The sequence below is a fragment of the Dama dama genome, chromosome 18 (assembly GCF_033118175.1).
Source record: "Dama dama isolate Ldn47 chromosome 18, ASM3311817v1, whole genome shotgun sequence".
Taxonomy (NCBI): Eukaryota; Metazoa; Chordata; class Mammalia; order Artiodactyla; family Cervidae; genus Dama; species Dama dama.
Genome location: NC_083698.1, coordinates 11,148,427 through 11,270,627, shown reverse-complemented (window position 1 = coordinate 11,270,627; position 122,201 = coordinate 11,148,427). Strand labels below are relative to the sequence as shown.

Sequence of the window (122,201 nt, the reverse complement as noted above, 5' to 3'; positions counted from 1 at the left end):
GGATGTCGTATTGGTGGTTTAGTCACTAATCATGTCTGACTCTTACAACTCTATATGGACTATAGCCTGCTAGGCTCCTCTGTCCACGGGATTTTTCAGGCAAGAATGCTGGTTGCCATTTCCACATCCAGGGGATTTTCCCTACCCAGGGATCGAACCTGCATCTCCTATGTCCCCTTCATTGGCAGGTCGATTCTTTACCACTAGTACCACCTGGGAAGCCCTGAACACTCACGAATCAGCTATAGTTGGTGTTACAGTTATCCCTCCAATGGCTAGCAAAAGGGTAGGGTACATAAGGTTGAGTGTTTGCCAGAATCCAATGGACAGAAAAAGGCAGGGATGGTATTTTATTCACATTTCACAAAATTAAAATGTTACTTATGTTTTTGAAATCTTACTATGTTATTAATAAGTCTCACATTTTAAAAGATCGTACATGGGCAACAAGGGTTTCTGTGGTTAGATCATCTCACTTTACGTTCCATTAATAGGCTGCAGTTCACCGTAGGTAATTTATCACATAGTTTTCATATTGATGTTTATATTTGTTAATATCATGGCAGCCATGGTGGCGTGCTGCTTGGATCTTCTTTCAGGAAAGAATTTGCCATTCAGCTGGAAGGAGAGTGGTTAGCTGAGAGCTTCCAGTTGTTAGCACCTTCAGAATCTGCCTTTGGCCTTTGAGGAAAGGCAGAGCCTTCCTGGGCAGCTGTCCTCCAGCCGTGACTGAGCATGATCTGAGTCCCAGGGCCTGGTGTGTGTGTGTGTGTGTGTGCTCGTGCGCTCAGTCATGTCTGACTCTTTGCGACCCCATGGACTGTTGCCTGCCAGGCTCCTCTGTCCATGGGATTCTCAAGGTAAGAATACTGGAGTGGGAAATCTTTATTTTGGAGCTTTCTATTGGGTTGGCTGTGACTTTGTCAGATGTGTGTTGTAGTCAGATGACCTCCTTCCCAATCCTGCTTCCTCTCCACCCACTTTCCTTTCAGAGATGTCAGATTCCCATCATTGGGTTGAAGATTTTCCCTGAGGTTGAAGAGTTTCCTTGCCCAGTTCTGCTTCCATCTCCTCTTTCACAGCTTAGGTCCCAATAAACATTTGAACTTGCAATTCCATTTCAGCATCTACTTTTCAGAGGCTCCTGCTGATCATTATAATACTGCTTTACATTCCCAATCACAAATGTGGATCAATGGTTCAAAAATGGCTCACTGAAGGAAAAAAGTGATAAAAAAAATAAGCACCTTATGCCAATACGTACACATACTATAATTCAAAACAATGCCATGAACATAAGAAATGATTGAAATTACATTGAAAATACAGACTATAAGTCTCTCTGTACTAGAATACATGATTTTTGGTGAGGATTTTACATAAAAGAAGCCCAAACAGAAAAGTACCAGCCTTAAAAGTGGATTTTATTGGGTCAGAAATCTGTTCCCTAGTACCTCAATAACTAGTTTGTTGTCTGTTTTGACTAATGTCTGTTTTTGCATCCTTTGCAAACAATACAAAATTCCTTTTTAATAAGCCAATTGGAAATGAAATGGATTGAATTTATAGATAAATTCAACACAGAAGTACTGAATTAGCTTGGTTCTCCCCAAAACAGGCCATTCATTTTGGGAGGTAATCCCAGGAAGCTAGAGTATAGAAGCAGAAAGGGTGAGGAGGTTAGAAGGACAATGAAGGGTATGTCATTGAATCTGCCTGTTCTGGAAAGCATAACTCAGTCCTACTGGGATCCTCTAGTGAACTGTGTAGCATGAACCTCGGAATTTTCCCACCACATGACAGAAGGTTTAGACTTCTCATTCACTGATTCGCCATCTCGTAGTTGAGTTGCTCTGGGGGGCATTAACTCCCCTGCACTGCTGGGCTCTGGCTGGGTGAGATGCTGGTGTTCTGGAGAAAAACCCAGGTCAGAGCAGCTCAGAGAAGCTATGGACACTGGAGGTGAGAAACTCAGAAAGAAAGCTGAATGAGCTATTAGCAAAATGTCTTGATCAAGGGTTACTGACAGTCAGGGTTTAAAGGCAATTATCATCACTAGTACTCACTAGCTGACATTCCAGTCCACAGTCTTGAACGACTTGCCAGTTAACGTGTGGTATACAGGAGGGTCATATGTAAGGAAGAATTGCCTGGTCAGTTTTTGCTCCATCTTTGGGGTCTCATGCCTCAATTTTCAGGTAGGATTGATTTTCTTGCAGGGAGAAGATTACGTTGTGAATTGTGTTGATGTGACAAACATATCCCTGAAATCAGTGTCTTAACCTTGTGAAAGTTTACCGTTTAGTCACATCAGAGCCCCCCCTCCATGTCAGCCTCCCTCCATTGCATAGGCTGAATGATTTGGAACACATGTAATCCAGGACTTCTATAGAATAGGAAATTAAAGCTGAAAGGTCTTGTGGATGGTGTTTGTAAGAGATGGTCTTCGAAACGGCTCCTATCCCTCTTATCTGTACTCTACTGACTGGTGATATCTTATTACCCAGACATACTCGCCATGGACGCTGGGAAATAAGTCTTCCTGTTTACTCAGGAAGAAAAGACAATGCAGTAAAGACATGCCTTGTCCCACAGATGTGGACTGGACACAGCATGTGATCAGTGCTCATGGATTAACAGCTACAGGTGAAAATAAAGGACATCTGCAGGTAAGTAGTTCTGTCATCCCTGTGACCTCATTTGTCAAATAGCATTTTTAATTAAGTGGGATTAAAAACAAGGAAGAAACTGCCTAGGTATAAAAATCAAGCTAAAAAAAAACACATTTTGGAGAAATACTGCATTGAATTATTGTAGAAAACTATATGATTTTAAGTTCACAGTCCTTATCTGCTATTTCCAAATCCAAAGATATCAATTTTTAAAATAGCTTCATAGAAAATCCATTTAATGATAGAACTTGACCTGAACAAAAATAGGAAAGCTTATCCTTCTCAATCCTACTTGGTATGAGTCTTTGCTATAGGAAGTTTAACATTTATTATAGGGTATTGCCCTTACCCTATTGACAACGTTACATAATATAAAGAACATACCTTATATTAATTTCACTTAAAGAATCTTAAAATAATATTAAAGTATACCTGTTCTCAAGAGTTTTCAGTAATGTATTGTGGACCTACATCAGTAATTTTATAAATAATATATTTAATGACTTTTGTACGACAAGCTTATTTTTATTGCCTAAATTTGGGGGTCCATGTATGTGTCTAAAGCAAATTAAGTACTAAAACAATAAGGCAAGATTAAGGTAAATTTGTCTAACAGAATAATATATTTTCCTGTTCCTTTTTTTCCCCTCAAACCATCAAAAAATTTCTTATTGGATTTAGTATCAGGTCATTTCATTCATTCATTCAGTGAATATTTATTTAGGACTTGTTATGTTCTGGGCATTGACTTATGCTTGGTAAATAAAATGGACATAACATGTTACGAAAGACAATAAACAAAGTCTAGTACACTGTCTGGCGCTAGTTGGTGTTAAATAAATATTTGTTGAGGGAATTAATCTAATGTTAATAAGTAAAGGCTGTGAAGGTTAAAGGAGTGTTGCAATAGGGAATGAAAAAGGGAGATGCTTAGATTAAATGATGAAAATAGGTCTATCTTAAGAGAAAACATTTAAGATAAAATTGGGAAGATGATCACATGCAAGTCATGCTTAGCATTTGTATCAGATGAAATAGCATAAAAATGAACCCAGAACACCTTCTTATGCCGGAAAATTTTTAGATGTCCAAAAAATAATGGAGGTTTACCAAAGAGAATTCAGGAGCCAGCTAGAAGGGGCTCACACTGGCTGAATATAGGACCATTTGGGTAACAAAATTAGTATAGTAATATAAACTATAGATCAGAGTCCCTGAATCTATGCTGATAAAAAATGAGTGAATGCATGCATGAATGAATGAATAAATTCCTCATTACAGTAAAATATCAACTAATGTAGAAGATAATGATGGCATTAGCAAATCATCATTTTGGAACCACCACAGAGGTAACTGCTTAACACAAGAACCATAGATAATTAAGCAGAAACTAAGATCTGGATGTTAGATATTCTAGAGTATCATTGCTTCTAAGCCCTCCCAATGAACACAGTTAGAAGATATGTAGATATGTATATGTACACACACACATCTTCTATCTCTACAGTAAATTAGGGTGTTTACATAGTCCCAAAATATCTCCCTATAATGTAATGATTAAGTACTATATTAGTTTCCTAAAGCTGCTCTAATATAGTATCAAAATCTGGGTGGCTTAAGACAACAGAATTTTCTGTCTCACAGTTCTGGATGCTAGCAGCTGAAATCTACATGCCAGCAGGGCCATGCTCCTTCCACAACCTTAGGGGAGAATCCTTTCCTGCCTCTTCCTAGTTTCTGGTGGTTTGCTGGCCATCTTGGCATTCCTTCCTTGCGACTGCATCCCTTCAATCTCTCTTGTCACATGGCATTCTCTCCCTGTGAGTCTGTGTCTCTTCTATTCTTATAAGGACACCAGATCGGATTAAGGGCTGACTCTGTTTCAGTGTGACTTCTTAACTATTACATCTGCAACAACCTTATTTCCAAATAAATTCAATCCTGAGGTGCTAGGAGTTAGGACTTCACTGTAACTTTTTATTTCCCCACATTTAATGTATTAATTGTCAAAATGCTTTCAAGAAGGTAATACCAAACTATGTTTGTTGTTTAGATGCTAAGTCGTGTCCAACTGTCTGCAACTCCATGAGTTGTAGCTCACCAGGTTCCTCTGTCCTTGGGATTTCCCAGGCAAGAATACTGGACTGGGTTGCCATTTCCTTCTCCAGGATGTCTTTCTGACACAGGGATCAAACCTGTGTTTCCTGCTTTGGCAGGCAGATTCTTTGCCGCTGAGCCACCAGGTAAAGACAGCCCAATACCAAGCTATAGTCCAATAAGAAGAAAAAGGATGATAATATCAATCTACACCCTAATCCATGCAAAGGCTGGTTGGCAAAGATGATAATAATGATAATATTCATTGCTACTATTGGTTCTAATTAATACATATATATTTTTACACATAAGATTGTGTATTGCAGCAAAATTTTGAAAGTATTTTTAATACCACAGATGAGAGATTGGATAAATAAATTGTGGTACTTTCCTACAACCATTTAAAATGAATGTAGATTGACAAAGCAATCTTCTTAAAAATTCTTTTTAATTTTGTATTGGCGTATAGCAGATTATCAACATTGTGATATTTTCAGGGGGACAGCAAAGGGACTCAGCCATACATATGCATGTAACCATTCTCCCCCAAACAGCCCTCCCATCCAGGCTGCCACTTAACATTGAGCAGAGTTCCTGTGCTATACAGTAGGTCCTGTTGGTTACCCATTTTAAATATGGTAGTATGTACATGTTGATTCCAAATTATCTAACAATTCCTTCCACCCATCCTTCCCCCCGGCAACCTGTAAATTTGTTTGCTAATTAATATTTGTCCGATTGCCATTGAAGACAAACATTTTTTACGTAGTGTTCTGGCCATCTTGTTTTTCCTTCTTACTGTATAACAAAAACCACACATAGCATTAAATTTGCAATCTTCACTGTTTCTAACTGTACAGTTCAATCATGTTAACTGTATTCACGTCGTAGTGCAACAGATTTCTGGAACTTTGTCATCTTCCAAAATTGAAACTGTATAATCATTAAGCACTAATTTCTCCTCCCCCTGTCTCAATCTTTGGCAACTACCTTCCTACTTTCTATTTCTATGATTTTTGACTATTTCATGTGAATGGAATCATATAGTATCTGTCCTTTTATTACTGACTTATTTCAGGTAACCTAATGTCCTTAAAGTTCCTTCTTGGTGTAGCATATGACAGTATTTCCTTCTTTTTCTTTAAGGTAGCCCAATATTTCATTGTATATCTATATCACAATTTCTTTGTCCATTCATCTGTTGATAGACATTTGATTTGCTTCTACCCCTTGGCTATTGAAAATAATAGAGCAGTGAATAAGTGAATATGGATGTGTAAATATCTCTTCAATATCCTGCTTTGATCAATATATCTTAACTTTACTGTAAAAAAAAGTCTGGAAGACACTATTTTAACCAAGCTATTAAAGTTACCATCACCAGTAATTAATGGGACAAGTTGATACCACATGCTTCCTGAAAGAATGCAACAAAAGACCACCATTTCTGTGATATTCTTGCCAAAAATACCTATCCTGGATCTAGACAAGAAGAAGCATCTGATAACACCAAACTGAGAGATGTTCTATGAAATAACTGGCCTTATTGTTCAAAAGTTATCAAGCTCATTTATACATATATATAGATATATAGATATCTGAGGAACTCAAGATTAAAAGAGACTAAAGAGACATTACAACCAAATGCAATGTGTATCTTGAGCTGGAATTCTCAGCTCTTTTAGAAAATAAATTTTATAGCTAGAGAGATAGATATGTAGATAGAAATAAAAATTCAAGTGTGATAAAATATTAATGTTTCATAAATTTGAGTATGTGGTAAAGTTATACTGTATTTAAAATGCTTTGCAAATCTGAAATTATCTCAAAATAAAAATTCTTAAAGATAGCACTAACTAAAATGTTAAGAACGGATAAAAGAGCAAGGGGTTAAATGTAGAGGAGCAACTTTTGAGAATGCAGATGAGGAAGAAAAAACAGAACTATCTGTCTTTGAGAAATATTTTGTATATAGAACTGATGGGATTTGTTGATGATTTGAAAATGTGAGGAAAGGAGGAACGAAAAAATTTCCGGAGCTTTGTCCTAGTTCTTGGGTATATTTTTTATTTACTGAGTTTGAAAAGGTTGAGCAAAGAATATATGTCAAGGATAAAACCAAGAGTTTAGTTTTGAATGTTGTTTTTCCTAATTACAAAGGACAGATAGCTCTTACCGGTGCAAAGAGCAAGGTTAGACATGCTGTCTCAGGAATTTTCTATGCCATTTGCCAAATTTTTGTGTATATAAGTTGGTGGTAAGCCTCTGAACAGATTCTGTTGGCTACCACAGATAGTAAAACGTTAACTGGGCATGTATACTAATGTGTGGTAATGTCTATTTCAGTGCAAAGTGTCCAAAGGTTCTGTTATGGATATAGATAATGAAGTCCAGGAGTCCTGGTTTGGGTGAATGTATAACAGGGGGCTATCTTAGACAAACCTGAAGAAGAACAAACACATTTCAAAAGTAAATAGTCATGGCTTAATTTGTCTATGGGGATTCCTCATCTGTGAACATTATTGAAAAATTGAAGTGAATAATTAACATGGCTTCCTCTTTGTGTTCAGGGATCTAAATACTGAGATCATGAACCACAGGCCAAGCTAGAAAGTCAGGGTCATCTCAATGAATTCTTTATTGACTGTACATGGAATTTCTAGTGAGACATACTAGTGTCATTGGTGCTACAGCTATCAGATAATCATGGATTAGATGTACATATGAGGTGTTTCTTAAAAGAGCTTGGATCGACCATAATGACAAATTCTGCATCAGGGTGACTCACAAGCCTATTTTGTGAGAAATGACAAGTGCCTAAATTTTTTTTAAATGGGATGGAAGCTGTAGGCTTCAACTAGATTATGCTAAGTATCTTATTTCTTGATGTGTCATTTTATCTACTGCTACAGTTCTGCTGTGTAACAAATTACCCTCAAAATGATAAGCATTTTGGGGCCCACTTTGAGCCAACCATTTAGGCTGGGTTTTATTAGAAGTTTGTTCTAGTCTCAGTTAAATTTCCTCATGTGTTGTGGTGCGGACTGACTGCTGATGTAGGATGGCCTCAACTGGTATGGTGCGAAAGCTTGGTTTCCTCCAAGTTTACTTCATTTAATTGGGCATTTTCACTCATGGGCATTTTCTCATAGCATGGCAGAAACACAAAAAGGTTAGCGGGAAATCTACTTCTTTCAAGCCACACTTTGTGACACAGTTTCTAATATGTCATTTGTCAAAGCAAGTAAACTGACTGAGCCCTAAATCAGAGTAGGAGAAGAATATGATTACCCCTATAAGATTACAGGCATACTAAATATGGTGCAGTTATTAACTGGGGCCATTAACATAATCAATCTACCATAGTCTGCACACCGGCCCTGGTTGTTTATGTTCCTTTCACATCCAAACTCTATTAAACCCCTTTCCAGTCTCCAAATTCTCATCCTAATACAGCAACGGATTTAAAGTACAAGATTTTATGATCTACATCAGGTGTAGATGCTTCTCCTTGGGTGTGCCCCCTCCTGATGTGAAGATATACTAAACTGAGTAATCGGTTTCATTTCCATAGTTTCTCATAGAATGATGAGATAGAGACTTGATAAATACAATTGGTACTTCTTTTTAGAAGAGGGAAGCACTGGAGATGTATAATAATCAATGGTTGGTTTTCAATCACTATATAGCAATTATCATACACTTAACAGCTTAGAAGAACACAATTATCTCACAGTTTCCAAGAGTCAAGAGTCTGGGTATGGATTAGGTGAGCCCTCTGCCCAGGGTCTCACCAGGCTGAACTCGGGATACTGGCCGGGCTGTGATCTCATTTGAGACTCAGGGTGCTCTTCCAAGCTCCTGGGTTACTGGAAGAATTCAGTTCCTTGTGGTTGTAGTACTGAAATCCCTGCTCTCTTGTGGTTTTAGGTTGGGGACCACTCTCACTTTCTCAGTTTCACTCTCAATTCCTTGTCCCTTGCATAGTTATTCACAATGTGGTATTTCCTTTTTCAAGGTCAGCAGGAGAACCTCTCTCATTTTGAATCTCTCTCTTTAGGAATGGCTCAGACATTATTTTAAGGGTCCACTTGATTAGGTCAGACTTGAGGACAGTCACTTTTTCAATGAACTCAGAGTCAACTGGTTAGTCACCAAAACACACCCTTTTCTTAGTCCCCTCTATACTCAATGAGAGGGGGTTATACAGGGTATAATTATACCAAGTATGAATAATGGAAGTTATCTTAAAATTCTATCTATTACAGTCCTTCCACTAGTTCCCAAAGATTCATGTCCTTTCCAAACATTTGCTCCTTTCCTAGGGGCAATATTCCCAGGAATATCATTCTATTATAGAACCTGTTTAAAAAAAAAAAAAGGAAAGAAAAAAATCTCATCATCTAAGTTTGAATTTCATGATATTATCCGCTCCAAGTCCAAAACTTCATTATCAAACATTACTTTAAAAAGGTGCAAATAAGGCTCCTGGATATCATCTATTAAGTGAAGTTCTTGAAGTCTGATTTCTCTTAACCCTATGAATCCAAAGAAACAAGTTATTTCCCCCCAACACACCTTGGCTACAATGGTGTAGCCTACAAAAGTGTAGGATAACAGTTACCAACATTCTGGCTCAAAAGGGTGAGAAAATAGTAGATTAAAAGGAAACATTGGTCCATTAACAGTCTTGAAATCCAGCTGGGCAAATGTTTTTTCTTAAATTAGGTTTCAAGGCTTGGGAAAAATCGTATGTGACTCTTGCTTCCATCTGAAGACACTCATTTGAGTCACTCATTCTAATTTCATGAAAGGTAGCATGTATTATTGGGAGAAGACAATGGCAGCCCTCTCCAGTGCTCTTGCCTGGAAAATCCCATGGATGGAGGAGCCTTGTGGGCTGCAGTCCATGGGGTCGCTAGGAGTCAGACATGACTAAGTGACTTCACTTTCACTTTTAACTTTCATGCATTGGAGAAGGAAATGGCAACTTACTCCAGTGTTCTTGCCTGGAGAATCCCAGGGATGGGGGAGCCTGGTGGGCTGCCATCTATGGGGTCACACAGAATCGGACACAATTGAAGCGACTTAGCAGCAGCAGCAGAATGTATTATTAGCCTGCCTCTTGCCAGTAGAATTTAGGAGTGTGTGGGAGGTATTAAACAATTTCCTTTAAATTTTATCTATACCTTTTCTCAAGAACTTAATGGACTTTCCATGGATCTCATGGAGATCAGCTTCAGTAGACAAAAGCCAGATCCCTAGACTTTTTTGAGATAATTCCTTCTCTATCTTTCATAAAGATATCCTCTCTATCTCATTTCCTGCTGAGATGGCCGAGGGACAAAGCTTTTATGTTTGTTTGAGGCCCTGTGGTTTGATTGGAAAGATCTGGGAGGCCCACCCTTAGTCTCTTGCAGTGGTCATTTATGTGACTGAATACATTTAAATTTTTTTAAATGTTTTCTTTGTTAGGAAAGCAAAGGGTGGTGTGCAGTATAGGAGAGCATAAGACTTGGAAGTAGACACACGAGTTTAACTCTGTTTTTACTCCCCTCACGAGCTGTGTGAGGTTCTATGAAATAGGCTGTGGGTCTCTGTTCCCTTAACCGTGAAAAGGGCAGGATGAGCACCCTCTGGGGTGGGGAGAGGGTGATTGTCATGTAGTGGTAAAGAGTATAGACACTGATTCCCTGAGTTCAAATCCCAGCTCAGCCACCTATTAGCCATGGGAGCTCAGTTTCCTTTTTTTTAATTTTCTTTGCCATCTTTAAAAATAATTTTTTTTTTAAATTTGGCTGAGCTGGGTCTTGTTGCTGTGCATAAGCGTCCTCTAATTGTGGTGAGTGGGGGCTGCTCTCTAGATGAGGTGGCTTCTATTGTGGAGCATGGGCTCTAGGTGTGTGGTTATGGTGTACAGGCTTAGTTGCCCCGTGGCAGGTGGAACCTTCCTGGACCAGGAACTGAACCTACGTCCCCTTCGTGGGCAGGTGGATTCTTAACCACTGGACCTCCAGGGTAGTCCTGTGACCTCAGTTTTCTTACTTGAACGGACAAGCGGATATGCCAGTAATATTGACTTTAGAGGACCAGTTGTGTGAATCAGAGACGTTTGACCATTTGGCTCATCCACCTTTTTCCCTATGCCACACTTTTGGTAGCCATTTCTGTATCTAGGCTTTTTTTGTCACCTAGAGAGGCTAGGATTTCAAAAGTTAACTTTTAGTATATATTGTATATAATAGTTCTTCCCTCAGTTTCTCCTTGCTGTCACATTTAACTGGAGGCAAACCAGGAGTATCTTCAACAATTTTTCTTGAAAATCTCCTTATCTATATATGCAAATTTATAGCTTGTGAGTTCCATTTTCCACATTAGTGCAGGACACAATTTTTCTAAGCTTTCTGACAGTACACAACAAGAATATATCTTCCTATAATTTCAAATAATCAATTCCTTACCATTTTTTTGAGCTCTCTGTAATCCAGATTTACAGTATCTGTAAATAGCAGTATCTGTAAATCCAGATTTCTTCTAAAAATCCGTTCCAGGAAACTGAGTCTTTTCCTATCATATTCCTCATAATTTTTTCTGCCTAGAAAAAACTTTAGAGTTCTATACCCAGTTTTTCAAAAGTGAGGATGTAATTAACATATTTCCAGATACACAATAGCTGAGGGAGGCCTTTTTTTCTTAACCGTTAAATATGCTTCCCTGGTGGCTCAGTGGTAAAGAACACTCCTGCCAATACAGGAGACATGGAGTTCCGTCCCTGGGTCAGGAAGATCCCCTGGAGAAGGAAATGGCCACCCACTCCAGTATTCTTGCCTGGGAAATCCCATGGACAGAGGAGCCTGGTGTGCTACAGTCCATTTGGTCACAAAGAGTCAGACACAACTTAGCAAGTGAACATGCACGCACATGAGATTGCTAAAAGGAGTCCTTCAGGGTGTAATGAAAGGACATTCAACAGTAACTTGAAGCATTATAAAGAAATAAAGATCTCCAATAAAGGGAAATACATGGGAAAATTTAAAAGCCAGTGTTACTGTAATTCTGGTTTGTAACATAACTACACTTTTTATTTTTTACATAATCTAAAGACAAATGCATAAAAATAATTATATAAATCTGTTATGTGACATGATAGATAAAAACATAGTTTGTCTTGTCAATAACATAAAGGGGGTACTGCTGTATAGTAGCAGAATTTTTGTATGCTATTGAAGGCGGTATCAATTCAAATTTAAATGTTAAGTGTGAGTCCTCTGGGGGGTGTGTGTGGTATGAGTGTGTGTGTGTGTGTGTTTGTGTGTGTTAGGAGTTTAGTCCTATCTGACTCTTTGCAACCCCATGGACTGTAGCCTGCCATACTTCTCTGTCCATGGAATTTTCCAGGCAAGTATACCGGAGGGGGTTGCCATGCCCTTCTCCAGTGGATCTACCTAATCCAGGGATCAAATCCAGGTCTCCCGCATTGTAGACAGATTCTTTACTGTCTGAGCCACTAGGAAAGTCATGAGTCCTGTGGTAACCACAAGGAAATATTTATAGAATGTACACAAAGGAAATGAAAAGGAGATTAAAGAATTCCACTGCAAAAAATCAACTAGGCACTGAAGAAGGCAGTGATGGAAGAATGAGGAGATAGAAGGTACATGATATGATTAAACCAGTCCATCCTAAAGGAAATCAATCCTGAATATTCAGTGAAAAGACTGATGCTAAAGCTGAACCTCCAGTACTTTGGCCACCTGATGAGCTGACTCATTAGAAAAGACCCTGATGCTGGGAAGGATTGAAGGCAGGAGGTAAAGCGGCCAACAGAGGATGAGGTGGTTGGATGGTATCACCAACTCAATGCACATGAGTTTGAGCAAGCTCTGGGAGATGGTGAAGGACAGGGAAGCTTGGTGTGCTGCAGTCCATGGAGTTTCAAAGAGTGGGACACGACTGAGCGACTGAACAGCAACAAATATTTAAAACAGTGAACAAAATGTCAGGAGGAAGTCCTTTTATAAGCAATTGCTGTAAAAGTTAAGTGGACTAAACTCTTCAGTCAAAAGTCAGAGGTTGGCAGAATGAAAAAAATTATTCAACTCTATACTGTATACAAAAGACTCACTTCAGATCTAATGACACATATAGGTTGAAAGTTGTCAATTGATTTTCAGTGCGGGTGCCAAGAATATTAAATGGGGAAAAGGACAGTCTTTGCAATAAATTGGATGTTTATTGGATGTTCACATGGAAAAGAGTGAAGTTGAACTCTTACTTTATACTACATACAAAAATTAATTCCAAATGGATCAAAGACCTGTAACAAGAAGTGTACTTTCATTAGATTTAGCACTATATTATTTTATAACATATTATGACATAATATAACATATAAAGAGCCTCTATAATTAGAACTACATAGGGCTGTTGCATAAGTAGCTAGTGATACAGAGTAAAAAGTACATAAATTGTTACATACACATGAATGAATTTAATATACACTATAGATAACATCTAAAGTCAATGATGGAAAAAATGGACTATTCAACAAATAGTACTGGCAAGTAGATAGTCATTTGAAAAAAAATTAAGTTGGAGCCCCTTTTCATGTCATAAGTAATAGGAAAAAATTACAAGGGATTTCCTTTATTAGTTTGGAGTGGATAGATCTTCTTTATTCGAAAGCCAAAAGTCACAAAAGAAAAGAATGACAAAATTTTATATGTATATAAAACATCTACAAAGCTAAAACACCATAAGCAAAGCAAAAGACAGACTGAGAAATTATCTGTATTTTATATCATAGGATCATGTGAAGAATTCCTTGAAGTTGATAAGAAAAAGACCTACAATACATAAATGAGCAAACAGTATAATCAAAGTAGTCGCAGCAATTGACTTAGTAATCGCTTTTAAATATATGACTAGATAGGACTTCCCTCGTGGCTCAGACTGTAAAGAATCCGTCTGCAAAGCAGGAGACCCAGGTTTAATCCCTGAGTTGAGAATATCCTCTGGATAAGGGAATGGCTACCCACTCCAGTATTCTTGCCTAGAGAACTCCATGGACAGAGGAGTCTGGAGGGCAATAGTCCTGGGGTTGCAAAGAGTTGGACATAACTAAGTGACTAACATTTTCACTTTTTTTTTCACACTGTATCTGGGGTGTAGGCTGTGGGAGACAAGCATTGATGCACTGTTGGTTGTAAGTGTAAATTGTGAAGGTCCCTAAGGAAAGCAATCTTGCTATAAATATCAAAATTGAAAATGCATATGCCCTGTGACCCAGTCATCCCACATCTGGGAACTTAACTCTTACACATAGATTCCTATTGGTAGAATCAGTTCAGTTCAGTCACTCAGTCGTGTCCGACTCTTTGAAACTCCATGGTCTGCACCACGCCAAGCTTCCCTGTCCATCACCATCTCCCGGAGCTTGCTCAAACTCATGTCCATTTAGTTGGTGATGCCATCCAACCATCTCATCCTCTGTCATCCCCTTCTCCTCCTGCCTTCAGTCTTTCCCAGCATCGGGGTCTTTTCCATGAGTAGAATATGACATATAAATTAGTCTAGTCACTATAAGTTTCATTTATAATAGTAATTTGTTGGAACTAATTAATAAGAGAATGGTGGGAGTCAATTAAGGAATGGTAGATTGCTGTTGCCATATAACCCTACTGAGGGTTTACAAATAGTGGGAAAACTATGCATGAATAGGGAGAGATCTGCAAGGAATATTGCTAAGTGGGAAAAAAAAAGTACAGAAACCTGGATAGTATATTTTATGTTAAAGAAATGGAAATATGTATTTCCTTGTGCTATATAAAGGGACTTTGAAAGAACACATGAAAAACTAGTGAAAGTGGCTACATGTAATGGAGGAGTAGCAGTCATGAGAATTAGATGAGGAAGAGTGGAGTTAAAAATATTGGGCTGGGCAAAAAGTTTGTTCAGGTATTTTGCACCATCTCACCAAAAACCCTGAGCGAACTTTTCGACCAACCCTAGAAAAACTTTTCTTTTAATATTTTTTTGATTTTTGAGCCATCTAAATATATTCTCTATTCAAAAATAAATAAGTGGAAATAAATAATGCAGGAAGTTGACCTTGAGGGAAGATGCAAGGGACATGGCTGGCGCCAGTATACATTCCTATTTTGGTTATCGCCACATATCTCCCCTGGTATTTTAAAGACGAGCAGAATGCTGAGAGAGAGGCTTACCAATCCTCTGGTGTCTTCTTTCTGATATCCTCTTATAACTCCATTGGTATTTTCAAAGCAGCGCCTTGCCAAAGATGAAGTGTACACATGTTTCATGTGGGAAGTGATGGGCAATTTTAATTTTTGTTCCAATAATATGCCTGTTCCTTTTACATGTCTCCACTCAGATAAAATTAGAACTCTGAGAAAAGAATTAAAGATAACCTCTGGTCTGGTAAAAAGGGGATATCAAAGGTTTAAATCTGTAGAAAAGAAAAAAATTTGGACGACTGTAATATGTTAGAGGAAAATAAATCACAGCAATAGAAAGTAATGAAATAATCTAAAACAGGATGGAAGTAGTAAGACTAAAAAATTACAGTTAGCAGTATAAATAGGAAAGTGTAAAACCCCTCTGGCAATATCTGGCCTACAGCTATTCTGTTTGGTTGATTCAGAGTGCAAATTTAAACACTACTGGGCAGGGGACCAGGGTTAAGGAAACATTTTCTCTGTGTCTTGAAAACCAAAAGAACCATCATTCTGGTGGACCAGGAGGAGTGGCTTGTGGGAGTAAGGACCACGCCAAGATGTTCCTCAGGAACAAACTTGGAATTTACTCTTAATCACAAAAAGTGGGCCATTGAGGACCCGAGTTTCTGCTCCATATAGCACAGACTCAATAGTTTTATTCTGTAAAATGTTTAAGGACGGTGTAACCAAAAGCCCACTGTGCCACATTGGGGAAAAAAAAGAAAAAGGAAAAACTCAATAAAGCTCCCATAGAATGACCAGCTTTGAGCACTGTTGTTTCCCTATGTGCCCTCCAAGTTAAACTGTTTATGTAATGTAGCCAAAGTAACGGAATGAAGTGATTTGGAATCACAAACTACACACCAGTCATAAGTGGGAGAAAATCTTGCTTTAAAAAGTAAAACTGTAAGAGTTTTTCATATAAGAATATTAAAAGCAGGTCTACTTATTTTAAAAATATTTTAAAATTTGCCTTTTAAGTTATTCATGGCATTTCTTTTGACCAAGAGAAATACTCTCCTTTTTTAAAAAATAAATTAGTATCCCAATCGTGATGGGATACTTCGGTGCTGGGAAAGATTGAAGGCAGAAGGAGAAGAGGGTTACAGAGAATGAGATGGTTGGATGGCATCACCACTTCAATGGACATGCACTTGGGCAAACTCCGGGAGATGGTGAGGGACAGGGAAGCCTGGTGTGCTGTGGTCCGTGGGGTCTCAAAGAGTTGGACACGACTTGGTGACTGAACAACAACAATTTCAATCCTGGGCTTCCAAGGTGTCTCAGGAGTAAAGAATCTGCTTGCCAATGCAGGAGACTCAGGTTTGATCCCTGGGTTGGGGAGATCCCCTGGAGAAAGAAATAGCAATTCACTCCATTATTTTGCCTGGGGAAATGCCATGGGCAGAGGAGCCTGGTGGGCTACAGTCCATGGGGTGGAAAAAGAGTCAGACATAACTTAGTGACTAAACAACGTCAACGATCCTAATCCTTTGCATTTCACTTTCTTCTTTTGGGTATATGTTTAAGCTATTCTTTCTGTATTAGAGATTACATTAAAACTAAGTTGTATTTTTTCCCTCTTTCCCTTGCTTATATAAAATTCTATGTTCACTATATTAAGAATTATCCTGTATAAGACTCTGTTTCCAAATTTTTCTTCCACTCTTTTGCATGTGGCACATGAATTTAATTGTAATCTTCTGGGTTTCTTCATTACTGTTGACTTCAAATACTTCCCTCATTATTTGCTGTGGTGGCCCTGGAGGTGTGCTGTTTGAGTCTCCCCTCAAAACATATATGGGAAGAACCAGTACACAAGAAGAGGAGTTGCCGCTTTGGAAGGGGCAAAAGAACCTGATCAACAATAGGAGGTGGGGCTGCTTTTCCACAATGGCAGATGGAAAGGACGTGTGTGAAGCCAGGGTGGTCCACTCAGGTTCCACTCGTTACTCCCTTGTCCTCCTGGAACTGCCAACGAACAAGTGCATCGAGCCCCACCTAATAAGAGTATGATTGCCCAGAACTCAGACCCTGCCAGAAGGGGAGTTTGGACCACAACTCCAGGTGGGCCATCGAGAACGGCATGGCTAAGGGCAAAAGAGATTTAGAATTGATGGTGGAGAGGGGAGATGTGAGCATAAGCTGTGGCCCAAAGGCTGACTGCAGACACAAGGACTGTAATGTGTCCTGTTCACTTCTGCTTTGAAAATTTGTCATCAGAAAAAGTGGCCCATCGAAATTATGTAGGACAAATGTGTGGGTGTGGAGGATTTGTGTCCACCACCGATGGTGAACTGTGGTAGTCGTGGAGGTTCCCTGCACATCTCCCTTCAAGAGAACCCGATGTGAAGAAAGTCGTGGTGGATGGTCTGCAAACACAGCGCCTATGTACCTGCCTCATTGTTCAGGCTGAGGTCTTCATTTCCTTGGGCTGCCCCAAGCAAGGAGTGAGCCTGATGGGGGTCCATTGGCCAAGCTATTCTCTCCTCAAGCAGAATTCCTCTGAATGGGGGATCTTTGACCCAGGGCTCCTCAAAACAGCCCAGTTGAGACTTCCTTAGTGTTTCATACATGCCAACACTCCTCTTACTCAAATTTCTATCCCTTCCCCTTTCCTTTCACAAATATCACAAATATATCATTATTTGAGGGAAAGAGAGTAATAAAAATGGTATAAATTAGATTACTGAGAGAAAGGCAAGCTTTTAGTCCCATATGGATAAAGGAAATGAAGTAGGCATTTTATTAAGAAAAAAGTTGAAAAATGAAAATAAATAATTGTGACTTAAAGGCAAAAAACACCTTCTCTTGAAGAATTCTTTAGCTATGTATGAATTTGTGTGCTAAGTATTTTCAGTTGTGTCCGACTCTTTGTGACTATGAACTGTAGCCTGCCAGGCTCCTCTGTCCATGGGATTTCCCAGGCAAGAATGCTAGAGTGAGTTGCCATTTCCTTCTTCAGGGCATCTTCCCAACCCAGGGATAGAACCTATGTCTCTTATGTCTCCTGCATTGGTCGGTGGGTTCTTTACTATTAGCGCCACATAGGAAGTCCATGTACGAGTTTCCCAGAATTTAAATATGATCTTCTCAGAGAGCCCTTTATTGACCTTTGTGTGGAAGAGACCTCTGTAATATTGCCTCCTTTTAAAAAATATGGAAAAGGGAATGAGGAGGGAAGCAGTGTACGCTCCTATCTTGAGGGTCTACTCAATACCTCCTCCAAGTGCCAAGTTATTCTTATTCTTCTCTTCTCTGTCAAGGGTCACTTCTTACTGGGATATAGATTGGGAATTCATGAGTTAGAGTTCCTCAAATAACAATACTGCTATTTTTCTCAAGGTCCCTGTTTGTAAGTGGGGGTTGGGCATGGGGCAGATCCTACTCTCCTTTCAGTCAACAATATATCAGGTAGTTGTTGCATTTTTAGTTGCTCAGTCATATCTGACTCTTTGTGAACCCATGGACTGTAGCCCATCCGTCTTTGGGATTCTCCAGGCAAGAGTCCTGAAGTGGGTTGGCATTTCCTCTTCCAGGGGATCCTCCCAACCCAGGGATCGAACCCGGGTCCCCTGCATTGCAGGCAGATACTTTACTGCCTGCGCTACCAAGCTGTTATGGTGTCTCCAGCTTTTCTAAAGGGCCAGGGAAATCAAAGCTATGAGAAACAGAAGAATTTTCCTGACTGCTCCAGCATCCTCTGGGATACAGGAAAAAGGGGGCAGTTGAGACTGCAGTGGGGAAAGTGTGTTTTAAAATGAAGCCACTTGGCTGGGGCCAAATGTGGTCAAAGCAGCAGCATAACGATGTTGCAGTGAGAAGCAAGTGTCCACAGAAGAGGTCACTGCCCTTTCTGGAGGGCAAATGTGTACCAACATCTTGATGCAGTGGGCTGGCATCTGGGCCTCAGAGCAGTAACCTTCAAAGGGAAACAAAACTGGGAATTAGAAAAGGAGTCAGCATAGATACTACTAGAAATTTTGGTAAAGAAAGAAAAAAAAAAAGGAATCAGCATGGACCGAGAAGGAAGAAACAGTGTAGACGGAAAAGAAGAGCTCTCAGCCTTGTCTGTATGAAGAGTTAAACGGAGGACTGTGCATGTTTGCGGGATGTTTTATGAGCTACTCTGGGGATGCCTCTTTTGCGATGCTGGCTGGCGTGGTCTGAAGACACTTTATGACCACCACATTGCCTTGTTCCCAAAAAGGCTGTAAGATGGCTTACAGCACTAGGCAAAATGGAGCCAGATAATATCAAGGGAATGGCTACCCACTGCAGTATTCTTGCCTGGAGAATCCCAGGGACAGAGGAGTCTGATAGGCTACAGTCCATGGGGTCGCAAAGAGTTGGACCCGATTGAGTGACTAACACTTTCTCTTTCAACATCACTTGAAATAGGTGAGAGGGGGATAAAGGGGCCAAGAATGAGGCTGGCATAAGTAAGGAAGAGCAAAGTGCCCTGTATCCTGGGATGGAGCACAAACTTAACTCTAGTTTTTATCGGCAAGTTTGAAAACCCAACTCACAGTGTCCATAAGATAGTGGCAAGTGCAGTAACTCTTCAGGAGAAGCACAAATATCCAGTGCAAAGGGCAGAATGAAACAACTCCTGAGAGTCCATATAAAGAGGCCATTGTGCAATGTAATCAACAACATTCTTACAGGGACACAATGATAAACTTCATGTAACCATTTTGCAGAATGTCCTGCAGTGCTGACCAAGGACGATGCAGACCAAAGACGAATCCTGAGGGTACAAAAAGAATTTTCTGGGTGCCTGCCTGACTTTAATTCTGAGATACATTTTAAAGGGTCTGAGGAAATAGTAAAAACCAAACCCTTAATGTTCCTTTATACATTTGGCCCAAGGTAAACCCATAGCTGATAGATATTAAGTAGCTGGAAGTTCAAAACTAGATATCTTCCATGTGGAGTTCTACTATTTCAGAGATCTAGGGGGCAAGTAGTAACACAATGGAACACTGAGTAAGTGTAGGAGTAACACCTTTTGGGTAAATTTAGCAGTCTCAATAATCAGGAGTTTCTGAGGGAGTACTCTAGTGTTTGGCCAAGATTCTCTTTAGGAAAAAAAAAAAGTGGAATATGTACTCTCAGACAGATGGGCCATTTAGGTTCCAAATTTCTGCTCAGTATAACCTAGTCTTAATTAATATTAGTCTGGAAAATGTGTAAGAAAGGCAAACTAAACATTGTGGCCATTAAAATTAATCCTCCCCTCCCCTAACTCCTGAAAAACATCCGCAGAAAGCCTGGCTTTGAATCCTGTGATTTCTTGTTGTTCTTCCAAGTTAAATGATTTTCGTAATGTACATCAAGGTATCTGAATGAAGTGGCTTCTGTATAGAATTAATCAGGAGTCAACTGAAATTCAGAAAATACCTTGGTTTTTTAAAACTTTAAGAGCTCTATATATACAGAGGACATTACATTTTTGTCCAATACTCATGTTCTAAAATTTTCTGGCCTGTAATTTTCCTATATAATATCTTCTGGCATATTGGTTTGGCATTTCTATGTAATGGAATATAACAATTCTGGTTTTATCTTTTGCCTAGATCTTAGTGGATCTTTTCTCATTTTGAGATATTTACTTCCAATAGGGAATAACCTCTGTCTTCTATTACAAGTTAATCACTCAAAGGATATTGCCTATAAGTTTAAAATACACATAATGGCCCATCTCTGGGAACCCTGCCTACCAGGGAATGAGAATTTAGCTAAAGTACCTTTGATTGGCTCACAGGAAACATCCTGACCAGGCCCACCTGTGAACAGTTAAAGGAAGGGGCAATTAACGCATCCTCTCTGGGATTTGGGTGGAACCAGAACTTTAACCCCATCCCCTTCGGTATAAAAGAAGCCTGAGTTCTCACCAGGAAGATTGTTTCTTGGGATACTAGCCCATCATGTTCTTAGTCTGCTGGTTTTCCAAATAGAGTCGCTATGACGTGCCCAAAAACGCTTGATTTACTTGCCTGGCTTTGGTGAGACGTATGAACTTGGATTTGGTTAACAAATTGACAAGGCCAGTCAGGAGCCTTGCTGCTGGTGGGCAGCCAGTCTCGGCTGGGGAATTTTCAGGTAAAGGCCTTAACCGGGGCTGCTTGCCCTGAGGGTCTTCCCTTCAAGATTTCCAAAATGGAACAGGCGGGCCCCAGGGCGTGGCAGTGGGAGCCGGGAATCGGGAATGGGTATCTAGGAACTGATGGACTCAGTACAGTAGGGTTAGTCGCTCCAGTATGTGAAAATGCGGGGAGTTCTTTCTCTTCCATTTTGGGTTTTCTCCTCTGGAATAAACCAAACATGTTTTCTATTTGAGTGGGATGTGTGTGTGCTGCGTCACCTCAGTTATGTCCAACTCTTTGCAACCCTATGGATTGTATGTAGCCCACCAGGCTCATCTGTCCATGGAATCCTCCAGGCAGGAACACTGGAGTGGGCTGCCATGCCCTCCTCCAGGGGATCTGCCTGACCCAGGTTTCAAACCTGCATCTCTTTCTTCTCCTGCATTGGCAGGCGTGTTCCTTACCACGAGCGCCACCTGGGAAGCATCCTGTTGGAAAGAGAAAACAGTTCTTGGACTTTTCCCTGGTTTGTGAACAGGTATTTTGTTTCTTTACATGCTAGCGTGTGTATGCTGTTTATTTTGTTTGTCGTATTTCTGTCTTTTAAAAACGGGGAATGTTTCCACTATTCCTCGAGCAAGTTCTCTGAAGCACATTTTGGGTAAGTGATTACAGCTATGAACTCACGACTGAGAGGAAGGTTTTTGTTGTTAACAATGTGTGCCAACAATACCTGGTAGGGTCTCAGCAAGAGGTTGAGGTATTGTTACCTTGGGATCCTGTGCACCTTGTATTGTTGCCGTTGCTGGTCAAGTATGTCATTTGCGTCTTCTTGTGTCACTGGCGTGGATCCAGCAGCTCTCCGAGGAGTCATGTTACCCTGGGGCTAATGTTTCCTGTGTTATGTAAAACCCTGAGACCAAATTTGCGGGTTTACTTAGGGTTTTCTCTTTGGTCTCCAGGTTTTTCATTTTGTCTTGATACCATTTTTTATTTACAGACTAATGTCAAATGGAGGAAAGCAACAGCAGCAACAACAAAAAGCCTATCTGTTCTTGTCTGAAAGCAGGATATTCTCAGGGAGAAGATAAAGTTTCCACTTGGTTCCTAAAATCACCCAAAACCCCATCCCAGATTCAGCCTGGTTAGCTAACGTCAAGGGGAAAAGACATTCTTTGGTTGGAGATGATCAATTGTTGTTTATGGTTTTATAGTGGCCTTTGAATGGCTCTATAGCTATTCTTCGAAGAAAGGGAAAAAGAAAGATGAAATCCTCTATGTGCAGCATTTGTCTTATTACATCAGGGTGGAGAAAAGACAGACAGTCGTCACCTTTATGGTAAAAGAAGAAGTGAAGTGAAGTCACTCAGTCATGTCTGACTCTTTGCGACCCCATGGACTGTAGCCTACAAGGCTCCTCTGTCCATGGAATTTTCCAGGCAAGAGTACTGGAGTGGGTTGCCATTTCCTTCTCCAGGGGATCATCCTGACTCAGGGATCGAACCTGAGTTTCCCACATTGCAGGCAGACGCTTTACCATCTGAGCCACCAGGGAAGCCCCAAGGGAAAATCTGTCACACAAGAAGGAAAGAAAGGGGATGCGGGTGCGGATATGTTGCTCCAAGCTCCGGCTGAGCTGACCGTCCCAGCTCCTCCAGCTGTTATGCCAACATACTCACCCCTTCCAGTGCCTCTTGTTCTTTGTTTTGTCATTTAGTTTCTCAGTTGTATCTGACTCTTTGCGACACCATTAACTGTAGCTCCCCATTAACTGCCTGGCTCCTCCATCAAAGGGTTTTCCCAGGCAAGAATACTGGAATGGGTTTCCCGACCTAGGTGTTGAACTTGCATCATCTCCTACATTGGCAGGCAGACTCCTTACCACTGAGCCACCAAGGAAGCCCTGCCTCCTGATCCTGCCCAGTCCCAGTTCCCTACACTGGGGATTAGGAAGTGGTCAGACTGGCTCCATCTCCTCGTAGAGTCGATTAGAAAATCCTGTGTTAGTTCCTGGGGCAGAGAGACCTAGTCTGGCATCGCCTTTAAATGCACAAGGCACTCAGTTTGAGCCAGGAGCCATTTTGGAGCAGGGCAATTTCCCTTGTGCCGATATTCTGTAGGCGGTCTTAATACAAATGACAGGGACCTGGGTTTCTATGAATCCATGGTCCTTTCTCCTTCTCAGACTTGTTTAATTGGAAAGATGGCAGCCCTCCTTAGAGGGAGGATATGCTTGCAGGAGCCGAAAGGACAATGGTCATTGATAAGGCCAGGGAAGAAGTGTATCAGCTCCACTAATAGACCCAAATGGCCCACTGGAAGCGCACTTGCCAGTACCCACAAATGAGCCAAATCAGAACCCCAGTGAGTGAGGACCCCCTTATTAGAGCCCTGTCATAAGTTCATCTTGGCAGGGCTTTGAAAAGAGGTACCAGAGCAAAAGGGTTTGAACAAAATTCAGGAAATTCAGCAAAAAACAAAGATGCCTCATTTCTTTTTTTAAAGCCAGCATAAAGCACTTTTATTGCAATAATAAAACTTGAGACTCATGTGTGTGTGTGTTGGGGGGGGAGAATGTGTGTGTGCGCACATGCACTCATGCATACTCAGTCATGTCTGACTCTCTGCAATCACATGGACTATAGCCTGCCAGCCTCCTTTGTCCATGGGATTCTCCAGGCGAGAATATTGGAGTGGATTGCCATCTTCCCGACTCAGGGATTGAACCCGCGTATCCTGAGGTGGCAGGTGGATTCTTTACCAAGGTGCCACCTGGGAAGCCTCTGGAGACAGGGGGAATAGGCAGCAATTGCTCTCACCAAATCAGTACATGGGATAGCAAGATGGTGGGGGAGAAGGAGGAGCCAGGAAACTCTGAGATCAGTAGGGCTTGCCGAGCAGAAAAACCAAGAGATGCTGAAGGTGTGATGACCAACATCATTTTCTTAAGACAGCAGGATTTGTCATGATGGCTGGGCTTTCATAGGTGTTAAGTATCTACAACAACACCCTCAATTTAACTTTCAATTAAAGTTTTTAAAATTTAAGAAGTGGTGCCTGGATGGTTATAAGATTTATAAGAGTCACGAATATCCATTAAAAAAAAAAAAAAGGTCATGAAGAAGGCTTCAGAGGTCCCTTCTGGCTTGGGGACAGATACAGGGGAAGGTGGGGGTGGGACAGTAGAGGCAAAGACTCTCCCCCTTCCATTTAATTTTGGGTTGGGCTTCTAATTCAACCCAAAGACATCTCTAAACTTGGAGAATAATTTGGCCCTCAAAAGCACCTCAAATCTACTGTGACTTTGCAGTGCAAGAGCAACAAGAATGTTTAGTATGTAATAAAACTTTCATCCAGAAAAATAAGATATAGATTCTTTGCATCACCTCCCGCCAGCCCCATACATAAACATATACCAATTCCTGTTCTGAAGTTAACCCATAACTTGTGCTGTTAATACTTGACTAAAACCTAACTGCAACCTGGATCCAAAAGACTGAAACTCAACCTTCACCTCAAAATGAAAACAAACTAAAACAAGTAACGAGATTTATGGCCCATAGTTCAGGTCAACACCCGTGTGAGGAGAAAGGGGATGAGCAAAGCCGGTGACAGAACACAGTCGGCCAGGGAAGATGTTTATGCAAAGAGAAGTGGAACATCAAGAAAAGCTACCTGCAGACTTGCTGTGCATAGCTGGAGGAACCAGATCCTTCTATGGCATAGCCAAGAATGGGGAGCCCAGGAAGAAGACCATTCCAGTCATTCCAGCTTTAGAAGCTCCCACACAGACCAGATTGCCATTTGGGGGATGATGCCTGGATGCTGGGCATAATCTGGGGAGACAACTTGGCTCTGTGACCCAAACACATCTGAGCAACACTTTCATTCCAGCCTCAGATCACTTCCTGCTCACTCAGCACCCAGCACAAACTTAAAGGGCTTATTTCTCTCTTGGGAGGAGTCAGATTTCTTTCTATCCTCAGGTGCCTCATGTAGTGCACCACGCAGGTCTGGCTGCTCCTGGGGAAGGAGGGCCGGGCTCCAGGAAGACGGTCTCCACCTGCACTCCTGTGGTGTCCGGGCGCAGGTACACTGGGTGGGTTGGTGTTGCAAACGGCCGTGTGGCCCAGGAACGGACGTGCAGGCAGTTCCGCTGCTTTTTGGGGGAAAGAGTCTCAGATGTCAGGAGAAAGTTGCAAACATTAAATGGTGCATTTGGAGTGAACCTTTCTCCATTGGTAGATGTTGCTTTTAAAATGTTCAACAACAGGGAACAATGACTGCAAAAAGAAGATGCAAAGCTAAATGCCATTTTTTCCTTTCATTACTTTCTAAAAGCGAAGTGTAGTTTGATTTACAATGTTGTATTGGTTTCAGGTGTATAGCAGTGATTCAGTTATACACACACACAGTCACAGACACACATGTATTCTTTTTAAGATTCTTTTCCCTTATAGGTAATTACAAAATAATAAGTATAGTTCCCTGTGCTATACAGTAGATCCTTGTTGGTTATCTATTTTATATAAAGTGGTGTGTATATATGTTAATCCTAACCTCCTAATTTATCCCTCCCCCTCCCCTTTTGCTATGGTAACCGTGTTTATTTTCTGTGTGTGGGTCTATTTCTGTTTTGTATATAAGTTCATTTGTATTTTTTTCTTTCCAGATTCCATATATAGGCTATAATATTTGTCTTTCTCTGTTATAGGTCATTTAGTGTGATAATCTCTAGACCCATCCTTGTTGCTGCAAATGGCATTATTTCATTGTTTTTTCATGGCTGAGTAATATTCCACTGGGCTTCCCTGGTGGCTCAAAGTTTAAAAATCTGCCTGCAAATGCAGGACATGTGGGTTCAGTCCTGGGGTTGGGAAGATGCCCTGGAGAAGGAAATAGCAACCCACTCCAGTATTCTTGCCTGGGAAATCCCATGGGCAGAGGAAACTGGCTGGTTACAGTCCATAGCATTGCAAAGAATCAAACATGATGGAAAGACAGCAACCTACAAGAGACCATCCAGGAGGTCCCTCAGAATTGCATGAAATGTGCTTAAAAATAACTGAAGACTGCTGTCAGACCTCCCCAGATGAGGACTCAACACAAAGGAACCTGCCCCACTGGGGATTGGCAAGTAGACTTAAATGCCTTCAGCTGCAGGAAATTTCATAGACTTGTTAGTGTTTTGGGTACTTTTTCAGGCTGGTGGAGGTATATCCCATGCAGATAGAAAAAGGTTCTGAAGTGGTTAAAGTCCTGCTTAGGGAAATTATTCCCCGATTTGGATTGCCTCATGCCCTTCAAAATGACAGTGGGACTGCTTTTGTCTCCAGTATAATTAAACAGGTGTCTAAAGCATTGCAAATTAATTGGAAACTATGTTCATCTCAGAGACCACAATCAATAGGAAAAAACCAAGAAAATGAATCATCTGTTAAAAAGGAGCATTGCTAAAATGTCAGGAGACTAATTTAACTTGGGATAAGGCCTTAACAGTGACCCTGCTATGGATCCGAGTGGCTCCTAGAAGTGGGCTTAAATTAAGCCCCTTTTGAATATGGTATGGTCAGCCATTCCAGGTGTCTGCCTGGGTGGGAGAACCTCTAAATGCTCTAAAGACCTAGAAATTGCCAATTATGTTAAAACCTTGGACCCTATAACAACCTCTGCTCATGAGTTTGCTTCCACCAGAACTAGCCTTTCCAACTGAAGTTGCTTTACATCCTTTCTGACCTGGAGACTGAGTCCTTCATCACACCCGGGAAGAATAAGGGCCTGGACATCAGTTGACGGCAAGGTGAACAGGGCCACACACGCTATTGTTTACCATGCATTCATCTGTCAAGTTGGCTGGGGTAAGCCATGGATTCATCACACTGGGATAAAAAACAGTACCACTATCGTCTAAAAATGACTCTATTTCTGAGAGGCCTGGAGAGCAGTGGGTTTGTGAACTCTTAGAAGATTTACCTTGCTCTCTAAAAAATAAGCCAAGTGTTCATTATAATGTCACTGTAGCTAGAGAAGGGCCAGCATATTTAATTTTGTCCAAATAAATGGCATAGGAATGTATATGTGTTGGGAATAGGAACCAAAACCCCAAGTTTGATTAAATTAGACAATAAAGTGCTAAGGGCTTTAACCAGGTTCAGATAGTTGTAGATGAAAAAGGAAATAGGATAGTACTGCTGATCAAAAGATTCTAAGGAATATTTTCTGTTCAAGGTTGATCAATTCCATTCTGTAATCACCTCTTTGTCATCCCTCTTCAGCTGGAATTAGATCTTTGTCCCTTTTCCCACAGGATTCTGAAATGGATCATTGATAGTAGAAAACTGTAATAGGGAAGAAACTCTGTATTCTATTACAAATTAACCACTAAAGGGATATTGCCTATGAGCCTAAATTATACATAATGGCACATCTCTGGGAACCCTGCTTCCCAGGAAGTCAGCGCTGAGTTAAAATAGCTTTGTCTAGCTCACAGGAAACATGCTGACCAGGCCCACCTGTGAACAGGCTTAGGCAGTGAGAAATTAACACATCCTTTCTAGGATTTTACCTCCCCCACCATGTTTTAATATAAAAGAAGCCTGAATTCTTTTTTTTTTTTTTTAACATTTCTCAGAACTTTAATGGGTTACAGAATGGAGCGGAGGGTTGTTCGTGGGGGAATGGACTATGCAGGTTTCAGTGAGGCGTGCAGACCCTGGGAACTCACCCTCAGTCACAGTGTGAATACCTTCTCTTCCTGATGATCTCAGTATTCCTTTTTGCCTCTCTCTGAACTTAAAAAAAAGGAACAATAACACTTTTATATTGGGGTATACTTGACTGACAATGTCGTGATAGTTTTAGGTGAACAGCAAGGGACTCAGCCATGTATACACATGGATCCACTCTCCCCCAAACCCCCCTCCCATCCAGGCTGCCCCATGACATTGAGCCGAGTTTCCTGTGCTATAGAGCAGGTGCTTGTTGGTTATCCATTTTAAACACAGCAGTGTGTACCTGTCCACCCCAATTCCCTAACTATCCCTTCCCCCTATCAAAGAAGCCTGAGTTCTAAATCAGAGAAGATGGTTTTTTGTGACACTGGTTCACTGAATAGTAGTTTATCAACTTCTCACTCTGCTGGCTTTCCAAATAAAGTCACTGTCCCTTACCCTAGCAACTCATCTCTCAATTAATTGACCTGTTGGGTGGTGAGCAGTATGAGCTTGGACTTCTTAATGTACATTTTCTACTTCTTCTTTTGTATGTCTTTAAATCCTTAATCACCTTAAATATCTTTTGATATATGGAGTTGTTATTCAGTCATTCAATCATGTCCAACACTTTGCAACCCCATGTATTGCATCACGCCAGGCCTCCCTGTCCATCACTAACTCCCAGAGTTTGCTCAAACTCATGTCCATCGAGTTGGTGATGGCATCCAACCATTTCATCCCCTGTAATCCTCTTCTCCTCCTGCCCTCAATCTTTCTCAGCATCAGGGTCTTTTCCAACAAACTGGCTCTTTGCATCAGGTGGTCAAAGTACTAGAGCTTTAGCATCAGTCCTTCCAATGAATATTCAGGGTTGATTTCCTTTAGGATTGACTGGTTGGATCTCCTTGCAGTCCAAGGGACTCTCAAGAGTCTTCTCCAGCACCACATTTCGAAAGCATCAGTTCTGTCTACGGCCATACCACCCTGAACGTGCCCGATCTCGTCGAAAGCATCAGTTCTATGGTGCTCAGCCTTCCTTATGGTCCAACTGTCACGTCTGTACATGACTACTGGAAAAACCATAGCTTTGACTATATGAACCTTTGTTGGCAAAGTGAAGTCTCTGCTTTTTAATAGGCCATCTAGGAACAAGCATCTTTTAATTTCATGGCTACAGTCATCATCCATAGCGATTCTGGAGCCCAAGAAAACAAAGTCTATCACTGTTTCCATTTTTCTCCCATCTATGTGCCATGAAGCAATGGGATTGTATCCCATGATCTTAGTTTTTTTGAATGAGTTTTAAGCCAGCTTTTCCACTCTCCTTTCACCTTCATCAAGAGGCTCTTTAGTGCCTCTTTGCTTTCTGACATTGAGGTGGTATCATCTGCATATTTGAGGTTACGAATATTTCTCCTAGCAATCTTGATTCCAGTTTGTGCTTCATCCAGCCCAGCATTTCTCACCCAGCCCAATACTTTGCATACAAGTTAAATAAACAGAGTGACAATATACAGTCTTGAGTAAGAAAGGGAATTTATTGCCCCCACTCAGACTCAGGTTCAATCCCCGGGTTTGGTAAGATCCCCTGGAGTAGGAAATGGCAACTCACTCCAGTATTCTTGCCTGGAGAATCCCATGGATAGAGGAGCCTGGTGGGCTACAGTCCATAGGGTTGCAAAGAGTCAGACACGACTGAGTGATTACCCATGCATGTACACACTCCCATAATTAAGCAGTTGTCTCAGGACTATTTAAAGACTATGTCTATCTTTCCTTAGCAATGTGAAATCAAATATTACCTTATTCTAACATTTTCTGAATTAAGATATTTGTTTTATATTCTATTAATTTATATATTCCACATTGATAGCTAGAGCTTAATATGTCTATACATCCAATTGTTTCAATACAATTCCTACTCCTTCCATTGTATGTGTGTGTTCCTTCCATTATTCTATTTAAATTCTTTTTTGGATAGCCATGCCCATACATTACTTTTCTACAGTTTCCCTTTAAACTTTCATAATCTCTAAGTGCTCCAGCTCTATTTCCCTTGTGTGTGAATGTGTTTTGAAAGTGCTGGACCTTTTGGCCTTCAAGTAAATGTTTTTCCATTAATTTTTGTTAGTGATAGCGTCCTGAGATGAGGGTGGGATGGAAGGAGGTGAGGTGGGTTCTTCATTCTAGTTTACTCTCTCTACATCAGAGATGGCTGTCACTATTTTTCTCCTGAATCACTTAGGAAAAAACTCATCTTGCTACTCCAAACCTATCTAGTCTAGTCTCACAGAGTACAGTATAATCCTTTTAATTAGGGCTTCCCTGGTGGCTCAGATGGTAAAGAGTCTGCCTGCAATGCTGGAGACCCAGGTTCAATCTCTGAGTCAGGAAGATCACCTGGAGAAGGGAATGACAAACCATCTTGAAGATCGTGAAGACTTTGTACAAAGCCTGGCAAAGACATTTGAAATTTCTCCAACATTGATTCTCAGCCTAGCCACATTCTACAATATGTGTACAACATATAAGAAATACTAATCTTCATCTACCCTACAAGATTTTAATTTCATTGACCTTATTGGCTAGAATCTGATTTAATATGCAACATTGAAAGAGAAAGGAAGAAGAAAATGATCTAGATAAAGATAAAAGCAAAACCAGATATTTCCAAATTCCAGAGGAGTAAGTGAAGAGGAACTAAAAAGCCTCTTGATGAAAGTGAAATCAGAGGAGAGTGAAAAAGTTGGCTTAAAGCTTAACATTCAGAAAACTAAGATCATGGCATCTGGTCCCATCACCTCATGGGAAATAGATGGGGAGACAGTGGAAACAGTGTCAGACTTTATTTTTTGGGGCTCCAAAATCACTGCAGATGGTGACTGCAGCCATGATATTAAAAGACGCTTACTCCTTGGAAGGGAAGTTATGACCAATCTAGACAGCATATTAAAAAGCAGAGACATTACTTTGCCAACAGAGGTCTGTCTGGTTAAGGCTATTGTTTTTCCAGTGGTCATGTATGGGTGTGAGAGTTGGACTGTGAAGAAAACTGAGCACCGAAAAATTGATGCTTTTGAACTGTGGTGTTGGAGAAGACTCTCGAGAGTCCCTTGGACTGCAAGGAGATCCAACCAGTCCATCCTAAATGAGATAAGTCCTGGGTGTTCATTGGAAGGACTGATGCTGAAGCTGAAACTCCAGTACTTTGGCCACCTCATGCGAAGAGTTGACTCATTGGAAAAGATCCTGATGCTGGGAGGGATTGGGGGCAGGAGGAGAAGGGGATGACAGAGGATGAGATGGTTGGATGGCATCACTGACTCAATGGACATGAGTTTGAGTAAACTCCGGGATTTGGTGATGGACAGGGAGGCCTGGCGTGCTGCGATTCATGGGGTCACAAAGGGTCGGACATGACTGAGTGACTGAACTGAACTGACTGAACTGAGAGGAGAAATAATAAGAGCCTGAACAGAGGCAGAGGCAACAAGAGAAGAGAAATATGAAGACTGAAAAGGATTTAGGAAATGGACAGCATGGAATGTATGAGAAAGATACGAGTCTAGGATGATTCCAAGATTTTCCACTGGGGAGAAAGAAGGATGGTGCTACCTTCCACTGAAGGAGGAAACACAGGAGAAAGTGTTGGCTGCTGTTTTCTGAGGGGAGGGAAGGAGAACGTAGATGATGGTCTCAGTTTTATTTACTTTGTCTGGAGAATCCCACAGACAGAGGAGCCTGGCAGGCCAGTTCATGGGGTCACAGAGTCAGACATGACTGAGCGACTCACACTGATCCTATGATTTATGAGACAAAACAAAACATACTGACCTAGTTATAAAAAAACTGTGGTCAAAAATCAAATACTTTGATTAGAGGGTAAAGAAAGCTAAGAATTAAAAAAAAAAAAAAAAAAAAAAGACCCACAACTACCAGATAACCTTTTTAACATAAGATGGTGTAAGCTTTTAATATAACATATGTTTATAATATTGGAGATATTTTAAATTTGAAAATAAAAAATGCAGAAGTTTTTCTTTGTTGGTTTACCCCAAATTTGGAAAAAGAATCTTGGTACCACTTTTTCTTAAGATGTAAAAATGTCAGATTTTTTTCCATTATGATATTTAGTAATATTTTATCTTTGAATCCTTTAAAGACAAAGCATCTCATCTTATCCTGTTTCATAGCTCCCAAAATTCTTCATAATGGATAAGATACCTGTATAACTTTTATATTTTAAAGCAACTATTCCTGGTGTTACCTAGAATTCAGGCATTCCAATTTTGTCATATTTAGGTTTTGGTACCATATTGAATGGCAGTCATATAACTTTGCACTTTTCCCTCATAGTTCACTTGTACTGTCACTATTAATATGAAAAGGAAAATGAATAGTGCTTTTACATCTTATGAAATTTAAAACAAGAAAAAAATTTCTAGAATTTAGTCTTCAATCCTATAATTTTGGGAATGTAGGTGCCAACTGTTCCTTCTGTAGAAATTTTCTTACACTAAAAGTAAGAAAACGAACCATAATAAATGCTGCCAAGTACATTTCTCTGAATCTCAGCTATCCTGAGAATGAGCAAATCAAGTCATATATTCAATCAGTTTTGAATGTCTTTGAAGAGAAATATTCAAACTGGTAAGATGAGTTGAATAGCCAATCAAAACAGGCCATCTTTAGTTCAGTCTTTGAAATCAGGCTAACGGTCATTTTCTCTTGAATTATGTAAAAAGTTTAATCTCTTTCAAGAGTTCTAAAGAACTCTAAGTACAATGCCATCTAACCTCTTTTTATATAGCAGGCTCCCATATGGTACATCCAATTTATCAAAGAAAACACTGACTTGTCCATATGATAAGCCACCAACACTCCCATTTTATGATGTCAATGACTGTATTCATCCTATATCAAACTTTAGGATCACCTCAATCAATCAGTATATCATTTTCTTATAATGAACAAGACATTGGTATATTTCTGAGTTGGTTACATTAGAATTCTCAATGTAAGCACAAGTATAATTAGGTGGACATATCTGAGGGAGTTAATTTTTCCTCATTAGCCTTCTATTTTCAAAGCTTATTTTTTTGGCATGTAATTTCTGCTACATTCAATGGATATGATTTTAAAACTTACCATCTGTTACATGTTCTGATGCAATTTTTTCACTTAATATACATTATAGCATTTATTATTTAATAAGTTTTCATTAACGTCCTGTTGAAATTTCAGGCTTTCATTTAATTCATTAAAATGAGTTTTATTTATACTGGCACCCACATATACATTTTTATGTACTGGCAATAGTTTTTAGTAGAGTTGATTTCATAATGGTTTTTGAAGTAGTATTTTTAAGTAGTTTTATGACACAGTCACATTTTGTCTGAACACAGAAGAATATTTTTTACTTCCACAAAAAGCACAATCTCTTTTTAAAATACATAGCCTTCCTAGTTTATCTTTTCATTTTCCACTTTTGGTAGAGATAGGATTCCAAATAATTCCCTCTACAATAACAAATATAATAGCAAGTACAATGACAAATTGCAATGGACATTTTCCCCAGCATAAAGCAAGAAAATGAAAAATAGAATGCACAGCAAGTAAGAGCCTATTCTACCTAGTATGGCTAGCACTCAGGTGTGCAAGCGGCTTCCATCCAGGCCGCAAAAACCCTTAGGCTCACTGGTTCAGTACTGTCAGACTCTTTGCAGCCTCATGGACCGTAGCCCACGAGGTTCCTCTGCACATGGAATTTTCCAGGCAAGAATACTGGAGTGCGTTGCCATCTCCTACTCCAGGGGATCTTCCTGATCCAGGGATTGAACCTAGGTCTCTTGCATCTCCTGCTTTGGCAGGCAGATTCTTTACCCCTAGTGCCACCTGGGAAACTGCACAAAGACCCTAATTTGCTGCAGAGTCACAGGTTATGTGCCATGTGACTATTTGCACTCACTCTTTATCTGACCACGTAAGTGGGTTAAATTTTTTATAACATTATTCAGATCAATATCCTAAAACTCAAATAAAGCATATTTTTAGCCTCTTGTCCAAATCACCAAGAAGGCAGATGGGAAAATAATTTTCCTTTAGTACTTGATACTATTTCTGTAGCTTTTATTAATTAGTTCATTTGGCAAATAATTATGAGGTATTGTTCTAGGAGCTGTGGATACCATAGGGAGTAAAACAAAAACTTTGTCCTGGAAAGATTATGTTCTAAGGAGGGGCAAGATGGAAGCTGAAAAGCATAGGTATGTAAAAAGAGTAAGTATGGCAGACCTACAAAGAAAAAAGAAGCTGACTAGTACCATAGTCCAAGAAAGAGTAGTGGGAAAAGACAAAATGGTGACATCCTGGCATCAGATTGGAGGAGATGGCAGTAAATCGATTGTGTCAACCATAGGTTAAGGAGGGTGGAAACTAAGAACTGATCAATAGATTTAGCAATATGGAGGCTCTTGTTGATCTTGACAAGAGGCAATTCAGGTCTGTAGGAGAGGATGAATGAAGCAGTAGCTTTGGGAATGCTAGAGATAGAGGAATTTTGTTTTTAAGATGGCAGAAGTAAAACCAGAACTCCTTAACTGCTTGCTGGTCAAACATTACTATACTTACTTTGTGTAGAGCATGTGACTATATCCATCTTGACACCGGAGTTGCAATCTTACTGAAGAGTGGAAAACAATGACAATATAATGGAACCAGGCAATTAATGCTAGAATAGTTGAAAAGAATATAAACTGTTGGTTTCACAGAGGATGTGGAGTTTAAATTCTATGTTAAAAAAGTTGGATTTAGGTGGATGAAAAGAGCGGGAACTAAGGAAGAGTACATTTGGGGAACAGTAAGACTGGTCTGGCTGGAACTTGTATTAAGAGATAAACATGGAGAACTTTGACCATCAGCTAAGTTCTGGTTTATTATTTTGGCAGTGGAGATTTAAAAAATTAAATAATCCATCTGTGGTAGCTGTAGAATTAAGAAAAAATTGTTATAACTTTTATGATCCTTTTTAGCGATTTTCATTATTAAAAAATTCCCTCAAGGGACTTCCTTGGTGGTCCAGTGGTTAGGAATCCATGAGCCAATTCAAGGGACTTGGGCTCAACATCTGGTCTGGGAAGATTTCACATGCCATGGAGGAACTAAGCCTGTGTGCCCCAACTACCAAGTCTGGGAGGCACAGTAAGAGAAGACACCACAGTAAGTCCACACTCACCACAGCTCGATAAAAGCCCTAGTGAATCACTGAACACCCAGCAAAGCCAAAAAGAAATAAAATTAAAAAACAGTTCTCCCAAATATCTGCTATGGAATAGGACTACTAGGTATTAGTGCGTGCATGCTAAGTCGCTTCAGTCGGGTCCAACTCTTTGAGACCCTATGGACTGCAGCCCACTGGGCTCCTCTGTCCATGGGATTCTCCAGGCAAGAATACTGGAGTGGGTTGCCATACCCTCCTCCAGAGGATCTCCCTGACCCAGGGATCGAACCTGCACCCCCTGCATTGGTAGGCCCACTAGTGCCACCTGGGAAGCCCAGGTATTAGTGAAGTAAATGATAGTATAATCAGCTGAATTTTAAAATATTATAATTACTTTGAAGAATGAGGATTTTGCCTGCACATGACAATCACTTCCAGGCAAGCATTTCCTTTTAAAATGTTGATCTACTCCATGTTTATACTTTAGAATGGTATTTTTTAAAGTGTTTTGTAAATAATTTTGTATAAAAAATAAATTTTGTATAAAAAGTGAGATTTTTACTTTTTAAATTTGGATCCATTTTGTCTTTCTTCTTGAATTGCTGTTGCTAAAACTTCCAAAATATGTTGAATTAAAAGTGGCAGGGAATGGACATCCTTGTCTTGTTCCTGGTCTTAGGTGGAATGCTTTCAGCTTTTCACCACTGAGAATGATGCTAGCTGTGGGTTTGTTGTATATGGTCTTATATGAAGTTCCCTTTATGCCCACTTTCTGGAGAGTTTTTATCATAAATGAGTATTGAGTTTTGTCAAAGTTTTTTCTGCATCTATTGAGATGATCATATGGTTTTTATTCTTCAACTTGTTAATATGGTGTATCACACTGATTGATTTGCAGATATTGAAGAATCCTTGCATTCCTGGGATAAATCCTACTTAATCATGGTGTATGTTCCTTTTAATTAAGTGTTGGTGGATTTGGTTTGCTAGGATCTCATTGAGGATTTTTGCCTGTATGTTGATCAGTGATACTGGCCTGTAATTTTCTTTCTTTGGTGGTATCTTTGTTTAGTTTTGGTATCAGTTTTGGTGGTATTTTTGTTTAGTTTTGGTATTAATGCTTTTCTAAATGTTTCATACAATTCACCTATGAAGCCATCTGGTCCTTTTGTTTGGAAGTATTTTTGATCACAGAAATTTAAATCTTATTTCTTAACCTATTAGCTAATTTATACTCATAATATATTCAATTCTACTTTTAGAAAATAGTCTCTTACGTATACTACCTTATCAGTCTAACTTTTAAGCAAGTTTTATAATTCTAATGTGTAGCATGTAAGACACTAGAAGGGATTTCACTAAAATATCAGAATGGATTTAAAGGTGCTTTTCAAGCATGAGTATTTAGAATTCTTGGTGTCAAAATCAATTCTGCAGGTAACTACCCAAGTTGTTTTAATCAAGAGAAGCTGTTGAATCCCATTTTGTAGGTCAAAATGACAGTATATTAATGATTTAATACTGCTCAACAAAAAAATTCCAATTTGGCTCTCAAGCTTACTAGATTGTCTCTCCCATTTTTATCCAACTGAAGTGGAGGAGGCATTCTCCTAGAAGTTGCATGTTCCTTGACAAACTGTCTTTTATTAAGTCTGTTTTATGAAGGTTCTACCCTAGGTCCTATGGTCTATTTAATAGGCTTAACAGTTTACACATGTATTGAATATTTTTTACAATCTAGTTTAAAAATACAATAATCAAACATATATATGCTTATTGTTAATTTTATAATGCTTAAAAGCTTCCTAACATTTGAAATAATATTCACCCATTATAATTACAAATTTTGCTGTGCAAAAGCATTCAAGTTTAATCAGGTCCCACTTGTTTACTTTTGTTTTTATTTCCATTACTCTAGGAGGTGGGTCATAGAGGATCTTGCTTTAAGTTGAGTGTTCTGCTTATGTTTTCCTCTAAGAGTTTTATAGTTTCTGGTCTTACATTTAGGTCTTTAGTCCATTTTGAGTTTATCCTTGTGTCTGGTGTTAGGAAGTGTTCACATTTCTTTTACATGTAGCTGTCCAGTTTTCTCAGCACCATTTATTGAAGAGGCTGTCTTTGCCCCATTGTATGTTCTTGCCTCCTTTTCAAAAATAAGGTACCTGTAGGTGCATGGGTTTATTTCTAGACTTTCTATCTTGTTCCATTGTTCTATATTTCTGTTTTTGTGCCAGTACCATACTGTCTTGATGACTATAGCTTTGTAGTATAATTTGAAGCCAGGAAGGTTGATTTCTCCAGTTCCATTCGTCTTTCTGAAGACTGCTTTGTCTATTTGAGGTCTTTTGTGTTTCCATGTGAATTGTAAAATTTTTTGTTCTAGTTCTGTGAAAAATGTCATTGGTAATTTGATAGGGATCACATTGAATCTGTAGACTGCATTTGGTAGTATAGTCATTTTCACAATATTGGTTGTTCCTACCCAGGAACATGGGATATCTCTCCATTTGTATATGTCATCTTTGATTTCTTTCATTAGTGTCTTTTAAGTTTCTGTGTACAGTTCTTTTGTCTCCTTAGGTAAGTTTACTCCTAGATATTTCTTTTTGTTGCAATGGTGAATGGGATTGATTCCTTAATTTCTCTTTCTGATTTTTCATTGTTAATATATAGAAATGAAAGTGATTTCTGTGTATTGATTTAGTATCCTGCAACTTTGCTAAATTCACTGATTAGCTCTAGTAATTTTCTGATACTGTCTTTCTACGTACAGTATCATGTCATCTGCAAACAGTGAGAGCTTTACTTCTTTTCCAATCTGGATTCATTTCTTTTTCTTCTCTGATTGCTGTAACTAGGACTTCCAGAACTAGGTTGAATAATAGTGGGGAAGGTGGACACCCTTGTCTTGTTCCTGATCTTAGGGGAAATGCTTTCAGTTTTTCACCATTGAGAATAAAGTTTGCTGTAGGCTTATCACATATGGTCTTTACTATGTAGGTTCCTTCTATGCCCATTTTCTGAAGAGCTTTAATCATAAATGGGTGCTGAATTTTGTCAGAGGCTTTTTCTGCATCTATTGAGATGATCACATGGCTTTTATCTTTCAGTTTGTTAATGTGGTGTATCACAAGGCCCTGAAGTTTTAACACTGTTTTGGCTGTTCATACAAATGGGAAGGCTTGACAAAGGCAACAGTGGAGGACTGGCGTAGCCTGAGTAAGGCAAGTGCCTTCTGAGGCCAGAGGACAGATTTTTCAATGTGATGCAATTTATAGAAACTCGGCTTCAGAGAACCTGTGATTTCATCTAAATTTTAGCATAGCTAAATATTCTGTTAAACATCTTTCTCTGAAGAATGGTATGATTGAGTAATGCAGATAATCATTATGTGAGTCAATGCAGAAAAAAGTATTAAAACACAGCATACATAGGTGCTAACATTGTGGCAACTTAGAGCACAACAACCTCTTATCTGTAAAGACTCATTAGGAAAATCAAATACAAATAGAATATTTTAATTACAAATGTATATTTTAATTATTTTAATTTTTATTTGTCACTATTTTATTTTATATGTACATTAAATGAAAACATGTGATGAAGAAATAGGGCTCACCAGCTAAGTTTTAGGCTTGAGTTCAAACAGGGAAGAAACCTTGTAATCAACTGGGTATCACTATTAGAAGACATAAATGCTCCTAAAAGACATAAAAGACAAATACTGGTCATCTTTTTTTTCAGTTGTTTCATCAGGAAGAATCTTTCTCAGGTGATAAAACTTACAAGTTAAATTAAAATGCACTCTACTCATTGGCAAGCCACACTAGCAAGAATAATGTGATCACAGTACTTGGAAGTTTTTGATTTATAACTATACTATTCTCTACTTATAAGCCTGCAGTCTAGGAAGCAGAGCAATGAATCATTACAATTGTCTATCTGGGAAATGTCAAAAGACTAAGTAAGGGCAGAAGAAGAGAGAAAAAGAAAGAACACACATCTGTTTGAGAGACACTCCTCAATTAATGGAAATATATCACTAGCACATAAATCCAGTGCTAAAGATATACTTCAATTTTTTAAATCTTCAAGTAACATTACTAATAAAACAATGTTTTAACTCATGAGCAGAAAGTGCAGATTATCCTCTGAAGCACTGATAACTAAATTATTCTTTAACTATCACTGTGACTTACCCATATATGCTAAGAGGTTTAAAAAAGTAAATTTAAACTGAGGAAATGAATTAGACATTTGAACCAATCATTAATGGATCCAGCTTTTAAAAAAACCACATAGTTTAATTGATACTTTACAATACAAAAATAAGCATCCACAGAATGTTTATTTACTGTTTAAATTATTCCATATTTTCATATACCATGAACAAAAAATATTTTACCCCATACACAGTAACAGCAAACAAGTGCAATTTTTAAAACATTAAAATCTGTAATCAAATCTGTACAACAGATAAATAAATTTATACCTCTAACAGTTAAGCCTGTAACAAAACCAAAAAACAAACATTGCCCAAGGTGACCAGTTTACTTAAAATTCTACTTACGGTTATACGTCTCAAACATATCTTGAATCTTTACTACACTGCACACATTTAGATTGATAAATATTTTTTTAAAAATAGGAGGGAGTAATAGGAAATACCAAAATGGTTATAAAGAGCTTCCAAACATTGGAAATAATATACAAAAACTAATTAGATGGGGGAAAGCATATGTGATGAACCCACAGGGTAACACTGGTATTACACTGGTGTAGCTTAAGGAAAGGAAATAGGTGAATGTTTGGACTGGAAAGAAAATTTGGCCTTTTTATAAAAAGCTACAATAGCATCAATGACAAAAGCCTGTCATGGAGCCTAGAACAACTCTGGGACAAAGTGTACAAAGGTTTCAGGCTTATCTACCTGAAAACCAAAGTTAGGAAGAAAAGTCAGGTCAGGAAACATAATATCAGAACATGAACAATAAAAGACATACTGCTTGTCATCCACATCATTGCACATATAAGAAAACAACACTGCAATCTTTCTTGAGTAAGAAAGTTTTCGATGAAGTAGGAAGTTCCATGATGAAAATAGGTGCATACAATTTTTATTACCCTAAATTTAGTAAATATCAAAACACTCAGTGGTGTTACTAAGCTAATTTAATTATCTGTATTTTTACTGGAAAGGTAATTATTTCCCTGCCTTCATATGTTAACTTAAAATCACTTATAAATGGAAATGTAGATCCAGTAGAAAACACTTTTCACATGCAGTCCTATACGATGCACTCTGCTTCAATTTTTTCAGTATTTCACACTGTATATGTACATTTCCAAAATATACAACCACACATGTTCAACAGATGTCACTGAGCTATCTTCTTGCCACACAAATTTTTATTTACATTTACAATACATCTCCAGATAGACGCTGTTCTCCTCTAGGTAGATTCAAAGTTAATCTGAAGAGTTTTAAGTTTTTAGAATCCTAATGTCTTGATTTATCTTGAATGGATGATAAGATGAGGAGTCCACAAAAAAATGCAGCTATACATGCCAATCTTTTCAACAGAGATGAGTTATCTTTAGGAATAATAATCTGTGCAAGATCATTAGTGATCTGAGAAATTTCATGTGCCACACAAACAAATATGAAAGTGCTGACAATAATGTTGAGCATAGGGTTTCCAGGAATGAGGACCAAGATACCCCTTGTGTCTGCTGCCAGCCATATGTGATATTGGCAAATAAACAGCTGCAAGGAAAAATATTTCAAGTTAGGTATTTTCAGAAAGTCCATAAATATACTATAGATTTTCCCAATTCAAACATATGATAGCATAATTGTTTCACTACTGGCCTTGAAAAGTCCATTGTCAAAATGCCTATACCACAAAGTAAACTACAGATTCAATGTAATACCTATCGAGTTACCAATGCCATTGTTTTGCAGATCTAGAACCAAAAAAAAATCTTAAAAATTGTATGGAAACACAAAAGACCCCAAACAGACACACTAATCTTAAGATAAATGGAACTGGGTAATCAGGCTCCCTGATTTCAGACTAGACTACAAAGAGACAATAATCAAAACAGTATGACACTGGTACAAACACAGAACTACGTATCTGTGGAGCAGGACAGAAAGCCCAGAGGGGAACCCACGCCTACCGCCACCTAACCTACGACAGAGGAGGCAAGAGTGTACAATGGAGAGAAGACAGCCTCTTCAGTAAGGGGTGCTAGGAAATCTGGACAGCTCCATGTAAAAGGATGAAATTAGAACAAAAAAATAAACTCAAAATGGATTAAAGGCCTAAATGTAAGACCAGACACTATAAAATTCTTGTAGGAAAACACAGCAAAAACACTTTGACATAAACCACAGCAAGATCTTTTTCAACCCACCTCCTGTAATAATGAAAATAGAAACAAAAACAAACAAATATGACCTAATTAAACTTAAAAGCTGTTGCACAGCAAAGGAAACCATAAACAAAATGAAAAGACGACCTACAGAATTGGAGAAAATATTCGCAAATGAAGCAACTGACAAGGGGTTAATCTCCAAAATACACAAACAGCTCATGCAGCTCAGTATCAAAAAGCAACCCAATGAAAACATAGGCAGAAGATCTAGACAGACATTTCTCCAGAGAAGATATACAGCTGGCTAAAAAACACATGAAAAGATGTTCAAAATCACTAATTATTAGAAAAATGCAAATCAAAACTACCATAAGGTATCACCTCACAACAGTCAGAATGGCCATCATCAAAAATCTATAAACAATAAATGCTGGAGAGAGTATGGAGAAAGGTGAGCTCCCCTGTACAGTTGGTGGAAATGTAGCCTGGGCACAGCCACTATGCAGGAAGTACGGAGGTTTCCTAAAAAACTAAAAACAGAGCTGCCATATGATCCAGCAATCCCACTCCTGAGCATATATCCAGAGAAAACCATAATTTGAAAAGATACATGCACACCAATACTCAGCACTATTTACGATAGCCAGGACATGGAAGCAACTTAAATGTCCAACAGAGGAATGGATAAAGAAGATGTGGTGCATATTTACAATGGAACATTACTCAGCCAAAATAAAGAATGAAATAACACCACTTGCAGCAACATGGGTGGACACAGATGGATTGATACTGAGTGAAGTAAAGGTCAAAGAACTTCATTATATATAGTGAACTTATATATAAAACGGAAACAGAGTTACAGATGTAGAAAACAAACGCATGGCTACCAGGCGGTAAAGAGGATGTAGGGGTAAACTGGAAGACTGGGACTGATACATACGCACTACTACATATAAAACAGATAACAAATAACTGCTACAGAGTAGAGCTCTACTCAGTACTCCACAGTGATCTATATGGGAAAAGAATCTACTCTAAAAGAGTGGATATGCGTACAACTGACTCATTTTGCTGTGTACCTGAAACTAACACAACATGGTAAATCAACTGCATTCCAATACAATTTTTTAAAAAATCACACAAACAACTCAGTCAAAAAATGGCAGAAGCTCTAATAGATATTTCTCTAAAGAAGACATACAGAGGGCCAAAAAGTACATGAAGAGATGTTCAACATCACTAACTACCAGAAAAATGCAAATCAAAACCACTATGAGGTAGACCTGGGGAAAAGACTGGAGCTGAATGCATGGAGACAGCCTGAAGGAGCTGGGGTGTGGTGTGGCTGCAGCAGCGGGTGTTTGCAGGAGCGTGGGCCTGCTGTAGAAACGAAGGGCCACTGTTAAGCGGCGTGTGAAGGGTGGGCCGCCACAGCAGCCTCTTGCTCCACAGGCTGGCCCATGCCTGGCCTCCTCCGCCTCCCGGAGAGTGCGCCCCCGGCTGCCGCTGCTTCAGGAGACTCCTGTGTCAACCACCATCTCGGCAGGCCCCAGGAGCCCATGCCAGCGGGTTGCCCACATGCAGAAGAGGGGCTGCAACCACAGCTGAGCCCCAGGGGCCATGCAACGTGGGAGCAGGACTGAATCCTCTCCCCAAGGCTGTGTGAGCCCTGGATTTACACCTCCACTGGCAGCTCTGTAAATTCAGCACCTGTGGGGCATACAAATGGACAACAGATGCTTCTGCTGCTGGGAGGGCTCTGACCTCAGCAGCTGTGGGCTCTGCGGGTACACGTGCGTGAGGGCTGGGCTAGGCCCGGGTATGAGATGCCTCCACAGCTCCCACACTGGATTCAGAGGCGTGAGTACTGTGGTCCTGGGGAGACAACACCTCAGGGCCACGGCTGGCATTCCCACTTCTGAGGCGGAGCTGAGGGCAGTGCTGACAACAATGCCCCTGTGAGCCCTGACACGTGCAAGGGGACACAGCAGCTCCTGCAAGGAAGCTCAGAGGCTGCTCTCCCAGAGGGAGAGCTCCAGCCCCACCTATCTCACACTGTAGCTCAGAAATGCAGCTCAGCAAAGCATCTGGGGGCCTCTACGCCAGCAGCTGGGGGGCAGACCCTGCCCCGACAGGGCAGTGACAGCTACAGAGCAAGGAGGACGCCCAGTTCCATACCCAGTGCAGGCTCTGGTCACAAGTCACACCTCCTATCAAAGAGGACAACGGCCAGTGTACACTGGGCAAAGAGGTGGCAGGCATCCGTGCTAAAACAAGCGCTCGCACCAAAAAACACTAAATCCACGCAGGCTACATAGGGATGCACCTACAGACAGACAGACCTCCAAGACCACAGATGATTGTTCCTCCTAAACTCAGACAGCAAGAGAAATATGCAAAATGAAGAAACAGAGGAACTGCTCCCAATTAAAATTATGAAAAGAATTCCCCTGAAAGAACAAGCAATAAAACAGACCTCTTCAGTCTAACAGATACTGAGTTTAAAAAGGAGACAGTGAAAATACTGAAGGAATGAAGAGAGGCTATGGACAGAAGTGCAAATTATTGTTAAAAAGGGACTTGAAGCTATGAGGAGGAGCCAAGAAAAATTAGAAAATTCATTTGCACAGACAAAAGGTGAATAAACTGCAATGAAGAGTAGAATGGATAATGCAGAAGAAGGAATAAGTGATCTAGAAGATAGAATAATGGAAATTACTCAATTAGAACAGTGGAGAGAAAGCCAAATGAAAAAAAAAAAAAATGAAAGCAATGTAACAGACTTATAGGATAAGATAAAGCATGCCAATCCACAAGTAGGGATCCGAGAAGAAGAGACAGAAAAGGGGATTGAAAATGTATTTGAAGAAATTATGGCTAAAAATTGCCCAAACCAAAAAAAAAAAAAAATTGCCCAAACCTAAAGAAGGAAGCAGAGGTATCTCAGGTACAGGAAGTAGACAGGGTCCCAAACAAGATGAACCCCAACAGACCTATGCCAAGACATAATTAAAATGGCAAAAGTTAGAGAGAAGATTCTAAAGGCTTGTAAGAGAAAAGCAAAGAGTTAATTACAAGGGAACCCCTATAAGGTTATCAGGCAATTTCTCTACAGAAATGCTTCAGGTTAGAACGGAGTGGCAAGGTATATTAAAAGTCTTATAAGGCAAAATCCTGTAATGTAGGATACTTTACCCAGCAAGATTATAATTTAGAATAAAAGGAGAGAGAAAGAATTTCTCAGATAAGCAAAAACTAAAAGAATACAACAACACTAAACCCATCCTAAAGGAAATATTGAAAGGACTTCTCTAAATAGAAAAGAGGAATCTATAGGGAAGAAAAATACCACAATTGAAAAATACATCTCTTAAATAAACCAGTATAAAGATTTTAAAAAATTTAAACATTTTGTGAATGCGAGGATGACCACAATGGACAGCAACAGGTTGAACATGAAGATGTAAAGGAGGACATCATAAAATGTGGGGGAGGAGAGTAAGAAAACATAGACTTTTTTTTAGCAAGTGTCTGAGCCTGTATGACTACCAGTCTAAACCAAGTAGATACAGGAAGAAGTTAATGTACTTGAAAACAGAGCAATGGCAAATCAAAACACAACAGATTCACAAAAACCAAGAAGAGAACATAAGAATAATACAAAAGGAAACCATCAAACCACAAAAGGAAAAACAAAAAGAGACAAACAAGAAATATAAAACCAACAAGAAGACAAGGTTTAAAATGGCAATAAATAACATATATATCAATAATTCTTGCCTGGAGAATCCCATGGATGGAGGAGCCTGGTAGGCTACAGTCCACGGGGTCGCAAAGAGTCGGACACGACTGACTGACTTCACTATCACTATCACTATCAATAATTACTTTAAATGTTAGTGGACTAAATGCTCCAACCAAAAGACACGGAGTGGCAGACTGGATTATAAAAACAAAGGCCTACAATATGCTGCCTTCAAAAGACTCAAAGATGAAAAGGGAGGGGATGTAAAAAGATATTTCATGCAAACAGAAACGACTAGAGTCACAATACTCACATGAGACAAGATAGACTTTAAAACAAAGGATATAAAGAAGGATACTGTATAATGATAAAAGGACCACTGCAAGGAGATGCTAACAAACATAAAGGCAGAAACTGACAGGAATACAATAATTAGAAGCCTTTAACACCCCAGGCACATCAATGGACAAATCTTTGAGAGAGAAAATCAATAAGGCAACAGAATGCTAAATGATACAATAGAATAGTCAGACTTAAATGATACCTTCAGGACATTACAGTAAAAAAAACAAAAAAAAAAAAAGCAGAATACACATTCTTTTCAAGTGGCCATATGATCTAGTAATTCCACTCCTTGGAATATAGCTAGAGAAAATGATAATTGAAAAATATCTAGTCTTCTCTGCAGTACTATTTACAATTGCCAAGACACAGAAGCAACCTAAATGTCCATTGGCAGGTGAAAGGATAAAGAAGATGTGTGTTTGTGTGTGTGTGTGTGTGTGTGTGTTTATGGAACATCAGTCATAAAAAAGAATGAAATAGTGCCATTTGCAGCAACACAGACAGACCTAGAAATTATCATAATAAGTGAAGTAAGCCAGACAAAGATAAGTATCATATGATATCACTTATCTGGAGAATCTTACAAACAAAACAAAACAAATGAACTTAATTCCAAGACAGAAGGAGACTCACAAATATAGAAAAAAAACTTAGGGCTAGTTACCAATGGGAAAATGGGGAGGTGATAAATTAGCAGGCTGGGATTAACACACTATTATATGTAAAATAGACAGCCAACAAGAATCTAATAAATAGCACAAGGAACTACACTCAACATCTTGTAATAACCTATAAGGGAAGAGAATCTGAAAAAGAATGTGTAATTGAATCACACAGAAGTCTTTCCCATTTTAAAGACAACTTAATACATATTATAACTCTAAAATGTTTTATGATTTTATGATTAAATGAATTCTACTATTTTAAAGTGTTCTATTTCAATAATAAAACTCAGAATACATTGAATGTATTTCATACGTACTTTAAACTGATTTTGAGGATAAAGTCATATTACTTACTGCACACAAAATAATGAGTTTAAAAATGTCCCCAAAACTTTCAATAAGAGTGAATTTTATTATGATAAGTGTCAATAAACTAAATTCCAGCAATATAATATTTAATTACAAATGAACAACAAATCAAAATCCTCTCAGCTTGATTTCATTTATGTCTATTTACAAATTTCATTTGTATCTATTTCATTTTTTCTCTTCTTATTTCCACATCTTGGTTATACTTGAAAGTTTAAGACAAAATAAATATGTGAAAGTCATCTCTATCTAGCCATGTAAATAAGACTTTAAAAACATTCTACAATACTGCTGTTTAAGTTCAAAGTTTCTTGCCTATAATTTCATAAACATAGCTTTGGTTTTAAAAAAAAGTCAGTTACACACCTATATATACATTTATATACACAGCTCCATAAAACACTGGGTAGTGTGAGACAGATCAAAATATTAATGTACCAACCTCCAATGAAATTTTTCCAAACCAAGCAAAAAATGAACTGTAAACTGAACGAGCATACCCAGGGATATTCCTTATTAGGATGAAGGCTAAAATCTAAAGAAAAAACACACAGGCAAATATAAATAATCTGCTTATTAAAAGAATTTTGCTTTCAAGTGATAACTTTATTCTTTATGTTACTGAACTTAATACATAGACTGTTTTTTTTCCCTCAATAGATGAAGTATTTGCAAGTTATTTTTCTTTATTTTTTCCATTTATTTTTATTAGTTGGAGGCTAATTACTTCACATGCAAGTTATTTTTGATCTAGAGTCTACTCAAACTGGATTTCTGAGCATGTGGTCTATATAGTGCAAACAAGGGCAGGTTTTACATGGCTGGACAGTTTTATTGTATATGTATTAGAAGAAATATAAACTCATCTTGAGGACCTTTGTGTAGAAAGAAATGCTATCAAAATTAATAAAATTCCACGATATGATTTTGCTTCTTCTATAAAGTATTCACTCTGTTGGGAGCTGCCCACCCCCATCTTTTTGCTCTCTTCAAGGCTCCTTCTACTGACAGCAATGTAAAGGTGGGAAAAAGTAACTAAGGAAAGATGAATGTGTGGCATATAGTGACTGGGAGTTAAAGTGATGCAGCTCAGCAGGGTTTATGTTAGCGTTGTTCTACGTGCAGTCACTCTCTCCCTGAGCTCCTCTTACATTGGTGTAATGTTAGTGGGACAGCCCCCTTCCTTTCACGTTGTTACAGAAATGACATCAGATACGAAACACAAAGTGTTACTTGTAAGCATGACTTCTGTAGAAGTCCTAAAAATGCTATATTAATTTAGTACAATTTTTAACATGTCATTATCAATTGTGTTTGGAGAGTCGGTCATATGCTTAGTTCTACTGACTATATAGAGGTTTAAGAGGGATGAAATAGTTTCTTCATTGAAGAGAACTAAAAACCTAAAAGAAGATCCTCCAGAAATCCTCCCTGTTCCTGTCTGTTAAACCATACAGTTTTTAGGCTTTGGCTTAGACATAACTTTCTCCAAGAACCCTGCTCTGGTATCAAGACAGATTAGGAAGAAATCCCAAATGCTCTAAAGTGCCCTGTACTTAACCATCACCACACTAATCACAACGCCCCATCTGTAACCACAGGTATCTCTGTAAAATGCAAATCTGATTTGGGCTGCCCCGAGCAGCCTCTACCCACCTCCCAGTCACTACCATATAATTCTTTTATTTATTTATTTTTTCATTTATTTTTATTAGTTGGAGGCTAATTACTTTACAATATTGTAGTGGTTTTTGCCATACATTGACAAGAATCAGCCATGGATTTACATGTGTTCCCCATCCCAATCCCCCCTCCTGCCTCCCTTTAGACTCTGGCTGAGTTCCAGCCCCAGTGGCTTTCTTCAAGTTTTCAAGTTCCCTGAATGGGAATATACTCTTTTCTACCCACAGGGCCTAAGTTCTCACTGCCTGCCTTCATTCCTCCAATCTTAGCTTAATTTTTCCATCCCCCTTTGGCTGTACCTTATGGCATTCAGAACTTCCCTGACCAGGGATCAAACTTGCACCCCCTGCAGTGGAATCACAGAGTTTTATCTGCTGGACCACCAGGGAAGCTCCTCTCAGCTTAACTTTATCAGGGAAACCGTCTCTGAACCCTAACCACCTTCACTCCACCTCCAACTAGGTCATATACCCTTACTGTATTCCCTTGTAGCATCATGAACTTCCGTTTATGACTACTTGGTGATTATATGATTACCATCTGCAACCGAAGAGTACAGGCTCTGTGAGGGTAGGGAGCGCATCTGCTTTAGTCATCACTATATCCCTCAGCATAACATCTAGCACACAGAAGTATCAAAGACTTGTTAAATGAATTTTAAAAACTGTTAAGTGCATAAATGTTCATCCATATTTCTACTGGACTGTAAGTTCTGAGGGCAGGAACTACATGCACTTCTGACCTGTAGCATGGTTCTTAACACGTGGAAGGCCATTAATAAGTAAGGCCAAAGACAAGTAAATGAAGAAATCTGAATAAACAAATGATGAAAGAGCAAACAGGAAAAATGAATTAACATTTTCTAAGTGCTTATCAAGTGATAAACACCGATCATTTCTATACATTTAATAAAAACATTTAATAACCACCCCCTTTAAAAGAGATTTTAGTATCTCTAATACAGTAGAGGAAGGTAGGGCTTAGAAAGATATTAATAGATTTCAATCTAAAAGCTGTCTCTAAAGACTCCTTGTTCTAATCAGAAATTAAGAAACATTTCTCTAAATAAAGATACTTACCTGTACCACAGAAACGGACGGGTGGAGCTCATTGCACTCTGATTTGTTTTTACAACTGCTAGCCCAGATGGAGTAAGTCTAAAACAAAAAAACGTATGGATCACTTCACAAAAACAGTTACACCTTAAAAAGGCAGCACTCAATCTTAAGAAGTTTCTTTATTATAACATACTTCATATTTTATTTAAAGATTTCTTTTTTTTTTTGGATGTGGATCATTTTAAAAGCCTTTATTGAATTTATTACAGCATCGCTTTTGTTTCATGTTTTGACTTTTTGGCCAGGAGCCATGTAGGAGCTTAGCTGCCTGACCAAGGATCAAAACCGCACCTCCTGCATTGGAAGGCAGAGTGCTAACCACTGGACTGCCAGGGAAGTCCGACACTGCTTCATTATGCTATTAAAAAAAGTTCAATAAAAACTGTGCACAGGTTTGCCCCTCACTCATTTTGGTAAGCTCAAATATAACAAAGTAGAGAGAGAGGAGCCTAAGTCTGTGTTTTTCCAGAAATAGTGATCATAATGCAGTGATGGCTCTTTCTGTTAAATATATTTTTTTCCCAAACTTATTACAACTTTTAAAATTCCTATTTCACTGAGATCTCAAGTTATTCTTCATATTTAACACATATGTTTATATTCTCTTTAGAATTTATGCTCAATTTAAAATGAGAAAAAGATATTTCAAAAGTAAAAGATTTTATTTATTAAAAACAAATGATAAAATTCCTATCTCTTAAAGTTAATTTTCTGCACCACTTGGGATTTTGGAAATTTAGAAGATTACATGTGAAACTTACCAAGAAAGAAACTACTGAAATAAATAATAGAAAATTTGAAATTTTGCTTGAAAAAAGAGGTTCACCCTTTCCTTCAGAAAGTATTTGGCGCTTCTGTAAAGCCAGATAAACGAAAGCAAACAACATTCCATGAAAGACTACCTGAAAAATAAGGGGGGAAACCTGTTTTAAATAGCTGCTTTTCAATAAATTGAAAATATACTTGGTAAAGGAGCACAATATGTATAGAAGTATACAGGTTAAAAGCTCAAAGGTCCAAAGTTTCTATGAAGAACCTAAACATCAAGAAATGAGGCCAAGTCAATGATCATTGGAAACAAGCTGTAATAGACAAGCTAACATCTCATGCAATGACAAGATAAGCTGGTTTACTTCAAGTAGTCCCAGAAGCAAGTAAGGAAATAAATACATTTTATATATCTAGATAAAACCATAATTTGAAAAGATGCATGCACCCCAGTGTTCACTGAAGCACTATTTACAACAGCGGACATGGAAGCCCCTAAACATCCATCAGTGGGTGAATGGACAAAGAAGATGTGGTACGTGTATACAGTGGAACACTACTCAGCCATAAAAAAGAATGAAAAATGCCACTTGCAGTCATAGTAATTCTGGCCTGGGAAATCCCATGGACAGAGAAGCCTGGTGGGCCACAGTCCACAGGGTCTCAAAAGAGGTGGACATGACTTAGAGACTAAACAACAACAAGTTCTAGGTACATGTTGCCAAACGGCTATGATACTCCTGACTTTAAACCTTTCCCAACATTTAAGAATTTCCATTTAAAAACTGACACATTATAAATCAAGTATACTTCAGTTAAAAAACAATAATTTTTTAAAGACCAGATGAATTAAAACAATAACAATAAATGTTAAGATAACCTGTGTAAAAATAAAGAAAATATCTTGCTCACTGCAAAAATATAAAAGAAAAGAAAACCAAGGGGTGGGCTGGATTGCTTTGATTTACCAAATCAACATGTTTCCTTACTCCAAAACTAAATAAAAACAGATTACATTTTTCCAAATAAATTTAAAAAGTATAATTTGAAATGGCAAAAGAGCACAAGGTAAATACATACATAACGGTCTAACCTCCATCTGAACCACCATTCATATACATTGCCTTTCAGTTCAAAACACTTGGACAATGGCCAAAGAGAAAAGATCTTCTCAAATGCACCCTGAGAGAGGAATTCAGAAAATAAATTAAGATGGTATAAGTCAATACTGGCTTTTGCAATTCTATTATAAACTGTAATTTTCTAAAGTTAAGATTATATTAAGGTCATTCATAATTTTAAAATTCTATTTCATATCACAATGTCATTTCATTTGAGAAGAAATTTATTTTACTAATGGGTAGTAAAGATAACAAAACATTTTTGTTAACTTACTTTCATAGCACATGAAAGGCTATTGAGACTGCAAAATCAAAAAACAAAACAAAACAAACCCCAAGTTGGTAATTGGAAAGTTATTCCATTTAATCTAGTGTACAAAAGAGCTACTATTTATTTATTTTTAAGAGCTACTATTTAATGATAAAAACACAAAACTACAAATTACTTCAGCCAATATGGTATCAATAACCTAAAGGATGATGGTTATAGTTTTTCTTTATGTAATGTCCTTAATAATAAATCTATAATGAACCATATGAATTAAAAGAATCCTGTGAATTAGTCACCTTACTCAATCAACTATACCCAAATGCCATTATTAGACTTTGAAACAAAGCTTACAACTTTACTCTGGTCAAGTTAGTGAATGTACCTTCTTATTGATCTGACAGTCTGGAAAATCTGGGAATGAAGGGGCAGAAGTCTTGGGTACATTTCTGTACCTTAATGAAGTCTTTCAAAAAAGAGAACAAAACACTCAATTTCCAGACTAAAGAATGACAACAAACTATATTATGGAAACTCCATTATTAAACATGATGCCATGGCATTAAAAAAAAATGTGCAACTTCAGTTTTTTAAAAGGCTAATAAAAAATCAAAGTAAAACATGAAAACAGTATTATGTTTTAGGTAATATCAAATCTTTCAGTCAGAAGAACTTTATTATTTTAATAAAATGTAAGATTCTCCATTTAGTCACAGAATTTAAAATGTTAGTCACTTATAAAAATAGGTTCTATCAAGGTCTATGCCTCAGGATGATTATTACCAAGACCTGCAGTATAAAGTATATACCTATTATATCACATTTCTCTATTTCACCGATACATACTAGAGATACAGGATTCCATAGATCATGTGTCAAGTTTATTTCTCATCAAAATTTATTTTTTATGTAATCAAAAGTATTTAATTGTGAAAGACACTGGGCTGTTCTGGGCTATGTACATTTTTTTTCTTATCCAGTAGTCAATACTGATTCAAAGCTAAATTTTAATTCTTTTTATGAACTCCTGGTCTGTCTTCCTTTCCCTCCCTCAGATGAACCAGGGAGTGTTGGGAATTTTAATGAATAATTGTCAAGTAGTGTGACACTTAACTGGTTATTTCTTTAACATTTGCCTATTGTTTTCTTATTCCTTTACATATTTCCTGCAAAAAACCTTAGAAGTCAGGCAGACATAAGATACTTTATTTCTAAGGATGAAAATAAATAGGAAAGCCTATAAGAAAAAAAAAGAAAAGCCCTCTATAGGAGTTTACACACACACACACATACACACACGCACAATGCTCATATGGCATTTTCAGCTGGTAGAGTCAGATACAAGACAGTGTTGGAGATGGAAGTAAACTACAGAATATGTCACAATTAAATGCATTTAAATTAAAATACTGTTAAAAATATCATGCTGCCCAAATAATAAGTCTGTCTGATGGACTGACCAGCAGGTAGCAGTTTGCCATCTTGTGAAAATAGTTGAGAAAATCTCAACCATCAAAATAGGGGGATAAAAGGTTAGAGATACATACTACATATAAACAAGACCGTTTGCCCCTAAGTTGGCTTTATTAACAGCCAAAATTTTGCTCTATGAAGTTATGGGAAAAGTCAAGTAACACTTTGATGCCATGAATAATGCACAAATCAAGCTGCAAATTCTGTCAAGAGAATTTTGATCTTCACTTAGAGTAGTGTCTTATAAGAGGCGTTCAATAAAAGTTTGATTGATCAAAGTCAAGTAAAATGGATTCTGAACAATTGCCAGAAGAAGAGCTTTAAATTGCTCTTACAACAAAAACAGAGGTAACAAAAGTAGATAGGTCTCAAAAGAACTACACTGAGTAGGCAACTACAGAGTGACACTTTTATTACAGTCATTAAAAAATGAAGCTTAAAAAAAAGCCCCGACTCTTCTCTCATACTTTAACAGATTTGAACTTTAGAATAAAATACAAGAAAATATAAACCAAAAAGGCCAATACCAACCTGAGAATATGCCAGAAAACATATACATAACAGCAGGAAGGCGAGCTTCAACAGCAAGCCGAAATGCCACAGACCACTTCCTAAGAGGGAAAACATTTAATTTACTAAGAAATGTAAGCTTACATCAGAAAACATGTTAAATACTCTCTATTTAACATACTAATACCCTGCATAGCTCTTTATAATAATTTAAGGCTGCCTACAGGATACACAAGATATGTCTAAGTAGTATAAATTACAATGGGACACAAAGGAAGAAAAGGTGAAGTGTCCTTACCAGGAATGAGGCTACAACATTAATCTGATACCCCATATACCTGATTTTTAGCCACTATAAATGCATTTGAAAATACATCCCAGATTCAATTATACTATTCATTATTGAAAGGTACAACAAAACTTGGAAAAACAGGTTCAATGTAATTCTAACAAACACTCATGTTTAATAACTTAGGTAATACTGCTGAAACATTACAGTTTTAAGAAGAGAGCTTAAGAACTTCCCAGTGGACTAGTTTAATCATAAGATGTATTTTAACGTATGCATATTTTAAGTTATGTGTTCAGTTTATACATATTGATTATCATTTTATAAATATGCATGGTTTGTATTGAGGAATTAAACTACAGAGACTCTCCAAGACACAAATGGACTTTATTGAAGGCTGGAGCTTAACTCTTTCCTGAAAAATTATTCGGTATTATAATAGAAGTCAACAGAAAAAAATTTTTTGATATATAATATTTGATTGAAAGACCTAAAAGACATTATTAAAGATAAAAAAATTATTTTTCAAAAAAAAAAACAACAACCAGGCTTTAATTTTAATGACATGATCTTGATGGAGAAAAGCATGAGGATCAATGACTGTGGCCTTGCTTTGAACATCCATCAGACCTAGCTGTGTCAAATCTGAAGATGACACCTTCTGGGCCCTTACGTTTCCTTAAACATAAAGCAGGTTGATAATAACTGCTTAAAGGGTTGTTTAGAAGATAAGCTATACTAGTGATTTTTAAGCTTGTTTGACACAAAAAGCCTTTTTGCAAATGAATGTCTATTCAAAATATACACACACGTGCACACACACGCACGCACATGCACACGCACACACACACAGACAAAGGATCAAGTAAACCGGAGCTGCCAAGACTGAAGCAGGACGTGTGGCCCTCTGGGGCGCCATTCTGGCTCCATACAAGAGAGTGAAAACGGTTGCCCTAGCTGATATGTAAAATGGTTTTGAAAGTTTAACTTTAAAAGAGAAAAAACATAATATAAATGCAAACTATTGTTCCTCACTGTTAATACTACTCGAACCACATAACTAACATTCTAGAAACATAATTTAAGAACAAATTTTCAAAATATCAATGCTACATATAAATTTAAACTGTCAATACATCTCAATAAAAATAATAGCCTTTAGCAACTAAAAAGAAACTGGCACTGGAAGAATACATTTATTAACATTAGTAAGAAAATATATTTACCGTTTGCTTTTTTTTGGATTATTTGTGGCCACAGTGCTAAAGTAACATATATGACCATGAACCATACAGTGACCAAGGGGACAAAGTAATAGAATTGATAAGGCCGATCCATTACTATGCATAACACCACTACCAGGAAATTGAGACGAAATAAGACCTATTAAAAAGGAGAAGAAAACGGTTTTCATTCTACATATGCATGAAAAGTAGACAGATTTTCTCTGATTGAGTATAAATGTTTAAGACTAAAATAAGTACCATTTACTAATCCTTAAAAAATCATATTTGTTCTAAAATCATTGTAAGGAGTTGAACATAAAATATTTATGCATCATTTTATTAACTGGATCCCAGTAAAGCACCAACTTGTAGCCTCTGGCTACAAGTGTCATCTTGTTAAATGCAGGAAAAGAATCATAAACCTTCTACCCAGAACTGCAGTTCATAAACAAAGATTAGATTATCTCAATGAAAGAATGTCCATTTGATCTCCATTTGATGTTGATTTATCCCATTTGGTATTAAGTTGAAAGTTTTAATAGATACAAAATAATATCACTCAAATTAAAAAGTGTCTTTGAAAAACAAAAGTATCTTTGGGATTTCCGTAACAGTCATTTCAGATGGTGTGATGTTAAAGAACACAGAATTTGAGATTAATATTAGAGTTCTATCACTTACTATGTGACCTTTTTAAGTGAAAGTCGCTCAGTTGTGTCCGACTCTTTGAGACCCCAGGGACTGTACAGTCCATGGAATTTTCCAGTCTAGAATACTGGAGTGGGTAGTCATTCCCTTCTGCAGGGGATCTTCTGAACCCAGGGATGGAACCCAGGTCTCCAGCATTGCAGGCGGATTGTTTACCAGCTGAGCCACAAGGGAAGGCCAAGAATACTGGAGTGGGTCGCCTATCCCCTCTCCAGCAGATCTTCCTGACCCAGGAGTTGAACCAGGGTCTCCTGCATTGCAGGCGGATTCTTTACCAACTGAGCTATCAGGGAAGCTTAGGCAAATTATTTAACCTCTCTGAGCCTCAGTGTCCTTGTCTGTAAACATAAAGATCATAACTCAGGGTTGTAATTAAGGGTAAATAAAATAATGTTTACAAAACTGCCTAGCACAATGTATAAACTTAATAAATCTTATCCTCTTCTTAGAGAAAACATAGCATATTATAACAATCCCAGGTAACTGTACATTTCTACAAAACCAAAGTGAATCAGTAATGTTTTTCTCTTGTGTGCATCTATTATACATTCATCTAAATTCTGTTTTTCCATTCCTCAGTAATAAATTACTTATCTGGAATTATTAACCATAGAACATGGAAATAACACAACTTTAAAGTGCTATTTCACAAATTCAAATTATCAAATTATTCCTGGCTACATTTATATTTTCTCAAAAGTCAGGTACAAAAGCACTTTGAAATGAAAGAAAAAGAATAACAATGCATTCCTACCTGACATACTCTATGGATTCCAAAGTCTCCTTTGATCCAAAAGTATGAGAAATGCCCATACCCTGTCTGAAATAGATACGCAGCGACCAGAACCCGAATGTGCATGTAGACAGGCAAAAACTGTGGACAAAAACAAACAGGTCAAATACATGTTGACATTAACTATACCTAAATAATCAGAGCCAGTACATTTAACCAAGATAATGGAGCATTTTTATCATTCGGTGTTAGCTCAATGAAAAGATTTATTCTCAAAAATTAGGCATCATAGCAGGGGTGAAAAAAAAAAAGTAGACTCTAGAAACTGATAGACCTAGATTCAAATTCCGGTTCTAACACTTAGTTATGTGACTTTAGAATTTTCTAAACTGCAAAATGAAACTATCTTCTCCTTCATCAAAGGGTTTTGTGAGAAATGAATGACTTAATAAATGTGAAGTGCTTTATATACGTCATTCAATTTGAATTAAATATATGATATCCATAATTATTAATCATCATATATGCTGAACATGAGGTCACTCTGGAGTTCACATTTTATCAATAAGAAGATAAAAAGACCAAACAAAATCCTACATTTTTGGCCCCCTTAAACACATGGGATCTAGACATAAATAAAATTGTCACGATTATTATTTAGCAAAAATTACACATTTAAAAAACATATGCAAACATAATTCAGAAATATTATTTCCCTCCTAATCTTCTTTTATAAAACAATTTATTTTTCCCTCCTTTTTCGATGTTTCATCTTTACCATGATTTTTCAAAGCATCACATCTTCACTTCTGTAAGCTGAATGAAATACATTTGTCACCTATATTTTATGGGAGTCACTGGAAATATTATTTCATTTACAAGTCCCAATTCTCTTAACCTTAAACCACGGTCATTGCACTCCACGATGTCTTAGTTCCTTAGTTGTCTATTCACTATTTCACAATACAGGTAGTGTGCTGCCTTTTAAAATGATCTTTAAAAGACTTGTTCAGTGACACCCAACATTTGTAATAATAAGGCCATTCTTTTAGGAATAATTACTAAATCTATGTAAACATTTTTTTTGCTTCTATGTGATTGACTCATCTGATCATCTCTGTAATTATCCAGCACTGACACTGGTTATGGCCACTTTAGCTAAGTGTTTCTTCCCCAAGTGATACTTTGCAGGATAACATAACTGAGCAGATGCCTTAAACAGATTTAATAAGGCCTTGGACATATGCATCTTTTGTATGTATCCTTGAATGCAGCCTTGAACATTTCTTTTATCTTTTCTGAGGGATAACATTTTTTTCTGGAAGGAAACCCCCAATTATAATAAATTATAAGTTCTTCAATATAGCCTCCACTTTAGCCAAGCTGTTAGATTCTCTGTCTCCTACACTGGTCCTTCTTGTGTTTTCGTCACCTCTCCTTTGTTCACCTGCTCATTCTACCCTGGAATGTTCTCCTAACCACATGTTATTTATACATATCCTATTCTTCTCGAGAGCCCTGGTGAAATTTTCCAATCTTTTACTCTCAGATGAAAGTCATTTCTTCTTCCTTTGAGGTATTTTAGCACAAACATTGACATATCAGATTTTTTATTTATTGCTCTTCATCATTAGTTCTTTTTAATGTCTTATCATTAGATCGGAAATTTTCAGTGCAGGTATAACATATTAGAATCATGGGGATGAAAGGTGGGAACACGGGATTGAAAGAGCCTTAAAACTGTTCTAATCCATACCTGTATCTTTACTTTACTCCTGAATGCACTTTAAAATATTTCCTTCAAGTATGTGAGCACCTTTTAATAGTGGAAAACATACAAATTCTCAAGGCAATCCATTCCATTTTCAGGTGGTCATTACCTGCTATAAAGTTCCTTGTCATGAAAAACTGAAATCAAACTATGTAAAAGCTACCAATTTAAGCTCTCTAGGGCAGTGCTGTGCAATGAAATAAAATGTGAGCCATGTGGCAAATTTTTAATGTGCCTGCCAGACATTTAAACAGTTAAAAGAAACAAGTGAAATTAATTTAAATAAACAAATTTTATTTAACTCAATATACCCAAAATATTATATCATCCCAACATATACTGAGAGATTTCATATTTTTTCATACTAGGTTTGTGAACTTTGTATGCATTTATCAAAATGAATCATACTTAATCTGATACATATTTCACATTTCAGAACATCTCCATTCTGACTGCACTTCAAGTGCTCAATGGCCACCTGTGGCTAGAGGCCACCAAAATGGACAGTTTAGCTCTAGAGCCATATGCATGCCTTTTATCACTTTTACATCTGATTGTTCTGTAAGCATTTATAAACAGAGGTCAAACTGAGGCTAATCATTCCCAATTACGTAAACCACTCTCCATGAAACATGCTTTTGAGCCCCTTCAAGAATGGGTCTGGGCTTACAATGTTGAGACTTAGTTATATTTAAACAGGAAATGCAACCATTTAAATGGAGTTAAACACTGTCATAACAATTTGCCAAGTTTCTACCAATGCTGCATTATTGCAAATGTTATATAATACTTTTGACTTTTTAAAGATAAAGCCAACAGAAGAGCTGCAAGAACAGTATGACAAACGCCTATTTACTATGCTGAACTGCTGAAAAAGTGTGTTGCTGGCCACGACACCATCCCTAGAAATTTCAGCAACTATCAGTATCACCTAAGAAAGAATTGTTTCTTACATAACGGTATTATCATTATAACACCCAAGAAATTTAATATGAATATAATAGCATCCACTGTACAATCCATATACAAATTTCTTTGATTGTCCCAGTGATATCCTTTATTATTAATTTTTTTTTTAATTTAGGAACCTTAAGAATCATACACTGCATTTGGCTTTTATTCCTCTTTAGCCTCCTTTAATATGAATTGTTTTCCTTTTTTGTCTTTCAGGAGTCAAATATTACAACAAAATGTTAGTATTAAAAATGTATTTAGTATCCAACTTCATTAGAATTAATAATGAGGCTGACTTCTGGTTCTGTTCTTTTTCTAGCCTCACAAATTTTCCCTTAAGACCTTTTTATTCAGGTCCCTTCAGGGAAGTTATTTACCAACTCTCAAAGAAGAAAAAGCCACAATGGAACACAAAGTCATCTACTGTATATACCTAACTTGCTGCACACTCTATATTTCACAGTATTTTATCTATATCTGATATAAGTTATGTTTTAAAGGAATTTTTACAGCAACAATTGCAATCTGCCAGTCCACCTGGATTATTTTAATAATTCTCTGTAATTTTTTACGTAGTTTCTATTTTACTATAAAAACATGGCACAACTAAAGCTTGACATATTTTACTCAAAACATAAAACATTAATATAAGGTAATTAAAATAATCATGACAATTAAAAAGTTTTTAATGAGGGTAATTCCACAAATATCCAAGAATCAAGTCCCCAAATATGTTATAACCCATGCTGATAATGCTTTGCCAAATGTAGATGCAGGTAATTTTTAATCACAAAATTCTATATAAAAGAACAGGGATATGCGAATCATCACAAATGATCCTTATATCTTTCCAGAATATAGATATTTTAAAATTGTAATTTAGAATGAATTGGGATGTAGTTTAAGATGTATTAGAACATTAACTTGGTAAATGATTATAATAGAATGCCAAACTGCTTTCATCCCTTTATGATCCAAATGCTTTCTGGACTCACTGAATTGAAAAACTAAATCTGCCATTAATACTTTCTGATTTGGGTTTTGGTTGTTTTTTTTTAAACAGTACTACTACTCTTTAATATGTCAGCAATTAATTATGTCTTTAAGTGGCATTTTCTTAAAACAAAACCCTTTCCACATCCTCTCAAATCTTTCCCACCCCCACCCCAAATTAATCTAATCTTTCTTCAAGTGTCAGAGCTATTTCTATGACTTGATATCGGTCTTTACTTACTTTTTAGAGAACATGCTAAATATACCCCACAAATTCTGCACCGGGCTTATAAACTAACCCTTACTATCTCCATGCCTTCTTGCTCTGGGTCTCTTTTACTGTCTTGGCTGTTTCACAATTGCTTGAACTTGCTAGGTCCCCTCAGCTGCAGTGTCAAAGGAATTCTGCTGTCACACACATACATACTATAGCCGGACAACTTCAGTTTTAAAAGTTACCCTTCTCCCTCTGCCTCTCACCCTTAAAACAAGTCATTCGTAAAGTTACTAGCAATTTTTGAAAATAGAGACTTAATGAAGAATAACATCAGTATTTTCTAATTGTTAAGAGATATCTGACGAACCCCAGTATTATTTATCTTAACTGCTGCTATGGAAATTTCATAACACTCCTTTCTGGCAAATCTCCCCTGTTATCTCAATATAATATTGATTTTATGTTAAATTACTGTTTATAGACATGTGCTTTATATAAGCAAATAAAATAAAAACCAGTTCATGTTCAATAGTTCCCAAATTATGAAAGAATCTGTTACAATTTTAAAACATATTTTATGGAAATCAAATAAAATTTGATTTCTATAAAAACAAATTTTGTAGAAATCAATTTGTACCTTCACTTATAAAGTGTGAAAAGTGGTTATTAGATACCTAGGTTCACTCTTAAAAGCTTGTTTTAACTGTGGCTCTAATGTTACACTTCTGAATACATTTTTTTCTACCCCTACCAAATCTGGTGACCCCAGTTAATGAGAATCCTAAGTCTAAAAGACTTAAAAAGACACCTGCTGTTGAAGGAAAAATGATTTTGGCCAGGCACAGAGGGCACCAGCTGAGGTAAGGAAGGGTCCTCCATCTCAGGGAAGGGGTAATACTTAGGAGGTATGGAAGATAATACATGGTCAACAACAGCAGATAATCAGTATCTGAGGATTCTGAATACTGGGGCAAGAGAGTTCTACATTTTTAAACTTTAGAAGTATAAAAACAGTTGGTCAAACTTGCTAAGATACAATGAAGGGCAGAATATAAAATATAATCATCTAATCTGATTTCTTTTAATAGTAACTTGTCTATTCTAAATCCTTTGCAACTAAGTATCATCTAGAAAGTCTCTTAACAACTTAAATAAGTTTTGTAACAGGATATGAAACAATACCCTACCATGATTGTTCCTATTGCATTAAAATTAATGTCAGGTAAATACAAACAAATTATTGCCTTATCTTTAAAAACATAATTATTTTGCCTTAAATGTGTACATTCTCAGATCAGGTGGTAGGAGAGAAATAGGAAGACAAAAAGACTGGGTGGGAAATAAGATGGGTCTCTAAATGGTAGAGAATATAAAACACAACGAGTTGGTGCCCTAAAGGAAACATTAAAGTGACATTATTTCCTATATTTTCTGAACTTAAATTTGAAATACTTACTGTACTTGCTCCAGAGATATGATAAATCAAAATCACAAGTTGCATCCAGCCTTTCCATTCATCTGTTTGTTCTCTATTTAATACTTTAGTCTGTGCAAAATAATCAATATTTGTTTTAAAACTCATCATGAAGCTATTATTTAGACAGAATATATTAAGTATGTTAAAATTTTTCTTATAGGATATAAATTAATGCTTCTTTCAAAAGAACCTTAGGGGAAAAACAGTTAAAGACTGTCATTTAATTTCTTGATAAAAGAGTTAATAAACTATTTAAGTATAATATGAATTAAAAATGAATATAAAAGAGATTTTAAATATTTAAGTTGATACTTATGGTTTTATATTATTTTTTAAACTGTGACAGATGTGTTTATAAATCTAAAAAATGACATTTTATAATTTTCCTTAAGAAAATCTTAGAATTTCAGTTAGAAAAAACTCATAGTTCTCTTACACTGTACTGTGAAGAAAAAAACTCCATTATCATACTTTATTTTCTCTAGAGTATTCCCACTGGGGATGAAGAACTGATTAATCATCCTCATATGAAAGTTATTTCTTACAAAAGAATTTATTAATTCAAATAAATCATGACTTATAAAGGAGTTACATTTATATTCTGAGCAATTACAGCAAAGCTAAAATAGGCATTCAGAACACTTTTAACGGTGCCCACATTATTATGTAAGTTTGAATTTGTGTGTGCATGCCTGAGTGTATAAATATATAAATAGAAAAAGTGTTTATTAGTGTAATTATATACTTTTTTAACTTATAAAAGATAATAGTATCTCATGTTTGTGGACCATCACAAAGTTGGGAGCATCTCTACTTTCTCCATCCTCAGGCAGGCAAAATAACACCAAGTCACGATATCTTTTTCACAGTCAATATTTTCCAACTTTTCAACAATCTTTATGAAACTGAACTTTCTCCAAACTGTTTCAAAAAAGCAACAGTTAAGAGTCCACCAAGTGAAGTACAACTGCAATATTCCTTCATCCTCTTCTATATATGTAAATGTTTGTATATGATGGCATGATAAATGGTATTAATTCTTTAATCCAGACTTTATAATGCGATGAGAAGGATAACATGAACTAAAAAGAAAAGGATTCTTACCTCCTTGGTATTTTCATTGTAAAATACTCCCAAAACCAAAATGTAGATAATTGGAATAAAGAAAGTTGAATGTGTATAAAATTTGTTTTCCTTCATAAATAGATTTGCCCGGTCACACATATAGAAATAAGCCATAATCAGGCCAAGTTTGCAGAAAGACTGTAAAAGTATTTCTAATGGAGACACAGGGGGATTGATAATATTTTTCTTTTCTTCTCCACTTTCCAAGTCGGTACAAGGCTTATTCTTCCGATGAGCATTACGATGAATTATATAAAAAATTAAATATCCAATAATAGATAAAGTGAAAAAGCAAGCAGCTAGCTTCTGTATGAGAGTAAGAGGAGGTCGAGGTTGACAACAGGAACCATCTACAGGCTTCAAAATCTTATTGCAATACACGTTCATAAGAATCATTGCACTCTGTGAACAAATCAAGTGATTTCGTTATTATCTTGTCAGTAATGTATTTCCCATTAGATTTTCTCCTGTGAATACAACTGACTTTTTAGCACTGAAACCAAAATGCTTTTGCACTTTTTACTACCATTTCCCAAACAATCATGTAAATAATGATAGTCCTTCAATCTGTAAATAACTAGTTCAGGGTTTTTCAAACTTCTTGGGTTATGATCCATAGTGAAAAGTTCATTTTATAATGTGACTCAGAATAATATACATACATACATACATACATATATATATATATATATATATATATATATATATATATATGAAACAATACCCATTCTTACTACTTGGAATGCATCTGAGTTTTTTCTATTCTATTCTTTAAAAAAAGAAAAAAATGCGATTTCATGACTGTTAATGGGCCGTGACTTTTGGTTACAAAAACACTGACAGATGTCAAGGACCAAAGAATTTTAATTAACAGACGTTCAATAAAAAAGATACCAAGATACTTAAGATACACTTCCAGTCTTTAGATATGAAAAAAGAATGTAGAGTAACTGCCACCAAAAATGATTAACTCTTAGCTAACAATATTTATAATATGCCTTTCATTTGGTTTACAAGTTTATGGACCACTTGGGATTCAATAGTTTTAGTGTTTCTAACTGGAAGTGGAAAATCTTCAACATAGTTTTATCATAATAAAATATTCTAGGCAAGCTATCAGGAGCCTTTCCAGCTGAAGGTTCAGTCAAATTTAGTTTTATAAAAACTTCATGGTTCTAAATACCTTTAGAACTCTAAGATAATTATACTACTTAAGCCTAAAGCATTCAAAGTATTCAGCCATTTAGAAAATCTCATTCTCTCAGCTTTAAGACTTTAGAAGATGCTGAGCCTGGAACTCTTGCAGACACTAGTCTACAAACTCCATCCCAAGGTTCATAGCCAGTTCTAGGGAGTCCACAAAGCCCTTGAAAAAATATGGAGAAGTGTTGTGTGTGTGTGCGTTTGTATGCAAATATGCATTTTTCTGCATAGAGGAATGGAACAATTACTTTTTATCAGATACAAGGGTTATGTGATACTCAAAAAGATTCAGGACCACTGCTTTATCTGTTGCACTATGTGTGAAAATTTATAATTATCCAGTTCTCTTTTGTATTTAAACTAAAATCCCCTCCCACCCATCAATCCGGAGTTGTTCAGTATCTACTCTGTACCATGACTAATGCTTAGGGTATCAGAATTAGAAGGAAATAATAAAAAAAATTGTTCTCTATATTAAAATATGCTCTTCGCGGAAGCTTAATTTTAAGGTTTAAGGCAAAGAGAACATGAAGCAGTAGTTTTCAAACATGAGTGTAATGAGGACTTAAAAGCTTTTTATGAAACGAGGTATAATTATAAAGAGTAACTAGCACTGACTAAATAAAGTTGCATTTCCTCCCTTCCATAACCTTCTTCCTTAGAGTATACGAAAACTCTTATATATTTAGCTAGGTGATGGAAAGTCAAAATATTTCTAGATCTATGTTTAGACAGAAAAACTGAAAATAACTGACTGCAATTAAATTAATTATTTATTACCATGTTATAGTGATATATAACTATAGGTTAAATATTCTGGTCCCTACTGACAAATACAAAAATTCTTACAGTTTCTCTGCTTGATTCAGGAAGATGTAAGCCATCCAAAGATTCCATGATGGTTTCTTGAGCAATCAATTTGGAAACACTAAACACCTTAACATTTGATTTAGAATTTCTGGTGCTACTATTCAAAATACTGACTGCAGCTTCATTGTAGGCATCTATCTTCTCATTAGTGATCATTTTCCTATTTTCACTTAATAGATCTTCATAGACAGGATCTGCACATGAAACATATTTTTTAAAATACACTTATAAGTCCCTACTGGTAGAAATTATAATCATGCAAGTTAGTTAGCTGCATTTCATATTTTGTTGTTAAAGTTGAGCATTCCAAGCACCTAATAATTCATTTTTTAAAAAACAGTTGACCAAGATTTTGTAATAGACTTCCTAGCTTATATTCAAATTTTGAATCAATCTATACCTCTCTTAAAATTAAAAGGCTTTTATACCTCTTCTCTTTTAGGTACACAACTTTTAGGAAATATTTTTATGTTCTGGCATGTCTTAAGACTGAAAATTTCAGATGCTGGATTATATCAGGTAACGGGAATTCAAAACTGGATTATAGAAAATCGCCTAATTAAGAATAGCAGTCAATCTTTTTTTTCCTCCTGTTGCTGCTTAATTTTTGCACACTTCATTCACACAATTAGGAGGTAATATTACTAATGATCAAAGCTTTTTACCACTTAACATAATCATTTAACTTTTTCTCACTTTAGTAAGAGAAAGGTTAATGAGTCTGTAAATGAAATAGGAATTTCAGAAGAGATTATTACCATCCTTGTTATTCCTCTCAGTTTGACATTAAACTTGGAAATAATCATAAGAGTTTCTGACCAACAACTTAAATTGCTAAAATACCCAAGGCATTTCATATTGTGCAGGGCATTAAATAATGGACATAAAATAAACTGAAGTAAGTTGATCTAATGTCAACTTTTTCTTAAAGAATTTCATTGCCAAGTATAAACTAGATGGTTTGAATTTAAATATATTCTGTCATTTCCAAAGAATGTTTACTTCCAATGAGCCTAATATTACGAACCAGATAATTTTTTCTATATTTCCCAATCACCATAAAAACTTGATAAGAAATAAAATCAAAGGCAAGCATCTAATTTGCCTTTAGGACTTATTATCTTTGATATGTTCTATTCTAACTGCTGAGACTCCTTGGAGAATTTATTTATTATTAAGTGTTTACTTATTATATTTATTAGTCTGTCTGCTCCTTAAGTTCAAAACAGGAAACCAAATAGCTCAAGTTTACTCTAATTTCGCAAATCTTACCTCAAAATTTATTCTCATAAAGTAGTAATTTTGCTTCTTGAAATAGATAATAAAAAGCCAAGCCTCAAAACACATACAAATGACATTGTTTCATTACTTTTACCTTGTAAGACCCAATAAACATCACTAGTCTTTGCCAGTTTTTCTAAAAGTGGTGCTATGGAGGTAATATTCATTTTATATTGGGAAAGCGCTTCATTGCTGCCATTGTGAATCTTGATAGACCACTAAGAGGAAGTAAAAATTAAGCATGAATTCAGTATTTATCACAGGAAAATGAAAGTATATAATTTCCCCTATTGTAAAAAAAAAAGGTTCTTATTTTAAGAGAATTCCATTTTTATTCAATATTAGAATAAAATATGGTCAATTATTTCATGAAATACATGAAGGCAGTTACAAAGAGCTGATAAAAAATTAGACTTTCAATGTATAACATTCAAGAAAAAAGAATGTAATTTTAGATAGAAAAATAATATTGACATTTACCATCAAATTTCCTAAGTTCATTCAGATATTTTTTTATTAAAATTATCAGTTTAATTAATTATAAAATAAGAATTAAAATATAAGTATAATCAAGAATTCTATTTAGCATAAGTTAATTTTTTCTTAGCATGTTCTTAAGTATATGAAACAAAAATCACTTATGTAAGAGTACAGATAATAACTTACTGTGGCAGCTCCTGCTACAATCACATGGGGCTTTGCAACAGAATCCTGAAGAAAGAAAGATCTTTATAATGTTATAGTCAGTTCAGGAGATTAATACATGTAATATTACTTAATTTTTTTCCCTTAAGTTCTTCTTCCATTTAAATGCATTTTAATTTTCTAGGGTTCCTTATCAGATTCTTGTTACAACAAGATGGACATCCTATGCTTAAAACCTTACATGGGTGTATGACTACACAGGGTGGCATGAAGCTTGTATGGCTAATTCTTTGGTGTTCTTAAAGATAAAACTCAACATTCAGAAAACTAAGATCATGGCATCTGGTCCCATCACTTCATGGCAAATAAATGGGGAAACAATGGAAACAGCAAGAGACTTTATTTTTTTGGGCTTCAAAATCACTGCAGATGGTGACTGCAGCCATGAAATTAAAAGATGCTTGCTCCTTGGAAGAGAAGTTATGACCAACCTAGACAGCATATTTAAAAGCAGAGACATTACTTGGCCAATAAAGGTCCGTCTAGCCAAAGCTTTGGTTTTTCCAGTAGTCATGTATGGATGTGAGAGTTTGACTCTAAAGAAAGCTGAGTGCTGAAGAACTGATGCTTTTGAACTGTGTTGGAGAAGACTCTTGAGAGTCTCTTGGACTGCAAGGAGATCTAACCAGTCCATCCTAAAGGAAGTCAGTCCTGGAAAGTTCACTGGAAGGACTGATGCTGAAGCTGAAACTCCAATACTTTGGCCACCTGATGTGAAGAGCTGACTCACTGAAAAAGACCCTGATGCTGGGAAAGATTGAAGGTGGGAGGAGAAGGGGACAACAGAGGATGAGATGGTTGGATGGCATCACCGACTCAATGTACATGAGTCTGAGTAAGCTCCGGGATTTGGTGATGGACAGGGAGGCCTGGCGTGTTGCAGTCCATGGGGTTGAAAGAGTTGGACATGACTGAGTGACTGAACTGAAGATAAAACCCAAACCAAAAAAACACCACTAAAATCTAATATGGCCTAATATTATTCTGAATTCTGAGTAAATCGTGTAAAGTTCTAGTATGTTATGTCAGCCAGTTAAAAAGAATCTTTGGAAGCCTAGAGGGTACACAGTTACAGTGTTAAATAAAAGTAGGGCTCTAAGGAGATAAGATCTTTTGGGAAAGCTGGTCTGGTATGTATTTAACAAAGTTAACTGACTATTATAGACCACAATGTAGAAAAAAAAACAAGGAGAAATTTGGTCGAAATCCTCACCTAATGCAAATTATATTATTTATAATACTACCAATTATATAGAGGATTCCCAGTCGGTTCAGTGGTAAAGAATCCACTTGCCAAAGGAGATCCCTGGGTTGGGAAGATCCTCTGAAGGAGGAAATGACAATACAGTCTTGCATTCTTGCTAGGAAAATCCCATGGACAGAGAAGCCTGACGGGCTATGGTCCATAGGGTCACAAAAACACAAGTGAGCACATACACACCAACTGCAAAGTACTTGGTAATTTACTACGTATTTCTCTTTAAATTAGCTCATTTTAATATAGATTCTTGCCACCTGTGAGACAGGCAGGGAGATATACATATGATATGTATATATTATTTTTTAAAAAAGGCTATAGACTCAGGTTTATAGGTAATGCTGAGGCCTGGCAGAGACAGAACCAGAACTTAAGTCTCTGACTACTGAGTTCAATGCACTTTTCACAACACAGAAGACCTGATATTATGATCGTGTGCGCAAGAAACAATTAAGAAATCAGAAAATGTCCAAGCCATATACAAAAAGAGAAGTGACCGTTACTGTCTCATTATGAAGGTAAAACATGCTAAGTGTAGAGAATTATGAAAGCAGAGAAATGTAATAACAAAATTAGTCTATTTCCTGTTAGATATTCCAGTTTCCAGGCTAGCATGCCCCATTTTATATTGCTATTTTACCGAAACTTTTTCCTCATCTGTAGGTGGCTCCCTTCCTCACTCTTCACAGAAGCAATCCCAAATCATACTAAATACTTTTCTTACACAGGTCCCTCCGGCCCTCCTCCTCACTTTTGGCATAAAGCCTAATCCTCAAACTTCACAGAGAAAAACAGAACTCATCTGGTCTGTGTGCTCTTGCCTTCCTTGCCCCATCTCACAACTCTATCCATATACTCACGGTCTGTCATCTTCTGATAGATGAAGAGTAAACCAAACGTATCCCTATTCTACTTAATGGCTAATGTGTTACCCCGAGTCTGTATCTCTTCCCTTTTTACATCTGGAGCTATGTCTGTAAGTTATCTTCTCAAACTCTGGAATTATCCCTTTCATCCTCTTCTCTTCGTCCTTCTCTCAATATACAAAATGTCAAATCATCTTTATCCTCAAAAAATGTCCCTTCAATTCTGTCTCATTCTCAAAAGCTTCCCGTTTACTTTTGACCAACAGATTACTCGGAAGGGCGTTCGGCTGTCACTGTGCTAATTTCTTTCTCATCTATGCCTCAATTTATCATGTTTTAATTTTGAGTTAATAATCCATTAAAACGTCCCTCAGAGCCCATTAATGAATTCTGAATTGCCAAGTCCTGTAGTTTCAGTCTATCCTTTATGGTTCCTAAAGTGATACTACTATCCACTTTTAAAACTCTTTCCTTCCCTGTGTGTTATATTACAGTTATTTTTCTGCTTTTGTTGCCTTACCTCTTTTATTGCCTTCTCTCAGAATCTTTTCTGTTTCATTCCTACATTCTCTTCTTTAATATACACTTGCTGTCTATTCAATTATTTCCATTCAAGTAGCTTCAAATATCACCTCACTTCATACCAAGACTCCCCAAACTGGTCTAAGTAACTCAGACCTAATGCTTACCATTCATCTATAGAAATAAATCTAAGTTGCTGGTTTTCTTAATTACCCATATCTGCCAGTCATCTAGAAGCTCTTTGAGGAGAGGAACTCTGTTATGTTAATCAAAGTATCAGCAATGTTTAGCCTGAGGCCTAAAATATGACATGATTTATAAATATCTGTTGGATAACAGTGGAGTTAAATTCAACTTTGCTTTTATGCCTATAAGTATCTGTAAGGTTATTTCAGTTCCTATCTTTCTAAGCCAATGTTCTTCTTATCTCCTCTGTAAAGCTTTCTTAGATCTTCACCTATACTCTAAACAACTCTCATCCTAAGTGCCTCTGTCCATGGTGCTTTCATAGTTCTCTGCGGCCAAGTCTATTGTTACCCTTCATATTATCATGTCATCATTCATAAGAAAGTCTAGTCTACCTTCTAGATTGCACACTCCTTGAGGGCTGAGACTGCAGCTAATTTCCAGCCACATTCCTAATACCGAGAACAAAGCTAGTTATAGTATAGACATAATAAAAATATGTATCCTCAGGATTCAGCAGCTTACTACGGAAACAGTAAAAAATACATGAATATATGCAAACATACTCCTTGAATAATTAAAACCAGTCAACTAATCAATCTCAGGTAATTACATGACCATTTATCCAAATAAGCAGAATATTTCCTCTCCCCCAAGAATCAAAAGGAGTTTTACAACAGAAACTAAAGCTCCAAAATCAAGTATTAGTAAATTATAAGAACAGAAGATCCGAATATGCAATATATCTTCAGCTTAGTTATAACAAAGGTTTTTGTGATCTTGCCTGAATTCTAAATTATATTACACTGATGTTGTTTAACTGTGAATTTCTACAACTTTAATGGATACACTATCAGGTTCAGCATAAATATAAATAACATATTTAAATCATCTGAAATATACACATAACATTATTCTTATTTCTGGACATTTGAAAACATATTAATAAAAGCAAAACAAAATTATATGAGATCCAAATTTTCCAGAAAGTTGAATTCTAAAAGTTGTCTGTATGTTTGTTTTTAGAAAACGTAAACATTTTCTCAAAGAAACAAAGTTAAAAATGTTGACTAGGTTCTCATTGGATCCTATAAAATTCTATTTAATGTGTTACAGTTGCCGTATTAAAACACTTATTGTGAAAAGAAGCAAAGAAAAATACCATTGCAACACAAGTAATTAAGCAAAACAAGGCCAACAAAGTCAAATATTGTTTTATCCATCGCAACTGCAAATACCTCTGGGAAAGGATACAGGTTTAATTAAGGGACTGACAAGGAGATGTATGGAGACACTGTGGGAATTCTAAAGTGGACTTATGAGAAGTTAGGGGTTTTCTAAGGTTAACAGCACTCTTGTCTTATATCTAATTTATCTCCAAACATTATGAGCCAAAACACACTAGGCTTGACTTTTAGGTCACAAATGTAATAATAAAAGGGAATAGGGATATTAAAAAAATTTTTTTTTCAGAAGTATCAGGACATAAGTTTGAAGAACAAAGTGGAAAAATGCTCAAGAAAATGTGTATTGTGATAAAAAGATTATCTGAGTTTGAATTAACTGAGCTATGGCAACCTACTCCAGTATTTCTTCCCTGGAAAATTCCATGGATAGCGGAGCCAAGGTCGCAAAGAGTAGGCCATGACTGAGCATGCAGACACACACAGCAGTAACCGAAAGCTTTAAATCAGCAAAGTGTGGTACAAGCCTAATCACCACAGGGTTAAAATGGTAGTGTCCAGAGACACTGGATCAAAACTTTGTTTTCTCTGTAACTCTGATTGTAAAGTGACAATCAATCTAGCATGGTCGAAATCAAGAAGGTTGGTATAAAGTAGAGGAGAATAGGACAGGTGAGTGTAGGAGAATCAGCTTTCAAAATTTGACTGCTCAAAACCAGCAAGGCCATATTTTCAAATACAGACCTCAGTCCACACTTTGATACACTGTTTCATAGAACCATTAACCTCTGGATGCCACAGAAAATCCTAAGAGAAATGTAAGAAAAGGAGTCAAAGAAAATACTATGTCCATCATTCAAAACAAACTTTAACACATCTCTTACAGAGTAGTTAAAAGTAAACCACTACCTTATCTACAAACACTACCTTATCTTCATCTCTCATCCCAATTTGGCAAGTCTCACAATAGTTCTCTGTATGTCCACTTTTGCTATTCTCTAGAATATTTCCGCACATTTTCAACAGAGTAATGTTTTAAAATTTAAAATCTGATCTTGCCACACCCCTGCTTAAGTATTTAAGAATTTTCAATCAATTGCCCTGAGGATAAGTTTCAAAGTCCTTAAAATTCCAAGAAGTTGCAGGTCTGGCCTCTGCCTAGATAGTCTGCCTTTTTTCTACCACTTTCCCGCTTGTTCTAAGTATACTTTTGGTTCTCCTTCAGCTCTTGGAACGCTCTACATGTTCCTTTCTCTCTGGGGCTTTGTTGCTGCTCCTTCCACCTATAATGCTCATATGCCCTCCCCCTCAGTCTACCTAGCTCCTTGAGGTCTCAGGTAAAGCATCACTTACTTCCTCAAGGAGGAAAACTACTTTCAATTCCCTGTTCTATACATTTATAATGTCCTACTTTTTCCTTTTTGCCATCCTTAGCTTCCCTGCTGGCTCAGACAGTAAAGAATCTGTCTGCAATGCAGGAGACCTGGGTTCGATTCCGGGGTAGGGAAGATCTCCTGGAGAAGGGAATGGCAACCCACTCTAGCATTCTTTCTTAGAGAACTCCATGGACAGAGGAGCCTGGTGAGCTACACAGTCCACGGGGTGGCAAAAAGTTAGACACAACTGAGTGACTAACAATTTAACATTTAATCCCATGTTTATGGGATTAAGATGCTCACAGAAAACTAAAATGACTTGCAAGCTCCATTAGATAGATCTAGGACACTGCTGTCTTGATCCCCATCTGTATTCTCAGAACCTAGAAGGCACTGGGAATTCAGAAAATTCATATAATGTTCTCTGATGAAGAGTAATCCTGAATACACACTGGTTTCAAATTAACATACAAGATTATTTTTTCCTGGATAAAAATCTAAGAGACCAAATTTTCTATTACACAAAATAGTGCATGCATTACATGATCTTACTCTGTCTTCTCTTAATCCACGACATGTACATGTAAATTAACCAATGAATAGTCTCAACATCACAACACTGAGCTTACTATTGTATGAACTTACCACTTTAACTGATGCAGTCTTGTCTTCAAAAGGAATGTTTTCATGCTACCATAATGGGGGAGAGATGACAGAAAAATATTAATGTATAGATTAATTTTATGTAAATAATTCCTCCTCCAGCTGCTTTTGTTGATTCATTTATACACCATATCCCAATTATGTACATTCAACCCCAAGGGGAAACCACCTGCACAGACTACCCCAAAATAAGTGATACTATTTAAAAAAAACTTTGTGATCTTCAACATCTTAGAGGTAGGTTAAAGATAAAACTCCCACTATGAATAAGCAGGTATGTGAACATGCCTACATAAATTACCTTTTTGTCAAGCTTCCCACGATTCCAATTTAGTCCTAGTATTATTATCTATGGCAGAGACCAGTTACTGCCCTGTATTTCTCAAATCCCTTCCAGTTAGATAGGACCACATGACTAGTTCTGGCCAGTGTACTATGACTAGATGTAACATGGGTCACTTCCAGGCTGAAGTTCCCAGGGCAGTTCTGCTCCTCTGGTTTAACCTGATACAGAGACTGAGGAGGCTGAATGTCCCAAACGGAACAACTAGAAAACAGTAAAAATTCCAACAGCAGAGACCCCTGAATGACTGCAGGGAGCAAAGCCCTTTGTCCCCGGTGGCTAGGACAAGCAGTGCTAAGCATTAAGACTGTGATCTGGGTTTACTGCTGTAGCAACAGCTAGTCCATCCTCACCACTACACTTGCCTACACATTAATGGACACATAGGACTCTAGATTATTAAAGATTTCACTTTGAAGATGGCAAATAGTCAGGTTGTAGAAAAAAAATTAAAATCAAGACTATAACTTCTTGTAACTAACTGTTTCATAAAAAGAAAAAAAATCATTTCATGATTAAATATTCAGGATGGAAAAGGGGTAGTTAATAAGAAGCTGTCTTCCTAAAATCAAGGTTGAAATGTTTTCATTAATTTAACTAGACAGTATTTATTTTTATTAAGAAATAAAATTTGTTTTTATCAACAGGCTAAATTTTAAAATTCTTGTTAGTCCTGTTTAAGCATCTTTTCCCAAAAGGGCTTTAAAAAAAAAAAATCAAGTTGACTTACGGTGCTGTTAGTTTCAGGTGTATAGCAAAGTGAATCAGTTATACATATACATTTATCCCTCTTTCTTTAGTTATATATTGTATATATAGCAGTATGTATATGTCAATCCCAATATTCCAATTTATTCCTCCTCCCTCTTATTCCCTGGTAACCATAAGTTCGTTTTCTACATCTGTGACTCTACTTCTGTTTTTTAATAAGTTCACTTGTATTCTTTTTTCCCAAAAGGACTCTTGAGACCATTAATTCAATAGTCCTTGTGGTGGTTTAGTCGCTAAGTCATGTCTGACTACTGTGACCCTAGGGACAGCAGCCCACCAGGCTCTTCTGGCCATAGGATTTTTCCAGGCAAGAATACTGCGGTGGGTCGCCATTTCCTTTTCCAGTACTTCAAGGTATGTTATATGAAGAGAGTTTCCTTGGTCAAATAAGTCTGGGAAATAGGGTCAGAGAAAACCACACAGGTGTTCTCCTCTTCCTACCCCATCCTAGCCTTTAAACAATTCTCCCTCCGAGATAGAGTGCGTCATGAAACATTTCTCCTTTTCGCATGGCACAGTTAATCCAGTCAATTCAATCTCTTCACTAATAGAACATCTGCTATATACAAAATAACACATCACACATACGTGAGTCACAAGTCGTAGTGAACACAAATACGCACTCATGAACCCAAGGCACAATCAGTGTCACCAGCACACAAAATGAGCTATGTTGGCTTCTCCCTCTCTAAATTCCTTGCTTCACCCAAAAAGAACAACCATCTTACATTTTATTCTGCTTTCTATTTTATGATACAGCTTTGTCACACATATATGCATCTTTATTAAATGATTCAATGTTGTTGGCTTTCACTCCATTTTAATTTTGAAAAATTTCAGACTTACAGCAAAATTGACATCCTTTACCAATTGTTAGCATTTTCTACACTAATTTCATGTGTCTCCACGCACCACATATACATAGTTTTTCTTCTTTGTTGAACCATGTAAAAGTAAACTGCAGACATAATAACATTTCACCCTTAAATATTTAAACACATATCTTTGAAGAATATGGACATTCTCTTGCATAACTGCAATACCACAGTCCCAAAGAATTTGCCATTGATAAAATATTATCAAATCTAATAATACAGTGCATGTTCAACTTTCCCTAATAAAGTCTTTGCTATAGTTCTTATATTTTAACCTAGAATTCAATAAAAACCAGGTTATCATGTATGTGACTGAAGACAAGACAGTAGAGAAAACAGACCTTGAGCCCACCTCCTCTCACGAGAACACCAAAATCATAACTAACTGCTAAACAACCATGGATAAAAAGACTGGAACCTTTCAAAAAAGATATTCTACATCCAAAGACAAAAAGAAGCCCAACAAAATGGTAAGAGAGTCACACTTGTGATATAATAAATTCCATATCCTGACCCACAAACCGGAGAATAATTATATCACAGAAGTTCTCACACAGGAGAGAGTTCCGAGCCTTAAGCCAGGCTCCCCAGGGTAGGGGTCTGGTATTGAACGGAGGTGCCTCCAGAGCATTTGGCTTCCACAGCAAAGGGGCTTGATTATGGGAGTTCCACAGGATTGGGGAATGGACTCCGCACGTGGAGGGCGCACACAAGGTCCTGTGAGAACAGGGACCCAGAGCAAAGGCAAGACTTCAAAGGAGACTGGGCTGGACCTACCTGCTGGTCCTGGAGGGTGTCCTGTGGAGGCAGGGGGCAGCTGTGGCCCTCTCTAGTGTCATAAAAGCTGGCAGTGGTAATACTCAGGAGTGCTCCTCTACTTGAACTCTTTGTTAGAGGCAGACATCTTACGTGGGTAATTAGCAGCAAGACCACACCCTGCCCAACAGCCTGTAGGCTCCAAAATTGCCGCACCTCAGGCCAAATGATCCACAGGGCAGGAACACAGCCCCACTCATTAGCAGTTCAGTTCAGTTCAGTCGCTCAGTCATGTCCGACTTTTTGCAACCCCATGGACTGCAACATGCCAGGCTTCCCTGTCCATCATCAACTCCCGGAGCTTACTCAAACCCATGTCCATTGAGTCAGTGATGCCATCCAACCATCTCATCCTCTGTCATCCCCTTCTCCTCCTGCCTTCAATCTTTCCCAGCATCAGGGTCTTTTTCAATGAGTCAGTTCTTCACATCAGGTGGCCAAAGTACTGGCCACTCATTAGCAGACAGGCTGCCTAAAGATTTTCTGAGCCTGTGGTCACCTGTAGACATGGCCCTTGACACAGCCCTGCCCACCAGAGAACCAAGACCCGGCCCCACTCACCAGTGGGCAAGCAACAGCCTCTCCTACCAGGAAGCCTTCACAAGCCTCTGGGACAGGCTCACCCACCAGGGGGCAGACACTGGCCTCTCACCAGAAAGCCTGGACAAGGCTCTAGACCAGATTCACCCACCAGAGGGCAGACACCAGAAGCAAGAAAACTACCACACAGCACCTTGTGGAACTGAGTCTACAAAGTCAGGTCAGAACCGACCATGGGACCAGCTGGTCACCGGACCTTGGTAATAAGAGGGAAATGGACTGCTTGGACACAGAGGCATCCCCTATTGGAGGAAACTTCTCCAAAGTTGAGAAACGTAATTAAACTTCCACATACATAAAAATATAAATAGAAATTTAGACAAAATGTGGTGGCAGAGGAATATGTTCCAGAGGAAGCAAAAAGAAAGACACCCAAAATGACAACTAATGGCATGAAGATAGGCAATCTAGCCAAGGAAAGAGTTAAGAGTAATGGATACACAGAGCAGGAAGGTACAAGAAGTTTATAGAGAGTCAGAAAATACCGAGAACAACCAAAGAGATGAAGAATACAACAACTGAAATGAAATTACATGAGAAAGACTCAACAGCAAAATAAATGAGGCAGATGAATGGAAAAGTAAGCTGGAAGCCAGAGTGCTGGAAACTACTGCTATGGAAGAGAATAAAGAAAACAGAACCAAAAGGGAAAAGGACAATTTAAGAGACTTCTGGGACTCTGTCAAATACACCACCAACATAACAGGGGTCCCAGAAGGAGGAGAGAAAGGGCCTAAAACGTCTTTGAAGAGACAATAGCTGAAAACTTCCCTAACATGGGAAATCAAACAATCAACAAAGTCCAGGAAGCACAAAGTCCCATATAGGATTAACCCAAGGAGGAACAGGCCCAGAAACACAGTAGTAAAACTAATGAAAATCAAAGACCAAAGCGAAAACATGAAAAGCAATGAAGGAAAAGCAACAAAATAACCAACAAGGAAATCCCTATAAGACTATCAGCTGATTTTTCAGCAGAAATTGTACTAGCCAGAATTGAGTGGCATGATATATTTAAAGTGATGAAAGGGAAGAAACTCAATGAAAAAATACCCTACCTAGCAAAGGCCTTGTTCAGATTTGTTTGAGAAATCAAAACTTTACAGACAAGCAAAAACTAAAAGAATTCAGCACCACCAAATCAAATGCCAAACTAACTGCTCTACATAAAAAAGAGAAGGCAACAATTAGAAACACTAAAATTACAAAATGGGAAACCTCATTGGATAAATCAAACATATAGTAAAGGAAACTACCCTCACACAAATATAATATATAAACCAGTAACTGTGAGAGGTGAAAAGTACAAAATCAGGATATTTGAAATGCATTTGAAATTAAGAGATCAGCAACTTAAACAATCGTGTATATATATGTGTCCATGTGTGTGTGTGTGTGTGTGTGTGTGTGTGTGTATGTAGAGAGAGACTGCTATATCAAAACCTCATGGTAACCACAAGCCAAAAAACTATAAAAGATATACATACAAAAAAGAAAAAAAATCCAAGCACAACACTAAATACAGTCATCAAATCAGAAGATAAAAAAAGGAAGAAGAAGAAAATGACCCTACAAAACCAAATCCAAAACAGCAGCTTCAGTTGCATGCAACAAATTCTGGTATAGTCTTTTTTCATTTTTATTCTTTTACAAATATTTTCTAATTTTCCTTGCTATGGCTTCTTAGATACACCCATCATTTAAAAAGGGTCATTTAATTTCCAAATACATGGGCTTTTAAAAAGTATCTTTGCTATTAATTTCTCATTTAAATCCTTTTTTCTCTGCAATCACCCTCTGTGTTTTTTTGTCTTCTGACTTTATTGAGGCTTTCAATGGCTAAGCCAAAGATCTCTCTTGGTAAAGGTCACAATGCACTTGAAAATATGTGGGTTATTTTCAAATATCTTTTTTGATATTGATTTCTAACATAATTCCACAGTGATAACAGAACAGTCTCTGTATGATCTCAATGTCTTTAGACCATGAAATTTTTGTCATCACAGTCCTTACTATTAATATTTGTATTCTTCTTTCTGACTTAGTTCACTTAATATGACAAAGTCTTGTTGCATCCACGTTGCTGCAAATGGCATTATTTTGTTCCTTTCTCTAGCTAAGTACTATGCCATTGTATACATGTACCACATCTTTACGCATTCATTTGTCGATGGACATTTAGGCTGTTTCCATGTTTTGGTTAGTGAACAGTGCTGCTATGACAGGTGCATGTATCTTTTTGAATTACAGTTTTGTCTGATAGAACATGCCCTCACACCCTGCATAAAAATAAACTCAAAATGGCTTTAAGACTTAAATATCATGATACCATAAAACTCCATGATACCATAAAACTACTAGAAGAGAACATAGGCAAAACATTCTCTGACACAAATCTTATCAATATTTCCTTAGCTCTGTCTCCCAAGGAAATAGAAATAAAAACAAATAAATGGGACCTAATCAAACTTGGGGCTTTCCAGGTAGCTCAGCTGGTAAAGAATCTGCCTGCAATGCAGGAGACCCTAGTTTGATTCCTGGGTCGGGAAGTTCCCCTGGAGAAAGGTTAGGTTACCCACTCCAGTATTCTTGGGCTTTGCTGGTGACTCAGATGGTAAAGAATCCACCAACAATGTAGGAGCCCTGGGTTCAATTCCTGGGTTGGGAAGGATCCCTGGAGAAGGGCATGGCAACCCATTTCAGTATTCTTGCCTGCAGAATCCCAATGGACAGAGAAGCCTGATGAGATACAGTCCATGGGGTTGCAAAGAGTTGGACATGACTGAGCAACTAAGCACGACTGAGCACAATCAAACTTAAAAGCTTTTGCACAGTAAAGGAAACCACGAACGAGATGAAAAGACAATGCTACAAAATGGGAGAAAGTATCTGCGAATGATGCCACAGACAAGGGCTTCATCTCCAAAATATATACACAACTCATACAACTCAGCAGCAACAACAACAAAACACCAAATAATCCAACCAAAAAATGGGCAGAAGACCTTAATAGACATCTCTCCAAAGAAGACAAACAGATGGCCAGTAGGCACATGAAAAGATGCTCAGTGTCATTAATTATTGAAGAAGTGAAATGAAGTCGCTCAGTCGTGTCCAACTCTTTGTGACCCCATGGACTGTAACCTACCAAGCTCCTCCGTCCATGGAATTTTCCAGGCAAGGGTACTGGAGTGGGTTGCCATTTCGTTCTCCAGGGAATCTTCCCGACTGAGGGATTGAACCCGGCTCTCCCACATTGCAGGCAGACTTTACCGTCTGAGCCGAAATGCAAATCAAACCTACAATGAGGTCCCAGCCTATACCAGTCAGAATGGCCATCATTAAAAAGTCTACAAACAACAAATGCTGGAGAGGATGTGGAGAAAAGGGAACCCTCCTACATTGTCTGTGGGAATGTAAGTTGGTACAGCCACTATGGAGAACAGTATGGAGGCTCCTCAGAAAACTAAATTGTCTTTTAATAAAATTTTGTGAGCTTCTGCATACAGATGTATGCTTATTTACTAGGTTTATTCCTATGTACTGTGTTTTATTATTATTATTATTGCACAGAGTATATTTTAAATAGCATTTTTGAACTCTCTATTCCTGGCAAGTAGATATGCAATTAATTTTTAACAGCTTTATTGAGTCAGTACAATCAATTTTCATATATTTATCTTATAACTAGCTAATTATTGTTAAATTTGTTAAATATAACAAATGTTATATTGTTAAAATTTTTACTATATCTAGTAAATTTTCTATAGGTTCTTTGGGATTTTCTATGTAGATAACTGTATTATAAAATATCAAGTTATTTCTTTCCAATCCTTACATCTTCAAAGTACCCACCTTTCTTTGGCTGAGAGAGAGAGAGTTATTCGCTCAGTCATATCTGACTCTTAGCTATCCCATGGACTGTAGACCACCAGATTCCTCTATCCATGGGATTCTCCAGGCAAGAATGCTGGAGTGGGTTGCCATATCCTCTTCCAGGGGATCTTCCCAACCCAGGGATTGGGTCTCCCTAAGGATCTCTAATACAATACTGAATAGATATACTGAATAGCAATAATGAACATCCTGAGTTTAACGGAAATATGTCTACCATCTTACCACTGGAACATTTATTGTAGGCTTTTGGAATTTTTATCAGAATAAGAATATAAAGTAGCCTACTTAAAAGAGAGAGATGATACCAATTCCCTGTTACTGTTAGGATTTGGTTAATGGACTAATATGTGATCAAAAAAAGGATTTCATGTGTGCTTTGAAAGATATTCTTGATATCTTAGTGTATTCTTTAAGTATTGAGTTATAAGTTTATAAAATCAGCATACTAACAACAGCCATATTTACTTATTTGCTTGCACTATCATTAATTACATGAGCAATGAATAATTCTCCCACTATAGTAGAGAGTCAGTCTGAAATCAGTCTGAAAAATCTGTGTTTAGCTGACAAGTTTAGACTACTTATATTTATTTTGATAACAAATGTTTCCATCTTAATTTATTTCTAGCTCCCTCACACATATGCATATTTTATATAAAAATAAAATTAAACACTGATTTTTCAACACGTAATATAAATGTTTATATGTATATGTTTACATGTATATGTTTAATGTTTATATGTATATAAACATTTATATAAAAATAAAATTAAACACTGATTTTTCAATGTGTAATATAAATGTTTATATATATACATATATATGTATCCACATGTGTGCATCAGAGTACACACATACATATGTATGTATGTATTATGTATGTATGTTTATGTATTATATTTGATATTAGATGAGTTTGGTTTCATTTAATTTTTTCCTTCTTCTAGTTTGGAATTATCCACCCTAATTCTATCCTTTCAGTCCTTGCCCTTGGAATAAAGGGCATCTTTAACTTAAGTTCTAAGTTAAGATGATAACTTAAAGTGTAAAGAGGACATTAGAATACTTTAATTGTGGTCCTCTCTCTCTGACTTATATGCTATGTCAGTTCTTTAGTACTGTTTTTGTAAAGTGTAAAAAGATATTATTGGACATAGTTTGTTTAGATTCATACACATGTTTCCTATTTTCTTTAACCATTAATTCGTATCATTTATTTTCTGAATTATTTCCCTCCTTCTTGAAGTTTATTCTTTGGGAAACTCTTTAGTATAAGTTTATATGGCAGTAAGCCCTCATAGTTGTTTATTTAAAAATGTCCTATAATTCAAGAATAGAGGAATTCATATGTTAGGGATACAATTCTAGGTTAAAACTCACTCTTTATCAGAACTTCAAAGCTATCAGTCTACTGTCCTCTGGCTACCAATATTACTGTTGAGAAATATGCTGGCTCAGAGCTTTGTCTGCTTCATACAAGGCATTATAGCTACAGGCCTCTATCTTCAGGGCAACCCAAGTCTCTACTGCACACTGGATGTTATTGTTCCCATTACTGGATTTGCCTCACAGTTCGTTCCTTTTTTGAGGGGGATGTGTCCCCCATTTCAAAGTCTAGAAATACATCAACAAGTATTTTTTAATCTAGGATCTAGTTGATTTGAGGTGGAAGGGGCCCCCAGAGTATCTAGCTTGCCCTCTGGCTGGAAGTAACACAAACAGCTTTCTTCATTGCAAGACTTCTCAAGTTTTTAATATCCCAGCCTAAACTAAAACTATCTAAGAGGAAGATATGATATCCGCCTCTGCCCAAACTTATTTGACCAGAGCTTCTTACAGAACTAGTCTTCCACAAAACATAATTAGAAAAAAATAAATCCTGCTCTAAAGCTTCTTTTTAAAAAAAATTTCCCTCAATACAGAAAAGAAATTAAAAAAAAAATCTTCAATACTCCTATTCCACTTAAAGAATCCCATTACCAAGGCTAAAAAAATTAATCAACTTTCACAACATGCCAGGCTATGTTGTGAAATATGTATAAGAAACATATTTTAAAAATAATGATAATACACAATCTCTGTCCTCAAGGTGTTCAATTGAGCAACTGCTCCACCAGTAGTTTGAACTAGTTTCATAATAACTGTCTCTTTAAAACTATAACAGACTTTCTTTTCAAAATGTATATAAAATAAAATGCATCTTGTTTGATAACTGGGATAACAAGGAACCTCTAGAAAATAAAAATCAGAAACCTAGTGCTCACGAACAACATGCCACATTGTAGCTACTTCTGGCTATAGACTAAACCACCATAGATTTTTTCCAACTAACCCTTGCCAAATGCATTATTCCAATTTTCAAATCCTCTGTTCTAAGCCTAGAAATAGCAAAACTGTTTTTTTAAAATTCAGACATCTATTTTTTAAATGTTTACTGACGTTTTTTACTTTAAACTGTGAGAATCTCAAGTCATTAAATAGTTTCAAATCTTCTGTGTAGTTTTGTATGTATAAATACGAGTGCAAAATACATTTATAGATATCAAATAAAATGAAAAGTTGACTTTGTTATCTTCTACTATTCAGCTTTAAAATCTATACTAGCTTTTCCCAGTAGACAAAATCACTACTGGACTCTTCTTACAAGAGTTCCTAAGGACTTATTATCCATTACCATCATCATGATGAGACTAGTTAGTTAGCTGTGAAGTCCCTGATTTTTCAGTTTCCTACCACTGGACAAGGTGATGTGTACAGGCAGATTTTTATCATACATTTATGAACTACTAGCCCTACAATTCTGAACTTTCTTGTACTTTACTTTTTTCTTCTTGTTATTCCCCACTCCCAACCATATGCAATTAAAGACAGAAATGAGAACTTCAGATCACTTAAAAATGTATTAAACAGAAAGATACGATGAAATAGTTCACAAAAATTAGCTAATTAACAAATTAACATTTAGAAAGATGTTCATCCTTGTTAGTTTTTTTTTTTTTTAAAAAGATACATTTTTAAAATGAGAAATTAAAGAGCAGAAATTTGCCACTCTGTCATTTTAATTATATAGCATGAATGTCCAGTGCCAGAAAGGTTACAGAAAATTAGGTTCCAATGTACACTGCTGATTATAGTATAGATTGAAAGAATTTAACAATATAATCAATAATTTTTAAAGTATTATATTCTTTAACCTAATATTTGCACTGTAGAGATTCTATCCTAAGGAAATAATTTAAAAAGCAAAGTTTTCACACAAAAATGTAATAAAAATGTCCTTTTTAAAATCACAAAATACTAAAAATTAGAAAACTACAAAAAGTTAAGAAAAGGGAAGATTATATAAGATCACATTATATCCACTCACTAGTATGCTGCGATTATGAAGATACTTAAGCTGATTTATAATAATATGGTAAATTATGATAAGTGCTGGCAAAGAAGATATCAAATTGTACATGCTAATCTACTGCAATTTTGTTTTTTAAAAAAGAGACTGAAAAGAAATATAGCAAAATATTAAAAAGAGGATAAGGGATATTTCTTCTTTATTCTTTCTAAAAAAATTTTTTTTGTTTTTCCATGGAAAGAATTTTAATATTTCTGAAAACAAAAAGTTTAAGTCAATAAAAGGTCTACCAATACTTCACCCACCACTTCTTTTTCTCATGGCTCTGTAATGGCAAATTGTCCCCTGCCACCTTTCCCAAAACCAAACTAAAAATTTTATAGTTTCTTTTGTTAATGTGAAAGGGCACATTCCTCAATTGCCTAACTTCTAAAACAATACCTTAATGAAATGAATAGACAGATTTTACCTTATTTCCTTCTTCTTTGAATTGAGGATTAATTATTTTCACAAAAGAATAAAATAATTGACGAATTCTGGAATCTCCAATAAATGCAATATGTTTATCTACGAGGCAGTTCTTTGCTTCACTGAAATCAACAAGGAAACATCAATTAGAATACAGAAAATCAGCACAGGCATCTATAAAGCACATAATTTGTGAAGAAAGTAGTAAGGGATTATTATACACAGTTACATTGTTGTTTTAGAAATAGGTGGCCAGGTTTGTTTAACCTACCAGTTCGTGTATGATTGATTAATTCTATTAAGTGTTTCATATGTACTCGAACCACAGTAAGTGCTTAATACCCACTCTCTCAGAAAAACTGCACAAGGTAGCTATCCAAGTCCCAAAGCAAAAGTCCTTCATTCACAGGCTATTGCCCTTGGCCCCTGGTTTTCTCTCACCTGAGATAAAGCAGATTGGTCCAAAGCTTTCCCTAATGCTTTAAAGCAAGAATACTCCTTTGGACTCACCCCCACTCCTGCCCTGTCAGCAGTTCTCTACCATCACATAGAGAAGTACCATCTGCCACTTTCTTTGCTCTATTAACACTTCTCTACCAGATACTAAGACCCATCTTAGAAAAGAAGAAAAAAAAAAAATAAATGAAGAAACTATACCTGATTTTGTACTTATGCATCATACAGCTGTGAGGCTGCCAAACTTTCTCTCCAAGAAATCTGCCACTTGAGAGAAGGTATTCACATGAATCATTGCCTGTAATAATTAAACACAATAACGGTGTTAACAATAGTTACATTTTTATATGTTGGTTGTCTGACCCCAATTTACCCTTGGAGATGAGACAGTACAGAGTTTTCTACACTTCACTAACCCTTCTAGGTACATACGACTCATCCATGAGAAGCACAGTAACGATTAATATATTAATATTGAAAATGATAAGAGACACTAGTACAGATAATTTACCAGAATATACTTCATCCCCAGTGCTACGTTAATGCTGTGGCAGTTCCTTCTACTGCAAGTTTTCCCTCCAAGGACATCTTGCCTCAAAATAGCCTTTATTTTGTGAAGTTTGCTCAGCGTTCAAATGTTCTTTCGATGAATTTGTAGGGGAGAAGGTGGTCTCCCCGTCCTATTCCTCCACCATCTGAGCTCCTCCTCTCAAAATAGCCTTTATATCTGTTTATCACTTCTACTTCTAGTGGGGAAACGGAAGTTTAAGAGAGAAACGAGAAGACTTTGGAAATGACTTCCTATTCAACTATTACAGTACTTCGTGCATTAGTACATCAGAAACCTGGTAAATATTGAAGTAGTTTAATAAATCTACGCCCTAATTTTCGCAACTTCCCTGCGAGGAAGTGGGCTATATCCCTACTCTGTAAATGTGCAAACAGAGAAAGGCTTATTAAAAACTTCTTAAAATGAGTAATAAAATGTCATCCTTTTACAATCTCAAAAGACTTGAAACACTGTTAGTCAAAAGATGGCTGAAGATACACATGATCAGTTATCAGTAACAAGTGCTATTATTAATATCCATCCTCTACTTCTCTCCATTGTCTCTTGCCTCCACCATTAGGATGACAGCAAACTCCTCCCACTGTGGTTGGGAGAAGTTTCAAACAGAAAATTCTGTATCTGCAAACCCCCTCACTCCTGCGTAAACTGGGACAGATGGTTACCTTACTTCTTTTGGCCATTTTACTGTACATTAGCCTAATGTACATGACCAATGTATGTGGTTAAAAAGGGGGTTGGAGGCATTAGAAAAGTTCAAATATGTCAAATGGACGAGGGAGAAATGAGATGTGCACATTAACTGTGGGGTTACAGTTAATGTGCTTTTAAATTTGATCTCCAGTTCTTTAATAGTCAATAGCAATCTCTATTTGTTTTACAAATAGTTGAGGTCAGGACGGAGGATCTGGTAAAAAGAATACTATAGGACAAAATGGTGGAGATAGGAAAGAGCCAAAGATATTTTAAGTAGGACACGTCTCTTTTCTCCATCCAGTCATCCATTTATCTGAACAACACACAGATAAAAGGTGATATAAACACAAGGCAAGTAAGCATAAACAATGAAAATGTTGATACCACAGTGTCATAAATTTTAAAACAGAACAGGGAGGAAAGTGAAAATAGTACACTGTTTTGTTGGTGAAAACTGGATAAGGAAAGTAGACGATAAATTATTATATTTTTGTAATTACAGATGTAGCCTAAGCAGTTTTTTCTGTATTTTAAAGATTTTTTAATAACATCTCTCTAAGGAAACTATAAATAATCAGTTCTTAATTCTTTTCAATTATCAAAAACTAATGCTAGTTCTAAAAAACAAAATTAAGTTACATAAACAATCACGGAGGAGTAAAGAAAGGACTATAGAAACATACAATTATTTCCTAAAAACAGAACTGCTGCTGCATTTTTTAATAATGGCCATATAGTAAAATCCTATTAAAAATCCAGTAAATGTTTAAAATTAGGATGAAAATTCCTTATTTACAGCACTTCTATCTCTTTAAATACATCTATTAAACCAAGCAAAAAGTTAGTTATATAAGTTATACAGTTATATAAGAAGTTTTAAACAATTGGCATTCTATAGTTTTCCTTTCTTCATCCCTTCTTCTTATTGTTGTTATTGTTACTTGACTTCTGTTTCTTAATAGAAGTGGGATCAATCTTCAATGTGGTAGATTATGCTATTTGTTTAACCATCTCTACAGGTTATCGATATGATTTTGTGGAGATGGAAGTGCCACACCAGTGTCTTAAAATAACCAATTTTCTCCCCCAGAAAATGTGTGTTAAAATGCTAAATTCTTCTTTCCCTCTTCAATATTCCTACTCAGACATTATTTTTCAGTAGTTCAGGTGGTAGAAAACAAAAGCTCTAATCTCAAGACCCCACATTAGAAAAACCTCACACCAAGACAGATTTAAAGTTGCCACTAGCCAAAGACATTATGAACACTCTATTTTAAAAACTAGCTGGTCTTTCTGGGGAAAATATCCTTAATATGGTAGTTGAATAAATGCTAGTTAATGGTGACTCTTCATAATATATTCTATGATGCAAATTAAAATAAAAGAAAAACCTTGTATCTGAAACAGTCTCTGTATCTTATCAGTTAAAGTGAAAATCGCTCAGTCGTGTCCGACTCTTCGGGACCCCATGGACGAGGCCTGCCAGGCTCCTTTGTCCAAGGACTTTTCCAGGCCAGAATACTGGAGTGGGTAGCCATTCCCTTCTCTAGGGGATCTTTCTGACTCAGGGATCAAACCCAGGTCTCCCGCATTGCAGGTGGATTCTTTACCGTCTGAGCCACTAGGGAAGCCAGTTAAGGTCTACTCAAAACACAGAACTACACTAGCTATTTGAGCAGAGAGAATGTAATATGAAGAACTGTTAGGAAAGTAAAAGAATCGCTAAGTAGATAACTGAAAAGGTTAGGAGGACACAGACTTTTATGTATTTGTCAGCAAAATAATAAAAATAGTAACATTAGTAAGTACTATAATATCTGATTAAAAATAACTTGTCCTAAAGAAAAACAAAAACAAAAAACTCCACAAAATTCTATACTCTAAAACTAGTTCTCTTTTCCTGGGAAGGAAAGTTTTAAAATCAAATCACTAAATGTAAATCTAAATGTTAAATTAATGTGACACATTTATATTATGTATACTAGCTACATGTTAACATATGCTGGCACATTATTTTCCTTTCAAAATTTACCCAGAAGAACCCCAAACAAAAGAAAACAAAATACTGCAGTCATTATTTTCAATTGCTTCATATAATTTTGATAGCTACCTTAATACAACCAGTGAGATGAAAGTTGCCAAGTGCTCAGATAAATCAAGTTAGGAACAGAATTTAAAAAAAGAAAAAAGCAACTAATGGGATAGAATTATCTACTTCAGCTATCTCTAATACAAAGATTATCTAGATGAATGGCTGTCTTCCCTTCATTCTGTTATCTTAAGCATAAGCATCCTGGTCTGTCAATCTAAAGTCTCAGGTTTTTATGCATGATTTTTCTATAACAGAAAGATACTAAGAGCAAACAAAGTAAGTAAAAAAGTAAACAAGTTAAAAAAAAAAGCAACCTGAAAAACAAAATGTTAACAACTAAAGAAAACACCTGACCTGCTAAATAAACTGAAGCTTACATTTTTCATTGAATAGAATACCTCTGGCACACTGCACCTTTAGACTGAATCATCTTGATAAAGCTGTATGTTTCTTATTATCAACCATGAAAATATCAGATCATAAACTTTACAATGTGATCTGCAGAATATTTTATTTGCCCAAAATTTAGCAAGTTATACTTCTGTCTGTGTTGAAAAATCACCATTTACAATTTTCTTTAGATAAGCTAGGAGTGCCTCTTTACAAGCGGTGTCATGTAGATCAGGATTTTTCTAGCCGCCAAAGAAGGAAAAGCCTGAGAGACCTAACACTGCTTCTTGTTTTAATTTCTGAAGCTTTGAACTCATTTTTTCCAAACCATGCAGCATTATTTCATATTTGCATTAAATATGTGTATGACAGAAAGGAATTAGAATTCAACAAAACTAAGACATTTGAAGCAAGTTAACTTTATCAATTAAAAAATCTAAATTTAACCAGATTGGAACTACTCTTAAGGCTACTGATATTGGTTTCTTATCCCAGAAATGGTGCTTTTAGTCTGTAATCACAATATTAATGCATATCTTGTGATTCCATAATGGTAAAATTTAGAGAAAATGTAACTAAAAGAATAACTACTTTTAAAAATGTCATTTTTTAATATTATGTGAATAATATTAATGAAAAAAAAACCCACAAAACATTACTTTCTAAAGTTAACGTCAGAATATGCTCTTAGAACATGAAATTCAATTAAAACCAAAAGAACCAAATGCAGGGAGGCAAAGAGAAGGAAATAAAAGTTCAAAAATCTGTTTATCCAATAACTGTTACGGAGTTCCTATTCTGTGTTAAGCTCTGATGATTTAAGGATGAATAAAATACCCTTGGAAGCTCAAAGTCTGTGGGGAAGTCAGATATAAATTATTATAATACAACATGGTAAGCATGTACTAGTTACTGAAGAAACACTGAATTCCTAATTTCTACTTCTATGCTGGTGACATCTGAACCAGAATTTAAAGGAACACGTAAACAGGTAAGATTTTGAAGTTTTAGACATGTAACTTCTAGAATATCACCATTTATTGCAAAATGAATAAGACAATTCTTGGCTGGCACTGTGAGGTTGAATTGGTATTTCTAAATGATTTAACCCATGTTCTGACAGAAAACGCTTTCTCACTCCTTTTATATATTACTACTGTCTAAGAGGCTCCAGAAGGGCAGAATATAACATAATGGTATGAGACACAACTAACTGGTTTTAAATCCTAGCTCAAAAAAAAAAAAAAAAAAATCCTAGCTCAGACTAATTGTGTGTCTTTAGGCAACGTAACCTCTCATGCCTCATCTTTAAAATACAAATAATACTGCAATTCTCTGAATCTAAGACCACTGATTATAAAATACACCATTATTTTATATAACAGTAGGAAAAATGTTATCAATTAAACTTTGACATGCAATCAAAGTTTTAAAAACTCATCTTGATTACAGATATTAAAAATGGTGGGGGCGGGAAGTGGGAAGATTGAAATCTAGTAATTGTATCTACCCACAGACTGGTTGCAAAGACAAAATGAGTTAAGATTTAAAACCCTTAGTAGAACAGCACCTGGCATATAATAAGTGCTCAATGATAGCATGTAGTTTGGCCAAGCTTTGCTTTCTGTGGTGTGCAATTTTTTACTTTCTTTAGTTTGTAAAACAAGAGATACTGAATTTGTGTATTTCAACTGCATTCACTCTCCTGGCCTGAGGCAAACCCATACTCACACACTGGAGATTTTAATATACAGCCTAAACCTCTATATGTAATATAAGGTCCTTCCTTATTCTAAAGATTTATGATGCTGTGATTCAAGTGTTTGATTATCCTTGTGTGAAAAGCATTGCATCTGACTGTTTCACACTGCTAAAGCATGAGGCTGGCTAAAAAGTTTCTGGTAAGATCATTTTTTCCCCAGTCTCTGGCTCAAGTTCCTGACGTTCTGCTTGGGCATGTCCACACACCAGGTGTACTGCTTCACACTCAAGACACTGAAGCACCTACAGAAGCTGATGATGAGCTTTAGAAACAATCCCAGATTGCTACATCTGACATTCTGTTTTCCCTGCTGAGGACAGATCTTGAAAGGATGAAATTTATAATCTAAATATAGCAATTAGGATCCACCTTTATCAAAAGATAAAAGCACAATTAAAAAAGGGAGGTGGGGGGGAACTAGACGTTTAACTTATAAGAGGACCATAGCACACAGTTATAAAAGCTATCTTCACTATCATATACATAAAATTGAGTTAGATTACTATCATAATAAAATAGCGTAAAATGTCGGTGGTCAGAAAATTTTCTTTAAAATGACAATACATGAAGGCGTCAAATTGCTAGCTTTATTTTGTATATGAAAGTGTTGGACTTCTCTTACAGCAAATGGACCAAAGTCTTGCCAGGTCACGTGAATGTGATCTATGGGAAGCTGGAGGAGAAAGGCCAAGACGGTCTAAGCAATTTATCTTTTCCAATCGATTTCGTGTATTTATATTAAGGGCTATTCATCCAGTACAGTACTAGAGTATAAGATTTTTAATTCCCCAGCATTGCAGAAAAACAAACAAACAAACAAACAGCACAACTGATCAAAATACCCTTTACTTTTAAAGATTTCCTAAAATGAGAAGAGAGTTCAGATTCCAGTGCCCCCTTTACTGGATATTTTGCCAAAGTAGGTGTGAAGCTAAAGGGGAAACACCTTAAATGCGCTCCTATTACACATTACCTCTTGACCAGTTATCTCACAATCACCAAGAGGTGTCCAGATAATGGCTTCAAAACTATAAGAACCACAAACAAGAGATCCTGTCTTTGCTAATTTCCCTCAGCCTGTCAACCTCTATCCTAGTAACATTCTTAGAGAGAGAATTAAGGGGGGAAAAAAAATCAATCAAGAAGGACAAGTAAATATCCCTTGATTACTGAAGAATAAGACGTTCTGAAATAATGAGGTCATATTTCCTTACTCTTTGCACCAATTTCAAAACCCACAGCGGAGGCCTCCTCTCAGACGACTTCCAATTTGTTTTCATTGCCCACCTCAACTGTCAACCCATGAGTTCTTTTCTGATATCTGCACCAGTGGCTTCACTTTGTAAAAAGTGTGCAACCAGACCCCTTTAAGCGTTTCTGAATCACAAAGGCTGGGTGATACCTCCTCCATTTGGCCAAGGGCATCTTCTGCCAGCTGTCAACTCGGCGGCAAAAGAAAATGGGGCGGCCCTTGCCGCTGTCCAACAGCTTGGCCCCGCTCTTCCAGGGGCAGACACGGGAAAAAACAAAGGCTAAAAAGCCGAGCACCTCGGGCGCAGAACTGGGCGAGCCCACTTGGAGCGGAGGTGCCCCCGTGCCGGGCGGCCTTGGCCTTCAGGCGCCCTGGGCTGACCCCCCCGGGGGCCGCCTGCTCGCCTCCTGCACGCAAGCCCCGGGCCTGCCGCGTCTCCCCCGGCCCGGCCCGCGGCAGGAGCCGGGACCCCCGTTACCCGCTGGGCCCGGCCCGGGCGGGCGCCCCCGACTCCAGCCCTGGCGGCTCGGGGTGGGGGCGGTGCCCAGGACCACGGGCCCTCGGGCCGGGGCCGCCCGAACTGGGGTCCGCTCGGGCGGTCGGGGGCGCCTGGCCCGCCGCCCGGGCCACCTGGGGGCACGCGGGGGCACCGCCTGCCCCGCCCGCTGGGCGCGCCGGCGGGCGGCCGCGTGAGCGTGGGCGTGTGTCGGGCGAGGGGGGCGGCCTCCAGCCTCCGCGTCGCCTCCGCCCGCCCCGGCCGGCCCGGGCAGGGGGAGGGCCCGCTCACCTCGGTAGCGGCGGGAGGCGAGGTGGCACACCGCGAGCAGCAGCACGGCCACCAGCGCCAGTACCTTGGCGCTCCTCACGCTGAAGTAGTGGTTGATCTCCCGCTTGCCCAGGTTGTAGGCCAGAGCCGCCATCTTGGTTCCTCCATGACAACAGTGCGCGGCGGAGCGGGGAAGGGGCGCCGCACAGGGGCAGCACTGGGGCTGCCGCCGCCGCAGCCAGGCGAGGAGCCGCCGCCAGCCCGCGCGGCCGCCACCCGCGCCTCCCGCCGGGGACACTGACCCCGCGGCGCCCCCGGCCTCTCCCTGCCCCTCCTCGGCCGCGGCCGCCTCGGCGGCCTCCCCCCAGCCCCGCCGCCGCTGCTCCGCCGTGCCGGTCCCCCAGGCGCCCCGGACGCCTGTCTCCTCCCCTTCCTCCTCCTCCCCTTTAGCCTCCTGTCTTAATAGAGGCTGCGCTTGCGAGGGGGGTCCGGCTGCCCAGTCCTCCGGGGTCACGGACCCCAGGCTGTCCGCCTGGGTCACCGGGTCACCCGCGGCAGGCGGCGGCGGTGGCGGCAGAGACATGGGGGACGTGAGGAGAGGGGACCAGGCTTCCACCCTGGCCCGAGCGCGACTCCTGGGCTTTTAATTAGCTTACTGGCGGCAACCTGAGCCCAGGTTGGGGCAATAGAAGTACTGTTCCGGAAGAAAAGCACACATCGTTCCCCTCCTTCCTTCTGCAACACACCCTTTAACGAGCTTTCTACTCCGTAAACCTGCCTAGCAGGATGCGAAGGCCACCCGGATGTCACCGGGGCGATGTCAGGCTCTCTGGTCAGTCTGGATGCCCCCCAGATGCTTGCCAGGTGCAGACACTGCGGACAGCCTTAGCATCCAACCCCCTGGATGACCAGTCTTAACTCACTGCTCGGAAGCCCATTTCTCTTGAAAACTAGGGGGGGGTGGGGGGGTGGGGTGGGAAGTCCTGGGTTTACCCAGTTCCAGTGAGCGAAAGTATACCAAAGTACAGAGTGTTGAGTGCTTCAGTCAAGTCCGACTCGTTGAGACCCCCATGAACTTAGAGCCCACCATCTTCCTCTGTCCATCGGATTCACCAGGCAAGAATACTGGAGTGGGTTACCTCTCCCTTCTGGAATGAACAGAGCAGAAGGTACAAAACGAGCCTCGCTTAATGTAGGTGTTGGTGAGAAAAGAGCTCCACTTTTTTTTCCATTTACACAAGGGCTGGCTAGGTGGTTGGGCCAGACCTCAAAATGTGTTCTCGGAACCATCATCATTCATGCTCCTGAAGTTGGTGAATGTGGTTATCAAAAAAGGGAGCACTCCTTTGCCTCTGTTAAACGCTCCTTATTCCCCCATTTTATTATTTATTTAGTTTTCTGGGTTCCCCTGTGCTGCCTTCCATGTGGGAATGGTTATTTACATTTGCTTCCTTTTCTACTTGAGTGAGTTACTGATTAGTTAGGGTGTTTTCTGGTGTTCTTTGCGACTTTCCCATTTAGCCATTCCTGAACTTGTATTTATAGGTCCCTCTTAAAGTGATAGAATGTTCACTATGATGGGACTGTAGAGATCTTGTCATCCCAGTTCTTTTCATCCAAGGACTCTTTTTATTATGTTTTTATCTATGGACCCCATATCTTGAAAGATTTTTGTCACTTAAATGAAATCACATACATCACTGTCATGGATTAATGCTAATAAGCAATAAAGCTAAATAAGTGTATAAACACTAGGCACTGTTCCCTGGAAGTGGTTGCTTAATTTTGGCTGTCGTTCTTCTGATCCAAGGTTGATCACATCCTGGGAGAATTAAATCAGATATTGTAAAAAAAAAACAAATAACTCTGCTAACAGTATACGGTCTACCAAATCACGTCTTGGAAATTTCTATGATATCATCAACAGCAAATTAGAATTTCTGATCAGCACGTGATAACCAGTGTTAGCCTGCAGGGTTGATTTAATGCCTGCCAAAAATAAAAAAAACTTGACATTTTATTTAATTGCAATTTCCAGAAGGCTTTCTGAAATGTTGTAAATAACTTGTGGCCCCCCTTCCTTCCCTCCAGTTCAGTTAAGCCGCTCAGCTGTGTCCAACTCTTTGTGACCCCATGGACTGTAGCACGCCAGGCTTCCCTGTCCATCACCAATTCCCGGAGCTTACTCAAACTCATGTCCTTTGAGACGGTAATGCCATCCAACCATCTCATCCTCTGTCATCCCCTTCTCCTCCCACATTCAATCTTTTCCAGCATCAGGGTCTTTTCTAATGAGTCAGCTCTTCACATCAGGTGGCCAAAGTATTGGAGTTTCAGCTTCATCATCAGTCCTTCCAGTGAATATTCAGGACTGATTTGCTTTAGGATGGACTGGTTGGATCTCTGCAGTCCAAGGGACTCTCAAGAGTCTTCTCCACACCACAGTTCAAAAGCATCAATTCTTCAGCACTCAGCTTTCTTTATAGCCCAACTCTCACACCCACACATGACTCTTTGAAAAACCATAGCTTTGACTAGACGGGCCTTTGTTGGCAAAGTCATGGCTCTGCTTTTTAATATGCTGTCTAGGTTGGTCATAACTTTTCTTTCAAGGAGCAAGCATCTTTTGATTTCATGGCTGTACTCACCATCTGCAGTGATTTTGGAGCCCAAAAAATAGTCTCTCACAAAGTTTCCATTGTATCCCCATCTATTTGCCATGAAGTGATGGGACCAGATGCCATGATCTTAGTTTTCCGAATGTTGAGCTTTAAGCCAACTTTTTCACTCTCCTCTTTCACTTTCATCAAGAGGCTCTTTAGTTCTTCGCTTTCTGCCATAAGTGTGGTGTCATCTGCATATCCTTCCCTCCAGTTTAAAGCTAATCCTTCTCAGCTCTGAATCTCTTCCTGTCCCCCTTTATTGGGACTGTTGATGACTCCATCAGTTATCCCTATGTCAGTCATTCTCTTTCTGTGTCTTCTTTAAACTCTTCCTCTCTCCTGAACATTTCCCTTCTACCAATAACTATCTTGTTAGTGAAGCCCATCCATGGACTGTGTTTCTTTCTGTTTAACTCTCCATCTAGTTCCTTCTCTGACAAGCTCTAGGAAGAATAGTGTTGACTTTTCAGTCTTCACTTGCTCTACTCCCATTCTGCCTTCTAAATAACTCAAATATATTGCCTTCTCTCCATTCCCTTGTTGTTGCCTTGCTTAAGGCATGATATCTTGCTGGGATTTTTTATCCTTTAAACTTTCCTCCCTCATGTCTGGCTCAAAAATTCAGTCTTACAGCTTCCTGCCATTCCTCTAACCAGGCTGAACTTTCTTAAATATAATAATGCTAAAAACTAGTTAGTGGCTCCATGTTTATTTGCCAGAACGTTAACTAATGCTCAGCAGATTACCTCAATGCTAATAATAGGATAAAAAAAAGAAACGATATAATAGGAGATAAAATGAAAAATACTGACCACACTTTATTCCTTCCCTTCTGTTTTTTTTTTCTTTTTTAACTAAATATCTATTTCCTGTTGTACCACAGGAGGTCATGAGGATAAAGTAGAGAGGAAACAGGTTTGAAAAGGACCAGCACCATAGGAGAAGCACAGTTCTGAGGTGAGAATATTTTGATATAAACTGTTCCTGCTCTACTGTGTCCATTTTATTGGGATTTTAAAATTTGGGTATAATTCACATTTGGCATTGTATTAGTTTCTAGCATACAATGTGATTTGATAATTGTATATACTGCAAAATCATAACTGGTTAACATTTGTAACCATGCATACATACATAAAGAATCTGCCTGCAATATAAGAGATGTGGAGATGTGAGTTCGATACCTGGGTTGGGAAGATTCCCTGGAGAAGGAAATGGCAACCCACTCTAGTATTTTTGCCCAGAAAATCCCAGCAGAAGAGCCTGGCAGGCTACAGTTCATGGGGTTGCAAAAGAATTGGACATGCCTGAGTGACTAAACAATAACAACATACATAACATGGTTACAGGATTTTTTTTCTTATGATTAGAACTTTTAAGATCTGCTTTCTTAACAACTTGCAAATATGCAATACTGTGTAATTAACTATGCTTCCATTCTGACTTGAGAAATTCTTTCTCTTCTTTTCCCAATTTTTTTCTCTTCTTTCATCTGTGTCCTTGATTGTATCAGTAAAATTTCATTTGAGAATCTGGTATCATAAGTTTCCCTTCTTTATTTTTACCTATAAACTGCTCCCTCTTCACTGTTTACCCAGGGTGTAAGCTCAAATACTTCCTATTTAAAGCATCTTCCTTAATTCACCACACAATCTCTTCTCCCTTAACTGTCAAACTTCTGGCCTGATGTTTTCTATTTATTGGTTCTTTAAATACTTGAAAACTGACTTCTACTCCTATTACTTTACCTATACTACTTTCTTTAGCTCTCATATTATCCAGCCATACTAAAGTACAAGCCAGAAAACATTATGTATCTGTTGCTTTTTTCTTAATATTATTCCCTTAGCTTGAATACTTTTTCTCCTGTACCTCATAGTCTACTTATTTAAAACCTTTCTTCTTCCCCCACCTTCAGCCTTAGTAAGGTATAATTGACAAATAAAATTGTTTATAGGGTACAAAGTAATGATTTGATATAACCATACTTTGTGAAATGATTAACACAATCAAAAGAACTTTCTCCTGTAAAAACCTGCAACGTTTTGCCTCTTCACCAAGGCTCCCTGTGGGAATATCACTCTTTCCCTGCACCGGGTTTGTCAGAGTACTTTTGTTTCTGTGTATGCTTCAATATGCATTCGGCACCAGACAGCACCCAATCAGAGTAGGTATGATATCTTCCTTCCTTGTGCATGTTGTGTTTATTGGGAAACTATCAGTTCTTTTGGACTATATCCCACTGTGCCTTGTAATCTACTCAGTTATTGTGTTTATCTCCCTCTTCTTCATTCCTTTCCCTCCAGATTTTGTGCATTGGGGCACAGGGAATTAGTACTTTTTGTTTTATTTGTGGGGAAAACTTGTGAAAGACTTAGAAATAGACCAAGATATTAGGGTTGTCTTCAATGGGAAATTGGGCATTGTCCAAATTATCTGATTCTGTCTGGTTTCTGAGTCTTTTATTGTCTTTGAATTATTTTGTATTGCTGTAAGTTATATAATACTTATAGTAATGCAAATGATTCTTGTCCATAGAAATGCAAATTGTGTATCATTGGGATTCATTTGATTATTGCTCTGTGGATATTGAGTAGTTTTGAAGTTTTAAATTTGTTAAGCAAATTTATTTCCCCATTCCTAATGCCCAGATATATGTGATTCTTTGAATTCTCTTTGAACCAATTGTAATATCTTTCTGCTTCACTCATTAATTAATGAATTAAATTAAAGCTTTGACACGTTAATTTTGTCTGTATGAAAGTCATGCTAAAATTATATTTTAATACAATGCCTTGAACTTAAGGAATATTAATATTTCTTAAGTTCAGATTGAAGATCATTTTAATGAAGAACATTGGAAAAAATTGAGACACCTTTCTTAGAATTTTTAAGACTATAGGATACAGATGTATTTTCCAAAGTGAATTTAGCATGTTTGAACAAATGAACAATTTCCTATGCGAGACTGAAAAACTTGTTTTTATCACAATGAATTTTAATATTGGCCTTTTGATTTTTTGACTGAGTGTACCCCAAACAAAACAAAAGCCATCTGATTTGTGTGTATTCAAATGTCAAAAGAGCTGATACAAAATAGTAAGAAATTATGAAGTATTATACTGTTATTTTATTACATGCTTTTAGTTTTTGTTTTTTTTTTTTTTAATCTGGAAGATTTCACCTTAAAAATTATATAGATCTCAGTAATCATTTGGAAATTGTATTAAGTAAAAGTTTATACACGATATTGTAGTCTTCAATATCATGTGTAAGAAACATATCCTGAATTCAGTCTATTCCTACCTGTCCTTCTTGTCTTCAGATTGGGAAACAGCTGGAAGTCAACCTTAAAGTCTTAGGTCTTTTCTGTCTAAACTCTCTGTTTATCCCAATTCTGGTTCTCACACCATTTCAGCATCTCTTTGAACTTTCTTCTGCTACCAGTTGTGGTGTTTTCCACAGTTATCTGTACTATTGAGAAAGCTCTTCATTCCCTGCCCTGGTAGAATCATCTGCTTCACTGTTTGAACAAAGGTGAAAGCAGAAGAGATAGGGGAAAAAATGTGGACAGATCAGAGAGGTTTTAGTAGTAAAGCCTGACAGTACATGCCAGTGGATTGCTTGTGGGAAGATAAGGGGGGAGGAGAATCAGGGGTGACTTCTGTTTCTGCTTGAGCAACTGGTGGCTTCAGGGATCACTTACTACGTGGGAAAGATCGTCAGAACAGTTCTTCAGTTTCTTTGTATTTACATCAAAGTTTCTTCGTATTTACAAAGACAATCTATTAATACATATTAAATTTTCACATGTGAAATTCTGCCCTACACCTCCGCCATCTTCAGTACCCTTTCTGCAGGACAGAAACATGTATCATCCACTTTATCCCCAAATTACACAGGTTTTTCTCAGGTGAAATCACTGTTTCCTATCAACAGTTAACAAATAAAAAAGGGAGACAAGAATGATAGTATAACAATAATTTTGCCCTGAGTCTTACTCAGTGGCTGAGACAAATTCTCCTTTCTGTAGAGTAGTTGTTTTAAATTATCTGGAAATTCACAGTTCACTGCTTTGAAAAAATCCCTTAGGGAAGGCAAATATGAATATCTCCACATTGTTTCTAAGGTAAAGGATGTTAACCATTGATCAGATCAGAGTGGGGCAACTTAAAGAGAAGAAAAAAAATTCTAAATGACCTCCCTGGTTTCACACAGCCTTCTGGCCCAAGTGGTACTGACATTTTCATTAAACAGGTTAAGGAAAACAGTGGAGGTTAATTGACTTAGTGGTGTTTCAGCTGAAACAGACAAAACTGCCCAAGGCCTCAGGTAAGTCTAATGTTAGCAGTGTCCTGGCCTTCCACTTTACACACTCTCACCTCTGAATGTCCATAAACAAATTAGGATTGCTTTGTGTATAATGCTGTGGGGCTCTCAGAGTTGTGTGAAAATGTATTAGGTAATGTCTGTAAAGCACTTTAAATGATTTATTCTTTAGCCAGTTTTTCCTAAGGGATACTTTGTCTCACACGCTTCTAATTGCCATCTAGCTAGATGATGAAGAGCAGTCTTCAACTAAATACTTAGTGGGTTGCAGGAGATGACTCATAGGTCTTTTACTCTGTGCACACAGAATATAAACTTACATTTCCCATCATGAAATTCTGCTTTTCTAACTAGCATATTTTTTGAGGTGACATTTAGATATCATTTTTTGGTTTGCAGAAGTGGCAGGTATAACTTTGTGGTTGTTAGTGGAAAGTTTTTACTATGGGAGTAGAATAATGTAGTAAAAAATAAAAAAGAAAAGCGTAGGCTTTGAAAGAACATTCAGGGTTTGACACCTGGATCCACCATTTACTAGCTAAACAATGTGGCAAATTGTTTTACTTGTTGAACTTCAACTTTCTTACTTGTAAAAAGAGGATAATAAGACCTATCACTCAAGGTTGTTTTTATGACTAAATGAGTAATGTATAGTTTTTGACACTTAGGTGATGCTTAATAAAAGATTTTTTCTTCTTCAAAGTTCTCTGTCACTTGTAAATTTGCCAGAAGTTTTCTTAAATTTGTTCTCTACTGGTTTGCATATGTGTCATGGAGACTGAGTGTTTAATTAATAGAAAATAGTCAAGTCAAACATAGGTACACTCCTTTTAGATAATTAAATAATCTTTGGTTTAGTCTGTTAAATAATACTCCAGTATGATAGTGAGAAGTCCTGGCACCCATCTTTCGCCTTATTTATAAATTTTTAATAATTTCTGTTTAACAGTCCATTCTTTTGATCATAAATAACCTTTAGAGATTTATTTTTGATCGTGCACACAAAAGGCTGGATTCATTATGCTTTGGAGTGTTTGTTTACGTAGTTCAGCCAAAGGTATTAACTGTCTGCATATGCTTCCTTGAGTGTTCAGTACTGAGCAACTGTAGAGCCAAAGAATTAAATTTTGCTGAGTTTTTTCATTAAGAAATGTCAAGATTCAAGTAATTTAAAAGGATATATTATTTTTTTCTATTCCAAGATTAGGAAACCAAGCCCAAGAAAACCTATCCACGCAAGCCCAAGAAAACCTATTTCACTCATGGCTTATAGATTCTGGTGAACTCTTTTCCACTTTATGTTCCAAGTATGCTGAGGTTCCTGGCCAGCAGTAAGTCTTGTTGCTTCTGACTTGTGGGGCTTTAACCATAAAATAGGTACCAGGCTAGTTTTTCTAGGTGGGATTGTAGGCATTGCTTTCACATATAAGATACAGTACTTGCTTGTTAATGATGGGATTTTCATATCTGATTGTAATTTATTTTCAAATATGACTCCCAGGTATGAGTTTGTATGATAATGTCAAAATCTTCAGTGTTGGGGTACAAGACATAATCTTTTAATAAGAATTTGATACATGGTGAAAGGAAGAGGAACCAGAGATCAAATTGCCAACATCTGCTGGATCATCGAAAAAGCAAGAGAGTTCCAGAAAAACATCTACTTCTGCTTTATTGACTGTGTCAAAGCCTTTGACTGTGTGGATCACCACAAACTGTGGAGAATTCTTCAAGAGATAGGAATACCAGACCACCTGACCTGCCTCTTGAGAAATCTGTATGCAGGTCAGGAAGCAAGTTAGAACTGGACATGGAACAACAGACTGGTTTCAAATAGGAAAAGGAGTATGTCAAGGCTGTATGTTGTCACCCTGCTTATTTAACTTATATGCAGAGTACATCATGAGAAATGCTGGGCTGGATGAAGCACAAGCTGGAATCAATATTGCTGGGAGAAATGTCAATAACCTCAGATATGCAGATGATACCACCCTTAAGACAGAAAGCAAAGAAGAACTAAAGAGCCTCTTGATGAAAGTGAAAGAGGAGAGTGAAGAAGTTGGCTTAAAACTCAACATTCGGAAAACTAAGATCATGGCATCTGGTCCCATCACTTCATGGCAAATAGATGGGGAAACAGTGACAGATTTTATTATTTTGGGCTCCAAAGTCACTGCAGATGGTGACTGACTGCAGCCATGAAATTACTCCTTGGAAGAAAAGTTATGACCAACCTAGAGAGCATATTAAAAAGCAGAGACATTACTTTACCAACAAATATCCGTCTAGTTAAGGCTATGGTTTTTCCAGTAGTCATGTATGGATGTGAAAGTTGGACCATAAAGAAAGCTGAGTGCCAGAGAATTGATGCTTTTGAACAGTGGTGTGGAGAAGACTCTTGAGAGTCCCTTGGACTGCAAGGAGATCCAGCCAGTCCATCCTAAAGGAAATCAGTCCTGAATATTCACTGGAAGGACTGATGATGAAGCTGAAACTCCAATACTTTGGCCACCTGATGTGAAGAGCTGACTCATTGGAAAAGACCCTGATGCTGGGAAAGATTGAAGGTGGGAGAAGAAGGGGACGACAGAGGATGAGATGGTTGGATAGCATCACTGACTCAGTGGACATGAGTTTGAGTGAACTCTGGGAGTTGGTGATGGACAGGGAGGCCTAGTGTGCTGCAGTCCATGGGTTGCAAAGAGTCGGGCAGGACTGAGGGACTGAACTGAACTGAAAGGAAGACAGCTTCTTTTTGACCTATGCAAGTAACTCTGGAGACTCAGTAAAGATATTTGGTTCTAAATTCTGAAGGAGGCACTGAAAGTTAGGAGCCATTTTTTAAAATGTTTCATTTGATGTTGAAAGTTACATTTGATGTTGAGAGTTAGAGAGCTAGACATAAATTATTAATGCCAACTAAAGGACTTCTTCACAAAAGCATCAGAAAATAGGCAGTTAACAAATAAATGCTGTCAGTACTCCAGACCAAATAACTATAGTTAAACTTCTCATATCAATTCATTTAGCTTTATGTACATATTTCTTTTTCTGCTGCATCTTGGGTCATCAGTCTGCTTTCATGAAGTCATCTCACTCTGAAAAAAGAAAAGAGTCTTGAAAAATCTCAACTCGTTCCCAAATATATCTGACAGTTGTGCAAGCAATGTCATCTTTATGCTTGAAAGTTGTTACTCATGAGCCTATTCATTGAACTATCATCAATTAAGAGTACGAAGTATATTCTTTCCCATGAAATTCTGAGATTGTCCTTTGTTGAATATTAAAATTTTAACCTGTGAGCCTTTTGACAAGCTTCAGAAGATAATAGGAGTCATCTGTCAATGAGACTAAATGACTGTGGTTAATATATTGTGGTAACTAACAATGTCAAAGCTGAAGACAGTAAAATTCTTTACTAAATGTAGTATGTAATTTTTTGTAAGAATTTGATCAGTGTTCTTCATGGGAGTAAGAACATATTATAGACAATGACAGCACTGACATATCTCTAGGACCTTCCAATTCATTTTATAATGCATACAGTCTCTGAAACATATATGTGAATAATATTCTGTCTATATAAAAATTTACCCTTTAATTTGACCAGTCTTTTGATTGGTTCTTACACTATACTTGAGCTAATCTAGAAATACAGAACATGTCAAGAAAACAATTTGGGGGCATCACCTCTTTTTATAAGGCAAGAGAATAAATCTTCATGAATTTCCAGGGATTTTATGGAGAATTTCAAAGTTTTATTTGTAATGAAAATCCTGAAAATTTTATTTTTCTGAATAAAAGATGGTGTGGGAAAGCAAAATCAAGAGAGTTATCAGAGGACATTAGATAATTTATCAAGACAGGATCAGATGTGCCTGAGAAACAGTAAGGTGGCTAACTGTTAAGCAAACTGACATACAATACAATATTCTAAATAAGAAGAAAGTAACACAGTTGAAAGGAATCTTAGCTTTTTCAGAAATGAGGAATGTTATGTTTTTGTTGCCTAATAATAAAGTACTTGACAAAGTCATCAAAAAAGACAGAAAACTGTTCTGTTAGGAAGTGGAATTTCCAAAATGCAGACAGATCACACAGAATATAAAAGAGTAGCTACTTACTACTCCTTGTAAAGAGAAGACGAAAGAGTTCAAGATAAACTTGAACTTTTAATATATAGAAAATAAAATCCTATATTTACATTAGAATCCTATTATTAAAATTCTATTATTTACATTAATATTATATTTAGCAGTAAAGGATTCATGAACTCCCTGTCCTACTTTTTAAATTTTCTTATAAATAAACCCATAAAGACTGAGTGAACTTTGTCAAAATTTGAATCCATTTCATTATTTCTAGTTTGAAACAAATACAGTTTTTTTTCTGCCAATGTATGTAATTTTCTATATTCAAGATTTTTCTTACACAATCCTTTTTTGTATTAAGGAAAAACTAGAGTTTTAAAGACAAGACTACTCTCCTTTTCTTGAAAACAAAAACGCCTATCACTATCTTACATTCAATTGTAATTTTCTGCTACTATTGCTTTAAGTAGTCTTTGACTACCTATGTGGTTCATGACTTTCAGTCAAATTAACTGACTTATATTTCACAAAAAAAACTGGAAAGGACTGTCAGAATCTCATACACATCAAATTAACAAAACTCATAAATACACACGTAAAACCGTCTACAGTCCCCTACATCCATTTTCATCTTTATAACTTCACAAAATAAATATAATCACTATCATGGCCAACATATTTAGCCACTATAAGAAACAAAAACATATATATATGTATATGTGTGTGTGTGTGTGTGTGTGTGTGGTGACCACATTTCAGTTTAGTATTTCACTCACTTAGAGCTTCTCTAGGTGTCTGAGGTTATGAATTAAAGAACTTGATTTAAGAATGTGTTGTGTGCTTCAGTCCTGTCTGACTCTGCGACCCCAGGGACCATAGCCCACCAGGCTCCTCTGTCCATGGCACTCTCCAGGCAAGAATACTGGAATGGGTTGCCATTTCCTTCTCCATGATTTAAGAATAGTCTAGGTTCTTCTTTTAGAGCTAACCAATGAATTTGGTAAAATTGCAGAATACAAAGTTAATACATAGAAATCTTTTTCATACAAAAGATCAGAAAGAAATTAAGGAAACAATCCCATTTACCATTGCAACAAAAAGAATGAAATGCCTAGGAATAAATCTACCTAAAGAGACAAAAGACCTGTATGCAGAAAACTATAAGATACTGATGAAAGAAATCAAAGATGACACAAACAGATGGAAAGACATATCATATTCTTGGACTGGAAGAACCAATATTGTGAAAATGACTGTACTACCCCCCAAAATCTACAGATACAGTGCAATCCCTGTCAAATTACCAATGGCAGTTTTCACAGAATTAAGACCAAAAAATTTATAATTTTCATGGAAACGCAAAATTCTCTGGGTAACCAAAGCAATCTTGAGATAGAAAAACAGAGTGGGAGGAATCAGGCTCCCTGACTTCAGACTATACTACAAAGCTACAGTTATCAAGATCGTATGATACTGGCACAAAAATAGAAATATAGATCAATGGAGCAAGATAACAAGAGAAAGCCCAGAGATAAACCCATGCACCTATGGCCACCTGATCTATGCCAAAGAAGGCAAGAATATACAATGGAGAAAAGACAGTCTCTTCACAGTCTCTCTAGTTGTGAAAACTAGATAGCTACATCTAGATTCTAAAGGAATGCAATCAGAATATTCTCCTAACACCATACACAAAAATAAACTCAAAGCAGAGCAAAGGAAACTACAAACAAGAAGAAAGATAAGAATGGGAGAAAATATTTGCAAGTGAAGCAACTAACAAGGGGCTAATCTCCAAAATATGCAAACAACTCAATATAAAAAAATAAAAATAAAAAAATGGGTGGAAGAACTAAATAGACTTTTCTCCAAAAAAGACATACAGATGGCCAAAAAACACATGAAAAAATGTTCAGCATTACTAATTATTAGAAAATTGCAAATCAAAACTACATTGAAGTATCGCCTCACCCTGGTCAGAATGCCCATCATCAAAAAAATATACAAACAATAAATGCTGGAGAGGTGTGGAGGAAAGGAAACCCTTTTATACTGTCCATGGAAATATAAATTGATCCAACCATTATGGAGAACAGTATGAAGATTCATTAAAATACAAAAATTAGAACTACTATATAACCCAGCAATCCCATTCCTGGGCATAAACTCAGAGAAAAACTGTAATTCAGAAAGGTACTTGTATCCCAGTGTTCATTGCAGCACTATTTACAATAGCCAGGATGTGAAAGGAATGCCATGTCTGTCAACACAGGAATAAATAAGATGTGGTACAATGGAATATACAGTGGAATATTACTAAACCATGAAAAGGAATGAAATTGTGCCATTTGCAGAGATGTGTCTAGACCTAGAGACCATCATACAGAGTGAAGTAAGTCAGAGAGAGAAAAGCAAATCACTTACATGTGGAATCTAGAAAAATGATATTTTTGCAAAGCAGGAATAGAGACACAAGATATAAAAAATTGAATGTATGGATACTAAGAAGGGAAGTGGGGGTAAGATGAGCTGGGAGATTGGGATTGACATATATACACTTCTGTGTATAAAATGGGCTTCCCAGGTGGCTCAGTGGTAAAGAATCCACCTGCCAATGCAGGAGACACAGGAGTTGCAGGGTCAGGAAGATCCCTGGAAGAGGAAATGGCAACCCACTCCAGTATTCTTGCCTGGAAAATTCCATGGGCAGAGAAGCCTGGCAAGCTGCAGTCCACGGGGTCGCAAAGAATCGGATGTGACTGAGCATGCAAATGTATAAAACAGATAACTAGTGAGAACCTGTTGTATAGCACAAGGAACTCAGTGCTCTGTGGGGACCTAGGTGGGAAGGAAATCATAATCTAAGGTTTTAGGGTTAAATAAGGATCTTAAGTTGACATGTAACTACTTAGAAAATCACTTATCAGAATTATAATTTAAGAATATATGTAGACCATTTGTATTTACATAGCTTAATGATTGGGACTGAGAACTGAGATCCTCTGTATCAGTTTGACCTAATATTTGTTCCAGGACATTCTTGTCCAGGAATATAAAAGCTGTAGCCAATTAACAGTTTCACTACTTCAGGAAATTCCTGAAAAGTGATTTATCTGCATAGTTTGTCCATCTGGCCAGACAGCTCTATCTCCTGTCAGGATAACAGACTGCCCACTTGGTCAAATAGGTAGCTTATAAAAAACATTATTAAGACTCATGTCAAGAAACTGACTTTTTTTGCCTCTCAATCCTAAACTGTTATGGCAAGGACTGTCCTACCTTCAACCACTTAAGCCCAGATCCCCAAGTCCATCCCCAGTCTCCCCATTTGAGACATCCTTAGAATCTCTCAAGGTAGTGTTCTCCCTTACTGCAGTGGGACTCATAAAATTAACTCTGATTGATAAACAGAAACTGTGTGTTTAATAAATGTGCATTGCTTTAAGCTGAGAAGTTTGTGCTAATATTGTTATGCAGCAATGGTAAACTCATAAGACCACACTGATAAAACCAAGGGAGCATCATGGCTGTTTTCAACCCAAAAGTTATTAAACCAGCCTAGTTTGTAAAAGTTTGTAAAAGATTAAACCTTATTACATGAACTTAAGTTTTTATATTGACCTGCTTCTGACATTGAGCTTTCCGTAAGATTCATTTTAAAACCTAGTTTTATAAGTTTGATTTCTTTATTTCCTGAGAAATATGGGAATAATAGAGTTATATAAGTGCTTATTTTTCTTTATGAGCCAATTAGAATGGCACTATTTATATTTGAGAGACTTTATAGTTTATATATCCTAGAGACAGGAAAACATCAAAAATGATGAGAGGCAAAGGTCTTTCTGAGTGACATACACAGACTTGCTGAGAGATTGCAGCTTGAGTTCTATAGCGTCATTCATAGATTAACATTAAATGCAGAACCATAAATACTCATTAAAGCAGATCTCAAGGGATGTTCTACTTTCAGAGAGCATAAAATGTTTCCTTGACTGAGTACAGTTCACATATACTCCTCAAACAAACAAATGCTAGCAAACCAGACTCTATCATCTCTTGCCTGTTCTGAGCGAGATCACCTAATGATGAGATCATAAAAGCAGATTCCCAAATACCGTTGTTACAATGAGGATAAAATTGTTGACTGTGCATAAATGAACACAAGATGCTTTCTTGACTATGAAATCAAGACTGTCCCAGTGGTTCAGTGTATCAACTTGGTCCATGGGTGCAGCTTACAGCTAGACAAGACTTGACTAGATGAATAGACTTGGCCAAGAACCAGAAAAAAGGAACAAAAAGTGTCTATGGTTTACTCAGGAACAGTGATTTAGGCTGTTTTGATATCAAAGAATTTACATGGGGAGTAGGATGGGCAAAGGGGCCATGTTAACTGATAACCTCAAACCCTGTTAAAAAGTACAAGTCTATCTTTGCTGAATGTGTTAAACTATGCTTCTTTTTTTAAAAGGTAAAATTACAGCTTTCACACAGATCTAAAAACGAGTTGATGTTAAAGATTTAATTAGGGCTTCCCTGGTAGCTCAGCTGGTAAAGAATCCGCCTGCCTCAGAATCAGACTTCCTCACCTAACTATTCCCCATTATATTCTGACAGAGATCACCTAATGATGAGATCATAAAAGCAAATTCCCAAATACCATTGTTACCAATGAGGAAAAAATTGTTGACTGTGCATAAATGAACACAAGGTGGCTTCTTGACTATGAAATCAAGACTGTCCCAGTGGTCCAGTGTATCGACTTGGTCCATGGGCCCAGCTGTGGAGGTAGACAAGGCATGAATAGATGAATAGACTTGGCCAAGAACCAGGGAAGAGAAACAGAGTTTCAGTGGTTTACTCAGGATCAATGATTTAGGCTATTTTGATATCAAAGAATTTACATGGGGAGTAGGATGGGCAAAGGGGCCATGTTAACTGATAACCTTGAGTGTTAAAAAGTGCAACTGTATCTCTGCTGAATGTGTTAAACTATACTTCTTTTTTAAAAGGTAAAATTACAGCTTTCACACAGATGTAAGAATAAGTAGATGTTAAACTTTTAATTTAACTCATTAATGGGAAACTGTTGAGGTATTATAAGTTCAAGGTAGGATTTAAGAAAAAGACATTTGCAGATCAGGAATATTGAAATAAATGTGCAAATCAAAGTAATACTGGCCTCAAGGGGGCTGGTGGGAAGGGAGGAAAATTAGTTGACTCTCCACCAGGTAGAACTTGCACAGTTACAGACAATAATTATTGTACATTGTTACCAATTATCTACAACTTACAGAGCTGTAAGATAACTCAAGAATAATGAAAGGCTAGAATCAGATACCTAGAAAGATGTGATCTAAATAGTACATACTCTTTTACATTGAAGCATAATTTTTCCCCTACTGTGTGCTTGACTGGCTTAATAATGGGAAAAGGAAGCAGGGCAGACTTGAGATCTGCTTTTGGAGTAGAAACTATGCAACTGGTAGTTGCTCAGATGTCATAGTGAGTGGGAAGGAGATGTCAAAGATCACTCATTACATGTGTGTGTTTGCCACAGTCTTCATTGGCTGCTTCACATGGGCTAGGATCATAACCTGTAGGGTGCTGGGGTCAATGAAAAGAAAAACAAGGGAACTATTTTAAGAAGGGGTCATTTTAGAAACCCACGTTTTGTGATGGTGAAGAGGTCTTTTGGTAGTGATGGGGAGGATTGCATTATCCTTAGACCCACCCTTTTTAAGGCCACATAACATAATCACACAGCCTAAGTGAAAATGGTGTGCTTACTCTGCCTGGAAGCTCCTGGATAAATCCTTTAGCTTCCTTTTCTGGAACTGACTCAGAGTGTATCACCTTTTTGGGGGCACTTGGTCAGGAATCACTTGTGGACATACAAAAAATTTAAGTGGGAATTTAGGAAATTCCTAAAGGGAATCACAGGAGTCAATGCTCATTACTTTTCTTTTCCCCCAGTGTGAATTTGATAAGAGAATATTCTAAGGGAGAAAAAAAGTAGGGGGAACTGAAGACATATTACCCTTTCTTCTAAAAGTTTGAGGGAAAAGGCAATTATATGACCAGGAACCTTTTTCATATTTGAAATATGAAGAACACTAGGTTCTTTGTTTATAACCATATTACTGTTTGCTTAGCTTAAGGTCCTTTGAAACTCAGTTTTAAAACCAACGTCTGCTCTAAACTTGCTGTTCTGGTTTCCCAACATTCTGCAATTTCACCTTAAATTAGCATATGTTTTCTGTTTATCCAGCATATGAATATGAGGTACTACATATCTTTGCTCCTTAAGGAAGGAAGGAAGGAAAGGAACAAGGACAGTAATGGAGAAAGAGAGAAAAAGAGGAAAAATGTGTGCGTTGGGGGGGTGCAACGCCGCTTCTGGTTGCAGTTTGATCACTAACTTGCTGTTGCAGAGTTAGTCTGGTCGCTACTGTAGATCCAGGAGCTCCTTGTTTTGAGCACCGAGCAGCACTAAACCACAATTTTCCTTGACCTTCATTGTTGTTTCTTTCAGACCATCAGTTAGTCGGCCTTGTTCAGTGTCCCATAGGTGCCAGTTCATCTACAGGAGGCTAGGGATATGCTAATGAACTAAGGCATCTTTGCCCTGTCCAGAGATCTGCTCCTATGCGAGGTGCTGAAAAATAAACACGCAGAAGTAAAAGAAAGTTTAATATAGGATGCTCAGTAAAGGAGACCTTTCTTGTTATTCCTATATTCATGACTTAGAAGCCAAGTGAAAGAGACTCAGTTGTGTCTGACTCTTTGCAACCCCATGGACTATGCAGTCCATGGAATTCTCCATGTCAGAATGCTGGAGTGAAGAAGGAATTCATAGGGCCTGGGCTCCATCTCAGGCCTGTCCATGCTGATCATGCTCGGCCACCTCTCCAATGAACTCTGCACTCTGTGTTTAGTGTCTTTGGGAACAACAACGGAAGGATAAGACCCCCTCCGGACAGGGGAATCTTGAGGATCATATCCAGGTTACTCCTTGCCTATACTGATCACCCCTTCCTCCAGACAGGTCATAAATTTTTCCGTACCTGTTGGAGTGTAACCTCATGCTTATTGATTATTGGCTAATTGTTTAACTGTCTGAGCACATGGCACATGAGTGATGGCGTTATTGGGATTGTATTTACCCTTCCTTAGTTTATGTAAGTCTCAAGGAATTTGGGGTGGTGGGTTCAGACACGTACACATGGGGCATAAAAGATTTTCGCAAATGCTGGTTGGGGTCCTTGGCTAAGAGGAGACTCTGCCTTGGGCCCGCTGGTGTAATAAACTGTACTCCACCATCTGCATTGTCCTGAGTGAGTTTGTTTCCCGGAACGCGTGGCTACAACAGGAGTGGTTAATCTTTCCCTTCTCCAGGGGATCTTCCCAACCCAGGGGTCGAACCAGGTCTCACACACCGCAGGCAGATTCTTTACCAGATGAGCCACAAGGGAAGCCCAAGAACTCTGGAATGGGTAGACTATCCTTTCTCCAGTGAATCTTCCCAACCCAGGAATCAAACCAGGGTCTCCTGCATTGCAGAGGGGTTCTTTACCAATTGAGCTATCAGGGAAGCCAAATCTGATTTTTAAAAATGTATTGAGTGCTTCAGGTTCTAAAGACAACAGCAGAGAACTGGGGACAGACATCCCATCAAGGCTTGGTCTGCTCCCCTTTCAGTCTCTCTTAAGTAAGTAAGTAAGTAAGTAAAGTCGCTCAGTCGTGTCCGACTCTTTGCGACCCCATGGACTAATATAGCCCACCAGGTTCCTCCGTCCATGGGATTCTCCAGGCAAGAATACTGGAGTGGGTTGCCATTTCCTTCTCCAGGGGATCTTCCTGACCCAGGAATTGAACCCGGGTCTCCTGCATTGCCTTCTAGCAGCAATGTTCTGGGCTTCTTCTCTAATATGAACTGAATGTATGGCAAAACCCACCACAATATTATAAAGTAATTAGCCTCCAATTAAAAAAAAAAAACAAAAACTTCTATCTGCCGCGCTTATGCAAATAGTCACTCTGAATCCAACATGATACTTTTTAGTTAATCCTGGAATACTTACTGTCACAGCTGTCTCATGGAAGAAACAGAGGAAAATTTCTGTCAGCATGGATATAACTGTAAAGCTCCTGATAAATGAAGACTAGTGAATAGTATATCAGTTATTGCAGTCATCACTATAGCAGTATATTTCCTTGGGTTCTTGTGGGAAATTGCTTTCTTTGGCACATTCTTGGGACTTATTTCCTATGTTCCATTAGCTCTGCGGGATGACGTCCTAAACTGACGGATGCAGTCCTGTTGTTTTGTTAGCTTGTTCCATAACTGCTCTTAGGGCTCCTTGTTTGAATGCATATTGCATTTTCTTTGAATGTCACCTGAGAATATGATTCATGGTTTAGTCTTAATGTTTTCCAAAAAGCACCTGATGAATATGAAAGAAGCTGGTTCTGGTGGAAAAAGTAATAAACAGCAGAGCTGGTGATTCTTGTTCTAAGTTTGTGATCCCACTGTTAAATATATGACCTGTGGCATGTTACTTTATACAGCATTTATTTCTTTTACCTGTAGCTTATTTTTTTAAAATCCTCTTCAGTTTATGTTTACTATTTTCCTAAGATTCTTCGGGATTTAGTAAATATTAACTCTGTAACTAAAAATCCTGTTGGGGAGACAAAATTGAAGTACAGAAATTATGGAAAATATATAACCAATTATTCACATATAGTATGTTAATAAGGGATATTGGTTGCATGCCACAGGAGTCCACTGGTTAAGCAAAAACTGAGGTTGTTGCAAAAGCTATCAGGGACTTTCACAATCAATTGGAGGCTAGGTCAGGGACCAGGCTTGGGAAAAGGGAAGATTCCAGGGAAGTCTCTGGAGCAGAGAAGTGGGAAATACAGTCTTGTCAGGATTCTGCTGTTATGTTGTCACCCTGGGTATAACTCCCAACCATTTGTTTTATTCTTCCATTACTTGTTCATAATATAGGATGAAAGCATTCAGTGGGCTGATGGTAGGTCGTGAGCCCACCCTCAGGGTGTATTTAGAGATAGGAGCTTGACAGCCAGGCACAGTTATTCTCTAACTGTGATAAATACACAAAGAAGAGAACTTATTTGCTAAAAGGACATTAGAGTGCTATTAAGAAGTAGGATGTGCTTAGCTGCTCAGTCGTATCCGACTCTTTGCCACCCCATGGCCTGTAGCCTGTCAGGCTCCTCTGTCCATGGGGATTCTCCAGGCAAGAATACTGCAGTGGGTGGCCATGCCCTCCTCAAAGGGATCTTCTAAACCCAGGGATCAAACCCAGATCTCCCACATTGCAGGTGGATTCTTTTACTGTCTGAGCCACTAGGGAAGCTTAAGAATACTGGAGTGGGTAGCCTTTCCCTTCTCCAGGGGATCTTTCCAACCGAGGAATCGAACCGGGGTCTCCTGCACTGCAGGCAGATTCTTTACCAGCTGAGCTACCAGGGAAGCCCAAGAAGTAGGATGGCTAATGACAAATGTCCACTGTGTATTAAATTGCTGAGGCTAGAGAAACTGGTTCAGTTTATACTGGAGTTATTGAGAGACTTTATAGAAAAAAGGTTGGATAAATAGATGTTGAGATGAAGTCCATGAAGGGAGACTTAAAATGTTTCACCAAAGAATCAAACACAAGGAAAAACATACAGAAGTCATCAAAATTCAGTCTGTGGGATTTTCAGTATTGTATCTAGTCCATTACATTGCATCTTTTAGTTCTCAGAAGGGCTTTATGGTCCCTTGTGGGAAAAGGAACAGTGTAACTCTTGACACAATCTATTCTCTAAACCTAGTAAAAATGTATCTTCTCATCAGAGATCACTTGTTTTCCAAAGCTCTGCTAAAAATGCAGTTGCATTTTCCCTGGGCACTGAGGAATTTATGGTTCCTCAGTTTCCCCATCCATTCAGAAGATATGTCATCCCCTATGTTATAAAAATAATAAGCACAAAAGTATATGTAAAAAGAGCTAATACTGGTGCCATTTACTTGCTAACTCATGTCTGACTCTTCGTGACCCCATGGACTGTGGCATGCCAGTCACTCTGTCCGTGGGATTTCCAAGGCAAGAATACTGAAGTGCGTTGCCATTTCCTTCTCCAGAGAGTCTTCCTGACTCAGGGATTGAATCTGTGTCTCCCGCTTGACAGGCAGATTCTTTACCACTGAGCTACCTGGGAAGCCCGAACAGAGCTAATACAAGAGAGAAGAAATCATACACATTTATTGTGGTTATCATTTATTATTGTGTAACACTTTTTTCCTTCTCCCTTTTAACCAAGATTTTACTGATTAATTGGAATAGGGTGGTTTACATGGTAATACTGCTCACGTTTCTAGTGACAGAAGCATACATACTCTTCCCACAAGATTCTATGGCTGTGCATGGCAGCCATAGATTCCTTTGATTAACCAGTCTCAAAGGATATTGATGACCAGTAGGCCTACACCTAAGACTTCTGTAGCTAAGACTGTTTATGTTTAAATTTTTAACTCTCCTTTGACTGAAATATGGTTAGATCTTATTTCATTTTTCGTAAATAAAAGTGAAACCTTTTGTGATAGCAACTTGAGAACAAGCAAAGACCCTGATTGTCTCTGTTTCAACACAATTTCAAATAGACACCTAAAACATACTTCGAATATAACATTTTCATGACTGAACTTGGGGATTCCTCTGTGCTGAGCACACATATTAGGGACTCAGTAAATATTGGTTGATTTAATGCAATATACACCTGGAAACTGATAAAGAAGTGCTTCTTCGTGTTGGCTGTCATGAAATTACATTACGGTGGTTTGTGGTAGTCCTGAGAAGCAGAGCTTTCACTTTCCCCTAGAAATAGTTGGAAAAGCAAACAACTGTCTAGATAATATGGGTAAACATGAATAAAATATATTTACAGTAGCCTACCTTGATGATGGATTTGCAAATCTATCTGCTTTTAGATGTTTAAGAAAGAGAAAAATTGCACAGGAAATAAAAACCTCTGTATTTCCCTATCAAAACTGGTGAAGGTAAGCATGTATAGTAAATTGGAAAAAGCCTGTAAAAGTCTGGGATTTTTTTTTTTTTTTTGGAATGTTATCTTTTATGTATTAGCTTGCTATTCTTGGTGGCAAAATTATTGACTATCCCTTTTTTAATTTCGTTTTTCTTGCTGAAAGTGACAATTGACGACTGACACAAGTGGGATGAGGAAACCACGAAAGTGCATTTTCCCCCAACTAGATGTGAAGAATATGTTCTGTTTGTAATAAATTTCTGCCCATGAGGCTGCCTAAGATGCCAGTGATTGTGGGCTGCTAAGGTTAACTCTGCTGCATAGAAACGTGAAGACAGGTCCGGGCTGTGAGAGGTGTGGTGTCAGGGCCAAGCCTGCAGCTGGCTTTTCAGACATCCCACAGAACCCTGTGAGGGGGCTTTATTTTGGTGAATTCATCACAGTAAGTGATCTGGCTCTGACTTGTCTAGGCTTGAAGCCCTGAAGCTTTAGTCATTTCATGAAATGGATGTATTTCTTAGTGATGGTTTCATGTAAACCATGTTCACAAGGTTGATATCCAAAATTTAGTGCCAGTGTATTAATTTTTAATGGGAAGTGGCATTGTCATACTCGTTAGAAAGCTATAGTCTCTGATCTTTCTTTAGATAATTGAACATGAGATGTAAGATTATAACCTGAAGCTTATTTGATGAATATGAAATCAGAACAAAGGGAATTGGTTAAATAAACCATTCCTTAACTGGTAATGCATTCAGAACACAGTCAACTCAACTGGCCTGAGAGCTTTTCTTCTCTCTTTTATATCTCTTCTTATTAGTCATTGTGCCCTAAGCTTGCTTAACCATTTAAAGTTCATAGTGCCTCATTTCACAGTCTCAGGGAAAACTGTAATCCTTTTGTACTGACTTCAGGAGAAGTTTACTTTTAACTTTAACTGGTTATCATTTGAGCTTCCCTGGTGGCTCAGGCAGTAAAGAATCCACCTGCAATCTGGGAGACCTGGATTTGATCCCCGGGATGGGAAGATCCCCTGGGAGAAGGGAAAGGCTAAAGTGTAAAGTGTTAGTCACTCAGTCATGTCTGACTCTTTGCGACCCCATGGACCATAGCCTGCCAGAGAATCCTCTGTCCATGGGATTCTCCAGGCTAGAATACTGGAATGGGTAGTCATTCCCTTCTCCAGGGGATCTTCCCAACCCAGGGATTGAACCTGGGTCTCTCGCATTGCAGGCAGATTCTTGACTCTCTGAGCCACCAGGGAATATCAATTATACAGTAAAATATAAATTAAGATTACAAGTGCGGTGTTTAAAACTTATATATAGGTGGCACATAGAAGTCACAAATATTCTCAGAATACCTGTGAGGTAAGCAAATTAAGTAATACTGAACTTCTGAAAAAAACGAGTTGACTATTCTCCACTATTAAAAGAAAACTAGGAAGCAATTTGTCCAATTTAAGTTTTTGTTAAGTGGGATTTCCTGAGGATGTTCAAGGCAAAATGATTGGTTACAGAGAAGTCTCTGTTTGAGGGGAGGCAAGCATGGTCCAGTTTGAAGGAGAATCCTTTACTCAGGTAAAGAGAGGAGTGAGCTTATATTTCTGAGAAGAGAAGCAAGAAAGAGGGAACCTGTTTTTTGGGAGGGAAGGTTTTCCAAGTGCAGTGGGAAGGACACAGGCTTTGAAGTCACACAGACTTGTGCTTGAATCCCATCTTATCACTTACCAATAGGGTAACAATCGACAGTTGCACAGCTTCTCTGCTTGAGTCTTATCAGTATAATGAGGGAAGAAGACATCTAGGTTACAGCGTTTATTATAACATCAAATGAAGTCACATGAACAAAGTGCCTAAACCACTGTGGTGTTCAAATGCTAGTTTCCTTCTCTTCCTAACCCATGACGTTTAATTGTAACCAGATTAAAAAAGAGGACTTCCAGGATAAGACCTTTTTATTCTAGTTGATTGAAAGTTTCTCTTCTCTTAATGTGATCACCCTGGTAAAAAAAACTAGAGAAGAGCTCTTTCACGCCTTGTCTGCAGACATCCCTGCCGGCGGTCTCTTTCCCTGATTTGCTTAGTGTACTTACCCTTGCTGTGATCACCGGTAAGAGAGGAGATTGGTTCAATTTGCCAATGAAGAGGATATTTCACTGTCCTACAGTGGCAGTAATGACCCTTCTGCCCTTGGGGAGAGAGATAATAAGGGTTACTGAGTTGGTTGAAAGTTTCATCTATATAGTCTTGTCCTTTTCCACTTGTATCTATTTAATATAAAGTTTTTTTATTTTTAATTTCTTCTTTTTTTAAAAAAAGTACTTAATGGCATTCAAGGCTGGGGTCTGGAAGTAGTTCATTTCCTACATTGTTATATTCTCATTTTTTTTCAGATCTTTCAAAATTGGTCTGTTATCTTAGCTTTTTCATTTTTTTTTTTTTTTTAGAATTAAGTAACTTGTGGAGCCTGTGGTTCTTAGACTTCTTTATCTTCTGTATGTGCTCTGAATGCCATAGGTACAATATTATAGTGAATCAACATTTTTTTCACCATAGAGAATTAAATCTAATCTCACTAAACTCGTTTTTCAAATGTAAGAGCCAACTCTGTGTTTACCTGCGGGCCCAGGGCATGAAATGAGAATAGGAAAACAAGGGTATAAAATAAGGCAGATTGTTTTCTAAAAGGAACATAGACATATAATTAAAATGATTTTCAAGTTGCAGGCGCAGCCTAGATTTGACTGTATCTGGGAGGGCAAGGGACACAGTGAATGCCTTGTTTCATTGGCTAACAGTGAAAACATCTCATTAAAAAAGTACATTTTCAACAGTAATGTCCTAAACTGCAAAGTCAGTCACCCAAACAGAAGATATTTGGACAAAATGTGTTTCCTAGATACCTGTAAAGAAATCTAATTTGGAAAAAATGCTTATTTCTTGATTTTCTGCAGTTACTAAACAGATCTCAAAGAATATGTATCTGTAGTTGAATTTAAGTTGTAGAAAACTCTGGTAAAGTTTTTCAAGTTGTTTTTATATAATACACTGAGTGAATCAGAGGTGAGAAATGTTCTAAATCAATAACCAGCTTTCGAATGTGACTTTTATACAATTTCTCAAGAGGAGATCTGGAGACCCAGTGCATTGTAACTTCCAGTCAAGCCCAGATACTTGTCACCTTGTTCTCTCAAGAGAAGGGCTGAACACATGGGGATGACAAAAGGCTACCCACTTGGGAGTTTATTGATTTTCACATGTTATTTTCCCTTCTGCTTGCCTCTCCCACTAATTTCTCACTCTCTGCTATTTCTTTCACTGCCAGCATGGCAGAGAAAAAAATGTGGTTATTGGTACATATTGGTGGGTATTGGACATATTGGAACATTGAGCAAGTTCCTATTTCTGTGCAAGAGTGCATCCAGAGCGTGGAAGTGCTTCTACGGTCCTAATGGCCTCTTGGTCAGAAAATGACTGGTATCCAGCTGAATTTTGAAATTGTTATTTAGAATGACCTTTAAACGCATTTGCTTTACAGATAATTAGAATTTAAATTAGATTTCAGAAAGCCAGCAAAACGAGATGGTTAAGGCATAAGCCCTGGAACAGAATCTTGATTCTACATCTTATTAAGTATGTAACATTGGGTAAATGACTTACCCTCTTTGTGCCTTCCTTTCTTGATTTATATAATGAGGATAATCCTGGTGTCTACCTGACAGGCTTGTTATGGGTCAAATATATTGATATGTAAAGTATTTAAAGTATGCTTGGATCATGATACACACAATCTAAGTGTTTACTCTCATAGGGCCACAATCCCTTATTTGCAATTCTAAAATTGAAAACCTAAAAAAATTGGCGCCTATTGTAGTGAACTCATTAAGTGGTAAGATCTGACTGGAAATGATCTGTGGCAATTTACAGGTTCACTTTTCCCTACTTTGTGTAAATGCAGTTGTCCCTTGGTATCTGCAGGGTCCTAGTTTCAGACCCTGCTGTGAATACCAAACTTCTTGGATGCTTAAGTCTCTAATATAAAATGGGGTAGTACTTGCATATAACCTACACATATCCTCCCGTATACTTAAAAGCATTACCAGATTACTTAACAGTACCTAACCTAATGTAAATACTGTGCATATAGTTACCAGCCTGTGGCAAATTCAAGTTTTTATTTTTGGAACTTTCTAGATTTTTTAAAAAAGAATGTTGTTAGTCTGTGGTTAATTGGATCCCCAGATGCAGAACCTCTGGATACAGAGGGCTTATGTATTAATGACTGAAGAATTATTAATATGTTTGATTAAAAGCAACCGACAGCCTCTGCTAAGGTTGTTACACAAGATAGCCATGATTTTCTTAAACCTGAGATATTCTGAATTCCAAAAAATATCAAATCCCAAAGGTTTTGCCAGGGGAATAGTTGATCTGGGTAGCTATTATTTCAAGTGGTAGAGTTGTAGATGCAATCTTGTTTTTGATTTGTTGGGCACAAAACAAATGATTTGAAAATGTAGAAACTTTCTTTTTAAAAGATGTATTTATTGAAGTATGGTTGATTTACAATGTTGTATTAATATCTGTTGTATAGCAAGGTGATCAGTTGTGCATGTATATACCTTGTTTTTCATATTCTTAAACATTGTGGTTTAACACAGGATGTGAATATATTGATGGTTCCCTGGGCTGTACAGTAGGAATTTCTTGTTCATCCATTCTATATGTAATAGTTTGCATCTGCTAATCCCAAACTCCCAACCCATCCCTCCCCATCTCCCTTCCCCTTGGCAGCCGTAAGTCTGTTCTTTATGTCTGTGAGTCTGTTTCTTCTTTGTAGGTAAGTTTATTTGTGTCATATTTTAGATTGAAAATGTGGACGTTTTCATAACTCGATAGAGTTACATGACACAGTGATACATGCAATTGGGGAATGGATATTCTGGTTAATCAATATTCTAATTAGTGTGAAGTTGCTATATATACATATATATATATAATCCATGAATATTATAAATTTAAAAAAATGTTTACTAACTTGACTGCATCAGGTATTAGTTGTAGCATCTGGATCCCAGAGCATGGGCTTCAGTAATTGTGGCGTATGGGCTATCTAGTTGTGGCACATGAGCTTTGTTGCTCCATGATATATGGGATCTTAGTTCCTGGACCAGGGATCGAACCCATGTCTCCTGCATTGCAAGATGAATTCTTAACCACTGGACCACCAGGAAAGTCCCTGGATTATAAATTTTTAAAGTTTGTATTAGATGTTCAATAAATGCAGCCTGTGTTTATTGAGTACTTTCTTGTGCCAAATACTGTTTTAAGCAATTTACATGGATTTTTTTTTAATTTTTTATTTTATTTATTTATTTATTTTTATTAGTTGGAGGCTAATTACTTCACAACATTTCAGTGGGTTTTGTCATACATTGATATGAATCAGCCATAGATTTACACGTATTCCCCATCCCGACCCCTCCTCCCACCTCCCTCTCCACCCGATTCCTCTGGGTCTTCCCAGTGCACCAGGCCCGAGCACTTGTCTCATGCATCCCACCTGGGCTGGTGATCTGTTTCACCATAGATAGTATACATGCTGTTCTTTTGAAACATCCCACCCTCACCTTCTCCCACAGAGTTCAAAAGTCTGTTCTGTATTTCTATGTCTCTTTTTCTGTTTTGCATATAGGGTTATCATTACCATCTTTCTAAATTCCATATATATGTGTTAGTATGCTGTAATGTTCTTTATCTTTCTGGCTTACTTCACTCTGTATAAGGGGCTCCAGTTTCATCCATCTCATTAGGACTGATTCAAATGAATTCTTTTTAACGGCTGAGTAATATTCCATGGTGTATATGTACCACAGCTTCCTTATCCATTCATCTGCTGATGGGCATCTAGGTTGCTTCCATGTCCTGGCTGTTATAAACAGTGCTGCGATGAACATTGGGGTGCATGTGTCTCTTTCAGATCTGATTTCCTCGGTGTGTATGCCCAGAAGTGGGATTGCTGGGTCATATGGCAGTTCTATTTCCAGTTTTTTAAGAAATCTCCACACTGTTTTCCATAGTGGCTGTACTAGTTTGCATTCCCACCAACAGTGTAAGAGGGTTCCCTTTTCTCCACACCCTCTCCAGCATTTATTGCTTGTAGACTTTTGGATAGCAGCCATCCTGACTGGCGTGTAACGGTACCTCATTGTAGTTTTGATTTGCATTTCTCTGATAATGAGTGATGTTGAGCATCTTTTCATGTGTTTGTTAGCCATCTGTATGTCTTCTTTGGAGAAATGTCTGTTTAGTTCTTTGGCCCATTTTTTGATAGAGCTAATCAATGAATATAGTAAAGTTGCAGGATATAAAATTAACACACAGAAATCCCTTGCATTCCTATATACTAACAATGAAAAAACAGAAAGAGAAATTAAGGAAACAATACCATTCACCATTGCAACAAAAAGAATAAAATACTTAGGAGTATATCTACCTAAAGAAGCAAAAGACCTATACATAGAAAACTATAAAACACTGTGAAAGAAATCAAAGAGGACACAAACAGATGGAGAAACATACCGTGTTCATGGATTGGAAGAATCAATATTGTCAAAATGGCTATTCTACCCAAAGCAATCTATAGATTCAATGCAATCCCTATCAAGCTACCAACGGTATTTTTCACAGAACTAGACCAAAGAATTTCACAATTTGTATGGAAATACAAAAAACCTCGAATAGCCAAAGTAATCTTGAGAAAGAAGAATGGAACTGGAGGAATCAACCTGCCTGACTTCAGACTCTACTACAAAGCCACAGTCATCAAGACAGTATGGTACTGGCACAAAGACAGAAATATAGATCAATGGAACAGAATAGAAAGCCCAGAGATAAATCCACGAACCTATGGACACCTTATCTTTGACAAAGGAGGCAAGGATATACAATGGAAAAAAGACAAGCTCTTTAACAAGTGGTGCTGGGAAAACTGGTCAACCACTTGTAAAAGAGTGAAAGTAGAACACTTTCTAACACCATACACAAAAATAAACTCAAAATGGATTAAAGATCTAAATGTAAGACCAGAAACTATAAAACTCCTAGAGGAGAACATAGGCAAAACACTCTCCGACATAAATCACAGCAAGATCCTCTATGACCCACCTCCCAGAATATTGGAAATAAAAGCAAAACTAAACAAATGGGACCTAATGAAACTTAAAAGCTTTTGCACTATAAAGGAAACTATAAGTAAGGTGAAAAGACAGCCCTCAGATTGGGAGAAAATAATAGCAAATGAAGAAACAGACAAAGGATTAATCTCAAAAATATACAAGCAACTCCTGCAGCTCAATTTAAGCAATTTACATAGATTTTTATTTACTCTTCTCAACAGTGCTATAAAGCAAGTTTGATCACCATCTCACCTTAGACAAAAATTAAGAGGTCACACAGGTGGTTAGTGAAACTCTAACCTAAGTCTGGGCACTCTAGAACCTGTGCCCTTATCTATGGATTGATGATTCTTTGGTGATTTTAAATTTGTCACCCATGATATTCTTGTGTTTCAAAGACATCATTAGGAACACTAATAATAGCATTTATTATGTCTTTACTATATCCAGTTGTGCTAAAAGTAGAATCATAACTCAGCTGTGAATGAGCGCCAGTTAAAAGTGTTGATTCAAAACATCTCAACAAACATTGTTTCATTATATTTTTTTACTCATTAGACATTATATTTATTTACTCATTAGATTCATTACTCTGTGATTTATGATTCAGGATGAAAGATGAATAAAACACGTCGTCTTTTTAAGAGATTATAATTCCAGGGTAAATGGTTCCCCACAGGTTAATAGATATACT

General features: G+C 37.6%; 1 protein-coding gene, 1 long non-coding RNA gene and 1 pseudogene across 6 annotated transcripts; 1 reads left to right on the top strand and 2 right to left on the bottom strand.

Moving 5' to 3' along the window:
- Positions 1-24,858: 24,858 nt before the first annotated feature.
- Positions 24,859-25,411, bottom strand: LOC133072721 (peptidyl-prolyl cis-trans isomerase FKBP1A-like; annotated as a pseudogene).
- A 13,149-nt stretch (positions 25,412-38,560) lies between these two features.
- CASD1 (CAS1 domain containing 1) lies at positions 38,561-92,422 on the bottom strand. 5 transcript variants are annotated; one of them, XM_061164921.1, is made up of 18 exons: positions 92,205-92,422; positions 84,859-84,955; positions 84,203-84,323; positions 73,064-73,108; positions 71,787-71,849; positions 66,988-67,032; positions 66,416-66,539; positions 65,020-65,234; positions 62,947-63,369; positions 61,822-61,911; positions 56,452-56,571; positions 54,990-55,146; positions 53,496-53,575; positions 51,183-51,284; positions 50,096-50,236; positions 49,296-49,373; positions 46,976-47,068; positions 38,561-38,729 (listed from the first exon to the last, which is right to left on the bottom strand). In XM_061164921.1, the coding sequence occupies exons 1-18, from the start codon at positions 92,335-92,337 to the stop codon at positions 38,694-38,696; spliced, it is 2,163 nt and encodes a 720-aa protein (XP_061020904.1). In that variant the 5' UTR covers positions 92,338-92,422; the 3' UTR covers positions 38,561-38,693. The 5 variants fall into 5 exon arrangements, with proteins under 5 accessions (XP_061020904.1, XP_061020900.1, XP_061020903.1 ...); XM_061164917.1 differs by lacking the exon at positions 38,561-38,729 and adding an exon at positions 39,358-40,795 and having other exon boundaries at positions 92,205-92,420; XM_061164920.1 differs by lacking the exon at positions 38,561-38,729 and adding an exon at positions 39,358-40,795 and having other exon boundaries at positions 92,269-92,335.
- Positions 92,423-94,295: 1,873 nt separating this feature from the next.
- LOC133072074 (uncharacterized) lies at positions 94,296-101,137 on the top strand. The gene is made up of 4 exons (XR_009696620.1): positions 94,296-94,392; positions 95,730-95,803; positions 100,378-100,506; positions 100,677-101,137. It is a non-coding gene; the product is annotated as an uncharacterized LOC133072074 (long non-coding RNA).
- Positions 101,138-122,201: the final 21,064 nt, after the last annotated feature.

Excerpts from the sequence above, each read along its gene's own strand:
- CASD1 (XM_061164917.1), bottom strand. The coding sequence starts at position 92,337 with ATGGCGGCTCTGGCCTACAACCTGGGCAAGCGGGAGATCAACCACTAC. Across the intron at positions 53,576-54,989 it reads AATCCAAAAAAAAGCAAACG|GAAGTGGTCTGTGGCATTTC; the intron begins GTAAATATATTT and ends TTTCCCTCTTAG. Across the intron at positions 47,069-49,295 it reads CGTCCGTTTCTGTGGTACAG|ATTTTAGCCTTCATCCTAAT; the intron begins GTAAGTATCTTT and ends TTTTTTCTTTAG.